This window comes from Phymastichus coffea, unplaced genomic scaffold (genome assembly GCF_024137745.1).
Source record: "Phymastichus coffea isolate CEN01 unplaced genomic scaffold, Cenicafe_Pcof_1.1 PCOF00087, whole genome shotgun sequence".
NCBI classification, from domain to species: Eukaryota; Metazoa; Arthropoda; class Insecta; order Hymenoptera; family Eulophidae; genus Phymastichus; species Phymastichus coffea.
Window position 1 is genome coordinate 296,173 of NW_026706898.1, and position 102,163 is coordinate 398,335.

General features: G+C 44.4%; 9 protein-coding genes and 1 non-coding gene across 54 annotated transcripts in view; 6 read left to right on the forward strand and 4 right to left on the reverse strand.

Moving 5' to 3' along the window:
- LOC131669081 (homeobox protein SIX1-like) overlaps positions 1–4,842 on the forward strand; it is a 13,489-nt gene extending 8,647 nt beyond the window's left edge. For both annotated transcript variants that reach the window (XM_058943687.1, XM_058943688.1), the window contains exons 4-5: positions 777–1,266; positions 1,336–4,842. In XM_058943687.1, the coding sequence (XP_058799670.1) occupies positions 777–1,266; positions 1,336–1,632 (787 nt within the window). In that variant the 3' untranslated portion in view covers positions 1,633–4,842. The remainder of the gene's footprint in view (positions 1–776; positions 1,267–1,335) is intronic.
- A 7,331-nt stretch (positions 4,843–12,173) lies between these two features.
- Positions 12,174–28,251, forward strand: LOC131669199 (probable Rho GTPase-activating protein CG5521). Of its 9 annotated transcripts, XM_058943916.1 has the most exons (29): positions 12,174–12,207; positions 13,501–13,572; positions 15,760–16,274; positions 17,288–17,398; positions 17,701–17,718; positions 17,820–17,991; positions 18,058–18,230; positions 18,306–18,409; positions 18,486–18,763; positions 18,832–19,120; positions 19,199–19,566; positions 19,647–19,869; positions 20,073–20,277; positions 20,540–20,674; positions 21,125–21,361; positions 21,864–22,054; positions 22,137–22,235; positions 22,309–22,719; positions 22,786–22,953; positions 23,480–23,749; positions 23,831–24,007; positions 24,089–24,449; positions 24,532–24,677; positions 24,758–25,393; positions 25,466–25,752; positions 25,830–25,966; positions 26,038–26,163; positions 26,378–26,398; positions 26,586–28,251. In XM_058943916.1, the coding sequence occupies exons 3-29, from the start codon at positions 16,169–16,171 to the stop codon at positions 26,741–26,743; spliced, it is 5,607 nt and encodes a 1,868-aa protein (XP_058799899.1). In that variant the 5' UTR covers positions 12,174–12,207; positions 13,501–13,572; positions 15,760–16,168; the 3' UTR covers positions 26,744–28,251. The 9 variants fall into 9 exon arrangements, 7 of the variants coding, with proteins under 7 accessions (XP_058799899.1, XP_058799895.1, XP_058799896.1 ...); XR_009302350.1 differs by having other exon boundaries at positions 18,058–18,409; positions 26,378–26,510; positions 26,586–26,723; XR_009302349.1 differs by having other exon boundaries at positions 18,058–18,409; positions 26,378–26,516; positions 26,586–26,716.
- A 1,995-nt stretch (positions 28,252–30,246) lies between these two features.
- LOC131669202 (zinc finger protein ZPR1) lies at positions 30,247–32,188 on the forward strand. Its single transcript, XM_058943927.1, has 4 exons — positions 30,247–30,599; positions 30,672–30,924; positions 31,014–31,433; positions 31,516–32,188. Exons 1-4 carry the CDS (start codon positions 30,477–30,479, stop codon positions 32,049–32,051), a joined length of 1,332 nt encoding a protein of 443 aa, XP_058799910.1. The 5' UTR covers positions 30,247–30,476; the 3' UTR covers positions 32,052–32,188.
- Positions 32,059–45,074, reverse strand: LOC131669201 (serine/threonine-protein phosphatase 2A 56 kDa regulatory subunit gamma isoform). 5 transcript variants are annotated; one of them, XM_058943922.1, is made up of 10 exons: positions 44,595–45,074; positions 43,362–43,421; positions 41,197–41,374; positions 40,214–40,413; positions 38,781–39,175; positions 37,936–38,269; positions 37,596–37,814; positions 37,309–37,530; positions 32,714–32,862; positions 32,059–32,631 (listed from the first exon to the last, which is right to left on the reverse strand). In XM_058943922.1, the coding sequence occupies exons 1-10, from the start codon at positions 44,622–44,624 to the stop codon at positions 32,211–32,213; spliced, it is 2,208 nt and encodes a 735-aa protein (XP_058799905.1). In that variant the 5' UTR covers positions 44,625–45,074; the 3' UTR covers positions 32,059–32,210. The 5 variants fall into 5 exon arrangements, with proteins under 5 accessions (XP_058799905.1, XP_058799909.1, XP_058799907.1 ...); XM_058943926.1 differs by having other exon boundaries at positions 32,506–37,062; positions 37,294–37,530; positions 41,197–41,299; positions 44,159–45,074; XM_058943924.1 differs by having other exon boundaries at positions 32,506–37,062; positions 44,159–45,074.
- A 3,403-nt stretch (positions 45,075–48,477) lies between these two features.
- On the forward strand, positions 48,478–53,710 carry LOC131669203 (actin maturation protease). 2 transcript variants are annotated; one of them, XM_058943928.1, is made up of 4 exons: positions 48,478–48,675; positions 49,908–50,275; positions 50,363–50,695; positions 50,777–53,710. In XM_058943928.1, the coding sequence occupies exons 2-4, from the start codon at positions 50,064–50,066 to the stop codon at positions 50,976–50,978; spliced, it is 747 nt and encodes a 248-aa protein (XP_058799911.1). In that variant the 5' UTR covers positions 48,478–48,675; positions 49,908–50,063; the 3' UTR covers positions 50,979–53,710. The 2 variants fall into 2 exon arrangements, with proteins under 2 accessions (XP_058799911.1, XP_058799912.1); XM_058943929.1 differs by lacking the exon at positions 48,478–48,675 and adding an exon at positions 48,686–49,010.
- A 142-nt stretch (positions 53,711–53,852) lies between these two features.
- LOC131669200 (phosphofurin acidic cluster sorting protein 2) lies at positions 53,853–77,820 on the reverse strand. Of its 3 annotated transcripts, XM_058943921.1 has the most exons (13): positions 77,192–77,820; positions 65,635–65,938; positions 64,940–65,224; positions 64,767–64,866; positions 64,528–64,683; positions 61,894–62,010; positions 59,346–59,428; positions 59,001–59,216; positions 58,712–58,917; positions 58,281–58,628; positions 57,762–58,186; positions 57,321–57,437; positions 53,853–56,966 (listed from the first exon to the last, which is right to left on the reverse strand). In XM_058943921.1, the coding sequence occupies exons 1-13, from the start codon at positions 77,305–77,307 to the stop codon at positions 56,833–56,835; spliced, it is 2,607 nt and encodes an 868-aa protein (XP_058799904.1). In that variant the 5' UTR covers positions 77,308–77,820; the 3' UTR covers positions 53,853–56,832. The 3 variants fall into 3 exon arrangements, with proteins under 3 accessions (XP_058799904.1, XP_058799902.1, XP_058799903.1); XM_058943919.1 differs by having other exon boundaries at positions 59,001–59,428; positions 77,192–77,815; XM_058943920.1 differs by lacking the exon at positions 61,894–62,010 and having other exon boundaries at positions 59,001–59,428; positions 77,192–77,810.
- Positions 77,821–78,097: 277 nt separating this feature from the next.
- On the reverse strand, positions 78,098–80,384 carry LOC131669111 (protein YIF1B-B). Its single transcript, XM_058943750.1, has 4 exons — positions 80,124–80,384; positions 79,758–79,855; positions 79,327–79,680; positions 78,098–79,247 (listed from the first exon to the last, which is right to left on the reverse strand). Exons 1-4 carry the CDS (start codon positions 80,152–80,154, stop codon positions 78,717–78,719), a joined length of 1,014 nt encoding a protein of 337 aa, XP_058799733.1. The 5' UTR covers positions 80,155–80,384; the 3' UTR covers positions 78,098–78,716.
- A 733-nt stretch (positions 80,385–81,117) lies between these two features.
- Positions 81,118–92,894, forward strand: LOC131669122 (ankyrin repeat domain-containing protein 35). Of its 19 annotated transcripts, none has more exons than XM_058943776.1 (14): positions 81,118–82,684; positions 85,178–85,366; positions 85,655–85,978; positions 86,433–86,767; positions 88,268–88,544; positions 88,618–88,866; positions 88,927–89,351; positions 89,409–89,702; positions 89,760–91,261; positions 91,321–91,635; positions 91,731–91,828; positions 91,921–92,075; positions 92,269–92,399; positions 92,454–92,894. In XM_058943776.1, exons 3-14 carry the CDS (start codon positions 85,719–85,721, stop codon positions 92,532–92,534), a joined length of 4,122 nt encoding a protein of 1,373 aa, XP_058799759.1. In that variant the 5' UTR covers positions 81,118–82,684; positions 85,178–85,366; positions 85,655–85,718; the 3' UTR covers positions 92,535–92,894. The 19 variants fall into 19 exon arrangements, with proteins under 19 accessions (XP_058799759.1, XP_058799758.1, XP_058799748.1 ...); XM_058943775.1 differs by having other exon boundaries at positions 88,310–88,544; positions 92,476–92,894; XM_058943765.1 differs by having other exon boundaries at positions 81,119–82,684; positions 92,476–92,894.
- Trnac-gca (transfer RNA cysteine (anticodon GCA)) lies at positions 81,360–81,431 on the reverse strand. Its single transcript has one exon. It is a non-coding gene; the product is annotated as a tRNA-Cys (tRNA).
- Positions 92,895–93,294: 400 nt separating the features above from the next.
- Positions 93,295–101,684, forward strand: LOC131669163 (cyclin-dependent kinase-like 4). 11 transcript variants are annotated; one of them, XM_058943862.1, is made up of 7 exons: positions 93,295–93,603; positions 96,446–96,635; positions 97,059–97,406; positions 97,472–97,738; positions 97,809–97,967; positions 98,043–99,932; positions 100,093–100,111. In XM_058943862.1, the coding sequence occupies exons 1-6, from the start codon at positions 93,536–93,538 to the stop codon at positions 98,187–98,189; spliced, it is 1,179 nt and encodes a 392-aa protein (XP_058799845.1). In that variant the 5' UTR covers positions 93,295–93,535; the 3' UTR covers positions 98,190–99,932; positions 100,093–100,111. The 11 variants fall into 11 exon arrangements, with proteins under 11 accessions (XP_058799845.1, XP_058799843.1, XP_058799839.1 ...); XM_058943860.1 differs by having other exon boundaries at positions 93,295–93,602; positions 96,436–96,635; XM_058943856.1 differs by lacking the exon at positions 93,295–93,603 and adding an exon at positions 95,057–95,557 and having other exon boundaries at positions 96,437–96,635.
- Positions 101,685–102,163: the final 479 nt, after the last annotated feature.

The following is a 102,163-nucleotide window of genomic DNA, read 5'->3' on the forward strand; positions in this document are numbered from 1 at the left end:
GTCGGATGTATTTATCATCGTAGCCGAAGCAAAAAACGGCAAGAATTATTCAAGAATTTACAGACTGACGTAGGCTCGTGCTGGCAACACGTGTAAATCTCGTTGTCCCATCATTGTCGCTTACGGGTGGTACCTTTCGACCGTTTGGAGCGCGCGCCGCACCTACCACGTGCGCTTTATAGGTCGCGCGAGCGTCTCGCGGAAATAACTCTTCCGACGCGCAGGCTCGCTCTTTTTCCTCTCTTATTGTCGAGGGCCAGGGGGGATTTATCGCGAGCGCGACGCATTGTAATTTCGTCTATAATTCTCGTCTGTTCCTCTTATCGGCTCGATCGACGCCTGATCGCCGTAAATCTCGACGACTCCTAAAATTTCCAGGCGCGCAAAAAACCAGAGAAGAAGAAATAGAAAGCGCTCGGCCGTAAATCAATCCGAGTCACACCTCGGCGTGCGATCGCCCGGCTGCCGAACAGCTGAACGAACAAGCGCTGCGACGGAGCGTCGGCAGCTTATCGAACACTAGCTTTGCCTGCACTTGCTCACCGTGGGAATACTCGTAATTGAAACGTTCGCCGTCACATAATTTTCTGCTTCTAATCGACTGGTTCCGACCGACCCGCCGTCCGCTTCTTTTCCAACATTCCGATGAACGCACCGTCGCGTCGGTGGGCCGAGATCCCACCAGCGGCCCCGATCGCAGTACGCAGCTCGTCTGCGCGCCGGGCCCATCCAGTGTCGGATAGGTAACTCGATCGCGCGGTTCGCCCTGTTCGCAGCGGCCAAAAGGGCGACAAGTGCCACGGCGGCGACCCGGGCGACTCCAGCTACGAGAGCGGCGACGAGACCAAGCGCCAGAGCGGAGCGCCGGTGGCCGCGGCGGCAGGCGTGCAGCAGCAGTCCGCGGCGGCGCCCGGCGTGCAGCAGCAGCAGCAGCAGCAGCCGCAGCAGCCGCAGCCGCAGCCGCAGCTGGTCGAGCAGCACCAGCAGCAGGCTCCGAGCATGTACCAGCTGCCCGGGCAGCTCGCCTCGCCGAGTCCGCACTCCTACCACCAGGGCCTCGCTCACGCCAGCCACCACATGCAACAGCCGCAGCAGCAGCAGCAGCAGCAGCAGCAGCACGAGGCCGGCGCCGAGGGCGTCGACGACAAGCGCAACCTGCACCATCAGCTGCAGCACCAGCTGCAGGCCGGTCTGGCGCCGCCCGCCGCCTCGAGCTGCGCCCAGCAGAAGAGCCAGCTCGACTACATGCAGTACTACGGCTCGCAGGTGAGTGGCGCGCGCGCCGCCAGCGCCCGGCCGAGCAGCCGAGTACAGGCAGCCGTTGGCTTTGCGCAGGACTACCTGATCGGCACGCCGAGCCCGGCCGAGCTGCAGAAGGCGCTGCCGCACACGGCCACCTCCATGCAGATGGGCGCGATCGCCCCGGCGATGGGCGGCCTCAGCCCCATGGGCCCGTCGATGATGCCCGCGGCGGCGATGCAGGGCGTGGGCCACGCCATGAACGGCATGTCGGCCATGGGCGGCGTGGGCATGGGCGCCTACCAGGGCATGGCCGGCTCGATGGGCATGTCGGGCTCGCACGCCGGCTACCACGGCGCCAGCCTGGTCCTCGGCGAGTACCACTCCTTGTGACCTTGGCCCGCAGCCGGCGCCCGGCAGCGCGCCAAGCAGCAGCAGCAGCTCGCCGACTACCGCCAGCACCGGCTCCCGCACTTCCAGCAGCCGCAGCCGCAGACGCAGCAACAGCCGCAGCCGCAGCAGCAGCGGCAGCAGCAGCAGCAGCAGCAGCAACAGCAGCAGCAGCACCACCACCATCACCACCACCACCACCACTCCTGGGACTCGGCCGCCTGCGCCGGGCGCCAGCAGCTCGACGCGCAGCCGGCCGGCAAGCCGCTGACTATCGTTCAGGCGCGCATTTACTGCCTCGAGTAGCCGCTGCCGCTGGCCTCGGCGGCTCCATAGTTACCTCTTGCCACGTCCAGTCTTTCCTTTGCCTCCCGGAGAGCGAGTCTGCGCAGCGCCTGCTCGCCGCCAGCAGCCTTTCTGTCGCTGACGCTTGTCCTTCTTGTACATGTATGTAGATAGCACGGAATCTGTGTAAACGACTCGATCGACAGGCTCGCGACCTTACGATCGCTATTCAAATACTAGTGGATACGCGCTACGGAATGGAGATGATTATTGTACAAGTTTGTAAGAGGAGAAGCTCGGAACACACATATGCGTACACGCCCACAGTCAGCCAGTCACGCGTCTGCTGCTCTTGCGAAACAGACGCGGCCTATTCAGATCAGCACTTCTTTTTCTCTTTCTCCAAAGCTTATTTTTAAAAACTTGGAATTTTTTGCTTTTATACAGCTCGTTCGCACATGAAGCACAAAAATATTCTTTTCCTCTCTCTCTCTCTCTCTCTCAATGGCTATGCGGCAGTCTCGGCTATCCCAGTGCTCAAATGACAATTGTCAAGCAACGTACAAAAGTTCGGTTTGAAATAATCGAGGCTGCTCGTCTTCCTCCGCTGTGGGCCTGACATACGACAGCGACACTTTGCGAAATGTAGGCGATGCCGCGATGACGTCTGTTCTCCTCAACTGTACATAGTATCGTAGATTTTAAGTGAACACGAGAGATGACGAAGACGGGCCGGCATCGACATCGCGCGAACAAACAATTAACCAGTAATAATTAGTCGATAATTAAGAGAAGCTTACGTTGCAAATACAATGAATAATGGAGTTGAACGGAAAAAGGGAGAGGAGAAAGAGCCGAAATACGCAAGACGAGTGAAAGATGGTGTTGGTTGCACGTTCAACGAGGCGACGAGAGAACCGCCGGCCTCATCGACTCTTTGGCAGAACGCGCCAACTGGGTTATGTATGCCCCCCCCTCTCCCCACCTCCCTCTCACTCTCTCTTTCTCTCTCGCTGTCCGGTCGTGGTGAAGCGAGCAACGATGCAAGTAATGTCCGATGCGGAACGGCCGAGACGCTATAAACATCCAAACGACCATTTCTCCTTTGGCTTTTTAACAAAAATGGTCCATTGTCTCACCTTCGCCAGAGTCGCTGCTTCTGCTTTTTTCAGAATTAGATCAAACGGAAAATTATCTCTTGGAGGATATGTGAAGCGACCAGTACAGCATCATCAAAAACGGTTTGGAACGAGAGAGAACGAGAGAGAGAGAGAGAGAGAGAGAGAGAGAGAGAGAGAGAGAGAGAGAGAGAGAGAGAGAGAATTCTAAAAATAGTATGTTCGCTAATCCCTTGCGATGTTTCAATTCGAAACACACGATTCAATGTGATTCGAGTGACAGTTGTGATTATTGTTCACTAAACTATGTTGATTGTAGTATTTCTTTTTTCTACTCTCCTTTTTTTGTTCTCGATAAATGAGACAGGAAGACGGAAAAAGTAACATTTATAACGTACTCATGATTTCCTATTCACTATTTTTTGTTGTTTTTTCTTTTTCTTTTTTTTTTGTTTTGTTTTGTTGCAATGACATTTTTTCCTTGCGTCTGAATAATCTCACACGCACAATGTAATAACCGGCAGACTGATGAGTGAAACCACTTATGTTATATGCAAATATTGCTTTTTTTAAAACTGTATTACAACACACACACACACAGCTACATTCCGATGACTCGGCCTTTTGCAATTGTCGACAGGCCTAGTTTATTACTACTATTCTCTCGCAAGTGGAGGTAATTCAAAGTAAATTAATTGGCTTTGCATTTTTTATTTTCTTTGCACAGCGATATAATTCAGCTTAAATGAGATAAAGCGTTGTACTAGATGTGGACACTTTTTCTACCTTTGATATTGACCTGTTTTTTACTTATCGCGCGCTATTCTACATTAGGTTGCAACATACTATCCAAAGTTTTGATTTGAAGGTGATAATATAATTAACAATCAATTGTAAATTGATGATATTTTTGAAAAGATTTTTCTAATCAACGGTAACTCATCGCCACAAACAATGGTCTTTAGCAGAGCAATAAAAATTGTCCAAATCTACAATAATATAATAGATACAGGCGACGTACAACGTTGCGAAAATTCTATCGACCAAAACATCTGCGAAAGAGACAAAATAAAGGCATAATCCACTTTCAGAGAAACAAGACTGCCGTAAATGTACAAGCAGTGCCAGAAAATGTGCGTAGTCGAATAAAAATGGAAACCAAATTGATGAAACGGGAAAAGATGAAAATTCGCGTGACGTTATTGCGCCTGTACACGTTTGGTTGTCATTGGAATTTGATTGTAAGCAAGGGGAACGGAAAGAAGGCGCATTCGTGAAAGAAAAAAAGACGGGATTTTGATTTGTTGGGTAGAGAGACGAAAACGAAAAGGTGAAATAGCTGAGACAAAAGAAGTAAGAAGTAACGTAAAAAAACTATACTCTACGACTCTTGCACAAAGCGACATACGAGTCACGCGCGCAATTGTTGCGTCTTTAGAGATTACACATAGAATGCGATATATTATATTATACATAAATGAATATAGAAGCTACAGTATAGGTCGTACGTAGTGCGCGAGCACACGATTAAAAGAGGGAAGGGAAGAGGCGAGCGCGCGACGTCGGGCGTCGCCTGGTGTGTGTATAGGAAAAAAGAAAGTTGAAAGAGGTTCGAAGCGGTCGTTAGAGAAGGGCGATCTGATCTCGTGTACTCAACAGCCCAACATTAGGATGCACAATATTTATTGAGAAAAACCGAGTCTGCGCTTGCGAGCCAGATTCGCAGTGACGACCTAAGATTGTATCGAGTAAGAGTTGATGTTATTTAAATTAATAAAAAGAAGTATCGTGCAACGCCGAATAAGAGATGAAAAGCAAGACACTTGTTGTCATTCACTGATGCCTTCCCTACAACGATTCGATAAACGGAAGAAAGGGAGCAAGGGAGCGAGGGAGCAAGGGAGCAAGGGAGCAGGGAGCAAGGGAGCAAGGAAGGAAGAAGACAAGGAGCGTCGGCGATGGTTATCGGTGTCGCGGGCAGCCTTCGCGGAGCCATCGCTGGCCGTGGGGATGCTCATTCGGGCGGACACACCAGAGGCGCATCTGCCGCACCGCGAGACGCGGCCCTTTGTTGGGCCCGAGCGACCTTGTTGCCTCGTCCGGGCAGATCGCAAGCTCGCGCGTCGACTCCGTCTCGGTGCGATCGGCAAGGCGCTCCACGGGCGCTCCACGGGCGCTCCACGGGCGCTCCACGGGCGCTCCACGGGCGCTCCACCGGCCATTGTGCTGGCGCCCCTCTCCGGCTACTTGTTGCCCTCGACTGCTGCTGGCGCCGGATCACGCGCTTTTCACGGCTCGTTGTCGCTCATCCTCTTTTCTATTCTCCGCAGCTTTGTCAGCATAACAACAAGGCGCCACTCGACTGCAGGTGGGGGCCGCTGCAGCCGCGGCTCGTGGGAGGGCAGAAGCCGAAATAGGCACTCGAAAGCGGGCCGAGCGGGGCGAGCGCTCGTCGCGTGGAAGCGCTAACGCAGAGTGTGCCAGGGAGTTTTGAAAAGCGGAGAGGCTGAGCAGATTGCCGCTGGCGCTCGACCGCCAAGAGTCAACAAAGGAGCCCAGTGCAAAACAAGATCCGAGCGCGAAGCTTATCGGAAATTGTTTAGTCTGTCTATGCGCGAGATAAGAAGTCGCGCATAATAAGCCGCTCGCCGAGGCAGGAATGCTCGAGCCGTGCCGTGTCAGAAGGCGCTCGTCAAAAGGCTTTTCCAGGAAGCAGCGCGAGCGACAAATTTTTTATAGCCTCGCGCGCGCAGACCAACGCAGAGACCGACGCCGAGAGAGAAGGGGAGAGGCGCTATCGCGATGCCGCGATGCCGCGCTGCTTTCCTGGGAGGCGACGCCGTGGGCTCGCCACGGAATTTAAATTTCGCAAATTAGTCCGTCCATTACAGGCCTTGGGCGCGCAATCGCTCGCGCTCATCTGGCCTACGTGCGGCGCGCTCCGCAATTTTTCGCCGTTTTCTCCGATTAGTCCTTGGCCCGGCAGCGCTCGATCTGCCCGTCCGAGCAGATCTGGAGGCGAGCGGCCCAGCGAGCCATTGATTCGCCGAGATTCGCGCGCGCGCCGACGTTCTCGGAAAGCGTGGGCGAGGATCTGGGCCCACAAATCATAACGAGATTTCAGCGCGAGATGCTCGCGGCCCTCCGCGCGCCTATCCTTTCTTTTTGCTTCTGCTCGCTTGTTTTCGTGCTGCGTGCTGCTGCGGAGGTGCTGCTGCTGCTGCTGCTGCTGCTGCTGCTGCCGCCGCCGCCGCCGCCACCGCGCTCGACAAATCGTCTCTCCTGGCGCATGCGTCCTCTCGTTTTTCGGGGCCGATAGCATCGCCGCAGCAGGCCTGCGATCAAACTGCACATCTGTTGGCCGACCCGTTGACGACGCGGCTCCTCGCGGTCATCGGCCGATCGAACGACAACTCGCAGATTAATCAGTAGCGCGCTTCGAGGCTCGCGAGGCTTCCGCGGACAAAGACATCCTGCACGCGCCGCACTTCCGCCGCGCTTCCGCCGCCAGTGCCCTACGAGGTCCCGATCGCGAACCAGGCGTTTCTCCGGAGAAGGGCGACGAGCGAAAGCGAGAGCGAGTTTCGGAGAGAAAAGGCCGGCTGGGCTTTGCATGCCCGTAGCCGCCCGTAGCTACCGCCGGCGAGGTTCCCGCTCGGTTTCAGCTATAAGGTAACCCGACACCAGCATCGCCCCTGCTCGCGCGCTCGCGCTCTCTCGCTCGCTCTCTCCTCTCGTTTTTGGCTGTCTATAGTACAAACCGAATCATAACCGTAGGCCGCGGCGCTACGACTGCGATAATCCTGACGGATTACGCTAAATTCGATTGTCGGGCGTGCATTAGGAGGCCGGCGGGGCCTCGCTCGGCGGTGGCTCGAATGAAACGAGAGCTGCCAAGGCGACCCATTAAAACGCAGGCGACTAATTATCGACCGATCGCAGCTCGCCAACCCAGCTCCGTAACCAAATCCCCGCGAATAATTGGAGCTCCGTTTCGCCTCGTCGCGAAAACGAGTCTCGCGTTTGCCAGTGATTCGAGTGCGGCTGCAGTGCGAAAAGACCAACAAGGCTGAACGACGAAAGGCGTGCCAGCAGCGCAAAGTAGCGTCGCTCGCGATCTGCTTGTCGAGTGATCGACAAGGGCGCTGCTCCAACACTCGATAAGAATCTTCGTGCGGATTATTTGTCGTTTGTCGACACACGGCCAGATAAGCATCTCGGCGAGAGCCGGCTGAGAGCAACCGAGAGAGAACGGTTGACGTTTATGAATCGAATTCTTACACCCTCGCGTCCGGCGCGCGGCCAGATAGACGACGACAACAGTCCTCCGGGGATGCGTATCGGCACGCCTAAGTGCACTTAACGTCCCGCGCGTTTACGGAACATTCGATTAGCCACTTGTTCTCGCGAATTCGCTCGGCAGCCAGCGAACGTCGGCGCGCCAGCCCTTTGTGCGGCCGCTGAGGAAAAAAAAGCGCAACGGAGCTGGGCATCTGCATGTTATTGTGTGCGGTGGCGCGCGCTCCAAGGCTCGCGACGCGAGAGCAAGAGGACGCGTTCGCTTGTCCCCCTCGGCGGGGCGGCGACCATTGGCTGGCTGTGAACGCCAATGGGGAAGCGGAGCGACGGCGCTCGCGGGGGGTTGGCTCGGCTCGCTTCGGCGACGGCGGTTTCGCGGCGCCCCGAGCGCCACTCGCGTCGGCGCGCGATCCTACCTGGGAGCCGCTCTCCTGGCTGTGCACGCCACGTCGACGCAAGCTCGGCGACCGGGGCGCAAAGCCGCCAGTCGCGAATCTGCGCCAACAACGCCGACCGGAGTGCACTGGCATCGCGACCGAGCGTCCGTCGGGCGCGCTGTGCATTATGTAAGTCGCAGCTAACGGTCGGTCGCTCCGTTCGCCTACTGGCGCTCATTCAAATTCGAGCTTTTAATTTCGCTTCGTAAATTTGTTTCGCGGACGCGCGCCGTCTCCGTCGACGAGGCTGCCGCGACACTCTGATGGCTCTTAATTGCAGCCGAGAGCGATTGCTCGCGCCGTAGGCCGTACGCCAGCTGCCGCTCGCGGCCACTGCAGTCCCGCAAGCGCGCGATCGACGGAGCTTGCGGCGCGCGCATCGGTCGCCGCTCGCGGCAGGCCGCTCAGCCGGCCAGCCGGCCGCGCGCCTTTATGCAGTTTAGCATGTGCGAGGCTTCGCGCGCGCGGCCGTCAATTGCGATTAATTGGAGCGCAGACTGACGGCGGACGCCGCACGCACGGACTCGAGAGCGCGGAGCGGCGGCGGCGGCTACGGGCGGCGGGCGGCGGGCGGCGGAGAGGCTTTAATGCCTTTTAACTTGCTCGCGGCTGCAACAACCCCAGCGCCGACTTCCTCCGCGGCAGCCAGGCCAGCAGACACTACACTCCTTTGTACTGCTGATGCTGCTGCTGCTGCTGCTGCTGCTGCTGCTGCGGCTGCTGATTATTCGCAATGGGCTTTATTGGTGCGGCCCGGCGAAAGCGACGCCTTGCGTAACCCCCTTCGCCGCCGAGCACTGACGCCAGTGCAGGAGCACGCGCCTCGGCACCAATAGCCGGCCAATTGCGACGCCAGTGGCACTGCCACAGCAGAGGTGCGCGATCGAGGAGGCTTGCGCCTTCGGAGAATCGCGGTGCGAGAGGCGCTGCGAGAGGCGGTTTTTCGGAAACAGCGGCCGCAGGCCATCTGCCGCGCGTGCGAATCCGCCTGAGTTATCGATCGGACTCGAGCCGCGCAGGTAGGACGCGCGCGCTTTTGGCTTCTGCCGCCTCGCGTGTATGCCTATTCCGCTACTCGACCGCCGCTACACGCGCCACCATTCGCCCGATTATTCCGTCAACTACTCGCCACGAGTGTCACGGGCTGTTGTGAGCGATCGATCATCTTTAATTAGAGCGACGAGCCGACCGAGTCGCGCCATTGCCGTTTCCCACGGCACGAGTGACAGGTAGGTCGATGCTCGCGCGTCGCCGTTAGATTTTTCGGAGCACGACGGCAGAGGGGAGGCGACCGGCCGATTCGCCAATTTACATGCGCGCTACTATAGCAACTAATTGCCCAGGCGGTTCGCCGCTGTCGCTGCAGCCACTAATTCGAGCACCCGCTTGTGTGCGCGGAGCCCGCGACGCAGCGCGCCCGTGCGATCGGCAGTCCTCGCTGCGTGCGGCCTTCTCAGATCGATTAGCTGGCGTAAAAGGGCGGCGATCGGTCAAAGCGACACTAAACTTGACAGTCCATTAGCAGCTGATTATAGAAGCGCGGCTGCAAGCAGCTCCCCGAGCTCTCCCGTCTCTCGTCTCCCGGCCGGAAACGGTCCGGCCGAGACGGCCGAGAGAGCGCGCAACGCTCGGCGGCGGCATCGAGAATTAATTAGCCTTTTATCGCAGGCACATTTCACGGCTCTCTCTCTCTCTCTCTCTCTCTCTCTCTCTCTCTCTCTCTCTCTTTCTCTCTCGCAATTTCGCGCTCGATTTTACGGCTGCGCAAAAAAGCCGAGGAGGATGCCCAGCGAGCGGCCTCCCTGCCAAATTAGTCAAGATTTACGAGCAGCAGGCCTCGTCCGGTTCTCTCGGGGCAGCGCTCGCCTGTCCGCTGTCTCGGCCGCGCGGAAAAGCTCGCGTTCGCACTGGCCGCCGTGGAAGCGCGCCCGAGAGCGGCTCTCGCCTTTCAACCGCAGCGCGACCGACGAAATTATCGGCGGCTAGACGAGCCACGCAACGCCGATTTCCTTCACGCTTCACCAAGCAGATCGACGAGCCCGAGCGCACGCCTCGTTCTCCCGCGTCTCCGCTTGCTCGCGCTCGCGCCCGCACTCGCGCCCGGCCGCGGTTGCCCCGCCAGTGGGGAAAAGCACCTCTCTCCCGTGCAAATCTGCAAAAGTGAACGCTGCCACGACGGACGTTTCCGACGGATCGAACCCACACCAATGACGTTTCAACGAACCAATAAGTAGCAACTGACCGATCGATTATTCTAGCCTATGAAGTAGCTATTTTGTCAAACAGGCATTTCAGGATGCACTCGTACTTCTAGATCGCTGCTTGTAATAGCTTTGTCGCCGGGAACTCACCAAAACCAAACAGCTTCAGCATGTCACCTCCGTGAACTTGTTTCAGAAGGATGATCGACCGATGCCGCATGTACATGGCATCGACGGCGCTAGGAAAGCAGCTATGCCTCGAAAACGCAAGGCGAGTAGCCGAAAAGATTTAAAGTTAGGCATAAAACGCGCGCCGGTGCATGCCGTAATAACATCGAGAAGTGGCAGCGGCAGCGGCGCGAGGGTGGACTAGACTCACTCGGAGGTTTATTAGAGGCCTCGCACGGCACAGGGCCTCTCCGCGAAAGATATTAAAGCGAGGCTGGCACGGCGCGCAAACACGAGAAAATAACGAGCGAGGGGCAGAGGCGAGGGGCAGGGGCGGGGCGCGGGGTAGAGACGAGGCGCGGCGCGGCGAGGCGAGACGAGACGAGGCGAGGCGAGGCGAGGCGAGGCAAGGCGCGGCGAGACGAGGCGAGGCGAGGCGAGGGATAGAGCCGAGCGAAGCAGGCAAGCAGGGCATCGCGAGCGAAAGAGAGCAAAAGGAGCGAGCGGCCGGCAGGAGGAACGGCTTCTGGCTCATTGGGCAGCCCAACAAATTCGTCGCGACGTGCGTCCGTGGATTACGCTTGCGTGCGCGTGTGCGTATATAACGTGCGCGTAGCCGCCAGTACATCCCGAAACTCGGCTCGTCCTCTCCCTTCGCTCTCGGTTTTTTATCTTGGACATCGGTCGAGCTTCCTTCTTAACGGCTGACCGGACACCCACCGCCGCGCGCACCCACCAGACGCGATCGGATCCGACGTACGCGCACCTTCGAAAAATCGAACAAACGCGCACGCCACCTTGCCGCTCCAGTTTGTCCTCGCCAAGTTTTCGGGCGCCCCTTCGCGTCCAGCGCAGAAAGCTCGGAAAGTCGGTTAATCGCGACGGATAAGGGCGCTCGGCCGCTCGCGTTTCCGGCTGGACGCCGCCCGTCCCGCCCTGGTCGCTGCTGCTCCTAGGCGACATCGCGGCGCCGCCTCGCGGCTCGCGCTGTTCTCTTGGTCGGCCGTCCGGACCGGACCCACCGCCGCGCTCGCGAGAGACAAAGCAGGTTTGCGCGCTGGCACGGGGCAACCGGAGAGCCTCTCCGGCCGGCCGCCCTCGCTCGTCTACTTACTGCCGATTTTCGGCGCAGCGGCAAACGGCTCGTCTTATTTGGCCGCACCGAGGACGGCGACGCTCCGATTACAGCCTAAAGTCGGAGCGTGCAGCCGACTGGAAGTCGCCAAGTTGCGTAGCCAACGACGAACGAGTGGAAAGGACCGACAGCCCGCCGATGTCCGGTGTGTGCCGCGGAGGCTCGCGACCGGAACTCGGAAGACAAACGGCGCGTTGTCGTCGGCTGCCGAGGAGCGAAGCCGGCTGGTGAACGAGCGTCGTTCGGCCCCGATCGCCGTCAGGCTGCAAAGCCCGCCGAGCGAATCGCCGAGTCCCAATCGAAATTTAAAAGGCTGGGCCCCGAATTGGCGATGCGCTCGGCCCGCGTGACCTGCTGCCGTGGTACGTACGCCAACAACGATGGTCGACGGAAAAGGAACGACAGAACGGCAGACAGATTTGCAGCTTGTGCTGGCGGTCGAGGGCACTGTCCGCGTGGAGGCAGCCGTGGAGGAAACGTAATCCGCGCGCGGAAAATCATTCGCCTGGCCTCGCTCTCCTTTCCTCTAACCGCGCTCTGCAGCCCAGCAACGAGCAGCGCCCGACCATCTCAAATGGAAGGCTATTTTATTGTCGCCTTGCTGCGCCACTAGTCTTTTTTATTTGCAGCCTCTTTTTCTACAGTCGGATGCCACTTCGCTCAGTCGTCGTCGTCGTCGTCGTCATCGCCGTCGCCGTCGCCCTCCTCCTCCTCGTCGCTGCAGCTGCATTTGAGCTCTCCGCAAATCGGGCATTTCGCAGGCCACATCGCGTTCATTCGTCTATCGAACTCGTCGATTTCCGCCAGCAGCTCCTCCGGGCTCGGGTCGTAATCGGCCAATTTCAAGCCCTCCCTGCGCCAACACACTTCGCAGTCCAGCTGCCCACCTCGACAACGCATCGCCTCGTTTACCTGAATATTTTCTCGTACGGGAGGTACTGACCGCACGGCCTCTTTCGTTTATCTTCGTTCTTTGCGGGCTTTTTAGGCTTTGGGCCTTTATTGCACAAGTGCGTCGGTGCTTTGCTGGCGGCGCGCCTGGATCCAGGGACAGCGCTCGAACCAACGTCAACCTCGCAACGTCTGCCTGGCTTTGCTTCGTCGCTCACTGTCTTACCAAATTGCAACGTTGAAAAACCTGATCACCGATTGTCGTTCATCAACTTACGTACTGCAGGCTCGTAAGCTGCCACTTTTTTTTCCTTATCCAGATACTGCCAAAGTTGCTTGCATTTTTCCTCTCTACCCGCATTTTTCGTTCTTACAAACTCAAGATTTGAAGGACCAACGCTGTTTCTTTTGCTGCCCATTATGCTTGACTAATTTTTCTCAAACTCTAACTTCACCTCACGGGACATGCATCAACTTCTCAATATCCCACGATATCTGATACGCCAAAAGCCTGTAGATGAGTTTTTGCTGCTTTTCGTTGTTGCCACCTTTGCCTCCAAATACAATCGTGAAGTACGCTTCCAATACCAACAAAGAAAAACAAAGAAAAAACAAGAAATACGCTTCTGCCATTTGCATTAAATTATTTCGATTAGTACGTACATCAAGTTCAAAGAAAATAATTATATAGCTTTTATTTGATTACAAACTAATTGAATGAAATCTAATCGGCAACGACAGAAGATAATAGAAAAATATTGAATGTGACTCTGAAACCCACGCAATCCACGTTACGAGCGCCTTTTTTACACCCTATTCTAATCGACAGATTTGATAAATGAACAACAACGATAAATGAATAAGACTATGAAAAATTAATTAATTGTTACGTTCTTATGCTTATTATAAGTGTTTCATAAACTAACGTCAGTCTTTTTATCGTTATATTTTCATTTTACAATTGATTTATGTTGGTTTATTTATCTTCTATTATATTTACAAGTTTTTATTTAGTTAAAACAAAATCAAGTTTTTCAGTCGTGTTACCATAAAATGTAGCATCCCTTAGCACGAGAATCTTGAACAACAAACAAGATTTATAAGTTTTCTAACAATATTTATTTTTCATTCTTTTCAGACATTTCATAACATATTTATGTTTGAATTAATTCATAGCAAAGATAAAATGACGATTTATATCATTCTAGCTTAATCAAGTATCGATAAAAAATTATTCTTTAGAAAAAGTTTTTCTTGCTCATGATTTGTAGTCATTTATTTTGAATAGATTGAACAAAATGCTGTCGTACTGGTATGATCCCATATTGTTATTCCAGAATTTGAAATAGCTTAGAAGTCTTCATAATACGCGGACATGGAATTTTGGTATTCATAGATATTCTAACAGAGTAAGTATAATAAACAAGTATTAATGATTTAAATCTGTTTGCTATACTATTCTTATAAAAACTCTACTATGTCAAGATGAAATCGATAATTATACCTATAAATATTGACAAATTTCTACTCCTAATGAAAGGGATCCATAATTTTTAAACGTTGCTCTTTTCTTAGCTTTAAAATTTGATATAATTCATAATTTATAATATAGCTTCTCAGGAACTCGGGCTACTACTTTTCTTGACAAACACAATTGGTAAATAAGAATGTTAAAGGTTCGGTAGCGTCATTCGGTTTAGCCAAGTCTTACCATACTTATTAAGCTCTAGAACTAACATTATTATCGCCGTCATCTTATAAATTTTCATACTTTTAAGAATTTTTTTAACTTCATTTTCACTAATAAAATTCATGAAATAGACTTATCATCATTTGGTAGCTTTTCATTATATTGACTATACTTCATATTGAAACCTAATTGTTTTTTAATGAAGCAAGAGTGCATTTGTACAAAAAATAAACTGTTTTAGCTTTTATTTTAGTATTATTATTTCCGTGAATATAATAGTCAATATTTACTTTTGAGATATTCTTTTCGCAAATTCTTTCGTTGGTGATTACTTGCACTATATTAAATTTATAGTAAATTTGAAATTTCAAGTTTCGAAGTAAATAATTACTAAGAGTTTATCATTCATACTTCTAATTAGTATTTCTAAATCATTGAATTCAGTGTTTTACGTACATTGAAAAATATCTCATTATATGAGTAACAAGACTTTCATTTAGAGAAAAAATATCTTTGCAAGCATCAATTGCTATTGAATTATCTCTTAATTGCGATTGGCGCTGTCAAGATTCATCTTATGTCAGTTGCTTTCGTACACTGTAGATTTATTCTTTCTTTGATTTGTATGTTGTTTTGTATACAAAATCAATTTTGTTATCTTTTTTTGGTAATGAGGGATTCTCCTTCATTTGATTATGTCCAGTCGATATAACAGGTTACACATTTTCTTAATGTTCTTATTAGGTTTTACATACATAATGGTCAACTTCATCCTCAAGATTGAAAGTTGAGTTACTGTATATTGTATGTATGTACAATAGCTATAATACGAATTACTGTTCTATCTTTATTTATAAATTTTGCAATCTTTCGTTTGAAGCTGTTTAGCGGCGCGGCGTAGACGCAAGAAGTATCGCATTTGTACATTGTTAGCTTTGCAGTTCAATATATTGAATATGTTTCTAACCAGGTTTGACACTGATAATATGATAAACCTTGTAGAAAGTAAATATTCAATGATCTTTGAAAAATTCACGTATCTTATTTGGAGCGATCAATAAAACTATTTATAATTATTACTTTTGAACTCATATAAGAATTCACATAGTATACCTTACATTTATTACTAAATTATTCAAAGTTTTTCAAATTGATATTGTTTTCAATAGCTTCCTCATCTATTTCGTGATTAACGCTGTTAATGATTGACTCGTCATTTCTTTTCTTACATATTAATTTTAATTTAATATTCTTTTATTTGTTCAAAATACTTATTGTTATTTTACTACAATTAACGCTACTGCGACGATAGCTTGTTCGAAAAATTTATTATACTTCTTATAGTTATTTTATATTTTAGATGGATGGGCATTTTTACATTTAGTTGTTTAGTTACAACTACTTACTTGATGAAACATTACATAATTTATCTCAATATTGGCCCTAAAAATTGTAGTGACCCGCAGCTACTGCGGATTTTTTTATCAATGAGAAAAACCAGCTCACCCAAGTTTGCTCACATATTAACACATTTTGCTTAGGGAAAAAACGAATAATCATTGCTGAAAGAACAAGATGATATAACACATAAACGTCAAAATTTGTAGGCATTACCGTTTGTTTTGATCAAAGTTAATATATAATATTGAGAGAGAGAGAGAGAGTGAGAGAGAGAGACAATGTGTCTGTGTGTGAGCGTGTGTGTGTGTGCGCGCGTGCGTGCGTGCGTTTGTGTGTGTCACGAACCTGCAAGCAAGATGGTTTTTTACATGCGCAAAAAAGCTTCTAATGGCAACACCAGAGTCATCTATCTGCGAAAGTAAGAAGAAGAATGATGGTGCGTGCGCGCGCCAGTGTGTTATGCATATATATGTATATACATGTATGTACGTGGTACGTGTTTCAGTTTCAGTTTGACTCCATCAGCTCCATGAGTGGTTATCACTCTCCACTCTCCGCCAATGCCGTATACAGTTAGTGTAAGCGAAACAAGCTCAGTGTTGCGCGCAAGACCGAGTGTGAAGATGTGAAAATACAACGTGCAATCGTAGTGTACATCATTCAGAAGCTCGCTGTCAAAAGGGAACATATCGTCGCGGTTGCTACTGCAATAACATACCGAACTAAGCAGACATATCTGTATTTGACCTGATCCATGAGGAACGACGACCGCGAATCGTTTGCCAGTAGAACATCGTCACCAGCAAGTATACGTTATCCTCGGTGGAACAGCCAGCAGCAGCACGGCTTGACTGCAGGAGGCTACGACGACGGCAGCTGCCGGCTGTTAACAACTTCAACTACCTCGCCCAAAGATGTTCAGCAAGAAGCTGCATGCAGACATTAAGAAGTCCACCCTCAAAATCCAGGACGTTAAGAAGGACAGCGCCACCAGATTCAAACATCTCAAAATCGTCCTTGGTGAGTGATTCTCTTTTTATACTCCTTCCTTTCTGTTTCTTTCTTGACATTCTCAGGATATTCTAAATTTTGTTATGCATTGTGCGTGAAAAAGACACAGATAGGATGTGGGGCACTATATCCTCCTCTCTACTTGCGAGAAGAGAGAGAGAGAGAGAGAGAGAGAGAGAGAGAGAGAGAGAGAGAGAGAAAACACCTACGTAATAACACGCGCGACATTATCTGTGAGAAACTCGCGATTCTTCCTCTTTTTAACTCTTTCGACATTGGTGCACCTATATTGCTTGCATCCAACACCCACCAATCATTTTCAATTGCTCAGGCATCTATACACACACGCTGAGTTATTGTTTACTTTTTTGTTTAGTGTTTGACTGTTACATTTTTTTCCTTTATAACGATTCCTCTCTTACTCCTAGTTCAAAGCTCTAATAAAGCATCTTATATATGTGCTATTTCTTGCAGTACCTGACCATAATTACATTTTTCTTCTATAATGCATGCAGAGATAGTAATTTCTTCTTTTTTTTTTTTAAAGAATCCTATTTTTCAGAGAGCTGCGTACTAGCAAAATATTTTTTGTAACTGCCTTTTGTAATAGTCATTTTTACTTGTTCAGAACTCTTGGTTTCAGGAAGTTAGTTTTAAAGAACAAATTTGGGTTACAGATAAAGCAATCACCAATTTTTTCATATCTAATCAGTATATTACAATGTTATCTAGTTACCCAGAAGTTTCCTTACTAATATAAGCATTATTATAACAGAAAGCACATGGCCATTTTATTATTTAAAATTGAAATTGAATTCATTTTTAATAAACTAGCGATTCATTTTTAAAAAAGATTTGATTTATAAAAATTGCATTCTGGAATAAAAGAGATCGATGTTTAGAAATTTCTTACTTTATTTGGTTACATGCTTGATTATTTCATCAAAATAAATAAGTTAAAGTAATCTATTAATTGATGTGACATTCAATTAATTGATTAATTCCCTTTTTTTCATTTCTAGATAATGTGGATACCGATGAAGCTAAAGGATTCTTTGAAGCAAATTTCAGTCATGTCTACTTTATTTTGTATGATTGTTTTGTATCAGCAGAAACAAATTTACGTCAACGAGGTGAGTCATCACATAGTTTACAATTTTGAAATATTGTTTATCAACCTTCAATTGTTCAAAATTTCAAATCTTATCTAACATAATAACAGTAAAAACTTTTTAATGGCTGTTGTATATTTACAATGAAAATATTAACTGCTAACAATAGCATTGATAATCGGCATTTCTTTGTTTTGCACGTCTGCAATATCAAGATTATTAGTGGGTTAAAGTTGGTATAAATAACAGTAAAAATTTCCCATTCTGTTAACTATGTACTAATATAAATTTTCTCTACTGCTTTTACCTTGCTATGCTGACAGAACTCTCGTTTCATCTTGGTAAGTACTTGAAAGTATTGTAATACTTCTTATCATTCAGAATTTATTGTTATGAAACATGCTTATACATTAAACTAAAAAATTATTTCAATAATATACAGTTCACAAAGCGCACAGAGAAGAGCTGGAACAGGTACTGCAACTACTGGAAAAAGTCTTGACTCTTCTTCCAGAATTGCTAAACAGAAGGTGGCAATGTCACAGCTTAGCAAGGATTATGCAGAAACTTTTACATCCTGGTAATAGTTGGAAACTACGTCGACAGGCTATAAGGTACATTTGATTTTTTAAGAATTTGCACTCACTGAAGATCATAGTTTAATGCTTATGTATCGAAAGGTATTTTATATTATGGTATCAAGCATTGGGGGACAATGCACCAGAGCACATACATCAAATGTTTGCTTGTCTTGTGCCGGGTTTTCCACCAAGGCAGCCATCACCCTATAAATTCGAACGGAAAGTTGATAATAAGAAGCATACGAAGTCGGCGAGTTGTGACGAAAAAGACCGTAAAGATTTTTTTGACACGCATTTGAATCATTATGGATTTCTGGATGGTGGTGTTACGCAAGGACCTATTACAGCAGTTGATACCGGGCCAATCTTACCACCTCAGAGCGGTGAGAAACCAATGGACGGTGAGCCCGTCAAATTTTTCGAGGCTTTACTCGAGTTTATGATAACTCAGGTATGATTTTTCATTCGTTAACACATTTTGAAACTTTCACAAATACATTCTTTTTACATCGATTGTTATTTTATAGGTTGTAAAAATTGAGTGGCGAGATAAAACTTCGCGTCAGTACAAATCGTTTCAGTTTCTGTTGGACCGTTTCAAAGCGACTTACTTGAAACACATATGTCCAGAATTCAATGAAAATTTTTCTTTGTACAAACCTAATTTGGAATTACCGTCCATGCGAAAACCAACAAATCAAAGTCAAAATAGTTACGTACTATGTAAAGTTGCACTCATCAAATGGATCGCCACTTTTACCTATGTTGCCAAGAAAGATGGAGCGTTTTCTCATCTTACTCAGAGGTAAAATATATCATTCAAGACGAAAATAACTACGCCTTAGTTATTAATTAAAAGTTTTCATTCCATAGCATAACACCAAGTGAAGAAAATGCAGAAGAGCTACGACGAGTATCGATGTCGCAGAATCCTCCGGATGCAAGTCTCATTTCGACCGATCAGAGTTTAATGCCGGAAAATATAAATCAGGAAGATAGTACTCTTACAGCCATTACGCTTGTTCGCGATGTACTTTATGGGAGCCGCGACAACGTCAATTTTATTCATGAAATGTACAGACAAGCTTTTTTATTGGATTTTACGCATGCCACGGCGATAAGGAAAGCTATTGGCGCTTATAAAGACTGGATACAAATGAACGTATGTTTTTTTTCGCAATGTATAAATCTTCAGATAATTTTATTTTTAATAAAAAATAATGATTGTATGTTGTTGCAGGAGGTTCCGCCGTTTATGTTGGAACCATTAGACGGACACAGAGATAGAGATTATGAAGAGACCATGAGAAAAGATACAGATGCTGAAAGGAGTCCAAACGATAGTTTGAGAATGTCGCGACTGAGGAACGATTCGTATTTAGGAGCAATTCATCGAGAGAATCTCTTTGTGAGGGCTGGACTGCAAAATGTTCTACAAGTATTCATAACGCAAGCCTCAAATGTATTTTTCTTAGAAAGTAATGGAGGCGCCGCCTCTGCTACTCTGCTCGAAGAGCAGACTGATAGTTGTAAGAGAGTTCTTAATGTTTATCGTTACGTCGTTATGCACACGAGACTTGAACCCGCCACTTGGGAGCAGTTATTAAGGTAACACCTTTCAAACTTGAAAATATGACTTACTCAAGCCTATTGAGTTAATAAATTTGTTCTGATCGTTTATTTTCAAGGATATTATTACAAATAACGTCATTAGTATTGGGCGAAAAGGCATTGAGGCGAAGACACCAAGAAAGTATTGGAGGCAAGTTAGCACCTGCCATTTTTCAAACTCTCATCGTTACCTGGATAAAGGCAAATTTGAACGTGGTCATATCGACACAATTATGGGATCAATTTTTACAAGTTCTAACGTCACTCACGCACTGGGAAGAACTTATCCGCGAATGGGCTGTAAGTGCATCGTCACTAATTAGCCTTCATATACTCGACAATTCTTATGAATGAATCCGTTTATTGAACTTGATTGAACACATTTAAAATTCCGTTTGCGTTACACTTTATGCTTTGAAATTGCTGTAGTAAATACCGGCCAGTACGTGATTCAAAGCTGTTTTTGTTTTTATAATGCATCCATTTTTTCATTTATTTCATAGAAAACTTTGGATACGTTAACCCGAGTTTTGGCCAGACACGTTTACAATTTAGATCTTAATGACCTTCCGCTGGATAGGCTAAGTGAGCAAAAATCTAAAAAACGCCGGGGCGTAGGAAGTCGGGCAGCGTCGACCGGCAGCGTGCAACCGCCTCGAAGGGGAAGTGTTGATCAAGAAACTACACAGTCATCAAAAGGAACAACGGGTAACGCACTCTTTTTAGTTTCGTAATTTTCAATGCGGAACAGGTCAATATCCGTAGTCATTCATATCTAAATCAAAATATTGCATTGGAATTCAAATTTCACATAAAATTTTCAACGTTTCTTAGTTGATATTACGTCAGCCGAGCTGTATTAAATGCTCTCTCAATCACTGACGCATTAAATCAAACCACTAAAATTTATGATTAGATAAAGATGTTTATGAAGCACAAGGAATATTAACGTAAAAATGGTTCACGACAGATCATTCGTACCGAGAACTACGAAAAATCCAACCTCTGCCACGAAGTGCCAGCGATAATTCCATTTACAGTGGGAAAATTCGTGCTAAATTAGCCAGACATCGTTCACAAGTGACTGCAACAGCAGATATTCCTGGTAAGTTGATACGTCTCGCAAAACAACACAATGTTTGGAATCTTTTCCTTGAATACCAACATCTACCCACCTTTGATGGCTTTTTTCATTGAATGTCAAACCAGTCAAAAGGAAATCGTTTAAAAAGCAACAAAAATTCCATTCCTGGTGTCTATCATAATGGCCACACACATTATATACTTCTAAATCCAGCGTTCGGCCAAAACTTTTATTTTGCTTGTCGCACTGACAGTACAGAGTTAAAAATACCCACCGCGACTATGCTGTGTGTGTGCGCGCGCGCGTGCGTGCGTATGCGTGTGCTTGCTGTGCTTTCCAATGCCAACGAGTGGACGCTTGCATACCCCAGCTTGTTATTTTTTTATTATCGGTGTTGAGTCTATCCTTGGCGACTAACAAAAGAACACCTACGAATCTATCGTTCTGTCCATTATAACGTACCATCCCTAGCGCTTCCGCTATCTATAGAGCAGGTCATGGCGAAGGTGGTATCATCACCGTCTACCTCCACATCCACAAAAAGTAGCAGGCGTTCGCTTGGCCGCCGCGCTAAATCACTTGAGAGCGTGGTTGTGCCCGAGAGTGAACCACCGAGTCCTAGGTGTCCGTCGCCGACACCTAGTAGTGGAGTTGACAGCAACAAGGATAGTCCCATTCAGATTGAAAATATTGACGGCAGCAGTATCGGTACGTTTTGGATTTCTCTCTCTCTCTCTCTCTCTCTCTCTCTCTCTCTCTCTCTCTCTCTCTCTCTCTCTCTCTCTCTCTCTCTCTCTCTCTCTCTCTCTCTCTCTCTCTCTCTCTCTCTCTCTCTCTCTCTCTCTCTTTCGTATAGGCTTTGAGAAGAATTGCTGATTATGCACTTGCACTCCGTACAGTTGCCATTATTAATCGAAGTGTTCTCCTGTATTTTATGTTTACTTCAATGTTCTCTTTCGATTTTTATTTGTTTGAATGATGAAAATGCCGAATACTTTTGTAACATTTTTCATTTCTTATCACACTTTTTTAATCGTATTTAACAAAGTTTTATTCTTGTTTGTGCTTCGCATGGAACCCTTTTACGATTCAAACGACACTCATTGTTTCTTAATTTAGAAATGTATTTTTTATCTTATAATTTTTTGGCGTTGCAGCAGATGTCATAACATTTCGCAGCGCAAATATCTAATACTCGCATTTTTGTCAGACACCAACGACGCATCGGAGAAAAGATCGGTGATGGCCGGTGGTGGTGTGAGGGGTTGGTTACCCGATGTCGCAGTAGTACTATGGAGGCGAATGTTGTCGGCTCTCGGCGACGTTAATAATATTCAAGATCCCACGCTACACGGCCAAGTGATGGACTATCTTGTGCAACTGACTCACACACTCATCAAAGTATGTGCTACAAAATTAAGCTGTTTAGTTGATGTTTGTTCATGTGAAGCAGTGTAAATAACGTATTTTTCAATTGTTGTAGATTCGGTTGAATCAAGGAGTCTCCGGGGACAATCAAGCAACACCACCAGCACCCGATCTGATACCACCTTTGACAATTATATCTCCCTGGTGCTTCAAGGTTCATTTTCAATTTACCAATCCAACTGTTGTTTCCAAAAACATGGCGATTGATTGCGTTGCGCTTGTTTCAGGCGATACAATTGCCAGCGCAGTACGAAACAGGCAAGTTGGCAGCATATCGGCTCATTTGTCTCTTAACGATTCAGCCTCAAGACGTAAATCTGTCCAAAGAATATCTCACGCTCTTTTATCGCGCGATTCATCATGGAATTTCTAGCAATGACACCAAGATTCTCCATACTCTCGTGAAATATACTGGTCCACGCCTATTCAGTTTGAATCTGTCTGGCTCCAACCTTCTGATCCTAGACTACATTCAAGCGGCGAACGTTATTCTCAGCAGTCAAGATATTGATGCACCAAGAATGGAGGCTGTTTCAATTCTTGGATCTTTGTTATCGCTACCGACTACTAACATAAATACGAGGGTCTTACAACCTAATGAAACAGAAATTCTAACAACTACATGCCCATATGCAAAAGTAAGCATTAGTAATATAATGTTTCATCTTTGGTTCTGTTATTTCACGTGATTGTTGATGTTTTAGGATCACATCATAGCGATTTTGATGCGTTGCTGTCGTCGCGAACCCACGGGTATTGCAAGATGTAATGCACTATCTAGTGTAGCCATGTTTGTTTATAAAGAGTTAACTTACAAATCATTGCACAGAACGATTCCGGAAGCAATCAATGTTCTTCTATTGTCCCTTAAGGTATAGTATAACACAGTAGTTTTATTAATGGTTCCAATTTAATTTATAACTTGCTCGATAGCACAGCACACTAGTGTAAGCGGTGATACGTAAAGCTTAGGTTTCGGGCTTCTTTTTATTCGAATTTATTAACGCACTTTAGTTATTGGTGTTGGATATCGCTTGAACTTAGTAATCTTAGTGTTCCATTGGATCAAGTGCTCAAATAGCCCAGCAGGCCGTCCGACGCAGGGACAAATTTCATTTTCTTCTAACGAATGAGGTATTGACTTTGCATGTATGACACATCTGTCTCCAGTGTCGTCTTCCATATGATGCAGCGAATATTCATCGACAATTGTACGTTGACGGGAATGTTTTTCGGCTTTATTGCATGTGAACGTCGTGCGACTAATCATAGCTTATGTGTACTAATTTCATACATTGTTATGAAGTTATTCATGCTAATGATTAATTTTGTTGATTGGAAATGATAAAATAAAATAAAAATTTCTTTATTAAAACTTATTTAAAATAACTGTTTTAGACTTCACACGCGACCGTCGCACAAGTAGCTTGCGATTGCCTTCTTCTACTCTGTGACAAAGCTGAAATTTTATTAGAGCAATATCCCAGTATACCTGCTAAGATAATTCAAAGTTTATCAGAAACACTAGAAAGGACAATAATTCGTGAAAGGAAAAATTCCCTGACAATTTCAATGCTGTTTTGTTTAGGAGAATGGGCCATGCATTTGGGTCCAAGTATGTTGCTGACAGTACATCAAGGAAAACCACTGCTCTTAACGCTTTTTACAGTAAATAAACATTATTTTACAATCGTATCAGTTGCAAATATTCACGTATAGATAATTTTCCTATTAAATTTTAATTTGAAGGTTCTAGATAATATTGTACAGAATAAAATTAATAGAGAGTCGCAAGAAGCATCGAAAACTCAGGCTGAAAAAGAAGACTTTGATCCAAATATTACTTTGGATAACTTACTCGGCGAAGCGACTGCAAAATTAATGTGGAGAGGAAATATGCAGTCTGTACAGTTGGCAGCCAAGATGGTATATTTTACGATACTTTTATTACGAATAAAGAAAAATATTTATTCAGATAATTAATCGTATTTTATTTACCTATAACAGGTAATGATGCATCTTGTTAATCATCTGGGGCATTTTCCTATGGGAATTGGAGCAGCTCGATTATCGTCTCTTGTGGTAGAATTGGACGATGTGCCAGGCTCTGAAAGTGACGAATTATCATCAGCCATGTTTCAAGCACCGAACATTCAACTTCTGATGCTCTCGAACTCAATTATTATGTCTTTAATTGAGCTCGACACTTTGGATGCGCCAGGTGGAGGAGTTACAGCGGGATTGTCAACAGCTCCATCAATAGTTCGAGTATTATTGAGGGATTTAGCTGGAAAAGCATCGTGGGACAGTTCAATTTTATACAATCAACCTTCAAACGGAGATATCAATGTGCCTAAAACAAAATTAGGTGAGCTTTAATCCTAAAAACTATCAATTATACTTGAATTCAGATTTGGTTAAATTTTAATGATATCATTTTATTAACATAGATTACACTTCAAAAGCTGTGAAAGATGACTTGTGCAGTGTATTACCTATACAAAGTTGTCCACCAAGACATACCCTGCGTCATCATGACCCTCATATTTTACCTACCTTCGAAAACGGAGCCAGTGACATGGATAATTTGGACGATGTAAGTACTGAAATTGTCAACTTTGTCGTTAAAAATTTGATGCTAAAGCTTGTAAATTGCGGGTTACTTACAAATTCTAGCTACTTCAGTATATTGGTCACACGAGTCCAGAGGTACTGACAAATCCAGAAATAACTCTTAACTCGCCCGCTGGACCTCCTCAAGGCCAATATTATGAAGCGGAGACAATAGCGACGATATTAAATCAGCGAAATGCTGAACGTGAACATATAAATACTTGGAGCCAACATGTGAGCATGTGCGCGGGTCCGATGACATCACCTACTTGTCGACCACCACCAGCGCCTTTTCACCACTGCCGTCTTCTTTTTTCACATCTGGGTCTGTCTGGATGGGAACAGCGTAGAAAATTACATTTGCTAGCCAAAAATGAAAAATTACTGCGAGAACTGAGAAATTTAGATAGCCAAAGATCGAGGGAAACTCATAAGATGGCGGTAATTTATGTTGCTCAAGGTCAAGAAGACAAAAATTCGATACTCAGCAACGTCACTGCAAGTAAAGAGTACGAGAGTTTCATTGCGCGATTAGCTTGGGAAGTAGAGCTCGAATCGCATACAGGTTTCATGGGTGGACTAGTACCAGGCAAAGCTTCCGGAGTGACTGCACCGTACTACGCTACGTCGTTTGGTGAAGTTCTGTTTCACGTGGCAACTCGAATGCCTTCAGATAGTCCCGAAAGTTTATTGCAAAAAGTAACGTAATTGTATATTTATACATATCTTTATTTGTTTAATAGAAAAAAAAGAATAACTATTATTTTTCAGACGAGGCATCTAGGTAACGACGAAATACATATTGTTTGGTCAGAACACTGGCGCGACTACCGTCGAGATATCATTCCTACGGAATTTTGCGATGTATTGATCGTCATTTATCCTCTTTCGAACAAATTGTATAGAGTACAAGTGTCGCGAAAATCGGAAATACCATTTTTCGGACTGTTATTTGACGAATGCATTGTGGAGGATGCCGTCTTACCTGGATTAATTAGAACAACAGCGTTAGCCGCCAGTAGAGCTAAGAGATCGACGCTCACCCTTTACCAGCATTAGTACGTACTTCCAAGCTACAATCATTTGCGTGATTTTTTCTTTTTTCGTAACTAGTCTTATTTAATATATTCAATAGCTACGAAGAACGGGCAAGATCTATAGATACTATCATGAGAAATCACAAGGAAGCTACGACATTTGAGGAATTTGCTGCCAACGTTTATTCACCTGTACAGCCGGCAAGTCCATTTAGTGGCGCATCTTCGATTTCAAGTTTGTATCCGACCTTTTGACTCTCAAGACTCGTGTGCAAAAATTGTGTCTAATGTTAATTTTTTTTAAAGGTTCGACAACGAGTGTACAGTCCACAGCTTCATCAAACCTCGCAGCAGCCTTGATAGATTCTTATCAAGGACGTGCGAACCTTCGCGGTACATCGGCAGCTAACAGTGACAATCGAGCAAATAGAGGTACGAGCATTCTGGTATAATTTGTACAAACATCTCGCGCACGCCATTAATTAACAGTCTCATCGATACCGAAATTCTCCCACGCGCTGGATCAAGTTCTTTTTAGCCGTATTATAGCCTCACTCATGTACTAAACATCTCTCATCAAATCATGTCAATCATGGTGTGGTCGGTTTTGTCTTTGTAATTTTCAATTAACCTTTTCTTTTAACAGTATTTCAAAATCTGTTGAGAGGTAATACTTCCATTCTACGTATATCCTAGAAAATAGTTATAGGTTTAGAAGCTTATCACACACGCGTCATTTGGTTTATCTTCGTGTGCGTGCAACAGATTTAACCAAAAAAGTAAAGGTATTGCTAGCGTACTATTGCTAACTAGAAGACCACCGCTATCTTTTTTTTTCCTTAATTTGTTTATAGTTTCCGACGGCAGTCGAGTATGGTTCAGCGGCGATGCTACAGAAAGTACTTTGCACGGTATTTCACCGAGACCAGCGAAGAAGATGTCGTTTAAGTCGGGACCCAAAAATAAGAATAATGCACAACCTACACCACCAGATAGCCCACGGTACAAATAGAATGATCGACTAGCCTTTTTATAGAGTCGCTTGTAATCTCAAGCTGTTTTTACACATTTTTATTAGATAAAAAACTTATTCTACGTTTAATGTTTAAAAATATTTTTATTTTCAATTTATTTAAGAATTTTTGCACTTATCAACATGCAATTCTCAATATTTTTAGAACGCGTGCTTTGAGCATTTCTTTTTATAAATAAACAATTACATTTTTTAATTAGTGTAAAACTTTAGGAAGAAGAAGCAACTAATAATCGAATATAAGAAGTATTGAGGATTTTTCATTGCCAACTAGCTATAATGTTTTACGTTTTCCGTCCTTAGGTTTAATTTTGTATAATTGCTCGCATAGATTGTCAACGACGAATAATTTATTGTTAATTAATATTGAATATTTGTAAATTATCCACATGTAGTTTCTAACGATAGAAAAATTATTATAAAATCAAATACTGATTAGAATCAAATGTTATTGATATCTTTTTTATTAATCAAAACAACATTTTCACGGATTTTAAAGAAAATTGAAAGTTTTGATTTCTTTTATCGAAATAATGAAGAAATTAAAATTTTTCCGTAAGACATTCCACACAATTTTGATTAAAGGGGATATTTTTATTATAACATTATCACGCAATATGCATTCCATTAAGTATCCTGCTATAAAAATATTAAAAATTTAATGAAAATGTACATCAAAATATTTCGAGAAACTGATTTGTAAGCGAAAAATTTAGCATTTCTTTACGCTTGATTTGAACAACCAGTGTAAATTCTATATTTACTGAATAAGTACCGTTCTAAAATTTTGTAAATTTCATGAAATCATAATGTTACTAGATCATACGTGAATATACATAATTAACTGCGTAAACTATTTCACTTTTCAAATTTTTGAAATGAAAATAAAAATGAAGTTAATGCAGTAATGCACGATGGACGTGAGTTTGAAGTGGAATTAAATCATCTAACTTTATGATCAGAGTCTCATCTGAATCAGACAAATATCTGTTATCGTCGATGAAGCAATTATATCAATTTTATTCATGGCCAAAGCAGCATTATTTTTGCACTAATTTATAAAAAACTAGAGGTAAAAATATGTTATATATATAAATGTATATATGAAGAACTTGTAGTATTTTAATTTTAAAGAGATTATTTAATTATATATGAGGTAAATATATTTGATCACTAATATATAGTATGAAACTATAAATACGAATTACTACTACTGTTTAACTAGAGTATAGAGGCTAAAAATACTATGTATTTATAAATGTTGTACTTAACAAATCGCGCTTGCAAATATTACTAATATACTGTCTATATTTCTGTTTGATGTATTTATTCTTAATACGCTAACATTACTGGTAAAGACATAGCAATTAAACTATATTTTGTAATAAAATGACTCAAATTATTACATTAAAAAATGCATCATCTCACAATTTATGTGTACAAAATAAAATAATTATTTTATGTAGATAACAAAATAGAACTGTTGACAACCAAATGATCTTACTTGTAATTTTTATAATAAAAAATCATTGGTCACTGACTCGTAATTTTTAATTATTTTTAGCGGCAAATAATTTATTTTTCGACACTCCGTGCGGAAAGTGCGTTTTTCCCGCACGCTCGGCAAAAAACGTGTGTTGAAAATCGCACTTTCCACACGTCGTATCAAAAAATACGGTACGGCACATGTTCGGGAAAGAGTTTTCCGTCTCGTGTGGCGTTTACGCCCGAGCGAAGCGAGGGTGGAAAGGTACACGAGACAAGAATCTACTTTCCCGCACTTGTATCGTAATGTACTAATTTGGCGTACGTTCGATTTAACCGTATCGTCATGTCTGAAAAATCTTTCTCGGATCCCTGGAAATTATTTTATTATAAATATCTGCGGTTCAATTCGAATTCCCAGTTCCATTGATTCCAAACTGTGCTGTCTGCTTGATCATTCAAACAAAATTGATGAAAAGCTCATCAGAAGTCAAATTTTTGGGGCTCGGCAGAGTACCACTCGCAGCGTCGCTCGTAAAAACAAGTGCCTTCGACTTCGAGCCTGCGGCAACAGCACCGAGCGGGATAATCTGCAGCAACGATGCGTGGTGACTGGTGACTGGTGATTCGAAATGAGGGCTAGTTGGACTCGACTATTCGGCTGATTATTACCGAATCACTCTCATCGTCTCTCATCTCTAGTCGATACATTTGTAATCCAGGGGAAGTCTTATTATTATTAGGTTCATTAGTAACACGAAGATTCTTCCTTTCTCGATCTCTCAATAGCCCGATATATTTAAGGAGAAACCCCAGCGTTATAGCAGACACAGTATTATTAACGCATAGATTTTTGTAATGACCCGCCGGATAATAGTCAATGCATTACAACTGGCCCCGCGTCATTAGTAGAGCGTTAATTAAATACATCCCTCTCTTTATAATTTTCGAGACCATCCACCCCTTTCCTTCCTTCTCTTATCCTCGGAAAAGCAGAAGGAAAACGGGCTTCAGTTGCGATTTGAGAAGCGTCGGGGATAGACATGCCCTCCTTTAGTCTAGCTTTCATTCTTAATGTCGAGTTCAGTTGCAATATGTGAGTGCAATGTGTAGCACGGTTTTATTCGTTTGCGATTCACTAGGAGTGTGGAAGTGCTGTTCGATACTCTAGTGAATTTACTTTGTGAATGTGCGTCGCGTGTAGTGTGTTGCGCGCACCAAGTGTTTTAGTCAGCCACAGAGTCGAGTCACTTTTGTCTTGCTTTAAATATTATTATCTTTGTCTAAAATTTAAATAAAACTTCTTTTTTTGAACATAAAACGTACGTCTCATCTCTCAATATCCTCACAATTTTATTTCATTCTTTTTTATCAACGACATATTTTCTTGAAACGTTCACGAAAAGTTAACGTATTTCAGTGGAGCGTTTACAGTAACGTTTGGAAAAGGTTTTGGAAGAAGTTATGCAAATAGTTAATGCAATTTGTCTTAAGCATTGAACCGTAATGTTGCACGAATCATTTCTGCTATGTTTTGCCGATGTTTTGCGGAATGTTTCTGTAAACAATTGAAATATTTCAACGAAAATTTTATAATAAATTTCTGAAATATTCATGCATTTTTTTCCAAAAATTATTTTAACAATATTTCGGGGAATGGTTTGTAGGAATACTGCGACAATGTATATGGAATATTGGTATACAATATTGCAGAAATACGTTTCTGATGGTTTACGCTAATGTTTCGCAAAACATTTTTATCGACATACCAAAAATTTTTCACGAAATAGTCTTTGCAATGTTTCTGAAAAGTTTATGCAAAGTTTCCATAAAATGTTTCAAAGCTTGACATGGAATTACCCATACTCGCATAAGTTTGTCTCTGTCTAAGCAGTGCTATAGTGCTACCGATAGTCGCCGCATCGAGCGCTATAACCAGTCATATTGTATCGCTCCGCCTCTCGTTTGAGTTTGTTTCTTTAATCTAGTACTTCAAACTTCAATACTTCATGATCGTGATTAAACTGTACTCTGTACCTGTAGGCTGCTGTGTCAACATAACTTTATTTATCCTGTTCTACTACATAATACACGATTAATATAAAGTTGCGGCAAATCAAATTAGGGCGAAAATTTAGCTGTGCTATAATTTTGAAAAGATCTCAGATTCATATTTCAGATTTTCAAGAATTGTTTTCTTCATACAATATAACCTAAAAGTCATATAATGACAGCAGGTAAAAATTCTATTACTGCAACTAGTAAACCACTTTTTCGAGATTTAAAAGCTGATGATCTAGAGCCCGAAGCAACTGTCATCGAAAGTTTGTGTGTGAATTGTGGAAAAAATGTACGCTTATGATTGATATTAAGAATAACAAGTTTAACATTTATTACAATGTAATATTGGATATTCTTTCAGGGAGAAACACGATTGTTTCTTACGAAAATTCCTTTTTACAAAGATGTTGTAATCATGTCTTTTGAATGTGAACATTGTGGTTTTCAAAATAATGAAATACAAAATGCAGGAAAAATTGAAGAAAAGGGTGTAAAGATATTTCTCAAAATTAGGACAGAATCAGATTTGAATAGACAAGTTATCAAATCAGATTATACGAGTGTATGTATACCTCACTTGGATTTCGAAATTCTATCTCAATCACAGAAAGGAGGTAACTATAATATTATTTGACATAATTGAGTAAAATAATACATTAATTTGAAAGTGTCTAGAATCTTATATTCCTATCTTATATTCAAGAGGTGACTACTGTGGAAGGCATTATTGATAGAACTATTACAGGATTGGAACAAGATCAAGATCATCGTAGAGAAAAAAATCCTGAAGCTGCACAACAAATTGATCAATTTATTAGTAAACTGAAAGATCTATATAGCATCAAAGAACCATACACAATGATTTTTGAAGATATTTCTGGCAATACATTTGTACAAAATCCAAAGGCACCACAGAAAGACAATGACTGTGAAATTCACTATTTTAAAAGAACGAACGATCAAAATCATATTTTAGGTATCTATGTAGAGAACGAAGATAAGCTGCTTCAACCAATTAAAGAAAATGAATACACTTTAGAAGATATTGAAGGGGAAGTTTTGACTTTTCCAACAAATTGTCCAGAATGTAACAATCCCTGTGAGACAAATATGAAAATGACAAGTATACCTAATTATTTTAATATGAATTTCATTAAATTTCTTTTGCAGCATACCATATCTAAAATTACATTATTAATTTGTAGATATCCCCTATTTTAAAGAGGTTGTAATTATGGCAACTGCCTGTGAAATTTGTGGACATAAAACAAATGAGGTAAAAAGTGGTAGTGGTATTGAGCCAGAAGGAGTGAGAATAGAAGTAAAGATAAATGGCAAGGAAGATTTTGTTCGAGATTTACTTAAATCTGAGACTTGTTATATGAAAATACCTGAATTGGAATTGGAAGTAGGATCAACTACATTAGGAGGCCGTTTTACCACTGTTGAAGGAATTATCACTGCTGTAAAAGATCAATTATCTACATCAACAGCTTTAACTGGCGACAGCACTGATCCAGAAATTCAATCTAGAATTAAAAATTTTATAACTCAACTTGATCAAGTTTTGCAAGGAACTAAAAAAGTTACTTTAATTCTTGATGACCCTGCTGGAAATAGCTATGTACAAACCCTAAGTGATATTGGAACAGATGCTGGATTAACTATTACTAAATATAATAGGAGTTTTGAGCAAAATGAAGAGCTTGGAATTAATGATATGAGAGTTGAAAATTATTAATTGTATATATACAAATATTGTTACATGTTTTCCCAAAGTTTTCAAAATATTTTTCAAACTAATTTTTCACTTTTAATTTGTGTATATAAAGTTAATCTTCATTGTCTTCATCTTCGGCAATGGATCTAGAAATGAAAATTTGATGTAGTAGATTGAACACTACGTCAGATGTTTGATCACTAAAACATACACAACAGGAACTGAATCTAGTTTTTGTAAATTTGGCAATTTTTTTATAACTTGAGCTCGATAAACTTCTGGATCCATATTTTCACACAAAGGATTGCCAACAAAGAGCAAGTCTTCAAGTTTAGGTATCTCTTGTAATCTATTGAATTCCGCCCAATCCTTCACCATGTTATTCGACATATATAATATCTTGAGGGCTTTTAATGCAGCGACACCTTTTATTTTTTCAATTAAATTGTAAGAAATCCATAACTCCTCTAAATGATCACCAATTGCTTCCAAGCCAGAAAATGATTTAATGTAGTTACGACTCAGTGATAAAATTTTTAAATGTTTCAATGAATTTATCCCAATGACTTTTTCAATCATATTTGTTGACAGCAATAATTTTCTAAATAAATAGATCATTTTAATACCTTAACTTATTCTTTTAAAAATTATTTAAAAGACAATAAATTTGTTTATTAATTAACTCGACTTTCATTAAAGATGACAAGCTATTATCCATTTTTTGTATAGGTGGCCATTGAAAGCTTAGTATAATTTCTTTTTCTTCACTAGCCTTTTTTCCAGTACGTTCCTCCCACCTTGTAATTGCTTCCTTGCAAGTGGTTGCTTTAGCCTAAGTTTGTCAAACGTGAAATAATATGCCTCAAGGATTGAATTAATATTCGAGTATTTACCATTAGATATTCTTTATATTTGCAATACAAACTAAAGTTTCTTCAATCACTGATGCTTTTATATTAATGCACAAAGGTCGTAAAACTTTGAAAAGAAATTTCTCATGAAATTTATTTTTCATCAATAAAAAAACAAATGATTCTTGTTGTTTACAAAATATGTAAATTTCAGTCGAAATAGTTCTATGTTACAAAATATGAGCAATTTATAGCAGGGTATATACAGGGAATTTTAAGTTTATCTAAAATTGCATGCAGAAAAATTCTACTTTCATCTGTAGTATTTCGTTATTTACTATAAGAAAACTGTGTTTCCAGCAAATTACAAACAGAAATGGCTGTTTTTGTGTGTATATTCTGTTTTCACAAGAGCTCATTCAGTTATAGTATAATATTACGCAGATAAGAAAATTACTAAAAGAAGAATGATAGCTAATGAAAAATTACACTTGTAAGATGAAGAAAGGTGAATATTTATTATCCACAAATATTCAACTTTTTCCGAAATATAAACATCAATTTCTATTTATCGCACTTATTAAATTCTTCTTCATACAGCGTAAAAAGAAAGTGAGCAATTTTATATTTGTATTTCATTGTAACAAATTAAAGTCGCTAAAATACTTGCTGATTGGTTTCTTTATAAATATTTATCGCCTAAATAGACCAAGCAACCTAGCTCTAAGCAGTAGTAAAATTTAACATTAAAACTATATGAAATCTGATTGCGCTATCATGCTGAAGATATTGCGTAGTTTAACCCGGCACATTTTTCTACTAAAAAATCGGTATATAACAACATATTATAAAAACTTGAAATACAAATTGAAAATACAGTGATGTAGCATTAATTTTGTATTTTTGATAGCCATTTTCAGAATTGAAATAACAATTACTCAAGCATAGGTCAATTTTACAAAAAATTGCGATTGCGCAAAAACTATTTATCGCACAGCATCCATTTTTGACGAGTTTAAACTAAGTATACAACACTATTTTAATAAATTTCAGCTCTTGATCTAGTAAAATGACGGAGATACACATTTTTTAAAAATGTTCACGTTTTTCCATGTTTTCTCCGTTTCCAATTATTGGATCCGGTCCAGCAACATCTCATTTTGGACGCCTTTTATTTCTCTACAATTGTTCCTCTAGTATTATTACGATCACTCTAATACTTTTTACGTTGTAAACGAAAAACCGAAAGTGCCGTTTTTACTATTGCTATTGTTAATAAAAAAATGGTTATACACCGATTTTTTTGTAGAAAAAAGTGCCGGGTTAAACTACGTAATATCGTTAACATAAATGCGCAATTCGATTTCTTATAATTTTAATAATATACCTATTGATTGGCCTATAGATTAATGAGTGTTTAACGATCCATTCACTTTAGGCTCTCTTCAAATGTACATGTAAACACACATGCACGCACACACACACGCACACGCACATGCACACGCACAAATAACTTAACTAAATAAATAAAAGGCAATTAATGCTACTGGGTTGGAGAAAAAAATGATTTTCGAAGTCTAGACCACAAGATTATTCTCTTATTCTGTTTCTTTTTTCTTTTAACATATGAGGTTACATGTACAGTTCAATTATAAAAAAGGATACCAATGTGATAAGAAAGAAGATTTCTCTGGCTGTTTCTTACATCAGTTCATTTTTTGATGAGGGAGTATGAGAATCATGCTCTAGATAGTAACTCTAAAATTTTTTGCAAGATCCGAGAAAAAATAGAATAAAATTAAGACTATACATATTGCAAATTGCCAAAAATGAGAAATATACATATCGGTCCACGAAGTTTTTACTTTTGTACAGTATTTACAATTGCATAAATAAACACCGATCTTTGATCGTTCGATAAGTGTTTCTTTATCATTTCATTTGGCAGAGTACGAGGAATATAGTCTCTCTGGCAAAAAAGAATCATAGGAATTTACAGCTGTTATAGTAAATGATACAAATGATAGAAAAAGTGGAAGAACACGTGTCATTTCTCAAATAAGTGCAAAAAACTTTGTACTTTCCTATGAGACTTATTTTACCTATCATTTAAAACCAAAGAGATGTATAGAGAAAGAGAGGCATGCTCTACGCATCCTAAAGAAATTCCGACAAGTTGCACAACAACATCGCGGCATACATTGGAGACCAATTAACTTAGCTGTTTCTTTCTCTCGCAAAACTACTTTTCTCAAGTATTGTTTTACTGTAATTTTTCAGCGTATATATATCAAAACATAGTACAACATACAATTTAATTATGGTACGACAATTTGTAAAGCTCTCGTTACTACAAACGTTTAGAATCGATCAACGATTAATCGAACTCAGATATATGACGAAGAATCTTCATATACATTGCTTTTTTTATTAATCTTTGATTATGTTTTGATTTTATTTAGAATAACATACATCATTATCATTCAGACGTGAAGATTCATCGTTGAATGTGCCGCGAAAATGAGCAGACATCTCCAAACAGCGAGACTGCAACATACTACGGTAAAAGCCCATAAAGTTAGCTCTTTCCTTAATAATTTTTGTCTTTATTCACATCAACATTTATCCATAATATTACACGCTATTATAATATATTCCTACAAATAATCAACTTTTAGCAGAGACGGATTTTGTTTCTTTGATAGGATTTTGTATTAATAAGTAAATCAATTTTCAATTAAGTTTCTTTAATTGCAGCTTTAATGTAAAAGTTTTTCCGCGAGACATAATTACGATCTCATTTTCAACAAGGTATATTAGCAATATCAACATAACAGCCTGCCAGCAGTGCGAAAATTATAATGTTTTCAACATGAATTTTTTTGCGTTCATTCCGCATTCTCTCTAAAATTAGCTTTACTACGATCACACGTAAATTTAACAAGCCTGCTTCAGCATAACATCACTCAAGCAAAATTATCGAATTCTAGAAGTCCGAATGCGATTTACTGAGTTATTTTCTGGTTGATAATGGAATAGCGGTTGCTAAAAAGAGAAACTAATTTCTCACTAATGACAATAAGCTTTTTTAGTCCACACGAAGAGGCATAACGGACATAACGTTTAGGCTGAAATCATGCAAAGTGAAAAATATGATAGACGCAGCGCGTAGAAATATCAATTAGCACACTTTCTTCGAATCAATAATAACTTTGAAACATAATTACTGTATCAATTTACTTGGTTCTTGGACTCGAGTAATAATTTGTGATTTTGAAATAGACTTTTTGCTTTATATTAATTTAAATTAACATGTTTACTGCGCTATAGTTTACATCGTTTGTTGATTATAAATTGTGTTTTATTCCAACGAAAACACAAGCAATTCATGCTATTCAACGAACGTACCATTGAAACGACTGGCGTTTATCTTCATTAACCTCCCGTCATATACATACATGTCATGTTTTTTAAAAATTCGCGGATTAAATATAGCATTTCGGCAGCTTCTCTTAATTTTTTTTTCGTTTTAGCTAAAGCGAAGCACATCCGTTAGAATTATCATTACTTCTTTGTACAAAAAATCTCATGTAATTATGAAACTGATGTCCCATTTAATGTTGGGCATACACGCTTGTATGCGCGCGCACCACCCACAAAGTACATAGTAGAGCGACGTTTATTTTTTTTCTCCTCTAATAAACCTTATATTGTATTGTTTTAATAATTCGTAAACTCATCAGCCGACTTAAAAAATTGAAAAAAGTATTTATATATATTACAACTATACTCGGCAACGTATTGTCCGTTCTCGTAATCTTAGTTCCTCTTATTTATATAACTAGTTATGCGCGCGCGAATCTCATTTTCTTGAGATTTGTGTGTTTGTGTATGTGTTTTGCTTTTCTCTCACAGTGACCCCCTCTCTTGATACACACGTACTTCAGTATTAATTAATGCAAGGAAAGAAACTAACTCTCGACCTTGTTGCTGCGCATTAAAAAATAAACTGGAAGAGAGCAAGGCAGAGACTAGCAGTTGCTTGGATCGGGCGGTGTGACAAGGTATTCGTCCGCTCGTTTGTGATCCGAGAGCGCACGAATCGTATAGGAATCTTGGGGCAGTTCACTTTTCCTTCTCAGCAGCTGTTTAACTTTGATAACTTGCGAAGATTTCTTGACCTGTTAGACGCATCGAAAACGAATTAAATTGTTATAAGCTTTTGTCACGTACAGATAAGCAGTTTATCAAGACACAAAGAATATGAAATAATTTTCACGTTCAATGTCGTAACTGATGATTCTGTCTGACAAGAGATAAGTAATCCAAGCAATAAAGCCTTAAAATTGCCTATAAGCTGCTTTCTGTTTTCCTCATATCAGAATATGAGCACACGCCATACACGCACTTACATTTTGAAGACTTACTTCGTTGGCTTGCACATCTATTTTGTCGGCTATTAACTGTTCGCTTTCTTCATCTTCTTCAGGTTGGGCGTTGTTCTCATTATTTTGTGTGATGAAGGTTTTATTGTTATTTGATACTACAGACTTGACTGACGAGTAAGATGGATGCCTTGTAGCTAGTGCTTCGACTTTATTCCACGCTTCGTCTCTGTCTTTCAGCAGCTTGCACTCCTTCAACTTATCCTAGATCCAAATAAATAATTAGTGCACATCAATGACTCAATGATCCGATTGTGCTCTAGACTCACTTGCTGATATTGTTGGGAGCATTCGTCAAAAACCTTCTGATTCATTTCCATAAAGAGCTTAAGTGCGTTGTAGATTAGACCATGTATCGTCTTGTTCCAATGGTTTCGCGAATTCCTGTAGAGCGCCGGATACATGATAGGTAAAATAACCGAGTAATTGTCGGAGATGAGAGACATTATGTATTCATTATTCCAGTAGTAGAGGGCTCTCTCGGCAACCTGAAACAGCCAGTGAAAGCAAGAATGAGCGAACACGCGTGTGCGCGAGGCAGGGTCTTGATGACAGCATCCAGTTAAGAAGTATAATTTAATTGAAGAAGTAGAAGTTCGGATGGCCGACCTGGAAGTGCGGCGAAGAGACACACTTAGCAAGTTGTCTGAAGAGTGGATCCATGACTTTTTGAAACTCAGCTGGCTCAATCACGTCGAGTATCTCCTCAAGCTCGTTGAGAAACATCACCTCCTTGGGCGAGTGCGTTTTCGGCCAGAACTTTAGCAAGTTCTTGATCACGGGCTCGGTCAAAGAGGCGTCCTTTTCCAAAAACTGAACTACGCAATAGGCTAACTGGGGATGGTACACCGACAGAGACTTGGCCTTGTGCAAAGGCAACAGCACTTTCAGCAGGAAGGTCTTGTGCTCTTCCTTCAATGGCAGTGCGAAGCCATTGATGATGCTGAAAACGACAAATTCACAATTGTTTTTTTTAATTGCTTAAATACGTCACCCCAATTCTCATCAAAAAATGTTTGCTGAACGATCACGAATAAGCTGTTTCATGCAAACCGATACTTGTATTATTCATCATTACTCAAAAACGAACATTTTAGCAAGCAAAAAATCCAATTCGACCTTGATTATTAATCAATTGTTTACAAAATCTAATAGGCGCTATTCGTAATTTCAAATAATTTCCCTAGCGATTACCGAAAGCATTAGAAAAACTTCTTAATGGCTTATTTTTTTATCGAGTGACTAGTAACGTAAAGACAAAGTATTGAAAGCATGCTCGGCAGATTTTCTCCTGTGACATGAATGTAATCGTTAAATTATTTTCCATGCTAAACCTACAGCTATATTTGAAGCATCGTACAATGCATAAAAAAATTAATAACTTGAAGGAGGAGAAGGAGGAGGAGGAGGAGGAGGATAAGGAGGAAGAAAGAAAATACTACGCATGATCTCACCTGCCAAGGATCTCAAGTAGCTCGGCAATGCCATTGTGATGTTCAGTCTCGTAAATGAACCGATAGAAAACGTTGTTGATCTGTTTGCGTATGTAAGCACGGAGCCCAAGGAACTTGCCGTAAATTCTATGTAACGTGGTTTTCAACAAATCACGTTCTCGTGGATCCTCCGAGTCAAAGAGCTCAAGAAGTTGCAGGATGAATTTGTGATCGATGTAGCGTTTGGCGACGGCCGGCTGAAAGTCTGGCGATTCGAGCAGTCGTAGAAAGAATTCGTAAACGAATTGCAGGTGAGGCCATGCAACCTCTAACGTCGGCTCATCCTCCTCTGGATCGAACTCCGCGCCGTTGGGATTCGACGACGGTGGCAAGGTCCGGAACAAGTTCACTGCGAACTGCAATGCGTTTACACATTACGCACGTTACGCTCAGCCACATGTGAGCAAGAACCTTCGGACGTTGCTAGTTTGTTCTCAGAATTGTGTCTTTTGCAAGTTTCGGATTTCGAGCGTGCTAATTTACTCTCGAGTTTTCGAGAGTTAAATTGGTTTCTTTTTTTCAGCCCGAGGTTATGCAGACTTGAATAGCATCGAAGAAGCTTAAGAAGCTCAATCGAGCCTTCAAATTCACGTACATTTCTTATCAGCCCGTTTATATGTGCCACTACTCTTTTATTTTTATCGTGCACAAAAATCGATTGAACTAATCGAACTCTGTGCGCACTCGTACTCGTATCCCGATGAATTGTAATTAATACAGTTGTCAGTGATCGCGATTAAAATTTATGTGAGTCAGTTAATTGGAAGGTGATAATTTGGAGATTTCTTTGTAGCTTTTTTTCATCAGACCGATATGAAAATATTTAGTTTGGCATACTTTGAAACAAATTCGGGAAATATATTTTAAGCGCAAGTCCCACGAGCGGCGAGTGGTTATAAAGGTTGACGATGACACTTGAACGTTAAGCCGAGTGTGCTTTTAACTGGAAGTTCACGGCGTTAATCTTATTATTTGGCGCACAGTCGTTTGTCCGTAGAGTGCAACGGCTACGTAATAACAAAGAAGGAGAGAAAAAAATCAATAGACTTGATAATCGATAGGATAGACGGTGGGGCTTAATTTAAAAGCCTGCTGTACTTTGACAAAGTCATACAGAGAAGAATTCCAATAGGACTACAAGAGCAAAAGGAAAAAGCCGATTGCCAGCGATTGAGGGATGAGAGAACGAGAGAACGAAAAGGCGATCTTATTAATATCCGTGGGCAATGAAGGCTACATTGTCATTGGAAAGGACGACGCCAACGACGCCTGGCCAAACCAAAGCCACGCTCAGCCCTAATCAAGTGCCATGAAGCTCGCTGACTAATCGATTTAGTTGATTGGCTCGACGGACACACGACAATGTGTCTCCGCAAACTGTCTCCCTCTCTCACCATGTTAACGGCCTCGGGGTAGATGGCTTCGCTGATAACGTTCCTGTTCTTCGTGACGTAGTCGACCATCTCGAGCAGAGCGCAGCGCTTCACCTCCTTCCATTGCAGATCCGACAGCGGGTCCGACTCGAAGTCGAACAGAACGCAGCATTGCCTGAGCTTCTGGATGAACAGCTCCTCTCGCTCTTCCGCCGGTACCTCTGCGAACAATGCGAATCGCTCAATGTTTGCGGCGAGCGTTTCTCAGTTGGCCACAGTCGACGGACGGACGAGCGAATCGCGGCGGAGAGCCTGGCGACGCGATATCGAGTCGCGGCGCGGAACGGGAACAGACGCGGCGCTGGCTCGACCGGCCGGCCACGGGGGCGAGATTACCGAGCAGCAGCGGCTGGAGCGGCTGGTACTGCAGGGCCGAGGCCACGCAGAACTTGCCGCTGGCGCGCGTCCCGTCCACGGTCCCGTCGGCACCGCCGTCGGCGGCGAACGCCAGGCCCTGGTGGAAGCTCGGGCTCTTGGGTATGCCGGCGCCGACCGGCGGGGCCACACTGCTCACGCGGACCATCTTCGCGCCCGGAGCACTGCTCGAATGCTCGAGTGCTCGACCGCTGGGGCCGCTGGGGCCGCTTGGCTCGGGGCTCGGCTGGGCTCTCGTCGTCGCGGAAGGCCCGTGAGGCGGCTCGCGGCTGTCGCGACTGAGCCGCGCTCGCGCCGCCGTGAGTGCCGCGCGGCGCGCCTGCGCCCCGCTCGCCGCTTCGGGCCGATCGATAGCTCTCTCCGGCGCGACGACGTGCCCGGGGCGGCCGAGCCGGAGCGAAGCACGCGCGGCGCTCGGCCCTGCTCCCGGCCGCGCACGTGGCCCGCCGGCTGCGCCTTTTCCTCTCGTCGCCGCGTCCGCCGGGGTTCGGGATGGCGCTGCGGCAGGGCGTGCCGCGAGCGCGCGCAACGCAAACACTCGCCGACGGACTGGCACGTGCCAAACTCACCAGTCAGCAGCGGCAGCTTCTGCAACTCGCGATTCTTCGAGACGTTGAATCTGGAGCTGCTCTGGCGCTTGTCCTTCCTGATGACCGGGCCACCGGCTTGATACTTGGTTTTGTTGATTAACGCCGGCGGCGGCGGCGGCGTGTTCGAATTCGGTGATCCGCTCGCCGCCTTGTTCGCCTGGGCAAAGTATCAAAGATGTTAGTAATCGCGGCCAGTCGATGGATCGGTGCGCGCTCTCTGCGGCCAATGAGCAGACGGGCATGGGGAAACGGGCCTACCGGAGAGGGCCCAACCTCCCGTCGACCTCCCGTCGGTGTCGGGGATAAGCCACATCTTCGTACGCGAGCGTGCGACTGCGTTTGCTGCTCGGCTCGATTCGCGGCCGACTTTCTGGAAAGGGGCCTTCTTCTCAAAGACGCTGGCCAAGCTCTGCACGCGCGCGCGCGACATCAACGACAACGCCCCGGCCAGCTAATTTTCCCAAATTTATCCGCCGACAGCAGCGTCGTCGGTGGCTCGTCGCCGGTGGAGCACTTCTGTCGCGCCAGCTGCCGAGCGAGGCGGCAGGTGTCGCGCCAGCCGACCTCTGTCGCGCATTCCAAATGGACGTATCGACGCGCGTATCGAGGCAACCAGCGCGCAAATAGGCAAGTGGGTCGACTACCGATGCGACCGCGTCGAGATCACGGGGAGACCCGATCAGCTTTCTGCGTGCAGCTACGGCTGAGCTAACGAATCGCGAGCCACGCGACACCCGCTCTCCTGCTTTCAAGCAGGTTCCCGGAAACCGGCTACAAGAAAGAAGGAAAGATCGCGTCGCTCGCGACCCGGACAGGGGCAACCAATCGGATGCAAATCGGATGCGAATCGGATGCGAATCGGCATGCTTGATCGGGGTCGCACGGCCAGGAGCAGTCGTCGGCGCAGTCCGCAGGCTCTTGTTGTTGGGCATCGGCATTGTCGCGCGATAGAGTACAGAGGCAAATCGCCTATGCGGAGCGGTCTCTCGCGTCGGGAAGCAGTGCGGAAAGACTGCGCGCCTAGCCAAGAGCGACGAGCGGCGACACCATCTGTCGCAAAATTCCTCAACGACTGCTCCACAGCCAACTTACCACGCGCCAGCGCGAGCGCGCGACTTTTCCTCTTCTGCGTGCTTCGCGCGCATTTTTCTCGTTGTGCAACACTCTGCGCCTGACGCCTAATTAGCGCGCCGCCGTGCACCGAAAGCTCGCGATCGATCGCGCGACTTTTCCTCACAGCAGCGTCGGCCTCGATTGTTTCCTCTATCCACGCTTTCCCGTTGACACTGCTCGCGATACATGCTCCGAAAGCGCTTTTTCCGCGCGCTGTCGCCGAATCACCGATCTCGTCCTTTTCTTGCTCTCCACCTCGGATTGCTTGCTGTGTCGATAGACGCTAACGGAGGACAAACTCCCTCGGGGGGCTTACTCGACTTTTAGTGAAGACCGAGAGCTCGCTCGCTCGCGGAATCGACATGATCTAAGGACAATTCAGTTTGTCTCTAAACGATTGACAAGAATGTCTTCCGATCAAATTTTCCCCGGCTATTGATTTTGAGCGGCCAGCCATTCAATTTATCACTCAAAATGCAGTTTTACTGCAGCATCATCAATACACTCTGCACGCGCGCAATTTCACTTTGTACAATCTTTATTATCATTTGCATAACAGGACGCACGACCGCTATCTCATCACGCGAAAGAAGCTAGGTATTATTGTTGTTCGTCTTCTATTTTTTCTAATCAAACTTTCTGCTAGTACATCACTCGCCAATGTTTTTCAAATGTGACGACGGTTCGCTTACGTAACTTAGTCGCAATCGGCATTTTATATGCGTTTAATTGGATATACGAATGATTAACTTGAAATAGAGGCAATTAAAAGTAAAAACAACTTGTAAAGACTCAATAGTCTCACAAGGGTATATACCTATAACTTGGCAAATGATGCATTTGAAAAATATCAATCCCTGTGGGATAATAATGTCAGCAAATTACAGAGCAACATATTATCCAAATTTACTTTCCCACTGAGACTGATATTGATTTAGATAGAAAATTTAAAGAACTAGCTTTGCAAATTTCAAATTGTGATATACTCAATCATGGTGAATTCGTGTAATGAAAGTCTTCTTCATGCTCACCTCATCCATAACTGCTTCTCCATTTTTTCCCTTCTTATTTTTTTCCTTGCTATTTTGGTCCTGAAATACATATAGAACTATTAATATATATAACCTATATAATGTTATATAGCATGAATAGTATTGTCTATCAAAGCCAAATGCAAAACATTTTTAAGCTAGCATATAGGTAAGTCCAATTATAGAAGGATGTTAATTTGTCGTCAAACAACTGCACACATTTACAAAAAAAAAGGTGAAGATCAAGAACAGGTTATTAAGAGGATAAAAATAAAAATGATTAAAAACCATGACAAACAAGTTGTGCTGTAAAACATATAGAGAGTTGTATTAGATAATTGATATTTCATTACTCTGAAATTTTTCAGTTTTCTGGGGCATCGTTATGTGATTTATGATAATCCTATCTCAACTATTCTATTTCAATAGTAAGCGATGTAGAAAAAAGTTTTCCACTAATAACTCAAGGAATTCACTGCACTACTGGTTTATGTAATGGGCTTAACAATAGAAATATGAAAACAAGCTACTACAGTAGTGTGTAACAGCATCGAGATATGCCATTAATTGTAAAGTAACAAAGAAGGAATAGGCAGAGTCTAGATATCGATTGAAAAGCATTTATACAATGAGGAGTGTTTAGTGATGAGGAAGATTGATAATTGCAGGGCAAACATGAATAGCTGAAAGAGAGATTAGACCAAGCACCAGGTGGTTAGTATCACCAATCAACAAACTGAAAAGGCACGCGCGCTTAAGGGTCAGTGGCAGCAAGTTGGAGTGTGCATATAAGATACCATTGTCGCGTGCTCGATAACGTTTGGAGAACGCGCGCAAGAGACAGGACGAGGTGTGTAGGTTAAGAAGCTCTTTGGTGGTGGCGGAATTCGGGCAGCGCCTCCTCCCTCTCCGCTGTCGCAGAGTTGAGTCGAGTTGTCTACGTTTGGGAGTGCCTTGAGACGATGCCTTGCAGGTCGCTGCTTGTTGTTCCTCGACGACAATGACAATGCCCGTACCCTTACCGGGCGGAGATCTTGCGACAAGCAAGAAGACTAGGTACCTAAGTAGTAGAATATAATGTGCCTGCGCTGACTGCTCTAGAGAGCGGCCTGTTTTTTTCTCGGTGTGTTCTCTGAGTAGATTGACTGCCGGATGCGCGATATATCGGCTTTGGTCTTGCGAGCCTGTGTGTGGCTCATGCGTGGCTTATTTTTACCGTAGTCTCGGACGCACCTCGCTGTCTATTCTCTGGCGCTTCGGCATTTTCTCTTTCTCACCGTGTCGTCTTCTCGCTTGCCTTTCACGAAACCACTTTTATGTCCTTCTCTCTCTCTCTATTCACCGTGTTGTGCTTCAGCTACACACTGCAAACACTTGTCTGCGCGAGAACGCTCGAGTTATGCTAGTCGTAAAAGAGAGGCTATAGGAATCTGTGCGCCAAGAGAGGATTATTATCGTCCCTCTCTTTCCCGTCTCTTTCTCTTAAAGGCACTGCTCCTGTACCACGACAGATCGGAGTCTCTCGTTTTCGCGATATTCCAGTTGGTACACTGTGTAACGTTCGACTGTTGCCGCGACGACGCTCAACTTTTTGAAACAGCAATAAAATCAACGACTAGCCAGGCCAACAGTAGCAGCAACAGCGGAATCAAACGAAAAACGCAGGCACTCGTTACTACTCAGGCGGCGGCGTTCGTTCGCACTGGCGGCAGCCATTGGCTAACGTCCACTGTCGCCAGTATGTGTGCATCCGTGCAATGCCATCGCTTTGAACGTGTGCGTCTCTCTCTCTCTCTCTTTCTCGCATACGCACACGCGCACTTGCGCGACGTTCGAGTTCTTGCTTGTTGCGCTCTCTCGCACTGCTCTCCGCGACTATTCCGTCTCTCCCTCTTTCGCTTCGCGTACATCTATAAGCAGAGATAACTTTTATTTAAAAAAGGAACCGTTAACCGAGTTCAAACTTGAAAATACGATAATGGCAATTCTTTCTAACAAATCCATTCCCTTCGCCAATGTTACAATCAAATGTACACGCGGAAGGCAAACGGAAAATGCCAATGTGCGCTAATACTTTTTCTGTTTTTGTTTTACTCTTTTTAGCCGTGTTTCTCTCTTTCTCTTTATGTGCTCTGCCGCACGTCCTTGTGCAGCACATGCAGCTCCTACACTACAATCGCAAATACATCGTATCTCTCCGTCTTTGTCTGGCACGTTTGGAACGCAACTATTGCGATTTGCGATTGCTTCAACTAACAGGTGCACATACGTACGAAAAATGCTCGAAATTCCTTAACGTGAAGTGTTACATGCAATATTAAAATTGCAGATAGCTGAAAAATATGCGTTATTTTATCAACTTGTTGAAAGATTCGTTAATTAACTTAGTTTCAGAGTAAGTGACAAATTTTCGATGCTCAATAAAAAATTTTTTCTGGTAGCGAATACTAAACATGATATGTCATATTGTTATGCACAATATCAAGTTTTACCCTTAATTTTGAAACTGGTTTTTAAGACGGTATCAAACATACAGATATAGAGGGCACCACATGACAGTACATCTTTAAAAGAATTTGATCAAGGATTAAGGATATGACAGAAAAACAAAATTAAACTAGCTAAAATTATCGTCAATATTTAGGTAGATCGAAAAATGTCATTCAAGGGAAAGAAAACCCTTTTTCATCAAATGGATTGCCATTAAATGATTGTTTTAATAAGTTTTTATTTAATCTGCATAGTTAAACTCTGATAAATAGGTACACATGGAAGTTGGTCATTAAATTTTATTTACACAAATTGACGAAATTTCGTGTACTGGAATTAGAGTTACCATTGGAGAAATTTTTCTCAGGGCCCTTAGAAATTACCCTATTTAACATAATGCATAATTTATAGGGTCCCCGAGAAAAATTTTCCACTGTGAAATTCGCAAGAATGCAGATGGCGCCACATCCTTGTGCGCTATATATCATTATGTACTATAGCATGGCAATGTAACCCATGTTGAGCCAATAATTCCTTCATTAAATTAAAATATGTACTAGAATTCACAAAATTCCGTGATCATGCCTAGCAGACATCCTTATTACTACCGCAGAGTATCATATCTGCAAATATTTAGGTTGAAAGAAATTGGACGTCTGTGAGTAGTTTCTATTCTCGAACACTAAGGTATATACTCGTCATTTCCAATAATCTAAAAACATTCATGTGTTATCTGTTAATCCATTAAACAAAAAAAAACGCAAGAGGAGAGAGGGCAAAACAATGTATTGATTGATTCAATTGTTACACGACAGAATACGTGTGCGGTACATTATTACGGTGTTTACAACACACAGAACAATTCTAACACATTTTTATATCGACATCAATTCAGGTCCAAAAAGTTAGCACCCAGAATCGTTTTTTTTAAGCTAATCGATAAACTAATTATACCGTTAGATATTTCGTCAGGATAGCAACAACTTTTCTCTTTGTCGTTTGTTGGTTCGTCCACTGGAAATCCTTAAAATTAATAAAATAAGTCTTGAGTGCTGGCCTTAGCACCCAAACCAAAGTTGCGGTCAAACCTAGAAAATATTAAGTAAAAAAATTGGTAAGTAAACCGATCGTTAGTTCGTCTTACGAACTAACAGCACTCATAATAAAATCATGACTAATTTGATTATTTAAGCAACTAAAAATAAAAAACTGTTTCGAATATTGGCTCACGTTCAAACGCCAAAGCGCGGTACGCATGCTTCCTAAATTATCCCCGCCGGTACCCGAACCCCCGTTCTTATTTTTTACTACACCTGTTTGATTTTAATACATCAGATCAAATCAAACTTTATAGTAACATTAGTAAACATTAGTAACTAGTACCTATTGTCCAATCAATGGGTAAATGGAATTTAAAAAAGTTACGCTTCGCGTATTAATTACTCAAGTACGTAAGGAATTGTTCAACAGTGGCACTGGTAACTAAATAGCACACGAGCACACCGGTTTTCGTTTGAACACTTTTTTAACCTAAAAAAGTAGCTATTGTGATAAATTCATACTAAAAGTGCACTTTGCTAAATATTACAATAGGTACTAGTTATTAATGTTACTATAAAGTTTGATTTGATCTGATGTATTAAAATCAAACAGGTGTAGTAAAAAATAAGAGCGGGGGTTCGGGTACCGGCGGGGATATTTCAGGAAGCATGCGTACCGCGCTTTGGCGTTTGAACGTGAGCCAATATTCGAAACAGTTTTTTATTTTTAGTTGCTTAAATAATCAAATTAGTCATGATTTTATTATGAGTGCTGTTAGTTCGTAAGACGAACTAACGATCGGTTTACTTACGAATTTTTTTACTTAATATTTTCTAGGTTTGACCGCAACTTTGGTTTGGGTGCTAAGGTCAGCACCTAAGACTTATTTTATTAATTTTAAGGATTTCCAGTGTATGAACCAACAAACGACAAAGAGAAAAGTTGTTGCTATCCTGACGAAATATCTAACGGTATAATTAGTTTATCGATTAGCTTAAAAAAAAGGATTCTGGGTGCTAACTTTTTGGACCTCATCAATTCTGATCCGAATTATACGACACACGCTAGTGTGCACTGTGGAGCCACCTGTCCACCAATTATCTAAATAAGAATTCTAGAGAATTAGGAATTGATAACCGATAAGTCGTATATTTTGAAATAAATTTCAATTAATCATGAATATACAGCGCTAAGGAGACATCGGATTATTGAACAATAGATATCGAACGAATACTGTCAAATTATCAAGGTCATTTTCTTAACATCTGAGAAAGTCTGTGAATGCAAAGGAACCGAGCATTACATAAAATATAGATCTACAATAACCCAATAACCCAATATTAAATTATTAGAAAATAATTAAAATGTAATTTTGACTATCTGTTTAATTTTTAAAACAATTAAAAATACGTGTATTATATTTCGATGAATAGAAATTGATTCCTTTATTTCAAAATATGCGCCTTTACTTTTCAATCCTTAATTGGTGTACAGATGGCTCCACAGTGCACATAGTATTTTATCTCGGATCAGATTGATGTCACTTTAAATGTGTAAGAATCGTGCTGTAAACACCCAAATGTACGCTCTGTCGGTCTGTCCTTACTCGGCACTCAGTAGTCGTCTGTCAGTTACTGGATTTGCGTTCTAATCGTCGTCGGTATAGAGGCCAACAAAATTATATAATGACACCGACGTGATGACTTAGATAACCGCCGGTCTTAAAAAGTGCAGTTTGTAAATTTCATCAAGCTTAAGTGTGACATATATTGTTTTGCCAATGGTTGGTTTATATAATCGAATAACAGTTTCAAATGTTTCAACTTGTCAAAGCTTTGCATATTTATTCGCGTCATACTGCACCATTTCTTTTGTACAACGTAACCGTGACTTTGATCGCTTAATTTGTATTGCAAAATAATCGAAAATGCCGCGTCATTCCTGTATCTCGTGCTATTTTCTATTAGAATATCGTTGATAGGTGCAGTGAATAGCATGGACTTTGGGTCAAAGAAATTTTCGCGTGAATGTCAATAAATGTAAAAGATCTGCTGTATCAGGCTCGTCGACGACATAGGGTTATTTATAAACGGAAGCAGCCCGTCGTGACTAGTGGAGGTATTCGTCAGTTTGTGTTTATCAATAATGTTTGCAGTCGTTTAGTTATGAGAGTGTAAATTACAAATTCGTCGAGTATAGGTCAGAGACAATGATAGGATTGACCGATAAAATATGTTCAATTGTGGTAGCTTTAACGCAAGCCTATCTTTAAACTTAGCTCAACTTTATCGATTATAGCATCGTATACGATTTCTAAAAGCAAAATATCAACTCTCTTTCGCTATGACTTTTCAAGAATGAGTGGTAAACGCGTACCAACGCACATTGATCCATTTCCTTTCTCCTTAAAAAGTCTTCGAGGTTCTTTTTCTTTTCGTTGCTGACAGCCTTCAGACAGCATTGCTTGTATTCAATACCGGAAAGGAATTATTTTTTCACTGCCTCGCATTCTCCTTCTCCGGGTCACATTCGGGATATTTAAAAGTCTGTGTGAGCTTGCGGCATTCGGAATGCGCGACTGATTACATTGATATTAGAGTAACGCCCATTCACGTATTGTCGTAACACTGTAAAGTCTGAACATCGCACGCATGTTTCATAATTTCGTGTCATGACTCATAACGTTATTGCTATAGCTTTTCGGGACTTCTTTAGCCATTGATTTTTTCTCGTTCCCGCTCTCCACCCTTCTCTGGAGAGCTGAAGGTTACCTCGAGAAGAAAATGTTGCGATATCAATAAGGGATGGAGCATTGTTCGGATTTCTAGTTTATTTTTCATTATTTATCTTTATAAACATCTAATTTTGTAGACTACTATAATGATGCTAATCGTACAGATCCGCTCAATTACAAATTAATTGTTAAAATTCACATACATTTTTCTCAAGTATACTGTTACTAATTTTATACTTCATAAAACAACTATGGTTAATAAAAAATTATTTTATTTATAGGGTAAAGTATCAACAAGATTATTTAGTGAATATATCATGACTACTTTTATAGAAACAAATAGAGAGCAAGTGATTGCTTATTGAAATTTTTAAAGACAACTTATTTTTGGAAAAATATTTATAAAAAGAAACAAGTTCAATATTCACAAACACAAGATGCCTGCTCCATCTCCACCACCTAGCTTACCAGAAGCACCATCCGTCGACGAAACAAATTATAACAATAGTGATAGTCTTCCATCATGGGCAAAGATTACACTCACCTCTGCAGAAGCAGAAATAGAAAAATTTATAGCTAGAAATGAACTTAAAGATGCTGAGGTTACATACTTTTGTCAGGTGGAACCAATCATCCAGGATGGTCCCCAGTAAGTATAAGATTTTATATCCTTATACACATACATATATATACCTTCTATTTAAAATATTTATTAACCTTTTCATTTCTGTTACAGATGTGGTTTAGTTGCACTTGCTATGGCATCGCAAGAATATACAAAACCAGTTTCTGTGAGTCAACTTCTTGCAGAAGCCAGAGTTCGTGGATTTACTCAACATGGAGAAGTTTACAGTGTAGATTTTATGAGCACACTAGCAGCAGAGCATTTACCAGATCATAGGCCTGAAATACTAATGGATTTGCAAAGCTGTCCCGATGCCGTAACACATACACTTGCACATGGAGCTATGATTTTAGTTCCATATGATGCAGATTTCAATCATGCTCCATGTTTAAAAAGAGGGCACAAAGCACACTGGGCATTACTTGTTGGGCTTATTTCTTCGAGGTATAGTTATTTAATAACATGTTGAATGCAAAGATATTCTTGCAATTAGACATGTAAGATTTACTTGATTCAATATTACAGACAAGGCTATCACGTGCTGGCACGTCATGGCAAATCACGACATTTGGCTTGTTGGCCATTGCGCGATCTCCTCGAAAGTAATGGGAATTTAGAGGAAGAGGGTGCAACAAGACACGCCGGTGGTTACGTTATACCAAAAGGCGGGGTCGGTGGTCAGCGAGGCCTTAGAGGACGAGCGCTTGCTTTGCATCCTTATGACTGAAAGTTAGGCTTATTTTGAAACTATATACTCTTCTAGTACATCAATGTTTCATTGAAAACGGTTTGGCTCTGAAGTATTATGTTTTCTTACTTCACATATTAATACATATTTTACAAATATAATTTTACTTTTTATTTTTTTCCAAATGATACCTACGATTGACAAAATGTTCTACTAAATCCACTTATATTAATTTTTTAAATCATTATAACATTTTTAGCGCTTTCTAAACAAATATGAATTGTATTTGTTATTTTTATGTATGATCTGCTGTATGTAGCTTTAACAATTTTAATAAAGATTAAATAGAATTGTTAATTTTGTTTAATAAGGCAATACCGAGCTCAAACGTTTTCAATGAAATTCTCTGAATTAAAGACGATCTAAAGAATTGATATCACAGTGAGAGACCAAGACTACTGGTATTAGTCTTAGATAATGTCTCTATTACATTAAGTTGAATAATTAAAAGTAAGGTAATATTTGATGTTTGAGTTTTGTCTGCGCATGTATATAGTAACTAAAATACTTGTGAAAGTGCAAGATTTATAAGCTTAGCAGCTATAATGTACATAATTGTTGTATATTTTTCGTTTAATTGATATAAACTAATAATTTATAATTGGTTCAAAGTCTGTCACTGTGATATATATAAAATGAAATTGAAACATAGAAGTAATTAAGTGGGTTATGATATTATTTATGGTTCATCATCAATTCATTACTGTTGAAATATTGGTCAAACTGTTGAAACTAAGGTATAGAAAAAGTAACATCATAATGAATATAAAAAAGGACGTAAATTGGAAAAATATGATCTACATAAACATCGATATTATTTTAATTAAGTTACAGTCATGAATTACCAATAATATTAAGATTTATCTAATAAATAATTTTGTTGTTATAAACAAAGAAAATGTGGTATTAATGTATTCTATTATGATCTCCCTCATAATGTTTCTTTTATGCTTGTATTACGTATATTTCTAATCACATTTTTCTCTTTACTTTTTCATAATTAAGTAAAGGATAATGCAGCTAAAAATTTTATATACAATTATTTTCGATCGACATCAAATTTGAATGATATGCTGTGTTGTTTATATTGTGTACTTCACGAGCTATCTAATCAAGAATTATTAAACTGAATGTATTGAATGTAATTTAATTTTGTTAATTGTTAATATGTTTCATAAGTGTTCAGCTTGTTCAGATTGCGGATATTATAAACGAAATTTCATTATATACAATATTATTGACATAACCAATTTTTCATTTCCATTGCATCCTTTAATTTTTATAATCATCATGTAAATATTAAAAATTTAATACGTAATGTTTCACCAAATAAAGAGCTCAAACCAAAAATTAAATTTTACATTAAGTTGAACTGTTAAAAATGATATATTTATTTCTAATTTTTAAACAGAATTGAATATAATTAACTCTATAAAAAATAAATTGACTTCTTATTATAGTTGAAGTAATCTTACATCTAGTTTTATGTAATTGGTGAATTAATAAAGTAAATAAAACATGGTTACTAAATGCGTTTACACTTATATTTCAAGCTTACAAACATCAACAACATAATTTATAATTTTCGATGGTTGTATACTATATGTCAATATATACGGCATGCCATATATACAGTATGATATTATTGTTTTTGCTATCGACTAATTATTTTTCAGTCGTGATTGACTCGTTTCTTCGTGACTCAGACCTATAGAAATGATTTTTTTGTATAATGCAGCAAAAAATTTTTAGCCATTCATTACAGTAAACAGCAGCCAAGAAAAACAAAGTATAGAAAAATTAAAACCTTTATTATCTATCAAATGGTTTTGATACTTTGCGTTTGTTATTAAAATATGTAGTATTCACAAACAGATTCTGTTACCAGATAGTTTTTGGCATACAATAAAAATCTTTTGTTAAATTAAAATATATTAGAAAGTTTTATCACATATAGTATTTTTTATTCGTACATTAATGAGTTCAATTAATATCTTGTTTCTAAAGTTTCATTAATAAATAATAAGACTCATTGTACAATATTTCTTGTTTTATATAAAATGATTTTTTGCATATATATTCACTTTACTTGCTTTAATTGAACTCTTTAATATCAAAATATTATGTATTATTGATCGTTTATTTATATCATCAATCATCAATTATATATATTTACACGTACATTTACAGTTAGACATCCTTGGTTACGTAAGCACAGTAAAGACGTCTAGAATTCAATATAAAAAAGTTAAATCAGCTTCTTTTCATTAATTTGTAAATAAGTTGGAACTTTGTGTCAGCTTAAAATTCTTTTACATATATTGTTCGATAAAAAAGTTTTTTTCACTTATTTTCTCAATCATATTATGCAGAACAATTTATTTTTAAATTATTCATTAAAATATATCCGCAGATTTCTATAATTCAACAATAATAATTTGCAATAAAATCGTTCGTAATTTTTCTCGTTCATTCTTTTTTTATACAATTCCTAGTTATATTGTACATATAACAATGCAAACTTCCGTAGAAGGTATGTTCGTACAATGACTCGAATACAGAAAATGTATTCGTAAAAACAATAGTTCATATATATATGGTTTTATTCTTTAACATTTACAAGCAAGATTGAAGAAAAATTATGTATTGAATTTTTTCTTTTTCACTTTATTAATCATTTGCACAATCAAATTTGATTGTTTGAATCTACTTACATAGAAATATTGAAAAGAAATTAAAGCAAAGCTTTTGATATAAGTAGATATTTATTTTACATTTTTTAAATTATTTAAATTTTTATTGCCTTCAATAAATTATACTTCATAAATCCAAGTTCTGATAAACCATAACAAAACTTTTTACAATGTACAAAAATTATATACAATTATTTTTTGGTATCTCAGTTAACTTGCATAAAGAACCAATTAATTTATTGTTCTTGACGCTTTTACATCAACGATTTAACTAATCTAGTTAACTCACTATGAAACGGTTTTCTATTGAACAGTCAAAAAATTATCTCTATACGTACTTGTATAATACATGTACATAGGTATGAGTATTTTATTTATTTTAATTTTTTTTTTCATTTTTATTAGTCGGTTCCTGGGACACAAATAATTCGTTTATATTGCAAGTGTCCAAGTGTAAAACGGAACGAGGAACTTTGAAAGAAAGGAGCATTTCTCTGCTCAACAATGACTCTCTTACATTTGCTTCATGTTTGAAAATAAAAATACTGCCTTACAATACCGTGACATTTAAGTATTTGATTAACCATCTTGGATATTGATACTGTGTATTATATTTCACATATTGTTTTATACATTCTTAATAAATTTAACATCTAGTTTGAATTCAAAATACTTTATACACTTTGAAGTTTTCTTATTAACATTCAATGTGAGTGTCAATTCAACTTCATTGAAAATCCTTCATTAAATATTTCTCGATTGTATTATTCATTGCGCCCACCGACAATAATGCACTCAAGCTTTTTCTCATCTCGTCTTCGTTTTACGTAAGAGACATTTTTGTGCTAAAAAAATTTTATTATAAAAGTTTTATTAACTAAAATTGTATGCCTGCTATACAATAAATATTAGCAAATTAGTTGAAAGTCAATTTTGAGAGTTTTAATTTATAACTGACAACTATAATGCAAGAAAATATGTGAGTTTAGAAAGTTGATCATATTCAAAAGGAGTATCATGAGAAAAAAAAATAATAATAACAAAAGATTATACTCGAATATTAAACCGAGTGTGCTGTTAAAGAAAATAAAATTGCAGTCCCTCAAAAACACAGCTTTATACTGACAAGGATGGGAAGAATCGGTTATTAAGCACGAAGTCTTGATTAAAAAGAAGATTGATGAATACATTGGTAGATTATTATAATGAACATAAGAATCAGTTCCGCTTGTTAGATACCGATTATCAACCAATTACGAGTCAATTTTTTGTGCATAATGCATGTCCGGAGACACGAAAGACATTAAAAAAATTTAGATACTAGTCAAGCATATAATTAAGCCAATATTAGAATATACAGTACAATCGCAATATTTTTTGGCAAGAAATTATGCAGCACATCATTAATTTGTTGCTGAAAATTCAAAAGTTTTATCAATAGTCGTTCATTTGAAATATGCAGACACATAGTGTCGCTTTTGGCATTAGGCAGTCATTAATGACATATTAGTCACTACGAAATTCATTCCATTATTTTGATAAAAAATTGTTGTTAAAAAAATATTTATTTACGTTGCCTCGTGTACTTATATTTAAAATATGCTAATATAAAGGCAATGAAAAAATTGACTAACCTATTATCCGAATGAAAAAAAATGACAAAAATTACGCAAGTCGAAGTTAAAATTATATCTATAAAACAACTGAAATACGGAGAATTTATAAAATATTGCTTAATATCAAATTACTGTAAAGTCTCACAGTTTTACTGGAATAAATAATGCATATTTGCGTCTAGTGTAATTGACTCGCGTGCTCCTCTACTGACTAATGGGAAACGAAAATTAATTATTTCATGAAAAATGATAGATTATAGGCAGGACTTGAATAATCTAAAAATTTTTCCACGAATTTGACGATTCGTGATGTTTTTTCTTCGCGTTTACAATATGGAATAAAAAGTTATTACAAATTTTTTTGACACGTTGAACAAATATAAAAAATATACTATACCAAACGAAAAAAACAATTTTTTCTTTCCACTCGTATCCGAAATTTCATTTCATTAATACGTATTATTCGCTTGCAATATTTTTGACGCTGTTTCTCACAACATTTACTGAGTATTGCACATTTTTTGTACGTTTTTACAAAGTTTTTGAATGGAAATAGACATGCCACATACATTTACATGTAAAATGTACATTTTAAGATTTTTGGTTTAACGATTCTAGATTCGTCTAGGAACACAACTTAATAATATGGCTGTACATGTGAATTATTTTCGATATGCGAATAAAACTTACTATTTACAGAGTAACTGTTTTGTATCATCAATCATCAGATTATCTAAAAGAATTAATCAATAATTCAAAATTAATAAATAAAACGAGTAGACGAAACATATCCGTAACCAACAGTCGGCTATTAAAATGTGAATTTTGTTTACATACGTGATTGCTTATTCTGCACCTGTTGAGCTTACTATACTTATTTATATGTAACCTGTGTTGGTTTTTGCTGTAATTTTCAGAATAATGCTAAGCAAATTGTTGCCTTGGAAATGATATTTTGCGCTGTAACTTAAATGTTCATAAACAAATGTGCGGCTGCACTTAATCTACGTGTATTTAAGGACACAAACTGTTAGTGCCTGTGAATTAACTTTATAGAATTATTCTAAAATAGTTCACAATCATCAAAGTTAATAGTAACATCCAAATAAAAAAAACAGTTGTTATTCTATTGTCATCACTCATATCTCGATGAATTTGCAGAAAGTCTTTATGGTTATTGATCCGAGCTAAATGACATTCGAAAACAGGTTATAAAGCGAACTCAGCGCGGGCAGAGCGATTGAACGACAAAAAAAAAAAGAGAATACTACTTTCGAGCGATCAAAAGTACGTCTACTTCCAGATAAAATATACGTTGTTTCTTCAGTGTCTCAACTATACTTGATTGAGAACTTGGAAGGTTAACGGATATGTGTGTACGAACATTTACGCTTAGCCGACACTATTATCATGTATGTATGTGTCGCATCATGACTGCTATTTGCTATTATCATGTATGTATGTGTCGCATCATGACTGCTTTTGTTCTCGTCATCGTTAAATTTCTGCCGATGAAGAGAAAATTTACGCGAGACTCGGCGACTGCGTCTGCAAATTGTAGGACAGCATCGCCACCGGGAAAGTCTTGATATGCGTCTGCCATTGGGCCGATAACTGGAAGAACTTGACGCCGTACCACTCCGTGCCATCGATGCTTACTGCAAACGTGTTTTCAGTAAAAACATTGATTTTGTGAATCGATACATGACAGCGCTCCGAGCGATTTATGCATTTCTGTTTTTGCCGTGGGTCACGATTAAGCGATAAAACAGTTTGTTTAGACATTTCGCAAAGCATATCGCAAATTGACGATCATTCTTATTGCTCGAGCCACCTAGCTCAAGGCTTGGCCACTAGTTACATTATTCCAGTCGTGCGCGCAGCTAGACAAAGGCAAGATATACAATCTCCAATGACGTTATTAGCGATTCCTCGTTGAATTTGCGTCCAGCTGAATGGCCGTTCCGCGCGTGTAACCAACAGAAATGCACGCGAATCGCTCGTTCCTTTACCTCTTAGTGGAATGTTGTGGGTCTTTGCCGAGCATATTAACCGCGTCACGCCATCAACTTGCTGACTCTTTGGCTCGTTTTCTTTCTCCTTCTCCTTCTTCTTGCCAAGCCGCATTACTGAAACAAATACGTTTAATGAATGCGTCGATGGATGCGTGCTCGACGTCTAATTAGCATGAATTACTCGCCGTGGCGAGCAGAGGAGGTTTAATCGATCGCGCTAGCGGCGTTAATTGCAAGTCCAAGCGCGACTGGCGGCACTTGGAAGTGAGAAGCTAAATATTGAGATAAGGGCGAGGATATTTATAGATTAAGGCGAGGAAAAGGAAGGTTCGCAAGGCGAGGCGACAGACTGACGGGAGCAAGTGGATCGACGTCTTCGGACGAACGAAAGAAACGCGAGAGCGCGAAGCTTCGAGCGGGCTCTTGGCTGTCACTTACTCTTCTGTTTCTTTTCCTTGGTCATGTAGCTCATGCAGAGGTGCTGACCGGGCGGCTCGCCCAGTGGCGACAGCCTCTGCACGTGCAGCACTCTGAAAGCCTGGCGCAGCGAGTTCTTGCCCTTCTCGCCGAGCGCGGGCTTGCCCCAGTAGTCGAGCTGCAGCTCCACCGGCTCCCAGGCGTCTCTCGGCTGGCCCACGTTCGGACTGCTCGGCGGCGTCAACCTGCCAGCAGGCGCCGCCAGAGGCAGCGCGCCGCCCATGCTCCCGCTGCCCAATGCCGCTGCCGACGGTGGCGAGCCCGTGGCGCCGGCCCCGGCGCCGGCCTCCTCCAGGTCCACCGAGGCCGAGGCGCTGCTCTCCGGGCAGCCGACGCGCACGTCGTTGATGAACGGCACGAATATCTGACTGCTGTCGTCCGTCTCCCTACGGTATTATTCGGCTTATTACACGTGGCTGGCGCGCGCGCATAGGTCGTGCGGCGGAGTAGCCTGCGCCATTGCGGGGGTCGGCGACCGACCTGTAGGTTACCATCGCCTCGGCGATGGGCAGCAAGAGGATCGAAGCCGACGACAGCAGGTACTCGGCTACTCTGGCGGCGCTCTCGCCGGCCTGAGCACCCTCGCGCTCGGCCAGCTCGCGCCACTCGTCGCCGAAGAGCGCGGCGTACCTCGAGTCTATCGAGGCCAGGTACTTGGACAAGCTGTTGGAGCCGAGCGGCACGACGAGGAAGCGCAGATAGTTCTGCCAGTCGGGCGGTCGGAAGCTCAGCAGGTCCACATAGTGGCGCAGCACCGTGTTGATGAAGCCGTCACCGCCGGCCGTCACCACTTTCACCGGCGCCGGAGGCTTCGCCGAGCTGTTGCAGCTGTCGCCCCGGAACACAAGGCCACTTTAGCAACTGCCGACAGTTTAGCGAGCGGCGGCGGCGGCGGCTCGCGCGCTACCTACAACTTTTGTATGCGGGCCATGAGGCAGCTGAAGGTGGCGCGCACGTCGGCGACCGAGGCCGTGGTCAGCACGCGCAGGCTGCGCTCCTGGAGGCGCGCGGCCAGCACCGCGCCGCCCGGGTCCGACAGCGAGACTAGCGCCAGCGATTCGGGCAGCGTGTCGTCGGGCAGCACTCGGCTCAGCTGCTCCACCAGCGCCTTCCTCGGCTGCGAACAGCAGCGCGGATCAGCGCGGATCAGCGCGGATCAGCGCGGATCAGCGCGGATCAGCGGAGCCTCGGACAATTTACCTCGGAGCTGCTCAGGTCGCTGGCGGGCTTCAAGTCGACGCTCAGGCTGTGCTTCTTGGTCTTGTTGCTGCCCGGAGTGCCGCGGTCCCTGGCGAACAGTCGGCTTTTCCTGTCGCCCTCGCTCCTCTCCTTGATGATCTGCTGTTGCTGCTGCTGCTCGGTGCTGCACTTGGGCGGTGAGCCGGCGACCTGCTGTGGCGGTTCCTGCTGCTGTTGCTGCTGTTGCTGCTGCTGGTGCTGGTGCTGATGCTGCTGCAGTTGCTGCTGTTGCTGTTGTTGCTGCTGTTGCTGTTGCTGCTGTTGCTGCTGTTGCTGCTGCTGCTGCTGTTGCTGCTGCTCGTTGGCCTCGTGGTCGGTCCAGTTCTCGGCGTGCGAGTCACTGTCGTTACGCCGCGAGCTGTCGTCGCTCTGCCTGTCCACACCACGCTCTGCAACACGAACCCTGACTGTACTCCCTTGCATCTTTGGTGTGTTCGGCCCGCGTACATCTCTCCTACCGATTTTTATATTTCTTGTTCTTATTGATCTTTTCGTTTCGATGAGTACGCGATCGACGCTCAAGAATGAAAAGAACAGAAAAGAACAGTGTGCAGACTTTGCAGACAGTCTGGACTCGCGTTGGAAAAAGTCTGTCATTTTGTTATTGTGCTGACTGTTTTAAGGGCATCGATTATCTACTTTTAGGTAAAATCGATTCTCCCACGCGCGCGCGCTTGTGGTTCACGTGTCTGCACTCTGTGTATTCTCTCTGGCAATGTTTACGCGGAATATGTGGAACATAGCATGCTGCTGGATTGAAAATTGCAATTTTTCCAACGCGATCGTAGACCCTTCGTAGCTCAGTGGAATCAATTAATTTGAAAAGTACTTTGAAAGTGTTCACTCGTGCATTGTGGCATACGACATTTGTGCTGGACAATGAAGAGAATGTCGTACAGTCGAAGACTTGCCAGTGATCATTATTCGAGTTTGGTCGCGTCAGGATTGCGAGTCGCACGTCAATGTCGACAAGACGTCACGGGTATTGAGGTCGAGAAATTTTATGCGTAAATCTTTTTGTTTTGCGCGCACGAAAGAACAAAGAAAATTCGGCGAGAGAAGCCAAGTAAAAAGGAGAAAACGAGAGAAATGGAAAAGTTAACTAGTGAAACAGAGAGACGAAGCAAATAGCTAAGTGAAACAAAGGAGACATCAGCAATTGCTTTCCCGACTGAATGCCTGACAAAAGCACAAACGCAGCAAGTGCACGTCTAGATGGTTACGTAATACTACTGAGAGCAAAAGAGAGAGAAACATGTGTCAGTATAGGTGCATAGAGGTAGGGAAAGAGCTGTAGCGGATGCACGACGTGAGTACGCATAAAGGAGGCACACATTCGCACTCTCCGAGAGCACCCCACCTCGCCATTCATTAATCCGCTCTGTCATTCATCCGTCGATCAACTTTTCTTTCTTTTTTCGATTCCCTTGCGTACGGTCGCTCAGGCAGCTCAGATAGCAGGACGGCTCGCTAAATGCACAAGAGAACACGTTGAAAGGAGGAAAATCATAGGTAGTCGACACTTTTTTTTCCAAAAGAATAAAGTCAAACTTTATTCTTTTGTTCTTTGTACAACGTGAGAGAGGAAGATCGTATCCATTTGTTCCTCTTGTCACCTTGCTTCTACAATAAAAACCGCCAGTGCGTTTACTGAAAATCGGTCTCGCCGCTAAGCATCAGTGTGCCAGTTGTCACAAGCTTCCCACTGAGACGGAGAATAAATAGGGTGACGAATAGATAAATCGTGAATAATCTGCACGCGGTAGCATTCAAATATCACTCCTCCTCCTTTGATCGTTTAAGCTCGCTGAAAAATTGGTTTTCATCGATATTACCCTCGAATTTACCCGAGCGAATTAAACATGTCTTGTTCTCGCAATCCTCGGCTACGGTTAGCTTGTTCATTTGATTCTCTCTGTAGTTGCGCCGATGAAGCTGAGCTTAACGAAACTCGAGAGCAACTTTGCGTTGATAAATAATTCTAACTGATTTCGTATTGAACGTGAAATGCGAGTGTGAAATAGCAGTCCGGACAACGAGAAATCGGATAGCAGGAGGCGAGGATTATAAAAAATCAAATGGATTGTCAGTAAAAGGTTATACGAGACGGCGCTTAAAACGTCCATCTCGTAGACAAAGCGGGGGACCGAGCAGATAGCCGTCATTCGATTGGAATGCCAAGATGACTCACAAATGAGAGCAGTGCGTTACATGCTAATAAGCATTATTTGTAGCAAGCAATTACCAACGAATCTCATTATTCACTTGAACTTGATCAATAGCTGCTTTGAAAAACCACTCTTTCTCTCTCTCTCTCTCTCTCTCTCTCTCTCTCTCTCTCTCTCTCTCTCTCTCTCTCTCTCTCTCTCTCTCTCTCTCTCTCGATAAATTTCAATGTAGCTGTTCTAATCGAACCCACTCAATGTTCGCCTGGCAATAATATAATCAGTGCACGCTCGTCCACTGATTCGCACAGCAGTTAGTTGACAGAGAGCATGCAAGTTTTGTCGGAGAGCGCAGAACAAAGAACAAGCGCAAAAGCGTAAGGAGGAAGAAGCGACGTCTAGTGGCGTGTTTGGTGGCGTCAGAAGTGATCGTATCCGCTGTTCGAAAGTTCTTAGGCCCGCTCGCTATCTACAAGCCGCGAGGACGACGACGACGACGACGACGACGACGACGACGACAACGACGAGCAGCAAAGCAACGCGCGACAGAAACGTCAAGACGCAGAGAGCAGGAGGAGAGTTGCATAGTTGGATCGCGTGTGGTGCGCGTGGATGCTAGCGAGGAGAGTAGCCGTGGCGGACCGAAGCAAAAGGGCTGGGGGAGAGCGGGCCAAAAGTGGAATACGTACCTGGGGTCGTGTGCCCGACACGCGATCTATCCTTAAGCTGGCTAGCCGGGGTCAGATGGCCCGGCTGCACTGGCGTAGCACTGTTGGTCGCTACTCCGCTCTCCTCGCCGCTTACTACTATACCATGCAACAGTGCAAAGCCACCCCGCGGGTTTTGGCTGCTTTAGCTCTCGACGACAACAGCTTGGCTATGTTCGCTTCGTTTTCTCGGCTTGCGAAAGCAGCGGTTTGACTTTGGCTCTGGCCGGCGACGACGCGCTGGCCCAAGCAGTCTCGCTGCGCTCTTTCCTCTTTCGCGGGTCCGCGAGCTCGAGGAGCCGCAACGCTATCCTCGTTGGCTTTCGACGTGCAAGCAAGCTCGCGGCTCGTTTTTCTCTTCCGATCGATCCACGCCGCGGCTCCGTCTCGCGCGCGCACTCTTTGCCGTTCGGCGCTTAGCCAACTCTACTACGTACGCACGTACACAAGTATGCTGCAGCGATAAATATGCAAATTTATACGACACTACGGAATGAGAACTGCAAGTAATAGATGATAATGCGGAACACGAACAATACACAGCATAAGCCAAACCACATGTATGAACAAGTACAAGTACGAAGTACACTTTTTCCCGTCATTTTCAGCCTTGCTAGCTGAGGCCCATTCTACGAGTACGCAATCAAATTTCGGTATATAAATACGGCAATGCGCTACAATGTGCAACGACGACAAATAAGATGGATATTCATGGGTGGATACTCGTCGTCTCGAGCTGTCAACAATCTCGGACGCGGATATTTAAGAAAAATGAGCAAATTACATTACCAAAGAATCTTTCACGTTTAATTTACACTGAGAGAAATGAACTTACAAAATTTATTAAAACTACAAGAAAAATTGCTATAAAATATAGTAACTGACTGACACAATGTCCTTGTGAGGAATTTTGATATGATAATTTCAATTATTATAATCTTTGTCATAATTTTTATGATAAGCAAACATTGAAATATATTATGGTTCATTATAAAAATTGCTATAATGCATGATAAAAAATAGGATGAACAATATTTGCATTAAAATATCTTCATATTTATTCGTGCACACAATAAATTTCATTATAAGATCGAAAGAATTTAGTTAAATAGTTTAGTGAAAAATACTAAAGCTCAAGAAAAATTGCTATAATCATTAGTAATTTTTACTAAAATCGAAAATTACTATCGGATTATAATAAATTTTACTATGTTGCATAGTAAAAAAAGCGAGAAAAAATAGCTATATTTACTGCCACGGGAAAAAAAAAACGCGCGCGGCGCATGACAACGCTATTCAGGTTAGGTTCGTCATGCCATTGCCGTCTCATGTATACGTACTCCACGGGCGACGCGGTGTTTTGAGTTGTGTCAACATTGCCAGTGCTGATTTAAGCTATCGATTTATGATCAAAGAAACGGCTGGCCCGACTTTCATGTCCAGGAATTCTAAACTATTATTTAGAAATTCATTACCAGATTTTGAAAAGTACTGCCACTTATTGAACGAATTTGACTTATCAAGCGTTAAAATGGTTTTTTTTATATAAACTTATAAAAAAACATAGTATTTTTGTGTCTGCTTCTTCTTCCGGTCCTGTTTTTCATGAAGTTCATGAAATATTTAAACGGAATTCAAAGCATACTTTTATAACAAAAATATTAGGAGAGCGATCATTTGCATGCCTTTAAAGTTTATACACTTGATAGTTATGATTGGAATAAGGTAGAAGAAGAAGAAGTTCACGACTATTATTTATCTAAAATGGTTATGGCATGCGATGGATTTAATTATATTTAAGAAAATTGGATTTAAAATAAACATATTTTATTATTGGAAGTGTTATTTCTTGTTATTTTTTTCCTCATAAAAAGTTGAAATTATATTTGAATTTTACAGAACCAGTTGAGGTGTGTAAATTTCAAGTCTAACAGTAGATGGCGTCTTCTTTCTCGCGAGTGGCGAAAACTATCGCCACTTCGTATATATAAGGGTTCCAAGTTCTACTTGCACATCAAAATTGCGTGCGAAGTGAACTCGGTATTAGAAAGAAGCGTGTTATATAGGATAGGTAGTTGAATGATTAGCGAATTTGGCGATCGGCGATTAAAGCGACTCTGTACATTGTATATTAAAAAATCTGGAAATTTAGTACTTAATTGTCATATATCTATACATATAAATGCGCTCCTGTGGAATTTGTATTTTTTCATTTAATTCCTTGACCAGTAAATATTGCTATAATCGTGAACGTTATTTATCATACCGAAAAATGAAGATTTCTTCATGGATATGCTAAAATTTATCACACAAATAGTAAATTTTACTATAACGTATAGTGAAAATTGAAGCAGTAAAATTTACTATAATTTGTAGTAAAAATTATTATATCGCAGATGTGTCAGACCGTTACGATATTTTATAGTAATTTTTACTACAGTTTTAATAAATTTTATAGGTTTATTTCTCTCAGTGTACGCATTAATAATCGACTGATGAAACTACTGCCGGAATGAGCTTTGTCACACAATGGTCTACAAGTATGCATAGAGTGATACGTGACGATATGCGGGTACCGAGGCGATAGAGCTAGAGCGAAGAGGACTTGGAACTTACCGTTGTGCGGGGGAGCGAGAAGCGAACGACTAGAACTGAAGAACGGCCTGAGCGACGGCTTGGGCGTGCTGCTTACCGACATGGTATCCAGTTCTGGGCCGCTGTCCGACAAGTCTTCCAGCTCGTCGAACAACTCCTCGATTTCCATGTCCCCACCTGCGAACGTCAAACATCCGATGGTCCGGACCGTGGACAACTGTGCGAATGCACGAACAAATTGTCCACTGTCGGCTACGCACCTGGGAACTTCTGGCTGATTTCCTCCTGGTCGTGTTCCAATTCCTCGGATACTCTGAAGCGCTTCAACAGAGCGATGAATTTCTGCTTCAAATTCCTTTGCTGCAAGAGCGAAACGAGCCGAGTTAGCGTTGGTCGACTTGTCGACCGGGTCCACTGCACGCGACGCACGTACCCTGGCGTTAGGGGGCATTTTGCCGCGGCTCTTGCGTCGAGGGCCCACCTCGAGGGTCGGCTCGCTGTCGCTACCCTCGGCCTCGGCTTCCGAGCTGAACTCTTCCTCGTCGTCGCTGAACTCCTGGCAGAGCCGCTCGCTCGGGTCACTCATCAGCCTCTTATCCGAGTCCACCGGCTGGCTGCACAGCGCAACCACGTGCACTCGCGCCAGCGAGTGTCCGCCGTACTTCTCTGCCTTGTCCGACACTAGCTCCAACTCCAGGTCCATCTGCTTCTGCAGTACCTGCGCGCCATTTCCGTTCGTTGGTTCGTTGGTTCGTTGGATCTTGGCTCTGCACTCGACTGCACTCGAGCAAGGTGCCGCCCGCTTTCGCCTCTCAAAGTATAGCTGCCGCGGGTAAGTTGCCAGTCCGAACCACCTCGAATACCTTCGATAGTTGCGTCCGCGCGCAAGCCGCGTTCCCGTGAGCGATTTCGACCGGCCTCGTCACATCCACGCGTTCGACGAGCATCGACCGCTTCCCGTGGCGCGCGACGTTGTCGAGGCAGAGTCCTGGTGAAAAGGACCGAGTTCGCACGAGTTTGAGGCGACGAGCGTGGCGCGAGGTGGCGCGAGGTGGCGCGAGGTGGCGCGAGGTGGCGCGAGGTGGCGCGACGGGACCCCGAAAGCCTTTGCCAAATCGCAAAACTGACCTGCGCCATGTTGACGATACCCTCGGCGAGGGTCTTGTAGCCGAGCATCGTGCGATTCTTGTAGCGCTTCCGCCTCTGCAGCAGCACCAGCAGCTTGTTGCCGTCGCGCTTCAGGAAGTGTGGGTACTGCAGCGCAAACTGCAGCTCGAGCTCGGTGTCCAGCATCCCGCCGGCCGGCACCACGATCTCGTTCGAGCGCAACGTCCGCTTGGAGCTCTGCATCTTGACGGCGATGCTGACCGAGGCGAGGTCGGCCCCGAGCGGTCGCAGAATCACTAGTCTCGTCAGCGTCAGCGTGCACAGTCTGCGACAAGTCAAAACAGCCTGGATTTCACTCAAACTCTCTATAACAAATGCAATTCTGGACAGTCTTAGTGACGCCACTGCCAAGCTGGGCTCGGCAAGCAAACAAACATTTGGACGAGATTTGTTTTTCTTTCGCCGCGGAACAGTCGCAACAGTCGGAACAGTCTGTAGATAATAGGAAAAATATAGTTTTCGATGCTCAAAGTCTCCGGACCATTACTTTATCAACAATTTATTGCAAAAAATGGCAATTTTATGCTTTTTCGTTAATATCTTTTTTCTAATTATCCTATCGGACTAAGTAATTTTTTTTAATCACAATACATAGCAATATTTATAACAATTTTCAAATTACTGTATACTGTAATAATTTTATAAATTACCAATAACTATTAATTACTAACGTAATTAATTGGTTTACGAAATAGAGCATCCGAAAGTTTAAACTTTAAACCCTCCTTATAGGGGCAGATTAGCAACAACAAAAACTTTTTATAGCTTATGTAAAAGCATTCGATCTATCTTTTGTACCATTTTCAAGATTTTTTTCATCATTTTTTATCCTTTCAGTTAAGTAAAAGTGATACTCTACAAAAAACAGAAGCCGAGATAAAATAATTTTGTTTCTCAAACGTAACTTATGTTCTAATGGGTCTTTGGAAAAATTTCCAGAACCGTATTTTTAAATATTTATTCATTGGCCAATGTTTTTCAAAGCCACAGCGTGGTAATTTATAGGGGAAAAGTTGATTGAAACAATAGGAGCGCGCTGATCGGCCGCGCGTGTCGGCCGTAGTTACGGTGGGGTAAGTGGAGAGTGCTTCCCCACGTTGATTCGCAGCTATCCACCAGTCTTAAGAAAACATTTTTTTCGTTTTCATGATTTATTTTCTGTATTTTTCCAATCTACGATTTCTTTTCCAAATATATTCAATTTAACATATAATATTACTCGACAATAATGTTCAATCGATCGGAGTTATGTTTAGTTCTGTAAATTCCATTATAATTATAAGTTTTGATGTATAAAAAAAGGTTTTATTTCTATTTATTTCCCAATAATCAAGCGCCAAGCAATGATTACATTAACGGAGAATATATAAAAATATTTTTCATTAAAAGTCATTTTAACTTGGCCTTTTCTGGCTGCGTCTCTAGAATATGGAGTATATTAGAGAATTTCTTGAATATACTTGTATAGCAAACAGAAATGATATGTATGAATAACTATTACCTAAATTCACAAAACACTTTATTTTCATCGTATTACAAGAGTAGTTTATATAGTAAAACATGAGAAAACTTTGAAAAGAACAAAAGTTCATTTCGTTTCTACTACACATCGAACCTGAGATATTCTATTTAACATTTAACAGCGCTAGAATAGCTGCAAGCGAACGAGGGGAAGCGCTCTCCATTTACGGCCGACCTGCGCGGCCAAGCAGCGAGCACCTATTGTTTAAATTAACTTTGCTCGTATAAATTATCACGCTGCGGCTTTCAAAAAAAAAATAAGCCAATGATTGAATTATTTAAAGATAAGGTTTCACAAATTTTTGCAAAATCCCTTTAGAACATAAGTTACATTTGAGAATTTCAAATTACACAGATCCACGCTTTTCAAAACCAGAGACCGGAGGGAGTGGATCACAGTTATGAGTAAATCGGTAATAATAATAGATTAAGATGTTTCACATCTATTAATACAAATAAGTACAACAATTTGTAGGCATTGAAAAGTTAATGACTCGCATTCTCTTAATGACCTAATCTTAAAAAATACGGTAAAGTCATTCTAATGCATTTCAATTGCATTTATTTATCGGACACATAAATTTATTGAATCGATATAAAGTCAACATAAGACGTTATGTTTTAAAATTATCATTGAAAAACGTTTATTTATTAACTATCTCTGATATTGAAATTAATATTATCGTATGAAAATTTGGCAGAAAGAAAATGAATAGAATAAAATAGAGCAGAATACATTTTTATCGTTCGTACACTGTAAATTAAAAAGTATGCGAGTAAAGGAAACTAATTATCAGAATATAAACTGCGTTTAATTTGAAGAATATTCAGGAGTGTTTTTATAGAGTCAACAAAAAACACAGGTTGTTAAACGTTTTACTCACACTAATATACGATTACAGCCATAATCACTACTACACTACGTATGTAAAGTTTAGTGTTGTATAATAGTATAATAGCTTTATCGATCGTAGGTTGAATTAATTTTTTGGATAATTTATTTTGAAATAAGTAAAAGTCCATTGGTTTTTATAAAAAAAATGAGTGAAAGTTCTTTTTTTATTTATTAATGAATATTGATGTATGTGGTCGGGTTTAAATAACACGACTTATTTGTGTTCATTAGAATCTCCAAGTTGGAATGTAAAAGATTCAAATAATGTAATAAATAACAGAAAAACATTAAAGAAACAGTGAATACTAGTAGAATAAAAATTCACGATGTGAGAAAACCTAAAAACTGCGAAAAACAGTGTTTTTTTGCACTTTTAGGTTAGGATACATCTTATAAAGAGATTACGTTTCGAATTAAAACTTCAAGCTAAACTCACTGTGAATTTCATTCGACGCGCTATTGGTTGATTCTTTTTGTATTTCTTTCAAGTGGATGCTTTTACGCTATTGATGGATACTTTTACAGCAAAAGCCTCTCACAAGGCGTGGGCGATAATGAATATTTGATACATTAAGTCTTAATTAGTAGTAAATGACATAACTTTGCACATAGTAAAAAAATATGAGCCGTAAAGTAAAAACTGTAATATATTATCAAATATACCGACGAAAAATAACAAATCAAATCATTAAAGTATATCATGTTATTGTTATATGAAGAAAAGAAAAAATGTAAATGAAACAGCAGACACAAAAACAAAAAAATTAATAATAAATGATGGTGTATCCTCTTTGATTAATTATCATCATAATGGTAATGATCTTATTAAATAAAATCAAGCATCATCTTATCGATATACTATTCAAAATGAAACAAACATTATTAATCATGAAATAGCTTCTTCAAATTTATGTATAGGTGAAAATGAAAATAACATTGCAATTAATATTGATAATTCAAATGATTATTCAACGTCTTGACATAATAATGTAATAGTTTAGAATTCAATTAGTTTAATTAATCATGATGATCACAATTATATTCAATATGACAACTATAATGTTCCAAATCATAATAATAGCGAAATTACAATTATTGAAACAGAGTATGAAGAAAATTACCTTGATGAAACGAATATTACCTATGTTCATTATAATGCAAAACATTTTTTAGGTGAAAAAGTTGCACACAAGATTATATATTTTTTTATTGGCTGTCATAGTAATGGATATGTTATTATTGATAATATACTAGAATTTTTGACTACTTTTAAATCTTTATTTAATCGTAAATATCCAAAATCAGTAGATTTTTTAAAATATATTAAAGCTATTAACAATTTATTTTCATTTACATCTTTCCCAGCGAAATCAGTCGGATTTGAGCATAATCGGCTTGACCCTTATTCAAATTACATGGATAAGTTAATTATAATATTATCGATACAATTTCCAAAGAATGAACGAAGTTGCAACAATATTTTCTACTACAGCAGATAGAGAAATCATGGAATTTTACGTTGTGATACGTAATAAAAAAAAAGAATTCAAAACAGTTAGCAGTATAGATCGAAATGTTGAACCCTAGGTGTATCCACTTTTTTATACTCATGGTACGCAAGTTTAGCTTAGAAATATGATGGTAAAAGAATTCACAGAACAGCCTGTGTTTTATCGCAGAAAGAAATGAATTAAATCTTTTTTTAAAAGGTGGTGACTAGTTTAATAACATTTGGTTGGTTTTTATGTAAAAATTGAACAAGATCGAACTGAATACTGTAAAGCACATCAATCACAGCTATTTATTGAATCTTACAAAGGCTTATGGATTACATAAATTAAAGAAATGCTAACAATTCAAATGAATCTATTGGTTAAGTAATTATTCTTCCGTCACCTTTCATTGAATCATCTCGGTAGACATTACAACGTTATCATGACGCAATGGCTTAAATACGGAAGAAAGGTAAACCTGATGTTTTCATTACAATGACATGTAATCCAAATTGGAAAGAAATCACAGAAAATTTATTGCTAGGATAACAAGCTTCAGATAGGCCTGATAAGCGTGTAAAAGTATTTAATTTAAAAAAAAGATGCTTTAATAAAATTTTTAATTTCTGATAATTATTGTTGAAAAAAAAGTGCGCACGTGCGTGCGTATGTCATTGAATTCCAAAATTCCTGTTCACCTCATTGCCATCTGTTAATTATATATTTACTGACAATGACAAAATAAATACTCTAAAGAAAGTTGATAAATGAAATACCTTAACTTCCTTTGGACCAAAGTTTATTTAATATTGTTATTAATAATATGATTCATAGACCATGCGGTGATTAGGGCTTCACAGATGGAAAATGTTGAAAGAAATTTCCAAAATCATTTGAAGAATTTACAATGTTTGATTGAAATGATTTTCTTGAGTATCGCCGTCATGACGATAAATTCTTAGAATTTGTAGAGTATGATTTAGTTGAATATACAAAAATATTTCTGCAACTTCGTTCATTCTTTAGAAATTGTATCGATTTTTTTAATCTGGTTTTTCTATGATTTCATAAAAGTTATGATTTCTTTTTTTCAAATTTTTATTGATATATTAAAAAAAAATTAATTTTTTCAATTATTACGTAAATTTTATGAATTGCTATTACTCGAGTTTATGTGCGTACGAGAAATCAGTAACGATGCCTCTCTAGTAACGATAAATATCTTAGAATGACGACTAATTCTGCCAGTTGTCATTCGGTGCTTATCGCTTCTGCACACATACCTACATAAGTCAAGTATCGCACCTTAATATTAAATTCAAAGTCCTTATGGCTATCTTATTTTAAAATAAACAATCGATTCAATTTACGTTCATTTCACAAAGTTATTATAATTATAGAATTTTTACTTGACTTTTTTCAGTGCAAACAACACTAACTCTCATACTTTGCATAGTATAAGTTATTGTTTTATTGCGATTATAAGATCTGTTTCATCATCTTATGTATTTTCTGGCTCGTAGAAATGTTAGATTTTCCAAACAAGAATTAAATTGAAGAATTCGTTTCGATGAATTGCCCAACGCGATCGATAATGACGAATCAAATTATCTGCCTTCTAAGCAAATGACCGTTTATTAGTTGATAAGCCTGTAGAAATTTCACTTCATAAATTTCTCTTGTTTATAATAGCTTTACATAGATGATTATTTTATACGTTTTCTAACGGTACTCTTCGATTCAGTTAATAAGTATTTTCAAAACAAATACTACATTGGCGTAATGCTTCCTCGAAGAGCGGACAGAATAATGCATTTTTTCTGCGATATTTGTTATGCGATATAAAATTGCTTACAAAATTAATTTAATATAACAGTAATAACAAAGTACCTTAATGTAACCCAAATGTAATGCCAAAGTATAAGACAAACGAATGTGTATATGGAAATAAAATTTTACATAGATATTGCTTGAATAAACACACGCGTGTGCACACACACAAAGATTCAACAAAATATCTTGAAAGTCATAAAAATAGCAGAGCCGTAGATATACGGAAAAAGTCAATATAAATAAGACGAAAGAATGATTGTAAACTTCTTATAAGTTCCAATGACTCAATATCTCACAATAATTATTGATAGTAGATGCAACACAGTCAAAAAAGAATTGAACAGAAAGTCATGGAAACAAAAAAAAATGGAGGGAAATTTGAAGAATCGCCAAAACGATATTTCTTTTCAGGAATGCAAATTATGGTTTACGAAATTAACAAATGGTTTTGGATAGGGTTGTGGTACATTGACAATGATGTACACATTGATTTCCATCCCTGCTAGCCTGCGAGATATCTTTCGTGAAATGTGTATTGCAAAGGTCTGAAGGGACAGAGAGAGAGAGACAACTTATATATACATAACACAGTGTAGTATATTTGAAGATAGTCTGCTGGCTACCACCCACGGAGAATGAATCGCTCACTATACTCGCGAGGCGTATAAATAAATGTTACGAGCAGGTTGTGCGCGTGCGCATGTATCTTCGTCGTTGCACACTAATGCTCGTGTACCTTAATCCTTCCTTTTTCGCTCTCTCTCTCTCCCTCTCTCTCTCTCTCTCTCTCTCTCTGGCGTCTTGAATACTTATTGCGTATACGCGCTTGACCTTGCCGCTTTCATAGTTGTCTATCGCAGAAATAGAATGAAATGCCAAGATTGATCGATCGCTTATCTGGCTTCGAGGATGCAAAAATAAACTCTCTACTTTGCTCAGGCGAAAATGGAATTATTCGCGCTCTCTATGCAAAGCGTTCTGCGCGCCAACATTAGAATCGCCGGGCTGTTGATTAGCAGTAGCGCAGTCTGCGACACGTAAGGTTGGATTTGGTAATCACGCTTGGCTCGATCGACGAATCAAACCTGTCGAAGATGTACGGACAGCCGCAGACTTCCGCGTGTGCTTGTGAAAAAGTCCAAGTGAGACAAGTCAGGCAAAGTAGGCCATTTGGCAGCAGCCGGCGATAATGGGCCGATAACTACGCGTGAAAGTGAAGAGCGTGTGGCAGCGAGAAAAAATGAGGTTGATCGCTGTTCTCGCCTGCCAGAGTTTTATCTTGGTTGAAGCTGTGCTCGAGCATCGCGTGACATTTCGTTAACCGACAACCGACAAATACATTTGTTCTGACTCGAAGACTCGAAGCACAGCCTCGACTAAAGTCTCCTAGCAGACGTGAGTGAAATATGCTGGATGGAATTGGAATCGGATTAGCCGCTGAAGAGCGCGCGATCTAATCGCTTAGGACACGAATTGAGCCGCATGACAAGGCGCCATTAGAGGCAGGGCCAACAAATCCAAAGAATGCCGCTGTCGCGGGCTTTCGTCACCAGCGGGGCGACACGCGACAAATGCAAAAAGTCAGGCACTCGCGTGCCGTGTCAATATAGTCTAGAGGCCATGGACCTTCCCGTGGTCGATGGAGGTCGCGTTAAAACACTTCAATTTTCTAAACGTATTTTGACCTTCTTAATGTGACTTTCGAAGATGTTTAACTGGACGAGGCGACTTTCAATTGTTTATTAACAATTTGATAATTGCTCACTCCACGAGCTTTAGAAATGATTGAAAATTTCATATCGAATAAATAGCACTTTGATATGACAGTTTAACTAAGAAAACCCCTTGAGGTTGGACTTTTCATTATTTTAAATCGTTATAATTTGGCCTGTCATGCAACTCCGTTCCGAAATACGGAAACCTTTGATCAATCAATCAGTTTGTTATTTTTTTTAAAAACGGAAATATTGCAATTTAACTAAGAAAATAGTGTAACGCCGCGGAAGATTGAACCGTTTAAACCGCTGTCAACTTTTTTATAATCAATTAACCAAATGATTCGCAATCTTATCAGAAATCCATGGCTTCTTCGCTCATGTGAAAATACTAACTTCAATACAAGATATAGTAAAATTAGTGCGATAGCGGATGGCTAAATAATATGTTTATAATTCAATGATATGTACATATTCTTGGTGAAATTGTTTTAAAGACTTGGGTATTTTTAATGGGGAAAAAGGTTTTCCGGCATATATCAATCCGTTCTTTGTCGCTGCATTATTTTCTATCTATTCGTACTATTTTTAGCTGTGATCGATATTTTCAGTGTCAAAAACTTTTGAGGTTTTTAGAAAATGAACCAATAACATAGTATTTTTAAAAGTGCCAAAGCAATACCTTAAGCGAAACACATTTAAAAAGTAACATGTATGCAGCTAACACTTTCTTGCCAAACTTCTAATGAATTTATTTATTCGTATCTTCTATTCGGACCAATTTTCTTAAAAAAACGGAATAAGTGGCAATCAATTTTCATGCTCACGGAGTGTGTGACTTAATTACCAAAAGACTTAACAATTAAATTGTTAATAATCAATTGAAAGTTGCCTCGTCCAGCTAAGCAGTCTCGAAAGTACGTCTAGAAAACTTGGGCGTTTAACGCGAGCTCCACGGGCACGGGCAAAGGCATAATGTTCGTTTCGCTGGGTCGCTGACATTGAATCGATAAGCGTTGCCATTAGCAGGCGGCAGGCGACCGACGACAGGCACGCGCGGATCTCACGTCGCTCGCCAAAGAGAGTGCATTTCCATGGAATGGGCTGCGCGCGACAGGAGCAGGCCAATTGGCAATCGATAGGCGCGCCGCGCGGCCCGTTACGAGCGTCCGAGCAAGAACGCGAGCCCGTGCGCGGCCCCTAGGCCAGCCAAACACAGCCAGGCCGAAGACCCGATGGCGTTGTGGCTCGTCCGATCGCCGAGGGAAAGGCGAACTGCGCTCACCTGGCCGCGCGTTAAAATTAGAAGCCGAGAGCAGCGAGCTGCTGGCGCTCAAGGCCGTAGTCGACGAGCGACGGTGCATCTTCGTTGCGCCGCCACTCGCCGTCCGTCCGTCCGTCCGTCCGTCCACTTGTGCAACGAGTCCCACCACTCGCTAATATTAGCTCGGCTCTCTTTTTCGGCGAGTGATGCACGCGTAATCACTCGGATATCGTCCACTGGCGCTGCTTCGAAGGTGCAAATCGGTGGCCAAGCCAAGCAGACCCCACATTGGCCGTCGACGGTGGCCGCCGAGCGCCGTGTATCGGTTCCAACCGAATCTCTTGCCGACGGCACAAAGCACCAAAGCACGGGAAAGGGCACGCGGCATTCTCGAAGCCCTCTTTCCGGAGCAAAAGAGCGTCGATTAGTCTCGCGCGCCAGTGGCGCACGAGAGCAGGTAAAATCTGCGCAGGCTCGCCAAGCTGCTCCAGTTTCGACGGGGCGGATCGTTACCGCGACTCGACACACTCGACTGATCGCTCCTCGCTCGTCGACCAAGGCCGATCAGCGAGCAGCCAACGTCTAATCGCGCGCCGCTTTGTCTCCCGCCGAGGCGAAGGTCGGCGATTGATCGGCAGGTGTCGCCGCGCCTCGTTAGCGGACCTGCGCGCTGCTTTGTTCGGCCCCTGGGCCCCGCAAGCAGGCAAGTCGCGGCCTTATAATACTTACGCCTTCGCCGGATTCCGGGCACCTCGGCGTTCATTGACGCGCGCGCGAGCGCCAACTGCCGCTGATCAAGCGCAAAGACTAACATCGGACGAAGCGTAGCTCATCGTTTCTAAACCGAACAAGAGGCCGATCAGCTCCGACTCTCCAATTCTCGACGGTCGGCTAGCAGCGTGGGTGGTCACATCAGTTGCTCGTTCGACCTGGGTGCCATTCCTGGAGGATGGCATTATCTATTTGATCGACGAAAATCGAGAGTGCTCGTGAATCTTGTCGGAGAGGATAGCAACGAAACTGCGCATAATCGAGCGTGTTACCTTTGACAATCAGCAGACGCGCGTTACTCGACATTGTACAACGCTTCGAACGAGAAGAGTCCGCGTAGCACCAAGCCGGCTACATCCCGTTGTCGAGCGCAAGTGGCGAGTTGCCGTGACACCGAGATTTAGCGCCAACAAGAGTCGCCGAGGAAAGACAGCTCGCCCACGACCGGCCGCTTTTCAAACGACGACGACGACGACGACGACGACGACGACGATGACGATGTCGGCAGTGCTCTCCGAAATCTGCTTGAAATATTGATCTTGAAGCAGCTCGAGCAAGCGATCGTTCGGTTGGAGCCGAAAGCAGCCCTCGCGCGCTTCGGCAAAGGGACGCGGTTTCGCGCCAATCTGCGGCGTCATTCGATTCCGAGCGAGCGAACGAGCGAATTAGCGAATTAGCGATTCGAGCGCAGCTTCGTTAGCACTCGAAATACGACACGCCTGTGTCCAGCTCGGCAGCGCAATGCAGCGAACGGGCTCTACGCGCTCTCTCCGAGCACCGACTTGTCGCGCGTATCCCCCTGGAAGTGCCCTCGCGAGCACGGCGGGGAGCTGCTGCCAATTGCCGCAGCGGCCTCGTCGGCTGATCGAGCGCGTCCAGAAGCATCGCTTCGCTCGTCGAGTCTCTGTCGCTGTCTCTGTCTCTCTCGACGAGCTATTTGCACGAGTCCGGCTCGACTCGTGATGCGCCGCGCCGCGTGACCACGACGTTCTCCGAGCGAAAGTACGCGGCGAGAGAGGACGCACGCCCGATTAACCGATTAGCCGATTAACCGATTAACGACCTTCGACATTCCGCATTCCGAGCAAGCGAGCTTTCTTTTGGCAATGCATTAACGAACGTTGTCGCGCTCGGTCGGGCCTGGCTCACTATGCCTTGCCCCTTCGCGCCTCGGATGCTCGCACACAGGCACGCGCAGAGCAATCGAAAACTGATTGCACGCGCGATCCAAGCCTGATAAGAGGCCTCGGCGGCGTTGTGCCGCTCTACGTGTATTCGCCCGAAGACAAATGCCGTCGCTCTGCGAGCTCTCCCGTCTCCGTTTTTCGTTTCTTTCCTTGCCAAATCGCGCGCGCGTGCCCTATCGACGATAAGCGTGCTACATTATTCAAGCCGTCGGCTGCTTTTAGAGGTGGCAGCCAGATGCAAACCAGCTGGCCCAGTGTCCCTGGCCAAACAATCAAAAGCGCGGGTGGTAGGTTTCATAAGCTGCTCTCCTCTGTCTTCTTCGATTCGCTGCTCGACTTTTACAACGCCTGCCCGTGCGCCGCTCTTCGTGCGGATCTCCCCGACGTCGACAGGCCAACAACGAAGCACTGCAAGAGCGCAAGAGCCTCGCAGAGACAAGTCGCCGTGCATCAGAAAAAGGCTTACGCGCTAGAAGGAGCTCCGCGACGCTGACGATCTTGGCTAAGACCTTTAAACGTCCTGACAATCTAACCTGGCTTTTGAATAAGCCTTTTCGAGCGAAGATCGAATAACTGCGAGAGAAAGAGCCGCGGTATTCTCCTTGCGATTTTCATTGTTGACTGTTGGCGCGTGCTCCAATAACACAGGGTTGTGGGACATCTCGTTACGGTACGAGACCAATCGACGAGAAAAAGAGAGCTGTCACGCCCTGACGTGGGCGGCGGCAGAAAGACAGACAGACCAACAGAGAGGACAACGAGCTCGTCAAGACAAAACCAAGCGGAGGAGAAAAGAGAGCATATACCGGCGAGCGCGCCACCTTCGCTCGATAGCTTACCTGGGAATGCAGTTGGAGGGCGTACGATCGACTTCCCAGGTAGCGAATAACCTCATGGGCACTGGTCGGTTGGTCGAGCCTCCCGAGGACGAGGTTTTGGTCGCCCGCTCCGCCATATTATTCTCGAGAGTTGCTGCACGCAGCAGCAGCAGCAGCACGCCAAGAGTCGAGATACGACGAGCCGCCCCCCGTCGCTCGCCAAATACCACTCTTGATCCTATCCACTCCTCGGCCAGCCCCTCCTCTTGTCCTTTCACACGCGCAACTCGCCAACGAGCACCCTCGCATAAAGCCGCGCCGTCTCGTTGTTGCGCCTCGTTCACTAGTAGAAAAACTCCGAGGAGAGAGAGAGATAGAAAAAGAGAGAGAGAGAGAGAAAGAAGAGAAAGAGAGAGAAAGAATAGAGAGGTGAGGAGACGCTTAGACTACTGCCGTGTATATAGTCGCGCACACGCACGCTCAACTGGCTTGTAGCAGTATTAACAGCGACGTATCGGCTTTTGCTACTGCTCCTCGCTAGGTAGCGGCTTCACTAAACTCGCGTAGACTCCGTTCTCTGTGTTCTTTATGCCCCGAGCACCGATTGACGGTGCGACAGAGACAGAGAGGGGGAGTAGATAGGTACTTTTATCGTTGTTATAGCTACGTACATACACCGATATAGCTAACAATAATGTGCTTCTTCGTGCAAATTGACCTTTTTTCGCCGAGAGTATGACTTGGCGGTAGTGCTCGACACTCGTTCTACTTCAGCGCCGTTGGTAAAATATAGCCCTGTATTTGCTGCTCTGATGGTATCGTGGATAATTGCTTTACCTTCAACTTTCTATTTCAAATCAAATTTCATAATTTTTATTATAAAGTCATTTTATTTTTATAAAATAACAATTTACAATAATATAGGACATACATTTCATTCATAAACATATCCTGATGAAAAAACAAGATACCGAAAACATAAATACACGATTTTATCCAACTTGACAATTTTCTTACGTGTTATTTACACTAACGGTCTGAAAATCGTGCTTCCGAAAGTATCAAAACATAGATTAAAATTTTGCATTCCGTAAAATAAGTCGTCTTGAAAATTAACCGTATTTACTGAAAATATTATTTTACACGAAAAAAATATTTCTATCAAAGAAACATTGTAGAATATTCGGCTGTCTTATTGATTAGATTCGTTATTTAGATCGTACATGATATACAGTAGACTTAACGCGATTTAACCATAAAGCTAGTCAAGGAAGAAATTTACATTTATATGTCCAGCTTGACAAACAAATTTAAACTCTATTTGAGTTTGAACTTCCACACACTTTCTTCCTAGCATCGCTGTGGCTTAGAGTTGTTTCACAAAAGAATAGAGTTGCTTGGTTATTCATTCGCGGGAATTAATTTTTATATCATAAAATGCACAAAAACATCCCAATATTCACGATGCAATTGTAGCTATAACTTCAACATGACGTCCAATGACCCTTTAAAGCACTTGAGAAAATATACTGATCTAATAAGGATTTTATATAAGATGGTACAAGAGCCACCACATAAGAATCGGTTGGATTCCAGCAACGAACAAGATGAAATATAGTCTTCTTTTGTTCCCGCTAGCTGAGTAAGAAGAATGTCCCTCGGGTATCATTCTTAGCTTTAGAGATCGAATTAGGAAAAATGACAAAGATATACTATAGTATGTAAAAATTGTATAAAAGCCCATCCTCTTGAATAGCAAAGATACCAGCAGTGCAGCATTCATTCCTACATACTTGTAACTGCAATAAGCCAGTAAATCTAAGTATTTCAAACTTGTCTCAAGATTCATAATGTACAAAGTTATGATATGGAGAAATAGTTCAATCAGTCCCCAAGCAAGAGCAGAACTAGCTATTATGCCTAATTGTTCTGGAGTGAACTTTTCTTGGGTACCCAATGCAAGACCAGCAACTACTACATAAGTAAGAAAAGCCATCATGGGAATGTACATATCTGGTGCATTCTTTTCATAACGTGGCTGCAGAGGACTATCTTGTTCATATCTAATAGACCAATCCTGTTGACATGCATTCATTGTATTTATTATTAAAAAATATAAAGACTTTTTTTCTACATTTCTAAAACAAATAACTTACTTTATGTGTAAATGGAAAAAATAGCAATATAAGTTTCATCATAACGTAATCAGTGTCTACAGCAAAGTAGTATCGAAGAGCAGTAACTGGCACATACTTTTCAAGCTGTTGCTTTCCTACATTGGCAACAGCACTTCCATATTCCATAGCCATGTTTGCCACAATAGGCTGTGACAACAATTGCGTTGTAAATTGGCCTGTGTTGAATTCATCAGTTCCTGATGGGCCAGGTGAGTATGCAGGTGGCATTGTAGACTGTTGAACAAATCCATAAGGAGGAGTGCTAGTAGTTGATGGACCTTGATCTGGCATATTGAAACCATAATCTGGTGACATGCCATTATTCATAGGTACCTTAATTAAACAATTTCTATGTTGTAAAATACATATAAATAAAAGTTTAATGTTTTGATTATTATCAATTCTTTTACCTGCTGGTTGTACATATTATAAGCACTTGATGGCATTTGTGAAGTTGAAGAAGGAACAGATAAAGCAGCCCATGGATCCAAGACCCTCTTTGGTTTACCTAAAGCATAAATATGTAATCAAACACAAGCAAGCTAGCATACATCTCTTAATGAATCCACGTCAGGCCAATTCATACGTTTCATCACATATGTATAATAGTGTCAGCATTCGTAAGACGAACATAACCTTACTGTAATGATATTAACGAGTACATCACATCTAATTTATAGAAAAACATTGGTAAATAAATGCAATTGAACAAAAAGATTGAGCTAACGAAGCAAGTGTCGATAATTAAATTGGAAGAGAAACAAGCAACAACTCACCCCTCCGTGCTCCAGTATGATTGTAGTTCATTTTTTAAGTTGTATGCGATCTCCGCGACTGTATTATCGAAATAAAAGTCGGCTAGCCGTTTAGCCAACTACGATTATATGTTTTTCTCTTCTATTTACAAATCTATGGTCCTCGAGCGTGGAACGTCCGAGCTTAGTTTTTTCAGTGATATATCAGGACAATAAATTAAGACACGCGTAGAAGCAACGATCGCGGCCATGTCTCTGACTGTCGCGCGTCAGTCTTGATGATTACGGCATTATATGTCCGTACTTGTGTTTATTCATTTGGTTTTCAATTAAAGTCACCATGCATATGTTCTAGTTGCGAATATTCACGATAGTGAAAGTGACGTGCGTACGCTTAATGTTTAGTATATATATGTGTGTGACTGTGCTTTGTCATAATTTATAGGCTGCATATAGATCGCAATGTATATGACGGTACGAGTCCGGACGCGCGGCGAGAGGCCGAGAGATTAATTTGCACATTGGCATGTTCGAGGCTAAGATTTCAGAGCTTTTGGGACTACGTTGCAATTTAGATGCTGTTGGCTGTTTAGAAAATGGCACTCGCTACTGGTACAATATGTTTTCTCGTAGTGAAAGAATTATTCCTTCTGTTTTGAATTTGCTTATAAATGCAATATGTCGCGTGTTCGCGTTTGGTTATCTATGCTCTCAGATGAAAAAGCGAGTGACATTTTTGATTACAATCAAAAGCTTATGCAGGAAATAATTGTATATTACTGCTAGAAAAAGTAAGTTTTTATAATTATCGCTTGAGAAATTAAAATGTCCATATGAAATAATTATTAAGCAAGTCGCCAAAAAGTAATATCCGGTCCTATCGCATGTACTGCACCATAATTTAAAATACTTAGACAACTGAATGAAATGAAAAAATCGATTTTCTCGCTGGTAATTGGTCTTAAGTTATGTTCTTTTCAAATAAATTATATGTTTGATATTTTTATATAGCGAAACAAAGGTTGTATAGATTAATATGAAACTAATTATTCTACTTATACATTGCCTAAATTTATTAAATTAAATTGAAGGGGCTGGGTAATAGAGACACTCGCCTTATATAAACAGGCATGCAAGCGTAACAATTCACTTGATCGACGAGCTGTGTAATAATTATTACGTTTGCACAAGAATAATAGAGCATACATTGTCTTTGGGGCGTGAGAGCTATCGAAAGAAAAATAAAAAATAAAGACGAGGGGGCACCCGGGTTTGAACCGGGGACCTCTCGATCTGCAGTCGAATGCTCTACCACTGAGCTATACCCCCAGTTCTCGGATCAGCTCAGCTTGGTGTACTACAGTTGTACGCACTACGTCACTCGAACGAGCAATACGAACGTATTTGCAGGCGCGAGATTTCAAGCCAATTATCGTCGTCTGCCTGCGTTCCCGCGTGCTTTTCGAGTAAAGGCCGCCGCTAATTGCCAGCCCATTTTGTGCTCTTTTGTGCATTGCTTAACCTCTATATCTGCCATTCGGCTTTTAATAATCCGACGCTATATTCTATTTAACATCAATACAAAAACTTATTAAAAATCGCTCTAAAGGCTCATTGCCTCTCATAGTATTTTCAAATCAACCATTGATCGCGGAAGGTAGCATTTAAAATGGGAACTATGCAATCTGCGTTATTGAGTTGCTCGTGTAAATTTGGACTAATCGCAGTTGGCAATGATGTACGTTGTTCCGCTTTTGCAAAAACAATGTTTTCTCGATAGACTGAATTTTTACTCAAGATAAATATGCAGTTAATGAAATTATGCACACGTGAAAATGAGTTGGTTTTTGCCACGAATTTTGAAGACTCGAGAGATTACTTGTTGAAGAAGCCGCGCAATTTGCGAAATCGGGTTCGGGTCGGGGAGCTCAATGAAGAAGTTTCGGATTCTTTTCGACCGTGAAAATTTAACGAAGCTAAGGCTTGGCTTTCATCGCGAGGTATTTGATTAGAGCCTGAATCATCGATCAATCTATCGGGCACACCGAACCAATCGAAATAATGAGTCTGCAACGCACGCATCGCCAAGCCTATTCTCTCTGGAATGATTGGCCAAGTTGTCGTGCCCCTGTCCTCCTATCGATTTAATAATCAGCCCCTTTTTCGCGGTCCCCGAAAACTCGTTAAAAGTTAGCTGCCGCGCGGCGTAGAACAAAACGTAGAGAACGCCTTGAGCAATAGGTCGCAGAAAACGCGAGTGGAGCGCGGGCTCGGATCCTGTACGCGATGGCAATGGCGATGGCCTGCGGCTGACCGCCGGCAGGAGCGAGCGCGTGGGCTGCGAGCGCGCGGTAAGGGCTCCGCCGACTCACGGCCCACCCCACTCGTAGCCCTCGCGATGTTCCTAAGCAACACGCGCGGCGCTCCCGACTGGCTAGGCTGCTGTTGCGCCAGCGGGCGCTTCTTGGCTGCACGCTCGGGCGAGCGCGTGCAGTCGCCAACACCATGCCGTGCCAGCGACGACGACTCCGCCACCGACCGAGACGCCTTCGCTGCCGCTGACTCGCGACGGGCGTGCATGCGTGAGTATTTCTCATTTCGCTCGACGCCTACCTCGTTCGCTCGTGCGTGCTCCTGCTCGGCCTCCGCGGGCCTTCCTTCGGGCGAGCCTGCGTGACTTGGGCACACGCAGAGGCCTCACGGTCGCTTTGCGCACCGGACGACCGAAATGGTCCTGAGAGTGGAGCCACGGCGGCGGTCCATCCGCGCGGCGGACTCGCGGCTGACGTAGCCGGCCACGTGCAGCAGGCTGCCTCTCGCGAGGCCGGCGGCTCGATGCGCCGGCCAGGTGCGCGGCCGGCGTCCACGGGCGCGCGCTCGCGGAACGCTCTGGTCGGCGTCGAGGCACGCGTGCGACGGCCGATGTCGAGCGCGCGAACGCGGTCGGAGCCGCGCGATCGATAATGTATGCGCGAGGCAATTTCTCATCGGCGAGCGATAGGCGCTTTCCTCGTCCCTGCCCGCGCGTACAGCGTCCTACATAACGGCAGACTAGTCGCGCGCGCGCGCGCGCGCGTGCACACACACACACACACACACACTCACGTACGGGCCGATGCATTTGAGCGGCGCGGCAAAGATCGCTGCGCGCGTGCTAACGATTTTCAGTCATCGGCGCTGACACGTGAGTCGGCGAGTCGGCGCCAAGTTCGTTGAGCCGAGTGTGCTCGCCTGCACACGTACGGCTAGCCTCGCGCTCCATCGCGAGCGTCGCGCCCTCGACGCCGAAGATGCACTCGCCTCGCCGCCTGCCTCATCCGATGTCGAGGCGAGCAAGAGCGCGATTCGCATTCGCGAGGATAGAATAAACGCCGCGGTCAAACTGTGTAAAGGCTGACGCGTATCTCGCCCGAGTGCCAATGCAAACTTTGTCTTGAACTTAAACGCTGAACGAATGTCATACGACCAATCGATTGGCTACGTCTCTTCAAACTTTCAAACTGCGCCAAACAATCCAAGCCGATCGTTTGGATGAGACGCCTGGATAAACGAACGCGCGAGCACTGCCAATGGAGCGAATAACATTGAGGTGAGCATTCGATTTGATCCGAGCCTCGGTCCAAGCCTCCTTCTTCTCTCTTGTATTCGGTGTCGAACCTTCTCCTGGGCATCTTACCGCGTGTCTATTGATAGCATTGACGGACGGTTATGCGACTCCCCCGCGAAGCTCAACATTGAGCCAAGCTGCAACGCCGGCATACGCGTTCGATTAAAACTTTGCTTCCTTTCGCGAAAAAAGCGACGATTCTGTCGGTCGGTCTGACGTGCGCGTGACAGCTCTGACGGGGCAGAAGCTCTGTTTGAGCAGGCCGAGTGGCGCACGAACGGCAAACTCGGTGGCGCGCGCGCGATCTGGAACTAGACCAACGAAAAAAGTAACGCCTCTTTTTCCTTTTTCTCGCGTCGATCGATCAGTCGGAGAAAATCGCCGCTCCTTGCACCAAAGCGCGCTCGTTCGCTCATTGACCATTTAAGGTGAAAAGGGGGCTATTCAGGAAATGCTTCGGCCTAGTCGCCTTTGCCTTTTCTTTCTCGGTTAAGTAGGCCGACCGATTTTTCTTTTCTTTCCCACTGTCAGTCCAACGAGGAGGCACGCACACGCGCGCACGCACGCACATGACGCGCGCCAAGAAGGGCGAATCGATTGTCTTCTGAATTTGTTTCGCACACTCTCGAGGCGGCCGATTGCTGCACACTAAATTCCACTTTTCTGGCGAAAGCGCTTTTTCAATCAAACGTCAGTCGCACTTACGTATCCTTGTCCCGTTAAAGGACGACACTACATTACTTACAGCGGCGCTTGTTCGACCTTTTGTTTTTCTGCCTTTACCACTGTAGCTGTTGTCTTAAGTCGCAAATTTCTTAAACGATAACAATTTTTTTCTAATCGATAACGTTGCTTGATATTTTCAAGAGAAAGTTTTCAAAGGAAGTGGCGTTCTTTGCTATGTTAACGTACGGCGGGTGCATAGGAGTCGTCAGTGTAACAAAGTGCCAACGCAGTTATTCAGACAGAACGAGCTTCCTGTTTGAGATGGCGACCTTGTCTGCCGAGCTTGTCGAGTGGGCAGTGGACAGCAGCCTGGACTGTGTGTTGTGGCAGGCTCGGTAGCCGTGGTTACCGTGTCGCAAGTGACCTGGTCAATCGCCGACACCACGTGGTCCGTAGCTCGTTACTTTCGCAAAGCCTCTCGGAGTGGGTAGCGACTGAGCGCGCGCTGTCCGTCATCCCGAGAGAGAGAGAGAGAGAGAGAGAGAGAGAGAGAGGAGAGAGAGAGAGAGCGGCGACCTTGAGGTGCTGTCGCCAAGAGCGATCGCATCGCTCGTATTCGGCAAGCGATAGGTATCTAAAGTGGGATCGCTCGCGGGGAACTCAAGGTCGGGATCGCGTGCGCCGCGCTCGAGTCGAATATCCGGGGGTGGATGGTAAGGGCCGCTTATCGGCAAATCGCGGCCCACATCTCGCGACAGCGGCAAGCTAAGAAGGGAGCTCTAGCCCGGTGCCGTCGAAACAGGTCAGGGGTGGCGCTTAGGCGACACGCGGGCTCGTCGCGGTGGCAGCTGGCGGCCCGCCGAGTCGTGATCCGGACGCCGAGCGATCAGGAGCCTGCTGGGGCTGGTAGCAGCGGAGGATGACGCGCGAGAAGTCCGCCAGCCACGTCGACACGCAGCGGCCAGCTGCTGCATTGCACCGCCCATCTAAGGTTCGTCTCTTTCTTGCAGTTTTTCTACCAACGCGGCTAACGTTGCACATCGCGGTCGCAGCCGGCGAGTGCACTCTTCGCTATTGATTTACCATAATAGCTGCGATTCGCACAAGTCTTCAACTTGGAATATACAAAATATGCTACAGTTAGTAGTCCTAAAGGTAACTTGAAGGAAAGCAAAGCGTGGATACTTTGGACCAAACGCTGCGTCAGCTTTTATTTGCTCTGCCTCTTCGCGAGAGGTAACGTGAGTCGATGTCGTTAACGATTAATTGGCCTATCAAGCAATGTCGAACGACGGCGGCACGGAGGAAATTGTAACGGGGCCGTGCCTGCGCGCGGCTCGGGCATGGACACGCGGACACCGCCGATCGCCCCGAGAACGCAAGACAGGTCGTCCAAGATCAAGCAGCAGCAGCAGCAGCAGCAGCAGCAGCAGCAGCAGCAGCAGCAGCAGGTGACGCTACCACCGCTCGGGCATTATTCCGCCAACTCGCAGAGACAAAAGACCAAGTTCGCCACATCCACGTCCACTTGGCTGTATAACAATAACGCCGCGACGCCGAGCGTTGTGAGGCAACAGGAGATAGCGAGGCGCCGGCCCTATAAGTGAGTTGTTCTACTGACTGTCGTAGCTTTCTCTCCGCGTGTTCTTCCGCGCTTGCTGATTACACTTACCAATCACCAATTATCACTTAACGTAAAAATTAATTTTACCGACATTGAGCGGCTTTAACGAGAAAATTAATTTTATTCGGTGACTGAAAATTGAAACTGGTAACCGTCTTATTTGCTTCGATTATCCTAGTGGCGATTCATAACGTATTGGCGCGCATTTGTTTTTGCAAACTGTTCGTGCTGACCGCGGAGATAACGCGACGATTAATGTGATGTAAAGACGTCTCGAAGGCAGCTGCTTAGTGTTTGGCGCGTTATGCAAGGGACGTTGAACGAGAGCACAAGCGATTCTGTAGAACGAAGTGGCTCGGATCGAAAGAAAATAGAAAGGCCACTCGAATGGGAAAAGGAGCAAAGAAAGTAAGGTTGCAAGGGCGATGCGCAGGGTGCTGAGCATAGGCGCGACGCCGCTGATGCACGCCTGCCAGCAGGCGGACCGCGGGCGCGTGCTGAAGCTGCTGCGCGAGCAGGAGGAGACGATCGGCTACCGGGACCGGGCGCTGCGCAGCGCGCTGCACTACTGCATGGACGCGGCGACGGGCGGCGCGGTGGCGCAGGCCGCGCCGGAGCTCGTCGACGCCGCCGACGCCGAGGGACACGCGCCGCTGCACCTGGCCGTCATCGCCGGCGACCACCAGCTCGTCGCAGTCCTTCTGGCCAACGGCGCCGACGTCGACGCCAAGGACCTCGAGGGACACAGCGTTCTGCACTGGGCCACGGGTGAGCTCGCTACGGTCGGTCTCGCGGGCTTCGCTAGCCAGCTGTCGCGTTCGGAGCAGCACCGTCGACTGGCAGATCGATCATCGGCCAAGCGGTACGCCTCGGGGCCGGCCTGTGCGCGCTGCAGGCTTCGCCCCGGATGATCTCGCATCGCGCGCAGCTTATCGGGTTTGCCGAAAACCAGCCCGGACGGAGAAAGGTAGCGCGAGCGCAGCAAGTCGGCGAGATTTGGAGAGTCGCCAGTGGTCGCGCGCTCACTACCCAGATATCCGCGCGGCGGGGCGGCAAACGGCAGGGGCGCGGACGGGCCGCGCGCTCGATCGCCGCGATCTCGCTCAGGCAATAAGTCGCGTGCGGGTCACTGGGTCACAGGACTGACGTGATTACGCGATTCCGGCCGACCGGACACCCTCGAGCACGCGAGAACACCCGGCAAGCTCTCCGCGGCGAGCCTTCGCCTGCCGCGCTTGTACGCTAGAGCTGCTAATTGAAATTGATGGCTGCCAGAGAGCCTGTCCCCCTCGGCCTCCTTTGCTTCTCTAGCGCCTACCTTCTTTCAGATTAGGACTTGACTTTATTGCCCTCGCTGCTGATTATTGGCATTTGTTCCGGTCAAATTCGCGTCTGCGGATTGCTGCGCATGACAAACGAGCGCAGGGAAAGACACCGCGGGCGTGCGCGTCAAGTGCAATAAGCGTACACAAGTAGTGCCAATGTTCCACTTCTTCTCTTTATTTCTTTCTTTCTTTCGTTTCAGTTGATCTGCTCAACCGAGTCATTTCAACGATCGGCTTTCACTCGGAATTTTCATGCAATTCCGCATCCATTGGCACAAGGTTTTGTCGCATCTTCGTTTACTGCTTGCAGACTGCCGTGACTAATCCCATATTCCCTGTTCCACGTACGAAAATCAATCGCTCGACTTTTTCCTTTTCTCGGGGCTTCTACGTCGACGACATTGACGAAGAAACGTGGAAAAACCCGAATAAGACGAAGCACCAGAGACTACTTTCAACCATTGATTTGAAATCGACCGATCGAACGGTCGGCTCATCTGTACAGCGCCTTTGTCGATAGCAGATCAGATCTTATTTTCTTCGCGACCCCCTTTCCTCCTTGATTGAGCCCGTGGCTTTTTATCAGGCTCCTTGCCCTTTCCATAAACGCAAATTATGCGAGAACTGACCCAGTTACGTGTCCTTATCGTCCGCTGTATGGGCCCCGCAACGGACAGCCAGCTCGGAATAATTATACGGCCGGGGCTTTTTACGGTGCTGCGATGACGAGTGGCATTCTTAGTAGGTCGCACCCCAGTCAGTTTGCATGCTAATTGCCAGTTTAAGGCATAGGCCTCGCTGTGTCTCGGTGCTCGAACAAACGTTTGCAAGGCCGATTTGCTTCCGATGAACGATGGAAGAAAAAGCAGCATCGGCGTTCGACGCGACGGAACTGCGGACTGATGCTCGACGAGTAACGAAAAGAACACGCGAACGTTCACAGTATGCGGCGAAGTGGAGTGTGTGCGACTGGTACTGGCGGCAGGAGCGGACCCATCGGCAGCCGATCACCGCGGAGGCTCGCCGCTGCACTACGCGGCGCAATGTTGCGGAGCAGCGGCCACGGCCGAGCTGGCAGTACCGAAGAAGGTCGGGCAGAAAGTGCTGCAGACGCTGCTGGAGTTCGGCGCGGACGTGAACGCGAGGGACGAGGACGGCAGGCAGCCGATCCTGTGGGCGGCGAGCGCCGGCAGCGTGGACGCCATCCTGGCGCTGGCCAGGTGAGCTGGTCGCGGCCGCGCATCGCGCGCCAGCCCCGAGCCGAGCTCGGCTGATCGGCGACGGTGCGCGCAGGGCCGGCGGCTCGGCGGCGGCCGGGGCCTCGGACAAGGACGGCCTCACGGCGCTCCACTGCGCGGCCTCCCGCGGCCACGTCGGCTGCATAGAGGCGCTGGTGCGGCTCTGCGATGCGCAGCCCGACCACGTGGACGACAACGGCTGCTCGGCGCTGCACTACGCGGCGACGCTGGGCCACGCGGACGCGACGGCGCTGCTGCTGGAGCTGGGCGCCGACGCGAACCGGCAGGACCGCAAGGGACGCACGTGAGTGCCCGCGGCCGACGGAGCGCACGCACAGAGCCCTGGCACGCCCGCCTCTTTCAGGCCGGCCCTCTGCGCGGCGGCCAAGGGCCAGCTGGAGACGCTCAAGCTGCTCGTGCAGCACGGCGGCTCGCTGCGCGCGCGCACGCTGCGCGGCACGGGCGTGGCGCACGAGGCGGCGGCCTCGGGCCGCCCGGAGCTGCTCGGCTGGATCGCGCGGAGGCGGCCGGCCCTGCTGGACGCGGCCGCGCCCGACGGCCGCACGCCGCTGCACGTGGCCGCGCAGCGCGGCCACCTGGGCGTCTGCAAGCTGCTGCTGGACGGCGGCGCGCGCGCGAACGCGCTCATGCGCGCCGGCGGGGGCGCGCCCGCGACGCCTCTGGACGCGGCGCTGCAGCGCGGCCACCGCGACTGCGCCAAGCTCGTGCAGCTGCACGGCGGGCTGACCGCGCGGCGCCTGGGCGCGCGCGGGGCCGCCCCGGCCGAAGGTAGGCCGCGCGGCCGCCCGGCGCCGAACTCGCCACCGACGCGCGCGCCTGTTGCAGGGCCCGCCGCGGGGCCGCGGCCGCGGCCGCGGGCGGCCGACAGCAGCTCCGACTCCGGGCCGGAGCCGGGCGGCGCGGCGCCGCGCCGCCGGCAGCGCGGCCGACGCCGGCGCGCGGACGCCTGCTACGAGGAGCGCTGGGTCGAGCGGCGCACGCGCCGCCGGGCCAGTCGGCGTGGCCCGTCGCGCCGGGGCAGCCGCAGCTTCAGCGAGGAGGAGCTCCGGCTCTCCAAGACGTCCTCGAGGGCCGTTGGCCGGCGGCGCCGCGCCCTCAGCGAGGACGCGAGGCGAGCAGGTAGGCCGGCGCAGCGAGTGGCGGCCGGGCGGCGCTCAACGCTCCGATTGCTCGAAGGCAGCGCCAGGACAGGCGCCAGTGGCGGGAGGCCGCACGGGGCCGAGCTGGACGGGCTGCAGCTGTCGAGCGACGAGCCGGCCGCGAGCGGTCGGGACAGCGGGACTGCCAGCGACGACAGCCTCGAGGTGGTTCTGGTCAGGCGCTCCCTCGAGAAGACATCCCGCAAGGTCGTCTCCGGCAGCAAGTCCGGAGCGGCCCGGGGCCACGCCTCCAAGGATTCGGCGAGAGCCCGGCGGGCGAGCCGCTCGTCGCTGAGCAACGCCGAGCACGACGGGCCTTGGACTCGAGCGGCCGACGGCAAGTCCTCGCGTCGGGATGCCGACAGCACGAGCCAAGACACTGCGATGGAGCAGGTCACGGTAACGGCCGATGTGCACAAGACCGGAACGCGCGCCGCGGCCCAGGAGGACGCCCACGGCGAAGCCGCGACTGCAGCGAGCGAGCAACTCGAGAAGGAGAAGGCGCGAAGTAAGATGGGCGACATACTGGAGAGGGCGGACGAGTTGCAGAGTCAGCTGATGAACAAAGCTGCTGACCTGAGAAGAGACATGGAAGACATTCGGCAGCAAATGTCGCAGAGTTCGGAAGAAAAGACTGGACGGCCGGAAGAAGAGGAAGGGCTGCTAGCGGAGATCGCAGAGAGCGCTGGGAAGTCGGAGCTCCCCGGCTGGCAAGAAGCTCGGGCGGGTTCTAAACAAGTCGAGGACGATAACGAGGAAACAGAACCACCGACGGATCGACCGGCCTCTGTCTCCGCGGAGGACGAGGGGACGCCGATCGATCCACGGGCCAGCGCACAAGAACCGGCGGCCGACGTCCTCCAGGAGGAGACTCCGAGAGAAGAAGCCGCGTCGGAAGAGACTCACGCCAGCGCGGATGCGGGTGCTAAAGACGGCGAAGCACAAGCCAGACGCGAGTCCGCGGCTGCTCACGAGGCAAAGACCAAGAGAGGATCCGACGCCAAGGACGAGGAGCAGCCAGTCGCGACCGAGCGAGGAACCAAGCGGCGAGAACAGCAGGAGGAAAGCGCGGAAGTGCAGCCAGCGCAGCCGCCGCTTCGGATTCCAGGCAGCGAGAGCTTCCGCTACGCCGACGAGAGCTCGTCGAGTTCGCCGAGGAGCGGCAAGCCGTCGCGTCGCCGGCCGCCGACGGGCAAGCGCCGCGGCCCGACGAAGAGCCCCTTGTTCGAGAGCTCGGAGGAACGATCGCCCGATCACAGTGCGATCGTCGCAGTCATAGAGAGTCCCGAGTGGGACGACGAGGACGAGGAGCAGTTGGACAAGGAGATTCGCCAGGTGGTTGGCGACGCCGAGGAGGAGCGCGAGGACGGGGCCGGGGACGGCGGCGGGGACGAGGACGAGGACGAGGACGAGGACGAGGAGGGCAGCGACGGTCTGGGCGGCGCGAGCGACGAGGTCGGCATCGTTCGCGTGCTGCCCAGCACCAGCGAGGACGACGTGATCGCCAAGCGCGCTTCCGCCGTCGGCGTACTTCCACAGGTACTCTCCCAAGCTCGCAGCCGCACCTCGGAGGGCCATGGCCAACCTTTCGTCCGCAGTTGCAGACGCAAGCCCAGGCTAAGATATCGCTGAGGCAAGACGCGGCCAGACTGCGCCAGCGCAGGGACAGCGCCGGCAGAGACAGCGGCATCGAGCCCAGCCCGCGCGTCTCCCGCATACCGAGGCGCGCCGTCAAGTGCTGCCCGAACAGCGAGCGCCAGCGAGCGCTGCACATGGACACGATCACGCGCGACGTGCAGATCAGCCTCAGGCGATACCACCTCGAGCGCAAGATCTTCTTCCAGCTGATGGAGCTCAAGAGGCTGCAGATCCGGCACGGACGGGCCAACGAGAGCGTCCTCGTCAAGCGACAGGTGAGTCGCCGCTTGGAGAGGCGCTCGCATCCGTTCGGAGATAAGCGTACAGCAACAAGTTGCTCTTGCGAGCTGCAGCGACATCGATAAAGTAGAAACTGTTTGGCTTATCGCAGGTCGAGTCGTTCCACAAAGCCGGTATGAGCGGGCCGGCGCTTGGGGTCGCCAGGTACGACCAACCCTACACTTTCAGGTCGGTATCGTTCGATCGATCCTAGGGCGAACGAGCGCGAGGGGCGTCGGAAAACCGACGAGAGCCTCAATCGTTCGTTACGCCTTTCGCAGGCACTTCGAGTCGTTCTTGTACGAGCAGTTGAGGAGATTGCAGAGGCGCCCATCGACGCCCGACTGGTGTACCGAGGCCAAGCAGTGCACGCAAAAGACGCATCGCTGTCATCACGCGACAAGCGCCTACACTTCCGTGCCGGTTTACACTTACCGTGAGTCTCGGCAGTGTCTCCCGCCTACTCTGCCCACCCACACACGCATCGCCCATAGTTTGATATTCTGCCGTTGGTGCTTCGCTTTGTTCTCGCTCGCGTAGATAACAGCTACGTACGCACGCGCAGTCACGAACCTTGGCAATACCTACGTAGCCGCTAGATAGAAACAGATTGCAATATTTGATTTTAGACTCTAATTGCAGTAGGTGGAGGCGGCCTCGAACGACCGACTCTTCTTCCGAAGATCGAGGGACAGGGGAAGGGACAGATGACGGTAAACGATCGGCACGTCCGACTTGTCACTTACTAGCACTACTCGACGTACCTTGTTCTTTCTACTCGTCGTAGGCCAACACCTGACGATCTCTCAGATAGACCGATAATTCGTTTGTTCAAGGTGGAGGTGAGCCACGGCGCGGACAAGCAAGTGATTGCACTGCCGTCGGAGAAGCTTGATCGCGCTAAACGCTACTACGTCATCTTCACTGTGCGAGGCGACACGACGGACAGCAACAAACCCAAAACTCCGACCACTTCGAACGCTCAACGCGTCTCCAAGAGCGTCTGAATGGTTCTGACCCTATTACTCTCAAACATATTTGTGTCTGCATTTTTCTCCAAAGTCCAAATCGAAAGCAAATCTTTCTGGGATTACCAAAACGATACGTTCCAAAGCGAGGAGCGTTTGTCAGCTTCTATTGACCTGATGTTCTTTTTGCTACCAAGTTTTCCATCTCAAAGGAAGAGAAAAACTGGCTCATGACTTTAACATGACAACGTTAATCATGTATAAAACGAAAGAAACATCGACCAAAATAAAAGAAAAAAAAAGAAAAAACCACGCACTTGCTCGTCTTAAGCCTCCGAACTCCGAGTAGGAGTTTGTTAGCATGCGATTTGCAGGTTCGTAAAAGTAAAGACTGGATTTTAAGATTTCTTTTTCGATTTTGAGAGAACGTTGCGAACGGGGCAAACGTTGTAAGTGGGGCATGGCCATGTGGCGAAAAGCGAATAAAGCGAGCATAAACGAGGTTTCGTTGATTCTCGTCAGTCCAAGCATCCGCTGCTGCTGCTGCTGCTGCTGCTGCTGCGTCGAGCATGGTCTTCGAGCAGCTCGCAAGGGGAACATAAGCGAAGGAGCTCGCGCTGGATATCGATTGCCGGGGCCGGCCGAGAGTCGGCTTGCCACTCGACTCAGTCAATCCCGGCACGTCGAACCGCTTGGCTTGCGCGCCTCGCCTGACTACACGATAGACGGAGCCATGGAATAGGCGAGTGGCGAGTCCGTCGCGAGTTGGCGGGGCGGCGGCTAGGCTGAGCCATAGCCGGGCTGCCGCCGCCGAGCAGCGAGCGAGTGGACGTGACGCGTGTACGCGACGAGCGCGCGGCCGACGGCAACGACGATGACGCAGACGAGGACGGCTCGCGCGATCCTCGGCTGCTAGGCTCGGGCCTCGATGGACAACTGGCTGCCCGAGAGGAGGCTCTGGCTGCTCGGTAGCACGCTACCTCTGCTGCCCAGGAGGTACACCTGTTCACACGTAGACGCGGGAACGCGTGGCTCCCGTGTTTCTTTCGTTTCCTTCTTCCCGCCTCCGTGGTGGCCGTTGATCGGTCGGCCGGCTTCGAACGGGACTCGAGCACGAGAACGATCCCTTGCAATTTATAGTGCGTCGATCGATTTGTGCGCGCGTAGCAGTAAACGGTTCAGTGTTCATGGCCGCACGGCGACTGGTCGATGGGATTCGGTCGGCGCGGTTGCCGCTTCGCCGAGCGATTCACGAGATGCGAGTAACAATGGCGAGTAGCCGGTTGCCACGCGAGCGACAAGACGCAAACAAGCGAGGGAAAGTAACGGCGGCCGAGCTTTTATATGCAAGCTGCGACGTCAGCTGCCTCGCGAGAACTCGAAGCCGCGCGTTATAGCTCTCGCTCGGTTCGACCTTCGCGTTTCACGAGAGGTGGCTCTACCGCGTGCGAGCAAAACATCGTCGCGTCAGTCACGCAACCCAGATAACACCAGTCAGATACGCGAGACTGAGATGCCGCAGGATATTGCGCCGATAATTCTCCAGGTGCGCAAGCTCCGTGGCAGCGCGCCTTAAAATACGCTCGTTTGAATTATTCAAACGATCGCCCCTGCGAGATTATTGCTGAGAAAAGTCGGTTCTACTGATTAAAATGCGCTGCTCGTTACAAATACTTTATACTAATTTTCTTTCGTGTGTAATAACCGGCAATTATATTTGTGGAATGCTGGCTGTGACTGAAATAGAAATAAATACTTGATAGTCGATGTTCTCGTTTCTTTACGATCGGCATTCGTTTTAATATTATTACATTGCTCGGAGAGTATCCAAGAGGAAGTAATTTCAAATTGTAAGTAAACATGAAATTCGAAAAATTGCTGTTGTTAATATTCAAGTATATAACGTTTCTATGTTTCCTTATCAGTAATTCCTTCATTTCTAAATAATATATCGCTTTTACGTTGGACACTCACATTTTTATCGATACTTTTCGCACTTATGAGTATGCACATGTTACCCGAGAGCGCTGAATAACTCGGTCGATTGCAGTCATCGATAAAAAGCTTCAACTTTCGTTACATCGCCAATTTATGACTAATATGTAAATGCCTTCTGATCTCGTTCGTTTCTCTTTTGTCCACTGCTGCAGAAGCAAAACGCGCTAACCGATAACGAGATCCAGTGAGAGTGCTGCCGCCTGCAATTCCCATCGTCAAATAATGAAAGCTTAACTATCAAGCGAACGCGTGCGTGTGACTTTGACATGGAGGCATCGATTGATAGCCATCGTTAAGCGAGTCAGCTTTGTTCAAATTTTTTGCTTTGCTCCGCTACTGCCTGGTCGATTGTCGTGGTAGCACCTAGCACGTTCGCTCGTCCGATGGTCGAGTAGTCCGGGGCTCTTTCATCGACGTACGTAGCCAGCCCGAACAGCGGCGCGTGCGGGTTGCAGAAAGCACACGAGTACTACGTACGAGGAGCATTGTAATTACCGTGACGACCTCGCGCTGCATAAAACATTAGTAGCTTGTGTTGGCGAATGTCATCAGCCGGTCATGCTGTAGAGAGGCTTACACATCGCTGCGAGATCAATGACGAATGCAACGGGCAAGGCCCAGAACGGCAGGCGACTGGCCCCTCGCTGGCCCCTCCCCTAGCGAGCGCGTCGCGTTGCGCTCACGAGCGCCTTGGGAGCCAGCCAGAGTATCGATTGTCAATAGGTGTAATCCACCAGCGGCGCAACTGCGCGACCAGCCGGATAGGTCGGCTCGCCTGGCGACTGGCGAGGCGCGTGTACAGTGCGCGATCCGCGTTCGAGCCGTTCGCCGGCAGGCAGTGGCACTCGGCATGCGGTCCGACGGACTCGCGCGCCACTGCCCTCCCCTTGCGCCTGGAGCAGCCGCTACAGCGAGCCCGAGGCCGCGAGATGAACGGTCTTCTGCAGTTACTGTAGGTATTTAAAGCAGCACGCCGACCGACGGATTGCTCGCGCGCCCGCCTGACCATGGCTCGTCGTGGGCTGCCGGTCTCCAGCTTGCGTTCGCGGACGACGCAGCCTGGCGAGAACCGGTCTGTTTCTGGCAGGTGGCCACGGGCGGGCAGCTTCGCGGCAACGCGCTCTGAAGTCGGACGAGATCGATCGACCGACCAAATCTCAAGCACGCGCGTCTAACCTGTTCCCTCGGCTGTCGGTCTCCCCGTCGCCGCTCGCGGATCCGCAAAATTCCACGACAGTTCGCCTTCAACGCTGTCCCCGTGGCGCCAAATCGAAAAATGGTTAACGATCCGCGCTTCGCCAATCACCACCAGTTGACGCCTGTCTGGTGAGTACAGCATGCGTAATCGATTGCTCGGCTCCAAGTCCGCGCCTGCAACGACACGACGCCGATGCCGGCGGCTGGGCCGAGGATAGGCGCGCGACCCCGGTGACCCCGGCGACCCCGGCGACTCCGAGATCGCCAACGATCATGCAGGTGCAGCCGAGGGCGCGTGCGCGTTGGTCCGCTACGCTCGGCTGGCAAGCAGAACCGCGCACGGGCAGTCGGGCAACTCGACCTTTGGTCAGCGGCCAAGCGGCTCGGCGCATCGGCCGGGCCGGCCAGTTGGACACTGGTCGCGCCCGGGCGCGCAAGCCTCGTCGCTTCCTCGAGTGCGCCCAGCGAACATGCTCTTCACCCAGCAGTTGGCCCTGCCGTGCCTCGCCAAGTATCGAAAGTACGCTTCGACCACGCGCGTCTGCGCTTTCCTTCGGCTTTCACAATCGCGTAGTATCGGATTCCAGCGATCGCTGCACGTCAGATAAATAAACGGCACGTCTGGCGTGTGTTGTGGGTGCAGGTCGAGAGCGCCGAGCAAGGCGATGGAGCGCTACGAGAGGCTCGGTCGTCTCGGCGAGGGCAGCTACGGGGTGGTCTTCCAGTGCAGAGATCGGCAGACCGGCCGCCTCGTCGCCGTCAAGAAGTTCCAGCAGACCGAGGATGACCCCCTCATACGCAAAATCGCGCTGCGGGAGATCAGGCTGCTCAAGGTAATCGTCGATCGATCCGCGCCGCGAGCGATAGTCGCGCGGCCGAATCTTGGCGAGCAGCCACTTCGGCGCCAGTCAATTTCAATTGCGCCGACAAGCGGACAGGCCGCGAGCGCCGGACTGGGGGGGGGGGCACTGGTCAGCGTTCGTCGTCAGATATCCGTATAGATCCGCGGCTCCGCGGCGAGGGGTCGACGACCCGGCGACCGCGCGTTGCCGAGGGCTCCGACGTGCCGCTTCGCGTCGGCACGCGGCTCGGCCGCGCTCGTGGTCAATATCCGCCGGCCGCGCATGACGCACGCGGCACGCCCGAGATCGATCGCCCGGTCCCCAAATGCACTCGCGTGCCCCTCGCGACGCGAGCACGGGCTGTCCGGTCGCGATCGAGCTCGGCGCTAAGGAACGCTCCTCGTCCGCCCGCAGAACCTCAAGCACCCGAATCTGGTGAGCCTGCTGGAGGTGTTCAGGCGCAAGCGCAAGCTGCACCTGGTGTTCGAGTACTGCGAGCACACGCTCCTCAACGAGATGGAAAAGTACCCGCACGGCTGCCCCGAGCTGATGAGCAAGCAGCTCACCTGGCAGATACTCCAGGGCGTGGCCTACTGCCACCGGTTGGGCTGCGTGCACCGCGACGTCAAACCCGAGAACATCCTGCTGACGGCCGACGGCATCGTCAAGCTCTGCGATTTCGGCTTCGCGCGGATGCTCAGTCCCGGCGAGAACTACACGGAGTACGTGGCCACGAGGTGGTACCGGGCGCCGGAGCTGCTCGTGAGTACGACGGCCTGGTCAGCAGTGCTGCGATAATCGGACGACGACGCTCGCGTCTGGCACAGGTGGGCGACACGCAGTACGGCCGGCCGGTGGACGTGTGGGCGATCGGCTGCGTGTTCGCCGAGCTCGTCCGGGGCGAGGCGCTGTGGCCCGGCAAGTCCGACGTGGACCAGCTCTACCTGATCAGGCGCACGCTCGGCGAGCTGCTGCCGCGCCACGTGAGCATCTTCCAGCAGAACGAGTTCTTCGCGGGCGTGGCGCTGCCCACGCCGCAGACGCTCACGCCGCTGGAGGGCCTGCTGCCCGAGGGCGCCGGCCGCACGCTGCAGGTCAGTGCCGGGCGCGACGAGGCGATGGGCGCGACCACGCGGCTGACCACGGCGCTCCGTCGCGTTGCAGCTGGACTTTCTGAGGAAGTGCCTGGATAGGGACCCCGACGAGCGCTGGACGTGCGACCAGCTGCTGCGGCACGTCTACTTCGACAACTTCCACTTCAAGGTGCCCCGGCTCGAGAGCGACGACTGCGACAGGCTGCGCAGCCTGCGCGACAGGTCCAGGGTAAGCCTTCCGGCGCTCGGCGCTCGGCGCTCGACGCTCGACCGACGCTCCGACAGTCACGCGCTTTCCGTTTAGCACTCCAACGGGTTCGGCCAGATGATGCTGCCGCAGCTGCCCAAGCAAACCGGCGCCTCGCACGCCAACAGCCACAGCGACAGCCGCCCGCGGAGCTCCTCGCTGCATCGGCAGAGCTTCGAACACCTGCCCGTCATCAGGAGCTAGGCCTCCTTCGAGGGCGCACGCTTCGGGCGCTGGCCCTGCGACAATTCGGCAATTCCCGTCTCTTTCTCTCGGAGCCTCGTCCCTTATGCCGCTTCTGCCACTTCTGCCGCTTATGCGAGCAGCGCCACGCAGAGGATCAGCAACCAGAGGAACTAGGCTGCTGCGTGCCTAGTTTCAGTCGCCTTTTATTACAGCTGCACCGTAGACTTTCTTCTCTCGTTTCGCGAGCTGCGCTAACTCTCTTGTTTCTTGTTCATCTGCAGTTTTGCTTTTTTACATTGTCCCCGACCTCACGATCGCTATGTTAATAAAATTTTTTAGACAAACATCGTCCTCCTTTGTTAACAATCACTTTCTCGTTTGCGCGTTTTCGATCGCAAACTTTGCATGTTCCGCCTGTGTTCTTCATCTGACGGACGGACGTGAAATCACATCAGCATGCAACGCGAAAGCACGGAGAAAGGTACAGGCATAAGACGAGGCAGATCAGCTGTGGCTAGCCCAAGTGTCGAGTCTATTGTGCGTGGTGTGCGTGTGCGACGACAAATTCCGGCAAATATCTGCACAAAGGCAGACATGGCGCTAAATCGGTAAAGTACACCATCAATTAGCTTTGATCAAATGGCCAAGTCTTCTAGATTTCGGTCGGCTTGCGGAGAGTTTGAACGCGCTGCACGCTAGCTCTGCAGCAAGGTTAGTTTCGCCGAGCCGCGAAACTCGTGCGAATTCAAAGGAAACGTGACCATTCCGCGGAGCTTTTTACTTGAGCAACGCATATTCGCGACTCATCCTTGGATGCTTTCGATAGTGTCCATCCGAATAGGGAATCGATATAGTATCGATTTGCCTCCCCTGGCCTCTATGCAAGGCACCCATGTCATTGTGAAATAACAACTATATGCAAGTGCAAGGGCACACGAGGCTTCATTGCTCAGGCGCACTGCGGCGCGCTTTCGCTGTTTCTTTCGCACGTCAAAAAGTCGAAGCACTGGTATTTTTCCAGAAGCGCGAGCCTTTCCTGTCTCACCGCCATAATGCTTTAATTTGATGACAATTTTCGATTTTTTCACTTTCATGTCGAAATTTATCAATTGAAAAGCACCGAGTGACGTGTAGTGTTTTTTTCAAACATTAACTGTATTTTAAATGACGAGCGCGATCGATTATAGCTAAACAAATTTTTGGTGAAGCTGACAGGAAACTGCAGTTGCGTTTCGAAGATTAAAATTTTCGCGCGCTATAATTCTTTGTTTTCATAAGATCGAAACAGCTTGCTCAAAACTGTCAAGTAAGTGTTAATGTGACAACTGGTATGACACATTTTGCTAATAGGAAAATTGCTTAGACCATTGGAATATCTATCTTAAATGCCTTCGATAAGTACTGCTCAAAGCCTTTGAAACATTGAAAGATGAGTGTCGGATGAGAAACAGAAACTATTGTTTACATGCAGGTTTGAAAAACGATAAAATAATCAATGAATAGTTAGATAAAATATGAAAAGCAAATTATAGGTAAAGTAAGCTACAAAGGTTCAAAAATAAAGTTTAGTAGAGTGATAGAGTGGGGTGGGTTGCTCTAAAAATAATGCATTTGTATTGGTGTGCATGCAGCATCACATCTGCCTTGAGGCTGTGCAGCTTCTTTGCACTGTTGAACAGCTGCCGTAGAGGAATGGCAACTCCAACTGTACGGCTGTCATCTGGACATGACATGCCTGTGGTTGGATTGGGCACATGGCAGGTGAGATCTCAAGACTTCCAGGATTCAGTAATAAAAGAAAAATATAAAATCAAAATATTTTAAATATACTAGAGCTTTTATAGAAGCAGATAAAGGCTCCTTTCGTCAATTCATTCAACTTTTTATTAAATCAAAAGAAAATATAAATTTCAAATTTCAGGCAAAATCAGAGGAAATGGAAGATCTTATAACAAATGCTTTTAGCAGTGGTTATAGGCACATAGACACAGCATTCAATTATAATAACGAAGAAGCAATAGGAAAAAGCTTGAAACAATGGTTTAACCAAGGGGGAAAGCGAGATCAAGTTTTTATAACGACAAAAGTAAGCTATGGTCCTGTAAATTATAGTACCTAATTAATTCTGATCAAACTTTTAAAGAGTAATGATTGCAGTTACCTAATTTTGGCAATCGTCCATCTGATGTTGAGAAATTCATTAAATTGTCATTACAAAGATTGGGATTGGATTATGTAGACTTATATTTAGTCCATATGCCATTTGCTTTCATTCAGGATAAAGATACTTTTGCACCAGCCACCAATGCAAATGGAACTTTCGCATTAGACCTTGAATCAGATCCTGTAGCAGTCTGGAAGGTAAAAAAGATTATATCTGAAGCTACTTATAATACTAATGCCTGATCGTTCTATTTAATGTTCAGGAAATGGAAAAACAAGTTAAAGCTGGTAGGACAAAATCAATTGGTTTGAGTAATTTCAACATATCCCAAATACAAAATATTCTAAATAACTCAGAAATCAAACCTAGTAATATACAGGTAATATGTTTATAAATCTACAAAGAATAAAGTAAGTAGGCACAATTATCAAATTCCAATAAATATCTTGGCTTCAGATTGAATTACATGCGTACATGCAACAAAGGCCAATTAGAGAATTTTGTCGACAACATAACATTTCAGTAACAGGCTACAGTCCTATTGCATCACCAGGAGCCAAACAACATTTTCAAACCAAATATAATTACAGTGCAGATAAATTTCCTGACTTATTAGGTCATCCTATGGTGAAAGAAATTGCTGAAACCCATAACAAAACCACAGCTCAAGTTTTATTAAGACATGCTGTACAAGGAGGAGTTATTGTGATACCAAAAAGTTCCAACCCAGGAAGGATTAAATCTAACATTGAGATTTTTGATTTTTCATTAACTGATGAAGAAATGCATCGACTCAACTCCTTAGACCAAGCTGAAGTCGGACGAATATTTAACTTTTTGTTTTTCAAAGGGTAAGTCATGATTTAGAAATCGACAATTCATCGTTATAAAAATAAAGTCGCAATCAATACATGGAATTAAGGCTTGCTGAATATTTTGTATCATGAGCGTTAACTCTAGTAAATTTTTTGTAATACTTATGAACATACGAAACTACAGCAAACAAAACTTACAAATTCGTGTGGGGATAACTGTTTCTTTTGTTTCGCTCATTGATCACTTCGTTTGTTTTCGTTTTTATTTCGTTTTCTTAGCTGGCGATGGCATTTCATCACCTGATCTTGCGCAGACGCAGTCAACTCAACAGTCACGTAGTTGATTTTTGAACGTTACGCGCGAACCTTTTTTTCTTGATAAAAATTATTCTTTGTATTATTTAACAAGTGATTAACTTGTTTTCAGAGTCGAGAATCATCCACAGTATCCCTTCAGGAGTGAACTCAAATAATTGAATTGTAATTGACGTTGAAATACATATTTTGTAAAATAAAAATAATGTATAATACAGATATTGCATTTCATATTCGATGTTTTTTCCTCTTGTCTATGCTTCGAAGAAAATTGTTCATAAATAACTGCCTAACTTATTCATTAACTGCGTACAAATTAGAAAAAAAAACAATAGTTTTACTAATTATACTGCTTAAAATAGTAAATATGTATGAGGATTTTGTAAAGTTCATGTTGTGCAAACCCTCGACGTCGTCTTCGGCTCAGATCTGATGAATAAGTTTAATTTCTTGCTTATTTTTTACGCGATGAATGTTTCTGAAACATTTTCGGCGCCTTTAATTGTTATGATGATGCCTAAAAGTTTTGACGATATTTGTTATCTTGCAATTTCTATTATACACTTCACTTTTTCCAAGTCATTTTGTCGAAAGCTTTCAAAGCACATTAAATCTGCAGTAAAAAAGACATTTTCTCGGTGCATCACTTGTTATGAAAAAGACCTGTTTGTCGCCAAGACCGTCGAACATAGAACTGG

What these genes read in the sequence shown, in the direction of transcription:
- LOC131669199 (XM_058943912.1), top strand. Translation starts at nt 16,169, where the DNA reads ATGTTCAGCAAGAAGCTGCATGCAGACATTAAGAAGTCCACCCTCAAA. An exon ending in TTTTCTCATCTTACTCAGAG is followed by an intron (nt 18,764 to 18,831) that starts GTAAAATATATC and finishes TTCATTCCATAG; the next exon opens with CATAACACCAAGTGAAGAAA. An exon ending in TATCTCCCTGGTGCTTCAAG is followed by an intron (nt 22,236 to 22,308) that starts GTTCATTTTCAA and finishes CGCTTGTTTCAG; the next exon opens with GCGATACAATTGCCAGCGCA.
- LOC131669203 (XM_058943928.1), top strand. Translation starts at nt 50,064, where the DNA reads ATGCCTGCTCCATCTCCACCACCTAGCTTACCAGAAGCACCATCCGTC. An exon ending in ATCATCCAGGATGGTCCCCA is followed by an intron (nt 50,276 to 50,362) that starts GTAAGTATAAGA and finishes TTTCTGTTACAG; the next exon opens with ATGTGGTTTAGTTGCACTTG. An exon ending in GTTGGGCTTATTTCTTCGAG is followed by an intron (nt 50,696 to 50,776) that starts GTATAGTTATTT and finishes TCAATATTACAG; the next exon opens with ACAAGGCTATCACGTGCTGG.
- LOC131669200 (XM_058943919.1), bottom strand. Translation starts at nt 77,307, where the DNA reads ATGGCGGAGCGGGCGACCAAAACCTCGTCCTCGGGAGGCTCGACCAAC. An exon ending in TGTCGGGCACACGACCCCAG is followed by an intron (nt 59,429 to 61,893) that starts GTACGTATTCCA and finishes TTCGTGTTGCAG; the next exon opens with AGCGTGGTGTGGACAGGCAG. An exon ending in GCGACCTGAGCAGCTCCGAG is followed by an intron (nt 58,918 to 59,000) that starts GTAAATTGTCCG and finishes TGCTGTTCGCAG; the next exon opens with CCGAGGAAGGCGCTGGTGGA.
- LOC131669201 (XM_058943922.1), bottom strand. Translation starts at nt 44,624, where the DNA reads ATGCCGAAGCGCCAGAGAATAGACAGCGAG. An exon ending in ACCCCGAGGCCGTTAACATG is followed by an intron (nt 39,176 to 40,213) that starts GTGAGAGAGGGA and finishes AACGCATTGCAG; the next exon opens with TTCGCAGTGAACTTGTTCCG. An exon ending in GCTCCCAACAATATCAGCAA is followed by an intron (nt 37,531 to 37,595) that starts GTGAGTCTAGAG and finishes ATTTGGATCTAG; the next exon opens with GATAAGTTGAAGGAGTGCAA.
- LOC131669163 (XM_058943856.1), top strand. Translation starts at nt 95,148, where the DNA reads ATGTCATCAGCCGGTCATGCTGTAGAGAGGCTTACACATCGCTGCGAG. An exon ending in AACGGTCTTCTGCAGTTACT is followed by an intron (nt 95,558 to 96,436) that starts GTAGGTATTTAA and finishes TGGCGTGTGTTG; the next exon opens with TGGGTGCAGGTCGAGAGCGC. An exon ending in GGGAGATCAGGCTGCTCAAG is followed by an intron (nt 96,636 to 97,058) that starts GTAATCGTCGAT and finishes GTCCGCCCGCAG; the next exon opens with AACCTCAAGCACCCGAATCT.
- LOC131669122 (XM_058943765.1), top strand. Translation starts at nt 85,719, where the DNA reads ATGGACACGCGGACACCGCCGATCGCCCCGAGAACGCAAGACAGGTCG. An exon ending in CGGGGCCGCCCCGGCCGAAG is followed by an intron (nt 89,352 to 89,408) that starts GTAGGCCGCGCG and finishes CGCCTGTTGCAG; the next exon opens with GGCCCGCCGCGGGGCCGCGG. An exon ending in CCGTCGGCGTACTTCCACAG is followed by an intron (nt 91,262 to 91,320) that starts GTACTCTCCCAA and finishes TTTCGTCCGCAG; the next exon opens with TTGCAGACGCAAGCCCAGGC.
- LOC131669202 (XM_058943927.1), top strand. Translation starts at nt 30,477, where the DNA reads ATGACAGCAGGTAAAAATTCTATTACTGCAACTAGTAAACCACTTTTT. An exon ending in ATCTCAATCACAGAAAGGAG is followed by an intron (nt 30,925 to 31,013) that starts GTAACTATAATA and finishes CTTATATTCAAG; the next exon opens with AGGTGACTACTGTGGAAGGC. An exon ending in GACAAATATGAAAATGACAA is followed by an intron (nt 31,434 to 31,515) that starts GTATACCTAATT and finishes ATTAATTTGTAG; the next exon opens with ATATCCCCTATTTTAAAGAG.
- LOC131669111 (XM_058943750.1), bottom strand. Translation starts at nt 80,154, where the DNA reads ATGAACTACAATCATACTGGAGCACGGAGGG. An exon ending in TCATACTGGAGCACGGAGGG is followed by an intron (nt 79,856 to 80,123) that starts GTGAGTTGTTGC and finishes TTTATGCTTTAG; the next exon opens with GTAAACCAAAGAGGGTCTTG. An exon ending in TTTTTCCATTTACACATAAA is followed by an intron (nt 79,248 to 79,326) that starts GTAAGTTATTTG and finishes GCATGTCAACAG; the next exon opens with GATTGGTCTATTAGATATGA.